Source organism: Populus alba, chromosome 7 (genome assembly GCF_005239225.2).
Source record: "Populus alba chromosome 7, ASM523922v2, whole genome shotgun sequence".
Classification (NCBI taxonomy): Eukaryota; Viridiplantae; Streptophyta; class Magnoliopsida; order Malpighiales; family Salicaceae; genus Populus; species Populus alba.
Genome location: NC_133290.1, coordinates 749,271 through 890,226, shown reverse-complemented (window position 1 = coordinate 890,226; position 140,956 = coordinate 749,271). Strand labels below are relative to the sequence as shown.

Sequence of the window (140,956 nt, the reverse complement as noted above, 5' to 3'; positions counted from 1 at the left end):
TTTTTTTTTAAAAGAAGCTGATATTATTAAGTAAGGCATAATTGTATAATGCAATCATTACACATAGAAAAAGTTTACTGAATTAGCTAGCGAACCTATATAACATAATCCCTAGATCAATAAAATCATTCCACCATCTGTTCGCTGCATAGGAGCCAAAACAATGCCCTAAACACCATAATCTGCATTGGTTTAAACAAAGTACCGATAAATTATCTATGAGGGTCATAGCCAAGCCACAAAATTAGATATTATGTGCACTCCTTGTTTAGCGAGATGATCTGCCATGTGATTGCTTTCCCGGTAAGAATGAGTGTAGGTGATTGAATCAAAACATGAAGCTAGCCTCTGAGCTGAAGAAAAGAGATTATGATGAATCCAAGGCCTATTATAAGAATTATTCATCCAGCTAATGACATTGGCAGAATCAGATTCGATAATAATATGTTTATGATGTAGGAAGCAGTTAGAGGCTGATAATTCGATAGCTTTGACTACTGCTCTCAGCTCAGCTACATTAGAGTCCAAGATCCCAATCGGCATAGAAAAAATACCTAAAAGTATTCCATGATGATTCCGCAAAACACCACCTATTCCGGAGGGGCCATGTTTTTCGATAGAGTATCTATTAACATTCCATTTGAATCTATTCATCATAGGGGGAGACCATATAATACCAATCCTCAACTTTTGAGAATTAGTCCACCGAACCAGACCTTCAGCAGATCGTAGCAAATCTGAGGAGGAGTAGGGAAAATCCGATTCTATAGCCTTTATCCATAAGCAAAGCCGAGTAACAATAAGGAAGAACAAAGTATCATAGTTTGGGATCTTCTGCTTAAATATCACATCATTGCGTAGAAGCCACATATACCATGTCGCGGAAAAGAACAACATCACCCATACTTTTTTCTGAAATTTGCCATAAACCAAAGAGTCCCACTGAGAGAAGAGATTTGCCAAGTTCCTTGGACAACACCAAGCTAAGCCCCACCAATGGATGATTTTGGACCAAATGAGCCAGTGCTTGTAGCAATGAATAAAAAGGTGGTCGACCATTTCTTCCTCAACAGGCAAATAGGACAGTTTGCAGCTGAGATATCCAGTATGCCTCTTTTAACTAACATGCTGCGGGTGTTGATTTTATTGATGATGGTTATCCAGCAAAAAACCTCTACTTTAGGTGGGATGAGACCTCTCCAAATCCCCCTAAAGGAAAAGACAGTGTTCAATGGAGAACTAGGAGTTAAAAGCCCACAGAGAGATTTAACCGAGTATCTTCCTGTGTTATTGGCTTTCCAGACAAGTCTATCCTCTGCTTCTTTGTCCAGTTGCATTCTTGACAGAATAACGTACATTTAAGCAAGAAGTCCAGTATTCCGGCCTCTCAAATCTCTGTTCTAGGAGAAAACCCAGCACCATGCATGACCATCCCACATTCCCATCTTTTCTAGGTTGGCGTCTTTATCGTTGGACAACTGAAATAGTGTAGGGAACTTCTCTGCCAATCTGCCATTATCTGTCCAATCATCAAGCCAAAACTTAATCCTTTTCCCATTGCCAACTAGCAACACAGTGTTATTAGTCACAATATTCCGCAATCTAGTATCTTTGCCACAGTAATTAACAAGCCGAGACCATGTGCTTCCAGCACCTGTGATATGATCCTGCGGTATAAGACTGTGGTATTTAGGATTGTAAATGCTTGTAATCACATCCTTCCACATGCTCGACTCCTCAGAGCCATACCTCCATAGCCATTTGAATAATAGAGCTTTATTTTTGTTTTGCAGAGATCCAATGCCAAGTCCACCAGCACTCTTTGGCATCGACACAGTTGGCCAGCCAACATTGCATATAGACTTGCCTTCCTCTTTTCCAAACCACAAAAAGCATCTGAACTTCTTTTTAATTGTTATTGATACCGCCACAGGCATAAGGAACAAAGAGAGAAAGTAAATGGGCAAGTTGCTAAGAACCGATTTAATTAAGCATAACCTCTCCCCTATCGATAAGAGCTTCCCTTTCCATGCAGCCAGCCTAGAGTTGATATTTTGAATGATAGGATTCCACATCAGAAGTCTGCAAGAATTTGCACCAATGGGGAGGCCAAGATATTTGAAAGGGAGGAGCCCTTGCTTACATCTTAGTGTCTGTGCAGTGTAGTTACACACGTGATCTTCTATACCCACACCAAAGATACTGCTTTTGGAGAAGTTAACTTTTAAGCCCGACATAAGCTCAAAGCACAATAGTATGCGCTTAACATTCTACATGCTTTCTAAGGAGGCTGAACTAAAAATGAGTGTGTCGTCTGCAAATTGTAGATGAGATAAAGGAAAACCAGCCTGCCCGATGCTCACTCCCTCAATCAGCCCTAGATCACACCCTCGTTGTAGCATGCAGCTCAGCCCCTGCACCGCAATGTTGAAGAGAAAAGGAGAAAGAGGGTCTCCTTGACGTAGCCCTTTTTCTAAACTGAATTCCTTTGTGGGGGAGTCGTTTACCAGCACAGACATCTTCGTTGTTGATAGACATTGCATAATCCAGCCTCGCCATCGACTTCCAAAACCCATACTGGCCATGACTTCATTCACATAGTCTCATAACACTGAATCAAATGCTTTGTGGAAGTCTAGTTTAAAGAGATATCGTTTACCCTTTTTCTTCTTCATGAAGTTAATTGTCTCATTGGCAATCAGCACACTATCCAGAATTTGCCTTCCTTTGATGAAAGTTAACGGTCTATGATTTTGTTGATTTTGTTAAGGACTCGTTGGCAGCCAGGATCTCCTTCATGAGCATATCAATGGCCTTAGAACAATCCACCAATTTTTCAGCAAGAGAATTAGTGCCTATTTTTTATTTTTTTAAAACAAATTAAGCCATGTTATAATAATCTCCTGATTAGACTTTTGCTAGCAGTTTTTAGTTTTAATGACGACCCAGTCTTAGAGTTTAATCATTCTTATTTTATCTAATTAAATTAATATAATTGATCACAAGATAGTGATGAGCTTGTAAAATTTATATTTTTTTGATTGAGATAATTATTATAAAATACTATTTTTTTTATGGAGAAATTGAAGAAAGACAAGAGTTAATAATGTTTAAAATTTTGGTTTAAATTTTAAATTAAGAATTTAGAGTTGTCTTTTATAACTAGTTTTCCTAAGATGTTAAAGATGCAATATCTTAAGGGAGGACTAAAATTTCATCTTTTTTAGATAGCATCAAAACCTTTCATATGTCTAAGAGAGAAAATAACTTTTACTTGTTAAAGAAAAAATATTTTTGACCCATTATAATTCAAAATAGAGTCTAATAGAATTACCATAGTCATATATATTTGGGTTTAATATTTTGTTAAGCCCAATAATATCGGGTTATTATATTATTTCTGATTCATTTAAATGAGAATCCAAATTAAAATAAAATATATTGATTTACGTTACTAATCAAGAGATTTGAGATTTTCATGCAGCTCCCTTGATACCAGATGGGAAGATCGAGGATTGAAACAGTGATGAAAAACATCGTGGCTACAAGGAAAACTACAAACTTATATTATTATTATTACAAAAAAGGAGGCTTTGTTGAGTAATAAATGGAGCTAGCTTTCAACAAGAGTGTGGAAGAACCTGGTAAGGCTTTCACCTCCCCTACCATTGAAGTACGTTGCTTGAGTCTCTTTTTATTTATTGAGAATGTGTTTGAAAATATATTAGTGGTTTAAAAATATTTTTTTAAAATATATTAAAATAAATTATTTATATTTTTTAAAAATTATTTTTGATATTTATACGTGCTTTAAAATAATATAAAAATAATAAAATAATAATTTTTAATAAAAATAATATTTTAAAATTTTAAAAAATATAATTTTCATCGCGTTATTAAATAGATCCTTGGTCAGCCGGGACTTCTTCCGCTTCAAGGTTGTGAGAATGAAAATATTATCCTGTCAGCTGACAAGACACTAAACTCAAAATTAATTGAATAAAAAGATTTTTTTTTTAATTTATTAAATAATTTTCGTTATAAGATTTTTTTTTTAAAAATCAGATTTTAGAAATAAAAAAACAACTCATAAACCAAAAAAAACTTGAAAGAAAACATTGTTCACCTGACACATTTGAAAATAATGTTTTCACTTTCTTGCTTTTTGAAAAAGAAAAAAACTAATAGGATAATGGTTGAAGATAAATCCATCTCTGCAGAATTTTTAGATATTTTTAAATTGATTAGGGATAGCACAGGTATTCTATCGTGTCTGAGATAATTTATTTTTGTGGTTCCACCTGCGATGCATTCACTTAACTAATTTTTTCGAAAAAAACCTGAAGGTAGCTATTAATTAAATCATTCATTGTCTAAGCACCGATTATGGATTAATTGCAATCTGGAGGGGTCATAGGCATAGGGAAAACATAACTTTTATTTTTCCTTATAAGTGATGAAAACGCAATTTGCTGTTCATATTCGGTATAAGCGATATGTCATATCTTGGTGTTTGAAATTTTATTTTTTATTTGGAAATTTATTAAAATAATATTTTTGATATTAACATATTAAGATAATAAAAAAACACAAAAAAATTAATTTAAAATAAACAAAAAATTGAAATTTTTTTAAAATTCCAGTTCAACCACGACTGTGCCAAACACTCCATAGCCATTTCAATATCACAAAATATTGAGACGGGCCTTCAAGCTTTGATGGGGTATATTTATGGGCTAAGAATGGATTTGATTGGGCAATCTGATGGAGTAGGCCTACATAGGGCTTTTATGTTGGGCCTCTGTCTCTGATTTGGATTCATTAATCTTCTTGGAAGAATTAAGTAACGCTGGCAAAACCCTATGATTGACAAATCTATGAAATGGAAGGTGCAATGGTGTTCATAAATAATTAAATATATTCATTTATAGCTTCTGCAATGTCTTTAAATTGGTGTCCAAGATTGATATGCGGTAGATAATTTTTATATATAGTTTTTTTTGTTTAATAAATAATCATACAAAATACTATTTATAAAAAAAATCTAAAAACTCATATAAATTAAAAAAATATCAATTTACCTGCTTAATAATATCCATATATTAATTCAAAAAAATTTAGAAATTAATTCAATCAAGTCCATATTTGATTTTTCTAGGTGTAGATATATAACCTATGTATTAATTATATTATAGTTCTTAATTTCTAAAATATATTTTAATCAGGTCATACTTAATTAAATTATCTCAGTTTAATTTTTGACTAATAGTTCTTAATATATGTGTGGCTCATTAAGTTTCTAACATGTTAACCCAAATACAATTTTTAATTGAATAGAATTAAATAAATTAAACAATTTAATTTATTATCTATTCAACAATTGATTAGTTTATATTTAAACATTAGATGCATTGTATAACAACACGTCATGGTCCCAAAATATTAAAAAAATCATTAATGGTTTGACTTAATCTTTTGGCGACTAGTTTCTCAGTATAATTAATAACTTTTTATTAATAATGTTCTAATTAAACATTAAAGCATGAAGCATATTTATCATGTTAAATCATATTTGTTCTCTACATAATATTCATTGATCATTTGACTAAGATTTGAATTTTTTAAAAAATCTTATTTCCACCTTTGTCAAGGATTTTGTTGTTAATACTATTTGAGAACATATGAATTTTTTTTTTAATTCACCTAGGGTGATAAATCATCTCTTAATCGCTAAGTGCCTTCATATAGTTCATGTTAGATTTAATGTCTGCCTCTTTGTTACCTCGATTAAGATAACATGTAACATAATCAAAGTATAATTTTATAATTTTCTTTGCAAAATATTTTTTATCTCTTTGATCTTTATCTTTACTCTAGATTCATATATCAAATATTAAATTTATTAATATAATATTATATAAATATTAAAGATAAATTAAATTTTTATTAATAATAAACATATATTCACATGAATATATTAATACCACATGTAACTAACCACTTGACTTCAAGTCATATTAAACTAATAGATTTTAGGTGTCTGTACATATTTTTAGTTTCCCTTGTGTTTTCCCCTCTATGTTTATAGTGTGTTTGTGAGTGTGGTAATAATTATTTTTTAAAATATTTTTAACTTAAAAATACATCAAAATAATAATTTTTATTTTATTTTTTAATTGCTATAACTTTTGCGTTTGGGCCAAACTTCTCCATTTTCTCTAACTTCGTCAAAGTATTGCCACACCTTAGATGTCCTCCTTCATTTGTTTCTAGCGCTTGCATTCAAACGAGAACTATCTCTTCCTCACCATCACTTGCTGGGTTAGAAATATTTCATAATTCCCTGAATTCATTCGAATTTAAACTGTAATAGCTCTCTGAAATAGCTGCTGGTTTGAATTTATAAAAACCTAGCTTGTTAATTAGGAGGTACGAAGCTTGGCCCGAGAAAAAAAATGATGCTTTTAATATGCTTCACTTCATAGTTCATAGTCATTCATTGTGCACCGATTATGGATTAATTGCAATGTGCACATGGGGAAAAAGAACTTGTATTTTTCCTTCCATAGCAAACATACCATGTATTTTTTGTGTTTATTTTTGTTTGACGTGGGTCCGTTTGATTGTGTGGAGAGATGTGATTAAAATTGTATTTTATTTTAATTATAATTTTTAAAGTATTTAATTATTAACACATAATAATTTTGCATGAACTTTATTAAAAACTCTTTCTTGAAATCTTTGTTATAAAAAATACTATAATTCAAAGTACGGTTCGGCGCCACAAAACCCAACAATTTCAATGTCACAAAATATTGATACGGGCCTTCAAGCTTTGGTGGGCTACGAATGGATTTGATTGGGCAATCTGATGGAGTAGGCCTACATAGGGCTTTTGATTAATTTTATGTTGGGCCTGTTTCTCTGACATGGATTGATTAATCTTCTTGGAAGAATTAAGTAACGCTGGCAAAACCCAATGATTGACAAATCTATTAATTGCTAGGTTCCAAGTTGTTCATAAATAATTAAATATATTAATTTATAGCTTCTGCAATGTCTTTAAATTCGTGCCCAGCATGTATTAAAGTTCCTTTCCCTTGCTACTAATTTTCGGAACCATATATAATATGCTGCATTTTGATTTGCATTGGTTTGCAAAAACAAATAAATAACAAAAAAAAATAAAAAAGACAGAGAGACTTGGAGAGTTTAAAGCGAAAATTAAAAAGAAATGCACTAAAAAATAATCTAACTGAACTGATTGGTGAAGAGTTGTGCTTTTATTTATATTTAAAACAACCTAGGACCGTGGAAGTTATGGCACAATTAACTGTCGAATTTTGCATTTCAGAACCACGGTACCTAGAGGCAAGTGCAAAAGACAATAGCGATCAAGGAAATGATGTAGACTGCCCATATAGCACATCTGATGCCAAGAGGGAATGGAGTTGCTATTGCGAAGAAAAAACGCTGTGGCCGCTAGGAAGAACGCAACTTTCTCCAGCACCTTGGATGCAGTCGGAATCTTTTTTCCAATAAACGGTGAGACGAATAGAGAAGCAAAGATAGCTACAACAGCTAAGGAGATCAAAATGATGGGGTAGTGGGCTTCAGAGTCAGCAGCCTGTCCGTACTGAATCGTGATTTGAATTGCTGCTGTGAAGCACAAACTCAGGAGTGTCTTCCTTAGTTCCGTTTCCAAGTCCGGCTTCGCGTCAAGAACATTGTTTCGCTGTGATTCGTTGATGGTAAGAGGCGGCCGCCCTCCTGTTGGTGATTGTGATTCTGAGGTGGTATTAGAAGAAGAAGGAAGGGGTTGCGATGATTGCGATTCCAGGTCGTCAATATTAGGAGGAGCAGCTGGCAGTATTGATGGCAGGCGTGATGTTATGAGGTGCAAGAGTTGGAGCAGAAATTCTGCAACCCAAAGAGAGAAATGATAAAATAAATAAGACTTAATTGGCACATAGATACACTTACATGAAATAAATACTTGGAAATTAAATTATCAACAAAACTTGCATGATAAACCTGAGTAAATCAGACTTAATACCATCAGGTGGTTGTATTGGTAAGGTTGGGTCATGAGATAAGAAATTCAGATAGAAAGTAGTATAAAATTTCTTACCCACGATCTTCATCTTGATTGCACCAATCTTGATCTTTCCTGAGCATCAACAAGAAGAAAACAAAGAAAAAGAATGTCCGAAATTAATGACGGAGGAGTACGTAGAGGAAAGTGGGAAATATAAAAAAGAAACGACCACTTACCCATGATTTTGAGAGTTAACAAACAAGAAGCAGATACTGAGAGATTTGAGGGAGTCTTGTGAATTGTGATGGACTATAATTCAGTCTGTGACGATATATATAGAGAGTTATATGGTGAACAAACAAATGCTACCAATAAGGACAAGGGGAACTACAAGTGTTTTCCTGAGTTATGTATAGTCTTTGAAGATAACTAAAAGAAGGGTAAGGCTGTTAAATGAGAGGCTGTTAAGGTGGGGTAAGGCTGTCAAATTGTGAGATTTGCTTTCAAGCTTATAGCTAGCTCAAGGTCTTAGTAGCCAAAGTAGATTTTGTAGGATCAAAGAGAGTTGAAGGTAGAAGAGAGTTGTCTTTGTTGTTGTTTTGAAGTGAATTGTGTTTTGGTGTGGAGGGAGAGAAGGGGTGCTTTAAATAGGGGAGCGAGCTAGCTTTGGAGGGGTTCATATGATCATGTGAGGGGTATCTTGCTCATCCAATTCGGGAAGTATCGCGGAAAATGACACTTGTTGACACTTATTTTCTATTTTTACAATATTATAGAAATAGAAAATAGGTGACTCTACGCGTTTCTAAGCAAGTAAAGAGACATGAGGTTTTGAGGCAGGAAAGACACTTAAATAGAAAGTTTGTAGGAACACGTGTTCACTTGCACGGTGGTGACGTTCTCCGTTCCATCATGGAAATGAACGTCACCTTTTCTTTCCTGCATGTATTTAAGTCTCTTTCCTGCCTCAAACCCTCCTGTCTCTTTACTTGCTTAGAAACGCGTAGAGTCACCCAAACACGGAGAAAAAGAACCGTGATGATCTTCATTGCCATCCCCAGGAAGATAAGGATGAGAATTGGAGATTTGGCTCTATAAAAGCCAGAAGAACAGAGAACACAGGGGACGAAAAACCACAGAGGAGACCCGGAGAAAACAGAGGACAAAGAACAAAAAAAACACAGGAAACCAGAGAAAACAAAAACCTGAGAAAAGTAAAAGACCAGAGGAAGAAAAAACGAATAGTAAATCACATTCTAAATATGATTTACTACATTGATAATAGTTACAAATTTAATAATTTGTAATTATTCTACTGATGAACCCCATAACACCAATATTCTACACAAATTCAATTTCAAAGAATAATCTAAATTACTCCACAAAAGAAAATGGCTCATCACGCCAGACAATGCTAACTTCACAGCGCATACAAATAGTTTAAGATTTTCCAATATTATTCTGTGTCATTGAACCTTCTCGTGGACCTCAACAATTTGTAATTCACAGACATTTCAGATGCCAGTCATGGTTTTGCTAGAAGAGTAGCATCACCCTATTTTGGTCCAAAATAATAGCCGTTTGCATTGATTTGATGAAGGAATAAAAGAGTAGCATTTAACCAAATATTTCTACAAAGGCTACTAATTCAATTCTGTATATTCCAGAGAGACTTGTTTTACCAAGCCAAAAATGATGTGTGTACGCTTTTTTCTCACTAAACAAGGGAGTTTTTGAAGGAGTTGAATTTTCAAGATTCGTATTAGAGTATTAGACCACTTACTCATTAAGTTATTGGTTGGTTAAGATGTAAACAATAATATATATTTGTGTCTTAGAGGTTTACATCCAGTATGATTTCTTGTTCTTTGTTGAATCTGCAGATATGTAGTTTTATTAATATTTCTCCCACTAATTAAGCCATCTATAATTTAGATCTCTTCTGCATATTAAGTCCAATCAATGTCTTGAAAAGCCAAGAATATAGAGTTCAGTAAGTTAACTTTTCATATTACGAGAATCAGTTAAAAAATCAGTAGAGATATAAATCTTGGGATCTGTTGGAATAATAAAGGCATTGATTTTTTTTATTAATTTTCGTTCGATCTTCAAGTATTATTCATTATAAATATTATTTTTTATAGCAATACCATATACATTCATTCATTTTAGCTTCTTCGTCCGTAGAGTGGACTAGATGAACCGCGATAATTCCTTGTCTTTCCACTATTTGTTCATCAGTCCTGATGTCAAGTTTCAGAACCTGTTCTTGAGTGAACTTGGAATCAAAGATTATTTACCTTCGACCACAGCTATAGTCCTGCGCACTTCAATAGGAGTTTTAATAAGGTGAGCCAGTTCTTCTTCTCTTGTTTTTCCTTGCTCTCTCTACTGATCATAATTTTCTATGGAGTTTCTTCATTACAAAAGTGCAGATATAGAAAGGGAGCCAGCCACATATAATAATGGGTGCTGTAGAATCTTCATATCATTTGTTTTTTGTACACTCTGTGCTTATCAATTCTGTATAAAATTATGCAACTCAAGTTTATGGTTTGCCCATCATGAAGAAGAAGAAAAGAAGTTAAAATCTATTGATCCCATTATTTATTTTTTCGTGGTCAGAACAAAGTTATTAATAGATAGCAAAGGGAAAAAACAGTCTAGTTCATGACTTGGTGTTTGTTTGGATTGGTGAGTTCAAGATGAACTTCATCTTTCTTGTGGCACTGCAATGAACTTTACCTTTATGAAACAAGAAAAACCAGATGAGAAAGAAGAAAGTGGGAGGAAATAAAGAAGAAGATAAAACGTTGATGTTTCTTGAGTTCATCACTTGTTTTGCAGGTACAGTCTAGTACTGCGCTGCAGCCTTGAGAATACCATAATAATCCAGAGCTTTTCAGCATTCTCATCAACCTCAATATTGAAGAACTCCTACACCTCAGATTTGTTTCCATTATTTATAGATAAGATCCCCTTGGAACAGTCTAAGTTGACCATCTCCTTGTCAGCACTTGAAGCTGGTTCCAGTATGGCTTTCGATTCTCCAGTTTCCTGTAAAGAGACAACCAAGAAAGACATATAATTTACTACATCCAGGTTTAATCTGGGCTCAATTATAGGATAAATTTGCTGCTAAGAAAGGCACCTTTTCATCAGTCTCATATATTTCCACGAAGTCACCCACTGGACTAAGCATATTCCATCCCATGATATTATTTGGATTTGAACCATCAACATTTGAAGCTGATGGAGAGCTGCCAGGATTAGGCATCAGTGTGATATCAGACATCTCAGCCGCGGTAACATCAGAGACAACATCAGCCACATTTAAATCCATTCCACAAACTATCCATGAATTCCTACAGCTCTTCTGCAAGGTTGATAGTATTTTATTCACCAAAAGTTGTTTTTCTGAAATTTCTCTCATTTTTGAAGGGAGAAAAAATTCTAATATGTAATCCACACTTCTCCTGTAAGTGCTTCTTAGCTTGATCGCAACGGCACCATGAAGGCCAAACTCCCATGCTTCATAAACAAATGGATAATCAGCTGGATCGAGTTCAGAGACATCGGGGACAAAATAAATATCTGATAGAAGGGCTTTTCCAGCAACACCTTGCCCTTGCTCAAGATCAAATTCTGCACATATCTCAACAAATTCTGCTGCTCCTAAATCATTGACGTAGCAAGCAGTATCCTCAACGCGTAGAACATTTTCCCCCTCAGAATTTCTGGTAGGCTCTCTGCCATCCAATATCCATGTTAGTGCCAGGGGCAGCTTATATACATGACACACATATTCTAATATGTCAAATATCTCAGCTGAGCAGCAATCTCATTGATTGAGGGGCACTGCAAAAACCGCAGAAGCTATCTCATTCATCGAGGAGAATTGCAAAAACTATAGCAGGATATAACAAAGAATTTAGAAAAATTAATAGATAATCAAACTCTTTATGTATGAAAGAAATATTAAAGATTTGAGTATCCTATTAATCGATCTCCCTAGGAATCTATATAAATTATAAACAAATAGCAATCTGATAAAAAGCATGCAGGCAAATACAGGATGGGGTACCACTGGAGACCACACATTTCCTTCTCTCATGATAGTAGGATCACCTTCTTCCTCGCATTCATTTTGTATTATGCTAAGATCATTGAACTCTAGACCTAACACCATGGATTCTGGACTGCCCACGTTCTCCTTGTTGTCCGATCCTGCATGATTAGCATTTCACCGTGTTATAGACCAATATATAATCATTCTTGAACTCTTATTTAATAACTTCAGCTTTTTGAATTGAGATGTTTCAGAGTTATAATGATCAAATAATCACAAGTAAACCTCACATTCCCTCTAATTAAATAAATAAAATATGCAAAATTCAAGAACAAAGAGCTTTTCAGATATTGACCTTACTCAATACACATGAATGAATAGTTGCTAACTTCAGATATATTTTTCCAACTGACATTTATAAACTTGCGTTCATTTGTAGTGAAAAAATGGTATGTCTCCTACTCATCTATCTGCTCCTCGTACCTCTTTTGTCAACAATATCTCTCAGTTTGTTGAACCTAGCACATATGAGGAGGCCCGCCATCACCCCCACTGGGTTGCGGCCATGAACTCTGAAATTCATGCTTTGGAGGAGAACCACACTTGATCCTTGGTACCCTTACCTACCGGTCATCGCCCCATTGGCTGCAAATGGGTTTTCAAAACCAAATATCGATCTGATGGGTCCATTGAGAGGCACAAAGCCCGGCTGGTCGCTAAGGGTTTCCACCAACGGGAGGGCATCGACTACACTGAAACATTTGCCCCTGTTGCCAAACTTATCACTGTCTGTTGTCTTCTCACCATTGCCTTTGTCTCTAACTGGCCGCTCCACCAAATGGATGTGCACAATGCCTTCCTTCATGGTGACCTACATGAAGAAGTCTACATGCTTCCACCACCAAGATATCACCGACAGGGGGAGCCCACAGTGTGTCGTCTCCACAAATCCTTATACGGCCATAAACAGGCGTCTCGCAGCTGGTTTCGTAAGTTTTCCTCTACTATACAGAATGTTGGCTTCCTTCAATCCAAAGCAGACTATTCTATGTTTACACATAAGCATGGACAATCCTTCACAGTTATCTTGTTGTACGTTGATGACATGATACTCACTGGAAATGATGATACTGCCATACGCGATCTTAAACATTTTCTCGGCAACTGCTTCAAAATCAAAGACCTTGGACCTTTAAAATACTTCCTTGGGGGGTTGAAATAGCACGGTCCAAGTCTGGGATTTCCTTCTGTCAACGAAAGTACACACTAGAAATCTTAGAAGATGCAGGCTTGCTTGGTGCCAAACCTGAAAAAATTCCCATGAAAGCCAACCTTGCCCTCATGCCTACAGGGAGTGACCCCCTCAAAGATCCCACCAGTTACCGAAGACTTATTGGAAGATTAATCTATCTCACTATAACAAGACCAGAAATCACATATGCCGTAAATACACTCAGCCAGTTCATGCATGAGCCTCAGAAGCACCATTTGGCCACAGCACGCAGACTCCTCCACTATCTGAAAGGAGCCCCTGGTCAAGGGTTATTATTCCCCTCGGACGGACCACTGCATCTAACTGCATATTGTGATGCAGGCTGGGCACGATGCCCTTTCACCAGGCGCTCAGTCACTGGTTATTGTATTTTTCTTGGCAGGTCACTCATATCATGGAAGAGCAAGAAGCAGGTTACTGTTTCAAGGTCCTCCGCAGAAGCCGAGTACCGCTCCATGACAGCCACCACTTGTGAACTCACTTGGTTGCGATACCTCTTGCATGATCTCCAAGTGAAACACAATCAACCTGCCACCCTGTTTTGTGACAACCAGACAGCACTCTACATTGCAGCCAACTCAGTTTATCATGAACGGACCAAACACATTGGATTAGATTGCCATACTCTTCGTGAGAAAATTCACAATGGAGAAATTCGAACAGCTCACGTGCAAACAAAACACCAAATTACTGATATCTTCACCAAACCACTGCCTGCACCATTGTTCCAGTCTCATCTTCACAAATTGGGTGTAATTGACATTCACACTCCAACTTAAGGGGGAGTGTTAAAGGAAAGATATAGTTAATCATAGTTTTCCTATTGTATCACAATCATTGTCATAATTTTTCTATTGTATCACAATCACTGAGATTTCCTTATCAGAATAGGTTTCCTCCTTATACTAGAATTATCACCCTGTATAAATATTGTAACTACGCCTCTTATTTAATCAATTCAGTAATATAATACTGCAATATTTTCATATTCTTTCAGCTAACCTCAAATATATTTTTCCAACTGACATTTATCAACTTGCGTTCATTTGTAGTGAAAAATAAACATCAATAATAATAATCATAGTAAAGAAATGTGAGGTGTTTGATATCATTTTTTCGAAACAAAAAAATTGTTCACCTCCATCAGACGGAGCAAGTTCGGGTTTCCATGCCGATGTGATTGCTAGAGGGACAGTGTATCGACGTAGGAAGGGACATCCATTCTTTCCTTCTATAGTGTACTGAGTCAAGTCACTGAAAAGAAAACCCCTTATATGATTGAACCACTAGCGAACAGGATGAAATCCTGAACGACGCAGCTGATCTCGCCACCACATTAAAAGTGAGGATAATATCGGAATTGCAATGAATTATCCTTGAACTTCACTTTCCAATATTTTTCAATATTGGAAAGTGAAGTTCAAGGACAATACTCTCTGATCTCGCCACCACATTAAAAGTGAGGATAATATCGGAATTGCAATGAATTATCCTTGAACTTCACTTTCCAATATTTTTCAATATTGGAAAGTGAAGTTCAAGGACAATACTCTTTTCTTGACAATACTCTTTCTTGGAAAGTGAAGTTCAAGTATAATTCATGACAATTCCAATATTATCCTCACTTTTATCTTCACTTTTATTCTTTTCACCTTTGCTGTTGCACAAAATTCCAATATTATCCTTGAACCCTTGTAGTTTGTCATATAAAATGACGATCATGTCTTGTCTCCAAGACATCATTCCCTGAAGAGCTATAAATTCTCGCTCGATGCTCATATCATTAATTACTTGTTATCTTCTCTACCTAGAACAACTCTCTTACAGTCTTACTGTCTCTCAGCGTGTCTCTGTTCCTCTGAAATCGTGGGTAAGTGATCTTTTGTTTCTGCCGTTCCATCGCTGCTTTTTTATGTTTCCCACTTTCCTCTACGTACTCCTCCGTCATTAATTTCTCATATTCTTTTTTCTTTGTTTTCTTCTTGTTGATGCTCAGGAAAGATCAAGATTGGTGGCATCAAGATGAAGATCATGGGTAAGAAATTTTATGTACTACTTTGTGTCTGAATTTCTTATCTCATCCAACCTCCTTACCAATACAACCACCTGATGGTATTAAGTCTGATTTATTCAGGTTTATCATGCAAGTTTTGTTGATAATTAAATTTCCAAGTATTTATTTCATGTAAGTGTATCTATGTGCCAATTAAGTCTTATTTATTTTATCATTTCTCTCTTTGGGTTGCAGAATGGCTGCTCCAACTCTTGCACCTCATAACATCACGCCTGCCATCAATACTGCCAGCTTCTCCTCCTAATATTGACGACCTGGAATCGCAATCATCGCAACCCCTTCCTTCTTCTTCTAATACCACCTCAGAATCACAATCACCAACAGGAGGGCGGCCGCCTCTTACCATCAACGAATCACAGCGAAACAATGTTCTTGACGCGAAGCCGGACTTGGAAATGGAATTAAGGAAGACACTCCTGAGTTTGTGCTTCACAGCATCAATTCAAATCACAATTCAGTACGGACAGGGTGCTGAATCTGAAGCCCACTACCCCATCATTTCGATCTCCTTAGCTATTGTAGCTATCTTTGCTTCTCTATTCGTTTCACAGTTCATTGGAAAAAAGATTCCGACTGCATCCAAGGTGTTGGAGAAAGTTGCGTTCTTCCTGGCGGCCACAACGTTTTTCTTCGCCATAGCAACTCCATTCCCTCTTGGCATCAAATGTGCTATATGGGCGGTCTACATCATTTCCTTGATCGCTATTGCGGTCTGCCGATTGCCTCTAGGTGGTTCTTAATTGCAAAATTTGAGTTAACTTCTGCGGTCCTGGGTTGTATAAGGTTGTTTGAATGAAAGTTAGTTTGTGTTTTTTCAAGTAAAAAGTATGTTTTATAGTTTTTAAAGGTGTGATTTATGCTTAAAAGGTATTGTATCTTTAATAAAAAGCCACCACACCTCCAAGCTAAACACATTAGAGTGTTTGTTTTCAATGTTGCTTTTATAATTATGGTTTGAAAAAATAACTTTATAAAAAATATAGTTAATTGAAATTAGTTGTATTTAGATACATATTTGATAAAAATTATAGTTGAAGTTTATGTGCAGCAAAAAACATGTATAACATGTTTTGTTTTTTACTTGAAAATATATTAAAATAATATATTATTATTTTTAAAAATTATTTTTTATATCAGCGTATTAAAATGATCTAAAAACACACAAAAAATTTTTTGAAGCAAATAAAAAATTTTATATTTTTTCAAAAGTGCTTTTAAAAAACAAAAACAAATAATATTTTATAAAACATAATTAAAAAAATATATAAAAATAAAAATTATTAAACCTAGCATAGAGTTGACCGCTACATCATTTCCTTTATCGCGGTCTGTTGATTGCCTTAGGTGGTTCTGAATTGTAAAATTTGACAGTTTACTCCTCCTTCTATGTTATTATAGGGCAACCGCGATTGTAATTCAACTTTTATAGAAACGGTGAGGATTAGTTAATGCATGTAAGCTTATAACGCAGGATTAATAATAGAAATATGACACTTTCTTGTCTAAGCTTAATTTGAAAAGAAAATGTTAAAGATAAAAATATACATTCTTAAATATAAAGGACAAACGAAGGAGCTCCAATAAGCTGATAAATACAACATTTTCTTGATCAAAACGCAGCATATTATATATGGTTCCGAAAATTAGTAGCAAGGGAAAGGAACTTTAATACATGCTGGGCACGAATTTAAAGACATTGCAGAAGCTATAAATTAATATATTTAATTATTTATGAACAACATGGAACCTAGCAATTAATAGATTTGTCAATCATTGGGTTTTGCCAGCCTTATTTAATTCTTCCAAGAAGATTAATCGATCCAAGTCAGAGAAACAGGCCCAACATAAAATTAATCAAAAGCCCTGTGCAGGCCTACTCCATCAGATTGCCCAATCAAATCCATTCGTAGCCCATAAATATACCCCATAAGAGCTTGAAGGCCCGTATCAATATTTTGTGATATTGAAATGGCTACGGGTTTCGAACTGGAATTTTGAAAAAAATTTAATTTTTGTTTTTGTTTTAAGTTGATTTCTTTTTTATTTATAAATAATTTTTATATGATATTATCAAAGATAAATTAAAAAAATATTATTTTAATATATTTATAATAAAAAACATTTTTAAAAGTAACCTTTCCCAACACCCTTTTATATAACATATTACATATAAACAGCAAATTGTAGTTATTTTTGCTTCTCTATACATTTCATAGTTTATTGGAAAAAAAGATTTCTTCTACATCCAAAGCATTGGAGAAAGTTGTCTTCTTCCTAGCTGCCACAACGTTTTCCTTCACCGTAGCAATTCCATTCCTTCTCAGTAACAAATGTGCTATATGGGCAGTCTATATCAGGTCGCTGATCACTATTGCCTTCTACAATTGCCTCTCGGTGGTTGTATTTGGTACTCTGAAATACAATATTCTTCATGTTGAAATTTAGTGTGATCAGAGCGATACTCTCATAACTTTCACGGTCTTAATTATAATTAAGTTGTATTAAATATTAATAAAAGCAGAACATATGCATATTAGAAAAGTACTTCTGAATAGGAATCTTGATTTATTAGCGAGAAAGTGTTAGTATGGTATACCAAAGGACCACTTACTCATTAAGTTATTGGCTGGTTAAGATGTAAACAATGATATTTGTGTCTGCGGACCTCCTCGTTATCAGGGCATGGAGCTGCAAGTACGAATGAAAAATCTTGTTCCTCAACTTCCTGTCAGTTGATAGCCAAGTAGTAAGAAGCATGAAAACCAATCAGCGCTGCAACAACAACAAAATGTAAGGTATTGTGCACCTACCTGGTCACGAGCTTACTGTACTTTTTCTCTAAAAATTCTAAAATTTACACCTAAAATATAATACCAGAAGGCTCATGTAAAATTTTAGAATATTCTAATAACCCAATCAAAGAGTTAGAAAGTTTTTATATAAAACTAGTTAATTTATAATTTTTCACCTATAAAGCCAATATTCTACACAAATTAAATATGAAAGAATAAATCTAAATTACTTCACAAAAAAAAATGGCTCATCACGCCAGACAATGCTTGCTTCATGGCACTTACATTTAATGTCATAACCTAATTTTTAAATTTTCAAAAAAAAAATATTAACAAAAAAATGGATGGAAAATAACTTAAAAATTGAATCAAGACCATACAAATTGAAGAATTTAGGACTATTAAGAAGGAAATTATAAATTTGAAAGTCAATTTGATAAAAAAAAATTAGAAGAATTGATAAGTCTAGGGACTTAAATAAACTTTAAATTAATATAATTAAGGAAACCAGGGGTTTAATTGAAAATTATCAAATTCAGGAACAATTTGGATCAAAATTACAAGAAATTAAATTGTATGGACTGAAGTGAACATGCATTGATACTATAGGGAAGTTAATTGATTTGTTTAGAGATAATTTTAAAATAATTTAAAGTTAAAAAGTAAGGAGATTTTAAAACTAATTTGATTAAATTTAAAACTAAGGAGATTTTAAAAAATAAGGGCTTGATTGCAAAATATCAGAATTTTAGGGGGCAAATTAAAGATAACCATGCCAGCCTAAAACGACGCCGTTTGAAGCCATGTTCAATCTCTTCTCCAAGAAACGCAGGGGAAATCCAGCCGACCAGCCACAGAAATGGCCTCTGCCAAATTCCATCAACGCAACCAAAACCAAGCCACATTGTGGAGCAGATTGCCTATCACGAACCACATTTTGTTTAAGCCCCCTCTGGCGTTAAAGATAAAACCCACCACCAACAATCCAACTGATAAGGGAGAATCTCATGATTCTCCATAACATACGTTGTTATCCCTTCTGTTACTATAATATTGCTAATATATAGCTGTAGGATAATTACGCAATTCATTGTATCCTCATCTTTCCTATTATATAGCAATGTATAGCTGTCGTTATGTTAATATATAATGAATACACGCCTCCTGATTAGGTCAAGGAGACATTCAGTCATTCTATTGTCTTGTAAAACATCTTTATGGTATCAGAGCCTGCTTTATAAATTTCCATGGCCGACATATCTTCTCCTTCATTCCCTGTTCTTCCGCTCAATACAATGGTGCACATGCTCACCATTAAACTGACTTCCTCCAATTACCTGCTGTGGAGAAATCAATTTGTTCCCCTGTTAACCAATCAAGAATTGTTTGGATTTTTAGATGGCACAATCATCGCTCCAAGTCTCATGGTTACAGACTCTAATGGAGTCACAAATCCAAATCCTTCTTACAGTTCCTGGTTGCATACAGATCATATGCTGCTTAGTTTACTTTATTCTTCTCTTACAGACGAGTCTATGAGTGAGGTGCTAGGACTACAGCATTCTTATGAGGCCTGGCAAGTTCTTGAAGCCTCATTTTCTAACAGGTCAAAGACTCGAGAATTACAACTCAAGAATGAACTTCAGCTGATGCAACGCGGCTCTCGATCCATTGCTGAGTTTTCTCGATTATTTAAAGGTCTTTGCGACCAGCTGGCTGCTATTGGTCGTCCCATTGGTGACACAGACAAAGTGCACTTGTATCTGCGAGCATTGGGACCGGACTACAAAATTTTTTCTACCACCATGATGTCACAACTTCCATTACCATCATTCTCAGATATTGTTCCCAAAGCCTTAAGTCATGAGATATTTGCACGTTCTGTCAATCATGTGCCTTCAAATTCGGTTTATTATGCACATCAGACTTCCAAAATGACAGGAGTCAAGAAATGGAAATCTCGGCCTTTCATGTCTTCTACACCCTGTGTCAACATGAAATCATCACCCACCTCCTCTGTTTACTGTCAGTTGTGTGACAAAGAGGGACACCTAGCCAAACGTTGTTGGAGCTTCTTGAAACTCAAGAAGAAGCAATCGGCTCACCTTGCTGAAGCCTTTTCTGCCTGCTCTATTCAAGAACTGAATAACCCTGAGTGGTTCCCCGACTCTGGTGCAACCTCTCATATGACAAATAATCCTGAAAACTTGGATGATCCTGCTACTTACTCTGGTAATGAAAGGGTGATGGTTGGTAATGGTCAGTCTCTGCCTATTTCTCACATTGGTTATGTTTCCACAGTTGTTCCTCACAGTTCCATTCCTTTGTCTAATCTCATGATTCTCCATAACATACGCTGCTATCCCTTTTGTTACTATAATATTGCTAATATATAGTTGTAGGATAATTACGCAATTCATTGTATCCTCATCTTTTCTATTATATAGCAATGTATAGCTGTCGTTATGTTAATATATAATGAATACACGCCTCCTGATTAGGTCAAGGAGACATTCAGCCATTCTATTGTCTTGTAAAACATCTTTACCAACAATGGCAGGACTGTTGGTGTTTTCATTCCACCCAAACACGGAGAAAAAGAACCGTGATGATCTTCATTTCCATCCCCAGGAAGATAAGGATGAGAATTGGAGATTTGGCTCTATAAAAGCCAGAAGAACATAGAACACAAGGGACGAAAATCCACAGAGGAGAGACCGCGAGAAAACAGAGGACGAGGAACAAAAAAAACACAGGAAACCAGAGAAAACAAAAACCTGAGAAAAGTAAAAGACCAGAGGAAGAAAAATCGAATAGTAAATCACATTCTAAATATGATTTACTACATTGATAATAGATACAGATTTAATAATTTGTAATTATTCTACTGATGAACCCCATAACACCAATATTCTACACAAATTCAATTTCAAAGAATAATTTAAGTTACTCCACAAAAGAAAATGGCTCATCACGCCAGACAATGCTAACTTCACAGCGCATACAAATAGTTTAAGATTTTCCAATATTATTCTGTGTCATTGAACCTTCTCGTTGACATTTCAGATGCCAGTTTGCATTGATTTGATGAAGGAATAAAAGAGTAGCATTTAACCAAATATTTCTACAAAGGCTACTAATTGAGTTCTGTATATTCCAGAGAGACTTGTTTTACCAAGCCAAAAATGATGTGTGTACACTTTTTTCTCCCTAAACAAGGGAGTTTTTGAAGGAGTTGAATTTTCAAGATTCGTATTAGAGTATGAGACCACTTACTCATTAATCATTGGTTGGTTAAGATGTAAACAATAATATTTATGTCTCCGAGGTTTACATCCAGTATGATTTCTTGTTCTTTGTTGAATCTGCAGATATGTAGTTCAATTAATATTTCTCCCACTAATTAAGCCATCTATAATTTAGATCTCTTCTGCAAATTAAGTCCAATAAATGTCTTGAAAAGCCAAGAATATAGAGTTCAGTAAGTTAACTTTTCATATTACGAGAATCAGTAAAAAAATCAGTAGAGATATAAATCTTGGGATATGTTGGAATAATAAAGGGATTGATTTTTTTATTAATTTTCGTTCGATCTTCATGTATCATTCATTATAAATATTATTTTTTATAGCAATACCATATACATTCATTCATTTTAGCTTCTTCCTCCGTAGAGTGGCCTAGATGAACCGCGATAATTCCTTGTCTTTCCACTATTTGTTCATCAGTCCTGATGTCAAGTTTCAGAACCTGTTCTTGAGTGAACTTGGAATCAAAGATTATTTACCTTCGACCACAGCTATTGTCCTGCGCACTTCAATAGGAGTTTTAATAAGGTGAGCCAGTTCTTCTTCTCTTGTTTTTCCTTGCTCTCTCAACTGATCATAATTTTCTATGTTCTTCATTACAAAAGTGCAGATATAGAAAGAGAGCCAGCCATATATAATAATGGGTGCTGTAGAATCTTCATATCATTTGTTTTTTGTACACTCTGTGCATATCAATTCTGTATAAAAGTATGCAACTCAAGTTTATGGTTTACCCATCATGAAGAAGAAGAAAAGAAGTTAAAACTATTGATCCCATTATTTATTTTTTCATGGTCAGAACAAAGTTATTAATAGATAGCAAAGGGAAAAAACAGTGTAGTTCATGACTTGGTGTTTGTTTGGATTGGTGAGTTCAAGATGAACTTCATCTTTCTTGTGGCACTGCAATGAACTTTACCTTTATGAAACAAGAAAAACCAGATGAGAAAGAAGAGAGTGGGAGGAAATAAAGAAGAAGATAAAACGTTGATGTTTCTTGAGTTCATGACTTGTTTTGTAGGTACAGTCTAGTACTGCGCTGCAGCCTTGAGAACACCATAATAATCCAGAGCTTTTCAGCATTCTCATCAACCTCAATATTGAAGAACTCCTACACCTCAGATTTGTTTCCATTATTTATAGATAAGATCCCCTTGGAACAGTCTAAGTTGACCATCTCCTTGTCAGCACTTGAAGCTGGTTCCAGTATGGCTTTCGATTCTCCATTTTCCTGTAAAGAGACAACCAAGAAAGACATATAATTTACTACATCCAGGTTTAATCTGGGCTCAATTATAGGATAAATTTGCTGCTAAGAAAGGCACCTTTTCATCAGTCTCATATATTTCCACCAAGTCACCCACTGGGCTAAGCATGTTCCATCCCATGATATTATTTGTATTTGAACCATCAACATTTGAAGCTGATGGAGAGCTTCCAGAATTGGGCATCAGTGTGATATCAGACATCTCAGCCGCGGTAACTCCAGAGACAACATCAGCCACATTTAAATCCATTCCACAAACTATCCATGAATTCCTGCAGCTCTTCTGCAAGGTTGATAGTATTTTATTCACCAAAAGTTGTTTTTCTGAAATTTCTCTCATTTTTGAAGGGAGAAAAAATTCTAATATGTAATCCACACTGCTCCTATAAGTGCTTCTTAGCTTGATTGCAACGGCACCATGAAGGCCAAATTCCCATGCTTCATAAACAAATGGATAATCAGCTGGATCGAGTTCAGACACATCGGGGACAAAATAAATATCTGATAGAAGGGCTTTTCCAGCAACACCTTGCCCTTCCTCAAGATCAAATTCTGCACATATCTCAACAAATTCTGCTGCTCCTAAATCATTGACGTAGCAAGCAGTATCCTCAACGCGTAGAACATTTTTCCCCTCAGAATTTCTGGTAGGCTCCAATATCCATGTTAGTGCCAGGGGCAGCTTATATACATGACACACATATTCTAATATGTCAAATATCTCAGCTGAAGCAGCAATCTCATTGATTGAGGGGCACTGCAAAAACCGCAGAAGCAATCTCATTCATCGAGGAGAATTGCAAAAACTATAGCAGGATATAACAAAGAATTTAGAAAAATTAATAGATAATCAAACTCTTTATGTATGAAAGAAATATTAAAGATTTGAGTATCCTATTAATCGATCTCCCTAGGAATCTATATAAATTATAAACAAATAGCAATCTGATAAAAAGCATGCAGGCAAATACAGGATGGGGTACCTCTGGAGACCACACATTTCCTTCTCTCATGATAGTAGGATCACCTTCTTCCTCGCATTCATTTTTTATTATGCTAAGATTATTGAACTCTAGACCTAACACCATGGATTCTGGACTGCCCACGTTCTCCTTGTTGTCCGATCCTGCTTGATTAGCATTTCACCATGTTATAGACCAATATATAATCATTCTTGAACTCTTATTTAATAGCTTCAGCTTTTTGAATTGGATGTTTCAGAGTTTTAATGATCAAATAATCACACGTAAACCTCACATTCCCTCTAATTAAATAAATAAAATATGCAAAATTCAAGAACAAAGAGCTTTTCAGAGACTGTGAGAGAAGACCTTACTCAATACACATGAATGAATAGTTGCTAACCTCAAATATATTTTTCCAACTGACATTTATAAACTTGCGTTCATTTGTAGTGAAAAATAAACAACAATAATAATAATCATAGTAAAGAAATGTAAGGTGTTTGATATCATTTTTTTGAAACAAAAAAATTGTTCACCTCCATCAGACTGAGCAAGTTCGGGTTTCCATGCCGATGTGATTGCTAGAGGGACAGTGTATCGACGTAGTAAGGGACATCCATTCTTTCCTTCTATAGTGTATTGAGTCGAGTCACTGAAAAGAAAACCCCTTACATGGTTGAACCACTGGCGAACAGGATGAAATCCTAAACCACGCAGCTGATCTCGCCACCAAGCCTGTGTTTCATGTCTCTCAGCATGCTGGATGTCCTCTCGCGCCACCACATTAGTGATCTGCCGCCTAAAATCCATCTCCCACGATATCTTGTTTTCGAGATCATGTTCGGGCGTATCTTTCTCTACGGAGTCAAATACGCTGGAGTAGTATGGGAATGATTGGGCAAGTCGGTCCAAGATATCAGGACTGTTATGGTTGGCTTCCTGTTCCACAATTACCATGATTTCTGGTCTGAGTTCCTTCAGTTTTGACAGAACTTTCTCGAGTGCACCGGGCACTAAGATCAATTTGTGAAGTTCAAACTCCCATTTCACAACTATAGCCTCGTCCTCGCTTGTTCTTTTGAGATTGAGAGTGGCTTCGACAATACCTGCTGCAGTATTGGCAAATACATGGTCTAGTTTGAAATCTGTCAGGCGTAGTGTTTTAGCCTCTGCAGCTAGTACGCGATCCATTTCTTGGAGGTACTCTTCATTGTTTGACAGTTTAGGTCTGATATTTGTTACTTGGAAGGACAGTCCACTGCCCACCTGCTTCACTAGATCACGCATCAAATCTCGAATCAGCATATTGAATTCCATATTAGAGAAGTTGATAACATGGACTTTCTTTTTTCCAACAACGGCATCAAGGATGGAATGGTGGCTGCTTTTTTCTGCAAACCATACGAAGGGAAGAAATCGCCAGCACCTGATGTAATATGAATCCGTGGAAGGTGCTAATGGAGTAGGATTTCGAGGATACAGTTTGTAGAGTCTCCGAATGAGCGCTTCAACATAGAATCTGACAAGTTTTCTTGCTGCTGTGCTGGTATTCGCATCATTTAGGCATTTAATCTCCTTGAAAACTGACTCTGCAAGATTCAGATCACCATCTTCAATCGCCTTAGCAGAGTCTAACAGTTTGTTGAGAAGAAGAGTGGCCATTTTGAGCAACAAGCAATAACAAATGGCTGTCAATGAACTGAATGACTTTACTTTAGTGAATGGGCGATGATCATAAGAAACAAGTGACCATTTTAAGCTGAAAAGATCAGCCCAGAAATGTCATTCTAGACATCAATTTCCATTTTCTATTCAGCTATTGCTTCCTTGAAATTTCCATATCAATTTAATATTTGGATTCGATAGCTTACTTTAAGAAGCTAACAGAGGAAGACCAAGACCTAAAACGCATTAGGTAGTTAATCATTTTCTTAAAGTCTTAAATAAGAAAGAAAGAAAAAAAAGAGCAAATCATTAGGTGAAGGTTACGTTATCTTAGCATGCGTAGCAAATAATAAAAAAGAAGGATTCTGACTGGTTCTACAAAATTATATGGGGAAATCGCACTGATTCTTCTTCATGGATAAAAAAATAAATTCAGTACGTTGCTTGAGTCTCTTTTCATTGACTTAGTCAGCCGGGGCTTCTTCCACTTCAAAGGCTGTAAGAATAAAAATATGATCCCGTCACTTGACGAGACACTAAACTCAAAATTAATCAAATTGAAAGATTTTTTTTTAATTTATTAAATAATTTTTGTTATAATATTTTTTTTAAAAAAATCAGATTTAAAAAAAAAACTCACAAACAAAATAAAATAAAAAATAAAAAAAATGGAAGAGAAGGTGAAAACATTGTTTACCTAGAAAACATTCACTTAAATGAAACAGTGTTTTCACCTTTACTAATAGGCCAATGCTTGGTTGATGATAGAATCGTCTTTGGAATATTTTGGTATTTTTTAATTGATTAGAGATAAAATAAGTATTTTATTTTTTTATGGTATCATAAATTTATATTATTACCCTTAAAAGAAATAAATTGTTCTGTCTAGAAATAAAATAAAAGACAACAACAAATATAAAAATAAAATAAAAGGTGAAAAAACAACGACCGTTGATTTCCTACTCTAGAATTTGAACGCAAGTGATAGTGTTTATTGATTCTGGTAGATGATGAAAATTGAATAGAGGCTATGAAGATAATTGATGGTGCTTGTCAAATTATATATAGTGATTTGTGTTGCTTGTTCTTTCATAGCGTCTTACAGAACTTAATTTCGTTTTTTTTTTTCAATATTATTAATTACATTAAGAAGTTGTAATTGAAATGATGTTTGTGAGCGATTTGTGGAGTTGAAATTCCCATCTCACCACAGCCGTCTCATCCTCACTTGCTCTTGTGAGTTTGAGAACATAATCAACAGTATCAGCAGCACCATTAGCAGCCAAACGTCTCACTTCAAAATCAATATCAAACTTTTTGGCTGCTTCGTGAAGATTGTCAAGTGTTTGTTGGGTATGGTCAGCATCTACGGACAAGAGCGGTCCGGCAGAGGTCAACCGGAATGATGCCGGGCCAGGTGACTGCTCGATGATATCATTAAAACAAGTGTGGTCTTGCACGAAATTTATCGCAACACTGAACTCAATAAGGTGGATCCTTCACGGGTTTTTTGGTTGTAAAATAAGTAAACCACATGAAAGGAGAATTAATTGGTATTCTGTGTTGTCACGCAAAACTGAGCAGGAAGGTATTAACGGTCTATGATTTTGATAAGGACTCGTTGGCAGCCAGGATCTCCTTCAAGAGCATATCAATGGCCTTAGCACAATCCACCAATTTTTCAGCAAGAGAATTAGTGCCCATCTTTTATTTTTTTAAAACAAATTAAGCCATGTTATAATAATCTCCTGATTAGACTTTTGCTAGCAGTTTTTAGTTTTAATGACGACCCAGTCTTAGAGTTTAATCATTCTTATTTTATCTAATTAAATTAATATAATTGATCACAAGATAGTGATGATCAGCTTGTAAAATTTATATTTTTTATTGAGATAATTATTATAAAATACTATTTTTTTTTATGGAGAAATTGAAGAAAGACAAGAGTTAATAACGTTTAAAATTTTGGTTTAAATTTTAAATTAAGAACTTAGAGTTGTCTTTTATAACTAGTTTTCCTAAGATGTTAAAGATGCAATATCTTCAAGGGAGGACTAAAATTTCATCTTTTTTAGATAGCATCAAAACCTTTCATATGTCTAAGAGAGAAAATAACTTTTACTTGTTAAAGAAAAAATATTTTTGACCCATTATAATTCAAAATAGAGTCTAATAGAATTTGGGTTTAATATTTTGTTAAGCCCAATAATATTGGGTTATTATATTATTTCTGATTCGTTTAAATGAGAATCCAAATTAAAATAAAATATATTGATTTACGTTACTAATCAAGAGATTTGAGATTTTCATGCAGCTGCCTTGATACCAGATGGGAAGATCGAGGATTGAAACAGTGATGAAAAACATCGTGGCTACAAGGAAAACTACAAACTTATATTATTATTATTACAAAAAAGGAGGCTTTGTTGAGTAATAAATGGAGCTAGCTTTCAACAAGAGTGTGGAAGAACCTGGTAAGGCTTTCACCTCCCCTACCATTTAAGTACGTCGCTTGAGTCTCTTTTTATTTATTGAGAATGTGTTTGAAATTATATTAGTGGTTTAAAAATATTTTTTAAAAATATATTAAAATAAATTATTTATATTTTTTAAAAATTATTTTTGATATTTATACGTGCTTTAAAATAATATAAAAATAATAAAATAATAATTTTTAATAAAAATAATATTTTTAAATTTTAAAAAATATGATTTTCATCGCGTTATTAAATAGATCCTTAGTCAGCCGGGACTTCTTCCGCTTCAAGGTTGTGAGAATGAAAATATTATCCTGTCAGCTGACGAGACACTAAACTCAAAATTAATTGAATAAAAAGATTTTTTTTTTAATTTATTAAATAATTTTCGTTATAAGATTTTTTTTTTTTAAATCAGATTTTAGAAATAAAAAACAACTCATAAACCAAAAAAAAACTTGAAAGAAAACATTGTTCACCTGACACATTTGAAAATAATGTTTTCACTTTCTTGCTTTTTGAAAAAGAAAAAACTAATAGGATAATGGTTGAAGATAAATCCATCTCTGCAGAATTTTTAGATATTTTTAAATTGATTAGGGATAGCACAGGTATTCTATCGTGTCTGAGATAATTTATTTTTGTGGTTCCACCTGCGATGCATTCACTTAACTAATTTTTTCGAAAAAAACCTGAAGGTAGCTATTAATTAAATCATTCATTGTCTAAGCACCGATTATGGATTAATTGCAATCTGGAGGGTCATAGGCATAGGGAAAACATAACTTTTATTTTTCCTTATAAGTGATGAAAACGCAATTTGCTGTTCATATTCGGTATAAGCGATATGTCATATCTTGGTGTTTGAAATTGTATTTTTTATTTGAAAATTTATTAAAATAATATTTTTGATATTAACATATTAAAATAATAAAAAAACACAAAAAAATTAATTTAAAATAAACAAAAATTTGAAAATTTTTTAAAATTCCAGTTCAACCACGACTGTGCCAAACACTCCATAGCCATTTCAATATCACAAAATATTGAGACGGGCCTTCAAGCTTTGATGGGGTATATTTATGGGCTAAGAATGGATTTGATTGGGCAATCTGATGGAGTAGGCCTACATAGGGCTTTTATGTTGGGCCTCTGTCTCTGATTTGGATTCATTAATCTTCTTGGAAGAATTAAGTAACGCTGGCAAAACCCTATGATTGACAAATCTATGAAATGGAAGGTGCAATGGTGTTCATAAATAATTAAATATATTCATTTATAGCTTCTGCAATGTCTTTAAATTGGTGTCCAAGATTGATATGCGGTAGATAATTTATATATATAGTTTTTTTTGTTTAATAAATAATCATACAAAATACTATTTATAAAAAAAATCTAAAAACTCATATAAATTAAAAAAAGATCAATTTACCTGCTTAATAATATCCATATATTAATTCAAAAAAATTTTAGAAATTAATTTAATCAAGTCCATATTTGATTTTTCTAGGTGTAGATATATAATCTATGTATTAATTATATTATAGTTCTTAATTTCTAAAATATATTTTAATCAGGTCATACTTAATTAAATTATCTCAGTTTAATTTTTGACTAATAGTTCTTAATATATGTGTGGCTCATTAAGTTTCTAACATGTTAACCTAAATACAAATTTTAATTGAATAGAATTAAATAAATTAAACAATTTAATTTATTATCTATTCAACAATTGATTAATTTATATTTAAACATTAGATGCATTGTATAGCAATATGTCATGATCCCAAAATATTAAAAAAATCATTAATGGTTTGACTTAATCTTTTGGCGACCAGTTTCTCAGTATAATTAATATCTTTTTATTAATAATGTTATAATTAAACATTAAAGCATGAAGCATATTTATCATGTTAAATCATATTTGTTCTCTACATAATATTCATTGATCATTTGACTAAGATTTGAATTTTTAAAAAAATCTCATTTCCACCTTTGTCAAGGATTTTATTGTTAATACTATTTGAGAACATATGAATTTTTTTTTTAATTCATCTAGGGTGATAAATCATCTCTGAATCGCTAAGTACCTTCATATAGTTCATGTTAGATTTAATGTCTGTCTTTTTGTTACCTCGATTAAGATAACATGTAACATAATCAAAGTATAATTTTATAATTTTTCTTGCAAAATATTTTTATCTCTTGAACTTTATCTTTACTCTAGATTCATATATTAAATATTAAATTTATTAATATAATATTATATAAATATTAAAGATAAATTAAGTTTTTATTAATAATAAACATATATTCACATGAATATATTAATACCACATGTAACTAACTACTTGACTTCAAGCCATATTAAACTAATAGATTTTAGGTGTCTATACATATTTTTAGTTCCCCTCTATGTTTATAGTGTGTTTGTGAGTGTGGTAATAATTATTTTTTAAAATATTTTTAACTTAAAAATACATCAAAATAATAATTTTTATTTTATTTTTAATTGCTATAACTTTTGCGTTTGGGCCAAACTTCTCCATTTTCTCTAACTTCGTCAAAGTATTGCCACACCTTAGATGTCCTCCTTCATTTGTTTCTAGCGCTTGCATTCAAACGAGAACTATCTCTTCCTCACCATCACTTGCTGGGTTAGAAATATTTCATAATTCCCTGAATTCATTCGAATTTAAACTGTAATAGCTCTCTGAAATAGCTGCTGGTTTGAATTTATAAAAACCTAGCTTGTTAATTTGGAGGTACGAAGCTTGGCCCGAGAAAAAAATGATGCTTTTAATATGCTTCACTTCATAGTTCATAGTCATTCATTGTGCACCGATTATGGATTAATTGCAATGTGCACATGGGGAAAAAGAACTTGTATTTTTCCTTCCATAGCAAACATACCATGTATTTTTTGTGTTTATTTTTGTTTGACGTGGGTCCGTTTGATTGTGTGGAGAGATGTGATTAAAATTGTATTTTATTTTAATTATAATTTTTAAAGTATTTAATTATTAACACATAATAATTTTGCATGAACTTTATTAAAAACTCTTTCTTGAAATCTTTGTTATAAAAAATACTATAATTCAAAGTACGGTTCGGCGCCACAAACCCAACAATTTCAATGTCACAAAATATTGATACGGGCCTTCAAGCTTTGGTGGGCTACGAATGGATTTGATTGGGCAATCTGATGGAGTAGGCCTACATAGGGCTTTTGATTAATTTTATGTTGGGCCTGTTTCTCTGACATGGATTGATTAATCTTCTTGGAAGAATTAAGTAACGCTGGCAAAACCCAATGATTGACAAATCTATTAATTGCTAGGTTCCAAGTTGTTCATAAATAATTAAATATATTAATTTATAGCTTCTGCAATGTCTTTAAATTCGTGTCCAGCATGTATTAAAGTTCCTTTCCCTTGCTACTAATTTTCGGAACCATATATAATATGCTGCATTTTGATTTGCATTGGTTTGCAAATACAAATAAATAACATAAAAAAATAAAAAAGACAGAGAGACTTGGAGAGTTTAAAGCGAAAATTAAAAAGAAATGCACTAAAAAATAATCTAACTGAACTGATTGGTGAAGAGTTGTGCTTTTATTTATATCTAAAACAACCTAGGACCGTGGAAGTTATGGCACAATTAACTGTCGAATTTTGCATTTCAGAACCACGGTACCTAGAGGCAAGTGCAAAAGACAATAGCGATCAAGGAAATGATGTAGACTGCCCATATAGCACATCTGATGCCAAGAGGGAATGGAGTTGCTATTGCGAAGAAAAACGCTGTGGCCGCTAGGAAGAACGCAACTTTCTCCAGCACCTTGGATGCAGTCGGAATCTTTTTTCCAATAAACGGTGAGACGAATAGAGAAGCAAAGATAGCTACAACAGCTAAGGAGATCAAAATGATGGGGTAGTGGGCTTCAGAGTCAGCAGCCTGTCCGTACTGAATCGTGATTTGAATTGCTGCTGTGAAGCACAAACTCAGGAGTGTCTTCCTTAGTTCCGTTTCCAAGTCCGGCTTCGCGTCAAGAACATTGTTTCGCTGTGATTCGTTGATGGTAAGAGGCGGCCGCCCTCCTGTTGGTGATTGTGATTCTGAGGTGGTATTAGAAGAAGAAGGAAGGGGTTGCGATGATTGCGATTCCAGGTCGTCAATATTAGGAGGAGCAGCTGGCAGTATTGATGGCAGGCGTGATGTTATGAGGTGCAAGAGTTGGAGCAGAAATTCTGCAACCCAAAGAGAGAAATGATAAAATAAATAAGACTTAATTGGCACATAGATACACTTACATGAAATAAATACTTGGAAATTAAATTATCAACAAAACTTGCATGATAAACCTGAGTAAATCAGACTTAATACCATCAGGTGGTTGTATTGGTAAGGTTGGGTCATGAGATAAGAAATTCAGATAGAAAGTAGTATAAAACTTCTTACCCACGATCTTCATCTTGATTGCACCAATCTTGATCTTTCCTGAGCATCAACAAGAAGAAAACAAAGAAAAAGAATGTCCGAAATTAATGACGGAGGAGTACGTAGAGGAAAGTGGGAAATATAAAAAAGAAACGATCACTTACCCATGATTTTGAGAGTTATATGTTGAACAGACAAGAAGCAGATACTGAGAGATTTGAGGGAGTCTTGTGAATTGTGATGGACTATAATTCAGTCTGGGACGATATATATAGAGAGTTATATGGTGAACAAACAAATGCTAGCAATAAGGACAAGGGGAACCACAATGTGGTGTGAATTTTGATTGGGCAATCTTGAGAATTCCTTGGAGAAATAGACAACATTTTGTCAATTGGGAGGGCCTGTACTTGTATGTGTGAGTGTGTGAGAGGGGAGGGAGGGGGGAGGGAAAGGAAGTATTATTATATAAAGAAAGTAAGGTATGAGGAGAACGTGGGAGCTGTTTCTGTGTCTCCCATTCTCTACCATCCCTTTAAACTATTTTTTCTCTCATCTTCTTGGCTCAAGAGCTCTAATGCTAAACTAACAAAACTCTTCTTGGAGCAGCTGCCCTAGCATATATTTTTTTTGCCCTACTAAAAAGATTCCGACTGCATCCAAGGTGCTGGAGAAAGTTGCGTTCTTCGTAGCGGCCACAACGTTTTTCTTCGCCATAGCAACTCCATTCCCTCTTGGCATCAAATGTGCTATATGGGCAGTCTACATCATTTCCTTGATCACTATTGTCTTCTGCACTTGCCTCTAGGTGGTTCTGAATTGCAAAATTCTACGGTCCTAGGTTGTATTTAGAGTGGTTGTTTTTAAGGTTGTAGCTATCTTTGCTTCTCTATTCGTCTTACCGTTTATTGGAAAAAAGATTCCGACTGCATCCAAAGTGCTGGAGAAAGTTGCGTTCTTCCTAGCGGCCACAACGTTTTTCTTCGCCATAGCAACTCCATTCCCTCTTGGCATCAAATGTGCTATATGGGCAGTCTACATCATTTCCTTGATTGCTATTGCGGTCTGCCGATTGCCTCTAGGTGGTTCTGAATTGCAAAATTTGACAGTTTACTCCTCCTCCTGTGTTATTGTAGGGCAACCGCGATTGTAATTCAACTTTTATAGAAACGGTGAGGATTAGTTAATGCATGTATGCTTATTACGCAGGATTGGTTAATTCAACCGCGATTGTCATAATAGAAATATGACACTTTCTTTTCTGAGCTTAATTTAAAAAGAAAATGTTAAAGATAAACATGTTCTACAAAATTATATGGGGAAATCGCACTGATTCTTCTTCATGGAAAAAAATAAATTCAGTACGTTGCTTGAGTCTCTTTTCATTGACTTAGTCAGCCGGGGCTTCTTCCACTTCAAGGCTGTAAGAATAAAAATATGATCCAGTCACTTGACGAGACACTAAACTCAAAATTAATCAAATTGAAAGATTTTTTTAATTTATTAAATAATTTTTGTTATAATTTTTTTTTTAAATCAGATTTTAAAAATGAAAAAAAAAACTCACAAACAAAATAAAAATAAAAATAAAAAAATGGAGGAGAAGGTGAAAACATTGTTTACCTAGGGCCCGTTTGTTTGCTGGAAAATAGTTTTTTTTTGAAAAGTGAATTCCGGAAAAAGTGAATTCCGAGAAAGTATTTTCTGATATTTGGTAGTGTAATGGAAAATAAGTTGGAAAACATTTTCTAGTGTTTGGTTATGTCATGAAAAATGAGCTGGAAAATAACTTATTAATATTTTATTTTTCTCAAGTTTATTAAAATAATGAGGAACAAATCTTACAAATTAAAAAGTTGAATGAGAATGAAATTGAAAACAAAATATAATTTCATAAATTATCTCAAATAAAATAAATAATAATAAAAATAATACAGATCAAATCTAAAAAATTAAAAAAAAAATAAAAGATGAAGAAATTAAAATAATAATAATCAAAATTTCATAAATTATCTCAAATAAATTAAGTAACAATAAAAAGAATGAGGATCAAATTTGATAGATAAAAAATTTCAATAAAAAAATGATAAGGAAAAAGCAAATAACAATTATAAAAATAAGGACCAAAGTTAATATAAAACTAAAATTTTAAGAGATGAAATTGAAAAATAAATATTCAAAACAAAATATATATAGCAATCAAAAGTTTGAGGATTAAATTTGATATAATCAGCAAATAATGATATTTCTAAATTTTTCACAACTTCCAGAAAGTGTTTTCCCTCCAAATTTTTCAGGAAAACACTTTCTTGAAAATCAAGCCAAATTTTTCTTTTACTGAAAAGTGTTTTCCATTGACCAACTTTCCTAATGGCAAACAAACACAAGAAAGTTTAGAAAGTGATTTCCCGGAAACCACTTTCCGGAAAACAAACACAGCTAAAGGGAAAACACTTTCCTGAAAACCAAACCAAATTTTTCTTTGACTGAAATTGGCCGGGAGTATTTTTCCGTGTTTTCGTTGACTAGAAAGTATTTTCCGTTGACCAACTTTCCTAATGACAAACAAATACAGGAAAGTTTGGAAAATGGTTTCCCGGAAACTACTTTCCAGGAAACAAACATGGCCTAGAAACATTCACTTAAATGGAATAGTGTTTTCACCTTCACTAATAGGCCAATGCTTGGTTGATGATAGAATCGTCTTGGGAATATTTTGGTATTTTTTAATTGATTAGAGACAAAATGAGTATTTTATTTTTTTATGGTATCATAAATTTACATTATTACCCTTAAAAGAAATAAATTGTTCTGTCTAGAATTAAAATAAAAAACAAAAACAAATATAAAAATAAAATAAAAGGTGAAAAAACAATGACCGTTGATTTCCTACCCTAGAATTTGAAGGCAAGTGATAGTGTTTATTGATTCTGGTAGACGATGAAAAATAAAAAGAGGCTATGAAGATAATTGATGGTGCTTGTCAAATTATATATAGTGATTTGTGTTGCTTGTTCTTTCATAGCGTCTTACAGAACTAATTGAAATGATGTTTGTGTGTGTTTTACCATCCTATTTAATTTATTTTTCTTTGTTTTTTGAACTTAAGAGAAAGATACAATGGATATACCTTTCTAGACCACATAATTTCTTCTATAATTATGTGAGGATCATGAGGCTGGTTTTCATGGAGTTTATCATAATTGTCTATATCTACCCCCACAATTACAGGTGTTCATATTTGACTCTGCATGATAGAGATATCACCCTCAACATGTTAGAATAACTACTTGATGAATAGAAATTATTGAAAAAAACAATGCTAATGAGATTATTCACCGCTATTGAGCTGAGTAGGATCAGGTTTCCTAGCTGAGCTGAAAATCAAGGGGATTCCCTTCCTGCGTAGGACTGGATTCCGATCCTTTTCTTCCAACCTGTACTCAGGCATGTGAACCCTGAAAAATCCGTCGTGAACGTCGGTCTTGCCAATGAGCGAATGTCTCATGCATGCCGCTCAATCTGGTCTGTGCCTCCCTGAGCTAATATATTACAAATTTGACTCCTAAAGAAGAACATATCCCACAACACCTTGCAGCGGTTTGCATTGATGATAGCTTCGAGATTGTCCTTGTATAGGGAGTCAAAAACAATGGAGTAATAGAGGAACGACATGCAAAAACATTCCAAGAAATCTTGAATCTCCAGTTTCAGTTCTTTCAATTTTGATAAAACCTTCTCTATTGCACCTGCTAGTGTGAGCGATTTGTGGAGTTGAAATTCCCTTCTCACCACAGCCGTCTCATCCTCACTTGCTCTTGTGAGTTTGAGAACATAATCAACAGTATCAGCAGCACCATTAGCAGCCAAACGTCTCACTTCAAAATCAATATCAAACTTTTTGGCTGCTTCGTGAAGATTGTCAAGTGTTTGTTGGGTATGGTCAGCATCTACGGACAAGAGCGGTCCGGCAGAGGTCAACCGGAATGATGCCGGGCCAGGTGACTGCTCGATGATATCATTAAAACAAGTGTGGTCTTGCACGAAATTTATCGCAACACTGAACTCAGTAAGGTGGATCCTTCACGGGTTTTTTGGTTGTAAATAAGTAAACCACATGAAAGGAGAAAATTAATTGGTATTCTGTGTTGTCACGCAAAACTGAGCAGGAAGGTATTAACGGTCTATGATTTTGTTGATTTTGATAAGGACTCGTTGGCAGCCAAGATCTCCTTCATGAGCATAATATCAATGGCCTTAGCACAATCCACCAATTTTTCGGCAAGAGAAGTGCCCATCTTTTATTTTTTAAAAACAAATTAAGCCATGTTATAATAATCTCCTGATTAGACTTTTGCTTGAGATTGAGATAATTATTATAAATACTATGTTTTTTTTATTTTTTGATAGAGAAATATTTGAAGAAAGACAAGAGTTATGTTTAAAATTTTGGTTTAAAATTTAAATTAAGAACTTAGAGTTGTCTTTTATAACTAGTTTTCCTAAGATGTTAAAGATGCAATATCTTCAAAGGAAGAGCTAAAATATCATCTTTTTTAGATAGCATCAAAACCTATTATGCGTCAAAGAGAGAAAATAACTTTGACTCGTTAGAATAAAAATATTTTTAACTCATCATAATCTCGTAGTTCAAAATGAAGCTTAACAAGATTACCAGAGTCTTATGTACTTGAACTCGGTGCTTAGCTAAACCCAATGATAACATGTTTAATAGCTTATCAAATCCATATATATATAGACTCAACACTTGGATGAGCCTAAAGGTGTCTGGCAGCTTGCCAACCCGTATATGTTTGGCTGAGCTCAAAGTTGTTAGGTCTAGCGCAGCTCACCTGAAAATCACATACGTCTAATATGATTGTGATTATTTTTTAAAATATTTTTTATTTATAAATATATTAAAATATATATTTTTTATTTTTTAAAATTTATTTTTGATATTAATATATCAAAATAATAAAAAAAACACTAAAAAATATTATTTAAAATAAAAAAATAATTATTTTAAAAAACACTTTTTAAAAAAAATATAAACAAACTATATTACGATAATTCCAACACAAAAACTACTGTGGTGATGGTGTAAAAAGCATCTAAGTTACGACAAAAAACAAAATAATAATTAGCTTAGTGTAAAAAAATAATTGTACATATAAGACAGAAGAAGTGGCTAGGAATTTCAAATCCCTTTGGATTTTTCTGCTTAAATCTATATGTTCAATCAATATCTTGTTACGTAAAATCATTGAAAATATGAAAATTGGAGAAAAGTATAATCTTGACTTCGAGTTATGAAAAATAATTAACTATCCTCCATCATTTTCTTCTCTCCATATATATTTATATGGATTTTATATTTGCCGGCTAATTGAGCAATACAAAAATCATTTATGAAAACAGTCATTTTCAAATTGACAAAAAGCTAATATATATTTATATATAAAATGTTAGTTAGTTGCAACAAAAAGGTTTCTTTTTGGAGATTGCCAAATGTTTGGTAAGATATATGTCATGATTTCAAATAAATGACAAGAAAAGGAAACAAAAAAAAAAAGGTAGATGAATAAGGAATTCAAATTAATTATTACTATTTTATATGTTAGGTTGATTCTATTTTAATATATCAATTCCATTGATATTCTTATTTCATCCCTTTTTAGGTTAAAAATTAAGGGATAATATTTAGACATATTTATTAAATACAATAAATACATTAGATTGATTCAAATCGAGATAAAAATTCTTTAATTTAATTCTTTCTTAAAATTATTCAAATAAAAAATTTAATTTTAATTGACATATAAATTATGAATATTAAAATATCTGTGATTTGATTTATAAAAGATATATTATATGAAAATAAAAAATCATAAATATTTTTATTTTTATATCTTAAAAAAATAAAAAAATATAGTTAATCTTGATATTATTATCTATTTTTTTTTATTAATGTTACAATTGATTTTTCAAAAATTCTCAATTAAATATAAATAAAAAAATCAAGGATGAATGTTATGGGAAAAGAATGGATATTGTATTAAATAATGAAAGGCAAGAAAAAATTAATTTACATGGTTGAACTATTACGATTTTTTTCTGTTTTCTTATATATTCTAAATATAAATTGGATTAATCTATAATTGGACCCTCTTAAAAATCTAGCAAAATGAATGAATCATATATTCCTCTTACCACTAAAAATCAATACTACTTGCATGCCAGATACTGTATTTAAATTATCTTTCAAATTAAGCAAGCATGCATGATTCAATTAAATTGGCAATTATTAACTACAAGCATCTGTTTCTAATTAATTCTCGTAAATTTTATTCCTAATTAGTGGTTAATTTTCCAAAAACAAATTAATCCATATCATCTTAATCGAATTTTTTTTAAAAAAACCGAAACCGGTTTAAACCGACCAAATTCGATTTGGTTTTTTCGGTTTCAAACTTATAAAACCGAACCCAACCAGTAAGATTTTTTTTTAAAAATTTTAATTGATTTAATCAATTTTTTCATGGTTTGATTTTTTTTTTTTTGGTTTTATCAGTTTTTTAATTTTTTTCTTACCCTTAGTTTCTTATTATCAATTATTTTAGTTGATTTTCATTAATAAATAATAACATGATAATTCAGAGTGTCTTTGTTTTTTTAAATAAATTAAAATGATATTTTTTTATATTTTTAATATAATACAACAAAAATATTTAAAAATATCTAAAAAAATATTAATTTTATATATTTTTAAGTAAAAAAATTCAAATTTGTTTTTGAAAAGCAAACAAATAAACACGAAAATAGATATAGAAAAACGTCTAAAAATATGAAAAGTCTTCCCTCTCATCCTCGCATCCTTCTCTTCTAATATTATAAATATTAATAACTACAGTTTAATTTTTACAGTTAATTCACTAAAATTGACATTAAACAATTTTTTTAACAGACAAAACAAATTAAATTTTTTTTTTAACAAATTAAGAAAGAGAGAGGAGAAACGGTCTTTTTTTTTTTTTTTTTTCCTTTTATTATTTTCTTCTCTTAAAAAAATTCTTCAAGTAAATGGCGACGGAGGACAACAAGCTCCTCCTCCTCATCTTCCTCCTCCTTTTCTCTTCTTCATCGTCTTCGTCTTCGTCTTCGTCATTCTTCGCGATCTCATTTTTATTTGTCAGGTACTCTCTCTCTCTCTACATTTGTACGTATGCATACACACACACACCTTCATACGCCTATATTATACGTATTTCCATGCGTACATACATTTTGATCTGATCATCCGATCACTGCTGCTTATCGATTCCATTTCAATCGAAGCTTCCAATTTCTCGTTATTTTATTGATTAATTTCATATAATTTGTTTTTCGTTTACATTCGTTTATTTTTTTGCATTTATTAATCGAATAGTCAGTTAATTAGGGTTGATTAACTTTGATTTTCGCAATTGCAGTTGTTGATTTTCTCAGTTACGCGGTGATGATAATTACGAAGGATTAAGAAACTACTTAAAGAGAGAAAAGAGAGTGAGAGGGAGAGAGAGGGGATTTTTTTTTTTTTGTAAATGTCCGGTGGAGAGAGAGAGGAGAAGCAATGGAAATGTGGAAAAGCGATTGCAGTGGCGAATTTGCAGAGAGTAGGAACAATGGTGAGGGATATAGGAGAGCCTTGTCTTTCTCAATCACCTATAAAGGTTGTTATAACTGTAAGACTACTACTGTCTCTCATTTATTCAGTTACTTTTTATATTTTGTTATGTTTCATATTGTTCATTTATAGTTACTATTGTGATCGGGATTCTGTTGTTGATGCGCTAGGTAGGAAGAATGCTTAAGCCGGAGAAGTGGCAATCGACTTTTGATAGTAATGGAAAGGTTTCACGTTTTCGGAAAGCGCTGAAGTTGATTGTTTTAGGGGTATGCTGTTTCACGGTTGCTATATTCAATATCATTAATTAATTCCATTTTCAGTCCTTCTTTGAATAATGAGATGGTGCTGATTTGGTTCTTGCGTATAATTTTGGTTCGCTTATCATTATGAAGTGGGTTGGACTTTCCATGTAACAATTTAACGTTGTTTGCTGCATGGCAGGGTGTGGATCCATCTATTAGGCCACAAGTTTGGGAGTTTCTACTTGGCTGTTATACACTGGGAACCACTGCTGAGTACCGGAGGCAGCTGAGGACAGCACGAAGGTATTTAAATTTTTTCAATTTTTGACCATATTCAGATGCTAAATTTATGTGTTATTGGTGTGCCCAATATTAGCTGATTCTTTGTTGTTTTGGCTTTCATGCCAAACTAAGAATGCCTGAGAGCTGTCTATAGTTTTTCATCGTCAGCTTTCCATTCCAGTCTTTGCTTATATATATGGATAAAAATGTGGGAAGATTTTATGTTGTTGGCTGTTATGATCTTAGCCAAAGACATGCATGCCCATACAAAATATTCTCTTTTGGGCTTCATCATTATTAAGTTGAGCCCTATTGCAGTTGTATCGTGCTCACCTTTCAGTCTTGATAGACAGGGTTCAGTTCTTCCATTTAAAAAGAATTGCTGTGATCCTTTTGCTATCATCAATGCCAGACTGGACATAACCCAACAAGCTGTAGCAGACTGTCATTAGAGAGTTTGCAGATAACAAAACATGATGCATGCACATCATGTATATTAGCATAGTGAAAATATCATTAACTACCTTTGATCTTTTTTTTTCTCTCGTTTTCTTTTCACTAAACCTATGATGTATATATACCATATTGATTTCTTTTTCAGTTTGCCATACTTGCATGATGCAGTGGTTAGCTTTTAACATGGTTTATTATTGATTTTTTCTTCTTCTTTTTTTTGTGTGCGTGTGTGTGGTGTGTATTTATCTGGCTTAACCAAGTTATTATTGAAGTACCGGGGCAAAAGAAGCTGTTTTAGTTTTTTTTAAGTATCTTTGAACCGTCTAGAATCCCCAGCTTTATGAAGTATTTTATGCAGGGAACGCTACAGAGACCTCATCGAGCAATGCCAAAAAATGCATTCAAGTATAGGAACCGGTGCCCTTGCGTTTGCTGTGGGGTCCAAAGTTATGGATATGAGGACACCATCCAAGGATGATGGGAGAGGGGAAGAAGCTACTGTCAAAAGTAGACAAACCTCTGTAGATGTTACTAACAGCTTAGAGAATTATAGCGATTGGAATAATAATTGTACAGATGCAGCGTGCACGTGTGCAGGGCAAAGTTCTAGTGATTCTGCTGGACTTGTCAGTGTGAGGGGAAGCTCAGATAGTGCAGCACATGATTCTTCTTGTTTTATACCTACTTCTGGCCCACTCAATAGTGGTTCTCCAAAAAGAGGTGGAGAGGCTCATGGATCAGAGTATGTAGTGGAGAGTTATTTTGATTTTCCTCCTTTACCTGTCACAAATTTGTTTGACAAGAGAGAAGATAAGAAAGAAAGTGGTGTGCTTGATGACAAACCACGTACACAAAGAAAATTGAGATTTCAGGATGACAGGATGCACAGTTTTCAAATTAATAATAATGTAGATTTAATTATTGAATCCAGTGGGGAACCATCTAACCATGCTTCACCTCAGAAGAAATCTGAAATTGAATTAGTTCACCAAGAGGACCATGAACCAGTATTACAGTCCAATAATCCTGGTAATGAGAAAGAAATAGTGGACAAATTGAGAATAGCTGATGTTCCTGAGACACCATTGTTAAATGGAACAACATCTAATGGAGGGGTGGCTGGTGAGAACAGAGTGTCTGAATGGCTCTGGACATTGCATCGAATAGGTACCTCAGTTACAGATTTGTAGTTTCATGTTGAAAGAAAAGCACTGAATTTATCTCATGAATTTTAATGTTATTGCTATTCCTTTGAGCTGACAACCTTTCTTCTTTCAGTTGTTGATGTTGTAAGAACAGATAGTCATCTTGAATTCTATGAGGATAAAAGAAATTTAGCTAGGATGTCTGACATCCTTGCTGTCTATGCATGGGCTGATCCAGCCACTGGTTATTGTCAAGGTTGCTCTATTAAATTTTAGTCTTCTTCAGTAAAACCCTTACCTATGTTCAAATCTATGAAAATTGTATTCTATTTGAAACTTTAAGCACAAAGTTTGCATGATCATGTGGTTATCTGGTTTTAGGTATGAGCGATCTGCTGTCTCCTTTTGTTGTTCTCTTTGAGGACAATGCTGATGCATTTTGGTGCTTTGAGATGCTTCTACGGAGAATGGTATTACTAACCCTGGCAAACATTTTTAGCTGGATAGCTCGATGTTCTTCTCTAACATGTGTTTTCCTCCTATCCAGCGTGAAAATTTTCAGATGGAAGGACCAACTGGGGTCATGAAACAGTTGCAAGCATTGTGGCACATCTTGGAACTCACAGACAAAGAAATGTTTGCACACCTATCACGTATTGGTGCTGAAAGCCTCCATTTTGCATTCCGAATGCTGATGGTTCTCTTCCGCCGAGAGTTATCTTTTAGTGAGGCTCTGCGGATGTGGGAGGTTTGTTCAGTTGTTCTCCTGCACTGAATGCAATAAACTGTAAACTTTATAATGTTCTTGATCTAACATGCATACCATGACAACAACTAGCTTGAATAGTTTTGCTAAGCTGATTATGGTATAACATGGAATACCATGTAACTAGAGGACTTCTGTAATTACTTAGTCTTCCTAGGTTTCTTTGTATCCTTAGGTAATCTGTCAAGATTGCCGGATAATTTTCTGAAATCTATTTGTTCTCTTCTAAGAGAATGCAGTAATGGAAGGTGTTGCTCTGTGGCACTAGAATGAAAAGTTTCGTCTGCAGAACCATGTGGTTGTTCAACTGAACTAGGAAACATCAGAAAAAGGCTGGCATTGCTATTATTGTGTGGATCAGGCATTTCTGAACGTAGAAATAAAGCATGAATAAGTTTTATGAAAGTTGGATGACAGTGCACTTAACTGATAAGTGCTTCTGAGTTCATTTAAGCTCAAGGGATATTCCCTGGCCTATAATGCAGTTTGATGATGTATTTTTTTTTAATTAGCATGAACATGGCTTTTTAAAAGCATCATGTCTTTGGAAGAATCATGAATCCCAATGAGAGGTTGTAACTTTTTTGCATTATCTCAGGAAGTTGAAATTATTCTGACTTTAATGAAATCATCGATAATGCAGATGATGTGGGCTGCTGATTTTGATGAATCTGTTGTGTGTAATCTAGAGGAGAATTGTCTGGATGCACTGTTGCTAAATGTTCCAAGGGATTGTGAAGGAGATACAAGGGAAGAAAGCATTGAAAATAGTGATGGTAGTTCAAGGGATGGTTCACAATCAAAGCATGGAAATGTTGAGCACCCAACGTCTGACAACACTGGAATGAAATCCGCATCAGCTTATAACTTTTGTGGTTTCACAAAGAATTTTTGGTCAAGAAATGACTGCATGCAGATTACCAACGCAATCTCATCAACTAAGAATGGGGATGACGAATTACCTGTTTTCTGTGTCGCTGCTATTCTCATCATGAACCGGCAAAAGATAATCAAAGAAACTCGCTCGATTGATGATATGATAAAGGCAGGTGTATGTTTTTGTAGTTCTATTACACTTTCTTCTTATAATTAATGTGTTTGTCATAGCTTTATGACAGTTAATCTTTATCTTTCTTATTTTTTTCTGCCAATTACCAGACCATCTACTTTACCTTGTCTAGTTCTAAGGAGGATCTTAACTTGATAACCCCCCCCCCTCCTTATCTCTCCTGAAGTGATCTGTGAGACCTAAATAAACAAGCTAGAGCAGCACATATCTAGTTTATCTGAGTGTGCTCTAGGGTATTTCTTCTTGCACTAGATCTTGAGAAAAGAACGCTCAAGGAACTTACATATGAGGTAGTTTTGCTCTATTTGTGCTCTTGTAAAATTGCTGGCTATTGTCACTGTTAAATTGAAGATCGATGTCAAATGGATCCTCATCAATATATGCAGACTAAAAAAAAAAACTTGTGTTATTTAATGACAGGACTTTGTTTTGTTTCATTATTTTACTCATTTCACTGACATTTGTATTTAAATGATTGCAGATTTTCAATGATAGGCTGCTGAAGATTCATGTTAAAAGATGCATACGCACAGCGACCAAACTTCGGAAGAAATATTTTTACAAGGTTAGGTGCTCATTAATTTATTTCACTTGAATTAAACAGTAATCTGGTTTTTCCTTTTCCTCTACATAGAAATTGCACCTGTCAGATGATTGTTCAGTTCTGTGGTATATCTTTCTTTCATGACGCCTTTCTTAAAACTAAATTCTTTGAATCAGCTGATCAAAAGCAAGAACCCTGTAGTCCAGAATGGTGAATAAGACTGCCAATTTTAGTATTCATTTCACGGACAGAGGCACCATGTTGGCACTTAGAGCTGGTAGTGGTAGTCTGGGATGCTGATTTTGAGTACGGCCTTACAATGTTTTGTTATTTGGATCTTTTATGATGGAGTTAATTAAAGAAAAGTGCTGTTGCCATTCAAAGATATTGTACAGTTGATTGTACTTCCATTGTCTCCTTCACATCTTTGTGAGGTAACTACTGTCAGGTTCTTTTCCCTTTCCTTATTGCAATGAATTACCTGGTGCCAATAAAATTGTAAAGTCATATACACTTGAGTGTTATTTGGCATCTAAGTTCTTCATCATGATCACTTGCATCATTCTTGAAATGAAATACATATTAGTTCTAGTGAGTTGTGGGTTTGATGAAATGGTTATGGGCCATGTATTTGTGTTTTGGATCATGGTTCTTTGTGGTTTTGAATTTGGTCAGTTTATATGAACAAAAGAAATGCGATTGATGAGATCAAAGATTAAACCAGTAATTAAATGGAAGAATGATTAGGGACAAATACCTCATATCAGATAATTTTCAAAAGGTTTATTTATTTTTTATTTTTTGTTTGGTTTTCCCCTAAGCCAAATAAAATAAGCTTCAATGAAGGTGCTATATGTGACAAGCCATTTAATTACTTTGTTCATTGTTGGTATAAAGTTTTTGTTCAAACTACCATTGTTCAATGGCATGTTAGTTTCTTTAAGGAGCCTAACAGAGTTTATGCTCAAACTTGAGTCTTGCCCTTTGTTGTTGACCTGTATCTTTCTTCCACTCATAAACATGTGGGAACTTCTTTGCTCTTGAGTTTGAGATCTCTGATTCTGTAACAACATATGTCAGCCCTCCTGGGTCATCTTACATTGAAACACCATATTTAGTTGCAGCAGATGAGGATTACTGGGAATAAAGAAGGATGCAGTGTGCAAATTGTCATTTTCTAAAATATCTCTAAACTGTAAAAAAATGGGTTGGGACATTGGTGCGACTGAAATTTATAACTTTACATGCTTGGACTGATCTAATTTTTTAGAAGGTTTTTTTGGTCATGGTGCAGATAATCATTGCTTGACTAACATTTTTTAATTATAAATTTGAACCTGCTGGTGTGTTTATTTACTTCATTTCTTGTAGTTTTATGTTCAGTAACATTTTTTTGAAGCTAGACCATGCATATAATTGTAGTTATGTTCAATTTAAGGATTTTCAAACTGTATTTGAATTGTGGTTCTCTGTTTTTTTTTTTTTTTTCCCCAATGTTACAGCATTCTCCTTTCATTTTCCTATCCTCCTTTTGAGGCCAACGGAAAGATCTAAAGGTGCCAACAAATTCATCTTTGGTGCATCCAGGTTCTTATCATTTAACTGCTATGATAATTCTCACAGGTTAGGCAAAGACAATGTTTTCTTTTCCATTGATTTCATTTTTCCAAGTATTTAGAGGGCAAATTATCATAAAGAGAAAAGAGAGGTAGAGAGGGAGCAAATTGTTTTGACAATTTTGATTGCCTTGTACTTTTGTTGAAAGGAGTTCAAAACTAAAACTAAAAGTTATTGAGAGTCATCAACAATTGCAATGGTTGAAATGCTGAAGATGATTTCTTAACTTGAGCAGGAGTTGTGTAATTTTATTTGTAGAAAGGAAACATTTTTTTCAGGCACATATTTGTATCCTCTATCCTCGACACAAATCAATAACATTGAATTGACAGTATTTTTTTGATGAAAAATATACCCTTGTCAAGATCACATCTCTTAGGTTTTATTGGGTTTTGCCATCATTTATGTATCGGCAATTTCGGCGTATCTCTCCTGCATTTCCCGTTAGCACATTGATGTTTCCCATCCTACTCATTGATAGAGCAAGTGACCTTCTTAAGTACTCAAAACCACCAGCAAATTCTTGTGTGATCTGTAGTGTGTCATTGCTGAAAAGTAGTTGCTGATCAACTCCTAGGACAGACTGGTAGGAGAGAACCCTCTTGTAGAAGGATTCTGTCAAGGTGTATTTAGAGCTAGATTCTGGGTTTAGAAACACCAGTGGGTCAGATTGGCCCTTTTTGGTTCTTTGGGGACATTGCTTTCTCATTTGATCTGCAAATGCTTTGTTCATGCTTGGGTCCGGCCTTCCTGTATTGTTGAAATTGTACAGTCGGTCCAAAATGTAGCGACAATGTGTTCTCCCCATTGAGTGTGCCCCTGATAAGAGTCATATGAGAATTGCCAGAATATGAACTTAAATTTGGGGCAATATGTTGAAGTACCTCTTGACCTGGCACATTTGCATTTGACTAACTTTTTTTTATTTTCAACTTGAACTTCTTTAGAATCATGGCAGTTACCAAGTTATGTGGGACAAGATTTAAAAATTAAGATTATAGAAAAACCTTTGAATTAAGGAACACATTTATAGATTTGTCAAATATTACTGATTTCTCGAGTTGTAATACTTTCAGTGCTTACCTAATAGTGTTCCCAGGTCCAACACATCCAAGCCTCTAGACTTGAAATATGCCAATGCTTCTCCCCCTGAGATGGATGGTGATGGGAGATCCACCGTTGCTGCTTTTGATGACACTCCATCCCTTCTTCCTGTAAACACGGGATAAGCTGGTCCGCCTGCCTGTTGGGTAGATGGGTTATAGATTAGTAACAAAATTGAAGTGTCCATGAAGTTTTTGTTTGAATTAGGCAAAATTTAAGTTTTTATTTGAATTTAGGCAAAATAGGCTATTGCGCCACTGTGTAGGATGTTACCAAATGAACAGCATCCCTGGTAGCCAGGTTGAGAATATCAGCACAAGAGACAACACCAGGACACCGTATCTCAAGAACTTCTTTTATTTTGTCAATGGCCACAAATCCTCCGAGACCCCAGTTTTGTGGAGCTGTCTTCTCCGAGTCTGGTCCGTCAAGAAGAATCGATGCATCACAGCCCTAAGTTTAGATAAGAAGAAACAAGTACTAATTATTTTTCAGCAAGTGAAATGGCTTGCCTTGCTTGGTAAAGACACCGAATTAGAAGAAAGAATGGTCGAGAGAGACGTACAGTCACAAAGCAATCCGAGTAGAGCAACCGAAGAAGCTTGGCAGTAATGCTTCTATCTGCCTTCCAAAATAACTCTACCTGGTGCCTCACAAACTCCTCTGCATAGGTGCATGTAGTATGCTGCCGGTAGTAATGCCATTTCAACTTCACCGGTGGTTGCAGTGTTATCCCGGCATCCACATTCGCTATACACAAGCATAATGCAATAGCCAGTAGCGGGAAAAACACGCACTTCTGACCTCTCCTCATTTTATCACCAAGCTATTTGACTATGAATGCAGCAAGCTCTATTAACTGATCATGGAATGTGGCTTGACATGAACAACGATTTAGTTCTTTTATAGACCAGCTTTTCGGGGTAGTCCACGTGGCATTACCGACAATGCCAGGTTGGATTAAATTCGATAAATAATCTATTTATATAGTTTTTGATTATAATGTTTAGTCTATGATGTTAGTATTAAGGCACCGTGTGAGGGCATACGGCTACTCACATGCTCCAAGGTGTGTTCAACATTCTTCTACGCCATTTCGCTATCAAGCAACGAAGGAAAAGTTATCAGTAAGGAACGTGTAAGCATGTGATTTCTACCTTGGATTTAGGGTTTTCATTCTACTAGGCACAATTTTCTGTGATCCAAAATTTTTTTAGGTATCTAGTGTCATTAACATTTATGTGGTGTGTTGTCCTAGGATGAAGATGAAAAAAAGTGAAAAATATATTAAAATAATATATTTTTTATTTTTTAAAATTTAATTTTAATACAAGTACATCATGATTCAAAAATACAAAAAAAAGAAGTTTAAATTAAAGAAAAATCATTTTTTTAAAAAAAAATGACCACGCAGCAATTACAAACACTCCTGAACAAGCCTGTAAGTTATGAATCATTTACTAGAGTTCGATCTTGTGGACATGATTATCTCATAATAATACAATTATATATAAGCACGAGTCTCGATTGTTTCCATTTAACGTGCAGTTATAAAAAATGAATCTTATGGTGATTAATGAAATGAAAGTTCAATGATATAACAAATATTTTTTCTTTTTCATAAAATGGGAAGCAAGTAGGTTACAGACTTTGATAGGATTGGCTTTAAAGTGTATCAGAGAGTAATTTCATACTTACTTTTTGCTTTTCATAATTTTTTTCTATATAATAAAAAAGTTAATTATATTCATGTGGGGATCAAAATATAAGTATTTTATTTATAAATAGATTCATAAGTATTTTGAAAAAAAAAATCATCAGGTTTGCTAATCACTTCTCTTTGTAAATTTAATCCATTATTTTTTTTCATGTAATTAAAATAAAACCAGATTATTCAACCTAGTTGGGTCTATGATCTCAATTGCATATTTCTTTTTTTTAAAAAAAAAAACACAATTGCAACATCTAAAAATCATTTCTTACTAGAAAAAAATAGTTTGGTTACCCGACAACTCGCAGACATGGAAGCCAGTCTATAACTTTGGAAGTATGGTAATATACCAAATAAGATAAATTTATTATATTTTGGAAAGAGGGAACTATTGTTTCACGGGATCCCATTTTTGAGTTTCTATTTTCGAGTAAAAAGGGAAACTATTCAAATCTCTAATTGCGAGACTGAAATTTTTCGATTGAAGGCACTGCCATGGAGATTTACAATTAGATGTACTTGGACAATCCACTTCAGAAGCCTTGTAGTGTATGGATTTGGGATTTTGGAGGGAGTTTTTTTATGATCACAAGAAATTTACTCCCAACTACCTTGCTTGGGATATGTAGGTTTTGTTTTTTTAGGCTACATATACCATGATAGCTGGAGGTTCTTCAGCTCAAAGACTATGAAGCTGACTTGTTCATATTATTGATTTACGACCAGTTTAGGAGAGTAATTATGATTATTTTTTTATTCAAAAATATATTAAAATAATATATTTTTTTATTGTTTTTAAAAAATTATTTTTGATATCAGCGTATCAAAATGATTTAAAAATATCAAAAAAATATTAATTTAAAACAAAAAAAAAAATTCAAATTTTTTTTTAAAACACTTTTAAAACACAAAAATAAACATAACTTAACGGTGATTCAACTCGAAATTTGATCCAAGTTTAGTTTTACTATTGAATCTTTTTAGATATTAATTTAATTAAATTTGAGTAACTTATAACCTATAAGAGTTTTTGTAGGTCAACTTTAAGGAATATTTTTATATAAAAAAAACAGAAACTATATTGTTTTAGATAAAAATAATTGATCCAAGTTGTTCGATAATTTAATGACCTAGGTTCTAAACCAAATCATACCCTTTAGAAGGCATAAATAAAAATAAGGTATTTGGATAAAAGAAGACGATATTATCTCAGGCAAGGTGGTGTCGCTGCTTTGATTTGTAGCTAATTTCAAACCAAATCTAATCCCTCTTGAAAAAATCATTTGAAATGCATTTGCTAAACACATTGTCATATAATCGTTTGATTAATTTTGAAGTTAACTGAACTCACATGGCACAGAAAGGTTCCATTATTAAAGATTTTCTCTAAACAATCGTAAAAATACACTCTTTAATTAATCAGTAGGGTGCATTAGAGGGAAAAAAATATCTCTCTAAGTGCTGGATTCAAGAGTTGAATCCAGAAAATTTTAAAAAAACACAACATCTTTAAAGCCAATGGCTTCAGATTTCTCTTTGATGATTTCTACGTAAAGATGGGCAATTTGCAGCAGCTAATACAACTGTAAAGTTACTTGAATTGTATTTGGCTGCTTAATTGAAGGTCAAGTCTAAGAGACCGTTTGGTCCCAAAAAATTAAAAAAAAAAAACAAAAAATTATTAAAATTTAATACAATTTGTATTTTTTGGATTGTTTTGATATGCTAATGTTAAAAATAATTTTTAAAAAATAAAAAAAACATCATTGACATACATTTTGGTACGAAAAGTTATTTGAAAAGTAATTACACTGCCAAACATACTCTAAAACATACAACACGAAAATTAGTTAGAGAAGCAACATCTGACTTTTGCCTTATAAGGTGTTTGGAGTGCTTTTCAAAAAGCGTTTTCCGAAAAAATTTAATTTTTTTTTTTGTTTGAATTAATATAATTTTTATGTTTTCAAATTATTTTTGAATGTGCTGATCTAAAAAATAATTTTTAAAAAATAAAATAATATTATTGACATTCTTTATTCTTTTTTGAGTAAAAAATATTTTAAAAAGCAATCACAATGGAGCCTAGAAATCATGGTCCCAAAGAGAAATCTGAAGTCTTTTTAAGGTCTTTCTTCTCATGGGGTCCCGAAGAGATGTTTGCAGACCTGAGGTAAGAGCAGGGCTCAGCTTAAAAAACCATGGATTTGCTATCTCCATGCCTGGTTTGAAATGAAAGGTCTAGGTCGTGTTCAAGCTTTATTTTGTCAAAAAGCTAAATACTTTATCACTTACTTGGCCTTTTGCCAATACCTTTTTGGCTTTGGTTGAAATGAAAGGTTTTGGTCTTAGAGATTTTTTATAACAATTTCTATGATCTTGAGTGATTGTATAGAAACATAATAGATCATGTGGACCTGCCTTGCGCAAGGCTCAAATTGTTTTTCTTTTCATGAAAAATATGCTCACGTGTTGCATGTATATTTCTAAGGAGGAGGAAGATAAATATGTGACTTGGGATATAGATTTAACTGTGTCAAATAAATTGATTTTATTTTTATTAGTTATTAAAAAAATAAAAAAATGATAAAAAATAAATTAAATAAAAAATCATAATAACCTGAAAAAAAAAAATCAAAAAGAGAACAACGATGTAACTCAATTCTCAATCCATAAATACAAAAATATTAAATTAGGTAAAAACTTACCTAAAAAATTAGTCTGTGTCAATTGGAGTTAGCATGACATACTTGTAACCCAAGAATTAAGGTCGAGTCGACCTAAGTTATCCACCAAACTCGTAACCTAGGTCATGTGAGATCGTGATAACCCAATAGACAAAAAATAAAAAAAAAAAAAAACCCATTAAAAAAAATAAATGGAAAACCCATATTAACTTTTCAAACTCGTAACTTGAATTAATAACTAAAAGCACTTTATCTAGAAAAATCATGAAACTCAATTCTTAATTAATTAAATGTTGAAGGATGAAATTTAAAAAATAATTTTAATTATATAGAAGAATTTAGAAAAATAGCAATTAAAAGAATGGGGATCAAAATTAAAACACAAAAAATATATATTTTTAATTGAAGGGTGAAATTGGAAAAGAAAAATCAATTTAATAGAAAGACAAAAGAATCAAAAGAATGAGGATCAAAATTGAAATAAGAAATACAAATTAATTTTTTATTAAACGATGAAACTGGAAAAAAAAATCAATTTAACAAAATGCACCAAAAAGAATAATAAAAAAATAAGGATCAAATTGAAAAAAAATGGTATATTCCAAATTAAGATTGAATAATGAAATTGAAAACAAATCAAAGTTTTACAAAAAGATCAAAAACAAAATCTAGAAAATAAAAGAATAAAAATCAAATTGAAAATCTTCATAAATAAAATGACAACTTTAAAATTTTGCAAGGAGAATGTGAATTTTAAAAAGAAGAGAGAGAAAAGCATCATTAGTGATAAAACTTGCCCCCAAAAACCACAGGCGTAACCTTATATGGAAAAGAACACAACTACACTTTTAATAACACGGCATAAAGTAGGTTTTGGCTTATAGGAGACACATGACAACAACTTTTTATTTTTTATTTTTTTTTTATTTTTATATTTATTTAAAGACCAAAATTTTCCTACAATGACATGAGATAAAAAAAAAAAAAAACATTGTGAAAAGATGAAAAAACCCATTAACACTAATTTTATTATTATTATTGCTTTAAAAGGCATTTTGGTTGTTTCATTGTGGTATTTATTTTTTATTATTTTTTTTATATTTAGTTAAATATCAAATTTTTCCCACTGACTGATAATAACAAAAAAATCATTGTGAAAAATATAAAAATGTCATTTGACACCAGTGTTTTTTGTTGCTTTCAAGGATATTTTGGTTCTCTCTCTCTCTCTCTCTCTCTCTATATATATATATATATATATATATATATATATATATTTTGTGATATATCAAATTGTCCCCTACATGATAATAAAAAAGAAAGCATTGTAAAAATACAAAAAATAAAATGCTTCTTAACACTAAACAATAATTTTAATTTTTTTTGCATTCGGTAGTATTTTGGTCTATTCACTATAATTTTGAAATAGAAGTAAATTTATTTTTTTCTAATCATTTTAGTTATAATTAATAAGTCTTGTGAAAAGATTTTAATGCCTACAATAACCATTTTAAGTCTTTTTTATTCCTCGTGGAAAGGGCAAAGCCATGAAAACACTATATTCAATGAACAGTGTTTTCTTTCATTTTAGCTTTTGTTAACTTTTTTTTTTTAAAAAAAAAAGTTAAAAAAAAAAAATTTAGGGTTAATCTTCCAAGCCAAATTAATTCTCTAATGAAGTTTAATAAATACGCTAAAGATTGCTATTTCAAACCTAAACAAGGTTCATAAATGTCAAAGAAAATGAATCGTCGACGCAATTAATAATAAAAACAAAACATAAATGCTCACATGAGCTTTCATTCATTCATTCATTCATATTAGCTATTTCCCTATCAGACAATGATTGCATATATTTTCTAAGATTTTTTTTTGGCATTGCCCAATCTATTGAAAGTGAATTGACCGAAAGGCAAATATCTAAGAGTGAATTATTATTTATTCCTTTTATTTCTTTCTTAATCCTTTTTTGTTCTAATAAATAAGATTAAACGGCAATCAATGGAAATAACATATTTTTATTCTTAAAGGAGAAGAAAAAAACCATCACAATAACATGCTAATCATTCAATATATATACTCTTGTGTGTTTGGTATTGAGGTTGTTATTGTGGTTGTAGTTTTTAAAAAAATTATTTTATAAAATATATTTTTAGTTGAAGTTGGTTTGGAAAAATATATATTTAGTTAAAACTATGGTTGAAATTGAGGTTGAATAAAAAATAGTTTAATGTTTTTGGTTAAAACAATGCTTTTTCAAATTGAGGTTATAAAATAATTAAATATATATATATATATTAATAATTTTTAATTTAAATATTGTAGATTTAACTATTGTTATTATATCATGAAATAATAATATTGATATCAAATATTTTTTATTATTTCATTAAACTTTGTGCAATGTTATTGCGTCCGAAATCTATCTAACAAGGACTATATTTTCCATGGTTTCTTAAGCGCGCAAAAGCAAAAACTGAATTTTTTTTATGTCATCAAGTGATCTCCTTCTAATTTTTCAAATAAAACACAATTAAAATAAAAATAAAAACTAATTTTTTTTTAACTGAGTCAGACCCGGCAATAACATAATTAGAATTGTGATCAAATTCCGCAAATGCTACGTCATCATGTGATATTTTTTTAATTTATGTAGTGTTATTAAATACTAATTTTTCGAGTAAAACACAATAAAAAAAATTACCGGGTCAGATGCAGTCCAATAAATAGTTGAAACACTGTTCACGTGAATAGTGCCAAGTGAATCAGCACTGTTCACTTCAAGAGTGAATAGTGCCCAGGTGAATTAATTTCACCTAGGCACTAGACACGGCCGCGTGAGAAGCAGCTGAGAGATGCTTCTAACGAATCAACAGTTGTAACGGGCCCCATATATACAATAATGTGAGTTTTATTGTTACCAAACATATTGTTTACACAATTTACTTTAAAAACAGCCGCATAACCTCTAAGTGTGATTGTGCTTTAAAAACAGCCGCAGTGTTGTTGCGTTTCAAAGTGTTTTTTACTTGAAAATATATCAAAATAATATTTTTTATTTTTTAAAAAATTATTTATGATATCAATACATTAAAATAATATAAAAAATCAAGAAAAATATTAATTTGAAATAGAAAAAAATATTATTTTTTTTAAAATATTTTTAAAACAGGATAAAATAAAAAAGTTTGTTTTTTTCTATTTGGTTAAGGGAAATAGCAGGAGACCTCCCCCCTCTAGCCTACCCCAAACAAGTACAAGAGAAATCACTTTCCTCTGTGAGCATCTATCTAGTGCAAGGACCACTCTAAGGAATCCATAGTTACTTCTTTCTGGACACGAACAGACACCATGTCCATGTGTTCATGATTGTTAAAGCCCCATTTGTCTCCTGTCAAATCTTCCAATCTCGTACATCTTGTCTGGACAATTCTCTTCCTGAAGTGACCCTAATGGACACAAGCCTTGATTTCCAGTCTCTACGAATTGAAATCTTTCTTGTTAAATGATGTGAGGTTTCTTGTATGCAAAAAGTCTTTGAAATCATTCCCAAATCCCATGTCAGGAAAGACTCTCTACTCATTTGATTTGTAAAAAAACTAGGAGAAATTCCACTAGGGTTAGCCCGAGAATACTTTTTATTTTCATATAAAAAAAAAAAAAATTGTTCTAAAATGTTACATGTATATTGTTGTTGATCCTCTTTACTTGTAAGAACATGGTTTTTAAAGTTTCGGGTTTAAAAATAAAAATATATTATTTTGATATATTTTCAAGTAAAAATATTTTAAAAAATAACTATAAACAAACTCTCAAACACGCTATTAATTAATTGATGATGAGTGGAATGCTATTCATAATATTATTTTTTTATTTAAATTAAAGAAAAATAATTATGGGAAAAATGGTTGTCTCTTACCCATTCTAAACTTTGACCTCATTAATGAATTTATGGTATATTATTATTATTATCCTTAACACCATCCATATGACTTCAAGTTGACTCTTCTATTGTTGTTTTTTACTTTCAAATTATTGTGTTCTATCATTTTCAAGTTAAAATGTTGAGACTCGAAAATGTCTGAATTAACAACTTAATTATGCTGAGACTTGCTAACAATTGAGTAATCAATTTGGAAGGAGAGCCATTATTATTTTAATATATATATATATATATATATATATATATATTTGATTGAAAGGATAGAGATAGAGATATAAACAGGCAAATTGTATTATACTATTGTTTTTGCTTAAAAAATTACTTTGTTTGGTCTATTTAACAGCAAAATTATATTATTTACAAAAAAATATAGTATTAAAAAGTTATATTTGTTGATTGACATAAAAAAAAAAGTACAAATGCCTAAAATCTGCCTTCAAGATTGATAGAAAAAAATTATTTATTAATTTAAAACAATTAAGAATGATGCACTATTTTGTTATTATTATATTTTTTATGAAGAAGAATTACGTGTGATTAGACTAACAAAGATGTCTAAATATTATCTCTCATAACATAATTTTCCATTTAAACACATTTTCACATAAAACATTTCCATTGTTTATTTATTTATTAAATTTGATTTCATAACTCAAAATAATAAAATCATGAAACCCCTTAAAAATAGAAATCCAACTCCTTTCCTTAAATCCCAAAAAAATTCCTAAAATCATAAAACCCAAAACTGGAATTAACCATAAAATCAAATTACCATAATTAAATACAAACAATTCATAATGACACAAAGGGCAGATTAGTCCTTCACCTAATCCACATCCACCTTCTCTTCCTACACTATAAAAAATTAAAAATACACTCCAATTTCCCCCTTTTTTAGTAAAAAATCCTTTATTTTCCTCTTCAGTCCTCCCAACCTTCAAAAATAAAAAATAAAAATAAAAAAAACCCTTCCCCTCTGAATTCCGTACACCTCCCCTCTACCCTCTCTTAATTTCTCTAGAATTTCATTTTGAATAGAGTTCCCTTCAGTCAAGAACACACTCTGTATATAGATATACATAAAAAGATTGAATCTTTTTTTTTTCTTTTTAATAAAGATTCAATCCTTTTTTTTCTTTTTTCTTTTTGTATAGACAGTTAGAAAATAAACTTTGGAAAAATATTGTCTTTCAATGGCAAACCCATCTGGGACAAATAATCAAGATGGAAATCAAGCTCCTTCTTCATTCAATGGAAACAATCCAAGTAATGGTAATTCGGACCCTCCTTCTGGTTCTTCTTTGAAGCACAATCCTGGTATATCAACCGACTGGACTTTTGAAGAACAGACAATTCTTGAAGAGGGATTGGTAGAGTAAGTTTTTTTGCCTTTTGGGTTTTTCTTGTTTTGAATTTTGATGATTTTTTTGGAAGGTTTCTAGAATTTAATGTTTTTTTTTTTTGTTATTTGAGAATCTTTCTTGGTTTGTATATTGGTTTCTTTGGAATCGAGGGCTGATGAGTTTTTGATTATTCGATAAATTATTGTTTGGTGAATTGCAGCTGGAGTTGAAATTTGAATTCTTTTTGGTGTTTGTAGGATTTGTTCTTGTTGGATTATTTGGTATTGCCGACAATTCTGCAGTAGTTATAGTTAATGTAACTAACTAGACTAAAATGAGTTTCTAATGAAAGTCTTAGCATGGATTGTTGCTGAATAATTTGTTGAAATATGATTTCTTACAAAATTAAAGCATTCCAACTCAATTTTTCAATGAATTTTCGGTAGGTAATCTCTTACATTCGCTGTGAACCAAAGTTTCGCTATCAAGTTAAGTTTCAGATAAGGAATCTTTTCTCTGTGAGGTAATCAAGTTGCAGTCTTAAACAGCATAATGTTGTTTATATCATATTCTGAAGCAGAACATTATTAACCAAGTCACTTGTTTTTCCCTCACTCCACTCTCTGCGGTCTAGATTTTTCACAAAATTAAAGCACTCCAATTCAACTTTTCAATTAAGTTTTGGTAGGTAGTCGCTTACATTCGTTCCGAACTGAGTTTTAGCTATTGAGTTAAGTTTCACATAAGAAATCTTTTCTCTGTGAGGTAATCAACTTGCAGTCTTACACAGCATAATGATGTTTATATCAGTAATTTACTGGAAAAAAAAATAAAGATAATGAAATTCAATTTCTTTAACCTAGTACTGGTTCACAATTGATTAATCTAAAACCTGATTTTCCTTATGTCCCACAGTTTTGCAGAGGAAACAAACGTAGTACGTTATGCAAAGATAGCTATGAATCTACCAAACAAGACAGTCCGAGATGTAGCTTTGCGTTGCAGATGGATGAATGTAAGTTCTCTTAGTCTAATATCTTTCTACATGAAGCCTTTGCTAAATTGTTAGCATCAAGACTTTTGTTAGTAAGATTGCCAAAACTTGCTAATTCTGTAGTTAAATGATCAATCAACCAATGAACGATTTATATTTGGAACAGTGCATATCTGGTTTACCAGAGACAGCTTGGAAAATAAATCACTTGGTGGTTCATTTTGTAGCTTTACTTTATTGCTAATTATATTTTTTATATGATGTATCTGTTGGCTGTGAGTCAAAACTACAAACTGATTTATTTCTTTGTCCAGAAAAAGGAACAGAGCAAGCGAAGGAAGGAAGATAATCTAGCACGTAGAAGTAGAGATAAAAAGGTTTGATGTCTTTTATTTTGTGGCGAATCTCTTCTGTTGGAGTTGCTCTAATTTTTTTTTAAATTATGGTACATCCTGTTGAATTAGCACACGCATTTAACTGGGGGTTTAAACACATTAATTTCTTCTGTATTGTTTGTTTATTGTGTAAATTTAGTGTCGTTTACTTAATTGGGTGGTCCTGTGTATTGAACTGAAGGTTTACTGCTCAGGCCATAGTTGTGTCACATGCAGGGTGTTAAAAACCCAGCTGTGGGCCATAGTTTGTTCACCATAACACTGAGATAGTTTCTCATTCAGACCTGTACTGTTGTCAACCTGCAGGATTTACCAGACAAGTGAGAAATACAGGCTTGTAAATGATAAATCTGATAAGGATGGGCATGAAATTGGCACAATTCATACAGAAGCTTTTAGATTGTGTTCTCAACCTTTTCAAAGGAAAATATGCTTTAGAGTGCCTATAGTTTCATTTAATTGGCATAACTAAATTTCTAATGTATGAAACTGGTGATTGCCAAACAATTTGGCATTTATGGTTTCAAAGACAATACCTTTTCTGACACATAATAACTTGTGGCGTCACACAGTACATAACAATACACAACGTGTAGCGAGAATCTTTAAAAGTGATTTGGTTTCTTGGAATGTACAATGCTTATGTTATATATTCTGCTTTCTTCTTCACAGGAAAGACATGGTGATCCTTCTGCAAAGACTTCTAACTTCATGGCTGCCCGCCCCAGTGTTTCTCCATTTGCAACTCCAATGATGCCACTGGAAAGTGAAGAAGGCATCTCATATGATGGTGAGGGTTTATTCCAAACAGTTTTGGAAACGCATCCTTTTCCTTTTCTTTTTTTTAAACTTTATCTGCTTATCCTTGTTACTTCAATTTGCCAGCTTTAACACCCATTTTTTCCTTTCCCTTCCACCCCACATCTGGTGCCCGCAAAATATATATTATTTTGTATTTTGTATTTATGCTTAACTTAAAATTTGATTTGACTTGCACTGGGATCCCCTAATACCTTTAAATTTCTGAACTCCTACCAAACATCCTTAACACATTCTGCAGCCCCTTAAATTTTACACCCTTAATATTTTACTTTCAAAATATAAAATTTTGAACTCCTATCAACAAAGCCTTAGTTTTTCCAGACATCTTATGTTAGTTGTGTTAATACTGTAGTATTTTTAACCCTTTGGTTACCGTCCTGTTACATTAAAGAGCTATGATTTGCCCCTTGCAGCAATTGGTGGAATTACAGGAGAGCTTCTTAAGCAAAATGCACAGATTCTAAATCAAATTTCTGCAAACCTTGCAAGTTTTCAGGTTAATACTTGTGTCATGATCTCATTATTTCACATTATTCGTTTACTGAATTTAGAGTTAGGAAAGTGTTTATGCAGTATGATATGGGTCTCCTTCCAACACATCCTTTTCACTTAGATGAGTATATATGGTGCGATTATCTGATGAATGCAATTTTATATTTTGTATAATCTGTCAATAACTTGATGCATGAAACAAATGATTTGAATGGGTTTGACTAGATGCATTGTTTGCCTTTACTCTCGCTCTCTTCCTCTCTCCCTCTCTTCCTCGTGTATGTGTTACTCAAACAACATCTCTTACTGTTTGCATGTGATATTTTTTACGAGTGCTCTTTTATTGCAAGTCTCCCTTTGTGCATTTTGGTGGCCATCAACTGAAATTGCGTTCGTTTATTGTCATCTTTTCAGATACAGGAGAACTTCAATCTTCTCCGCCAAACGCGTGACAACATCCGCAAAATTATGAACCAGTATGTTTTTAGTTCTTCATTTTTTTATCACGTAGATTTTATGATGGCTTAATACTGTATATTTCTTCGCTCTTTTTTCCCTGCTTGGGTGCATAAAAGCATTCATTTGCTTATGCTCCATATAGTCTTCTATCAAATCAATTGAAATCTCAATTACGTACAGATATGATTAAAGGTGTTAGGTTAGAGTCTAAGACTGATATAGTTAGGATGAAAGGAGTTTTTTTTTCCCCAGATAGAATCCCTGTTGATTTCGTTTTATTTGCAGGATGAATGATGTGCCAGAACTAATGAAGCAGATGCCACCACTTCCAGTCAAGTTGAACGATGATCTAGCTGACACCATCCTTCTGCCTCCAAACCTTCCTAGGCCATAGTCATCTTCAGTCTGTTCACAAGGCATGATCAAACCTTCTAATGCAAGCATCAATCTGCCTGTAGAAAATAACTGCCACCAAGCTGACCATCATTTTCCAATGTGAAATGCCCTCCTAGTTCAGCATGCCATTAACTGCAATGGCTTCTAGTGTTTTTTTTTTTTTTTAAAAGAAAAAAACTCCCCCCCTAGTATATTTCTACTTCGATGTAGTTTATGTCTAGAAAGCAGGGAATGAAGAATAATAATAACTAGTGTTGGATGTCATTAGCTGTCTTGATGAAAAATTTGTGCCTTTACCTTCTGATTAGTGTTGTGCTAAGTAGATATTAAGGCGCTTTCTTTGTGACATGAAAACTCCAGGGAAGTTTGTGGAGTTTGGGGGCGTAATTTAGATAATCTTCTGTCGCAAGGAACTGTTTTTTCTTCTTCTTCTTCTTTTCTTTTGTTAAAACTTCTTTTGGGCTTCATGGATCAAGCTATCACTGTAGTTGTTATAGCCCTAGAGGAGCAACAAGAGGCAATTATGGCTCATCCTTGAAATAGTTCTCAGTCATGTCTCAGATTTTCATTCGAATTCAATTCCATTTTATCCCTTTCTTCACCAACAAAGCAAGTCAATTGCCTTGTTTCAATTGTAACTGCAAACTTGTCTGAGAGGGTTGAATTTTGTGTAATTAGTGTTGTGGTGGTGATGCGATAAAAGTTCAAAATAGTATAAAAAGGTTGTATAATGCTTCTATGATTAATACAAAAGATGGAGATGAAAGAAACATCTCTCTCTATATTTGTTTCAAAGGACAACAATTCATTTTAAAATTATTTTAAATTTAGATTTATTTTATGTTCTAATCTCTTCAACTAAACATATTTTTATTTTTATTTTTATACTCCATGCCCTAGCAGGGGGGTTGTCGCTACTCCAACACAAAAGCTAAAATGATCTCTACTATATTACATGTATTTTCTACCGTGTAATACATTCATTTGACTTTCACTAAAAAATTGCTACTCTCTAGAAAATGACCAGAAACTACTCGGAAAGTAGCCGAGATGCTAGCTAATGAAATATTCCTATCCTTCATCATTCACTGAGATTGATTTTTTGGACTCATAGTGGGATGAATTGGCAACCATTTTGCTTTGATTAAGCTAAATTCCATCTTCTCTTAGTGCATAAAAAAAAATCATTACACTTTCAGCTTTGGAGAGTATCCGACATGCATCGATTTTCAGCTATTAAATTGATGTAGGTTTTCTACGTAGTTGTAACATATTTAGTTTTCTTTTTCCCCTCAAGAAGGACACTTGAAGTTACTTAAGAAATAAGAGCCAACTTTCCTTGATAAAAAAACGGACACAATAATACTCTGAACGTCAGCACCAAGATAAAGAGAGAGACTATGTCTGCCTCTATAACGTAACGTAACTTAGCATAGATGCAATTAATACAAAATGAGGAGGTATTTTTCCCTTAAGAAACTGTGCATGTCATAACTAGCGTAAAGGGATAGATTTGGACCATCTTATACTCCAATCTTGTATCCACTATGCTATTTATTACTCGTGAAGTTGAGTATCTGCTTATGAAGTTGAGTATCTTAGGTAAAGTTATTAATCACGACTTGACTTGTGATCTGAATTATAAATCTTTCAACCGGTTAATCCGAGTAAATCTAAAACTATGATGTTCAATTATTGTGCATTTGGGAGGTCCAAAACACACCAACAAAATGACTCTAAAATTCCCCCCTTACTTCTTGAATTCTTTGCGGTCAATTTAAGCCGAAAAAACAATAAAATCCTATCTCTTTTTACCTCTGTACTGTTGAAATGTTTTTTTTTTTTTTTCTGTTGTATCTTGTTGACTTCTCCTTGGTCGGCAAAGCAAGTGGTGAGAAGAGGGTTCCTTTCTCCTTCAAGTTTTAACAAGGCAAGGCAGCATGTGTGCTCCTTGTCTTTTAATACAGTCTTAGTTAGATTCATTCACACCTTAAATAAAAGAAACAAGTTACAAATCAAAAGACGACGACCCAAAGCCCAAAAGGGGTCCTTACCTTGACCAGAATGCAAGATTTTGGTCTATTTTTTACTCTATAAGAGAGGAGACAACGAGATGGACTTTTGGGGAGGAAATAAATTCGTATTTCATGGGCTGAAAATCACACACGATCCCTTTACTTTTTACATCTTCTCAAGCTAATTCCTCTACTTTATACTTAATCAACTCAACCCTTTTGTTTCCAAGCACTGACTATTTGAGAACTCCTATCCAATTATTTCGTAATATGATGTATTTATAATAGAATAAAGATGGTTTTATGATTGATGTTTATTCACAAAAGTAGCATCCAAGCTTATCATGCACTGATTATGGCAATGCAATATTGCAGTGGGGCCATGTTAGCAGGAAATCCAGTGCTGATTAATATGGAGCTAATCAAGGAGATCTGATTATGTGCATGATTGATGGTTCGTGAGGTCTCCTTGATCTGATTGTATCCATGATTGTTGGTTGGTGAGATATCCAAAACATACCCCCACAAGATGATACTGCTTCTATCGAAGACACCAATCTTGGACCTTAGAAAGCCTAGACTTTGCTAAGAGAGAGGCTGTGTTAATGCATAAACAAGTTGATACTAGGTTGAAATATGATTGACTTGAAGCTGACCTTGATCAACCTTCTCACGAACAAGAACAAAATGGTAATCAAGCGCTAAGTGTTTTGTTAATGAGTGAAACACATGATGGGCACAGAAATTCGTGGCACCAAGATTATCACTATAAATGATGGGTAACATAAGCACTTTAAGTGTCGAAACAAATATAATCACTTTGAGAGTTAGAATATCCGACAAAAACACAGAGACGAAATTCAGCTTGAAGTTTATTTCGAGTGTAGGGTCGAAGTTATGGATAGCACAAACAACCAAAAGTGCATAGCTTTTTTGCAGCTAGACAATTATTTTAGAGCTTTTTAAAATGATGTTTTTCATATCTAGAAGTGGTGTAGACAATCAATTAATCAGATATATTGCTGTTCGAAAAGTAAAAGACTAGAATATTGAAGGCACCAATTTCAGCAATGTGATGATGTCGATGTTCGACAGACTATTGTGTTAAGATACAAGAAGATGAGTGATACGCAAATAAAGTTTTTAGTTTTTGATACTCACCACCACCACCATCTGTAGAGTCTTACAAACTGTGAGAAGAAAATTTAGGAAGTATGGTATAGACATCGGACTTGTTTTTCATTGGATAAAGCCATGTATATTTAGTAAAATGATCGATGAGATTGATGGGGCCGGTCCCCAAACTTCACTATAAACTAGATCAAGTGGATAACGACTTGTAAGTGTTGAAGTACCGAAAGGGAGTTGATGACTGTTGTTATTGCACAAGCAAGATTCACACGGGAAAGACTTAAGATTAGCTGAAGAAAGAGGAATAAAGAGATTTTTAAGTAATTGCTGCAAGATATGAAGAGAAGGGTGTCCCAAACGATTGTGCCAAGTTGATAAAGGAACACTTGTGCTATTCAATACCATTAGAGAATCTGATGAAGTACTTTGAAACTCTGGCCACTCATAGTATCATCTTTATTAGGAGTAATCAACTCCTTGAATTAACTTCCAATGCTATTAATGATGTGAATTAAAGCTCCGATTTCAGTTACTGGGGTGTCATTAATAGCAAGTTCATCCATGATGGACTTTGTAGATTGAAGATAGTCTGAAACAGAGCAGGAACCACAAAAGAGAGTCAATTTATCATTCAAGTGCATAACACGAGATCATGATTGGTTAGCAAAAATATTATTTAGCTTCTGCTAACCTTTTGAGATGTTTTGGATAAGTCTATGAGAGTGACAACACATTCAGAAACTGAAGAAGAAATTGATCTTGTCTAAACCACAAGAGATAGGTAGGGGTGTCCATTGGTGGAGTTGGATCTGAATCATCAACATAGCCAAGCAAGTCATATCCAATAAAAAGTGACTTAAATTGTGCACGTCAGGCAGAAAAATCTGTGTCATTGAGTCTAATGTGAAGTTATGAAGCAACTAGATTGTTTGGTGTGTTGGAAGTGGTAAGAACAAGAGCAGGGCTTTGGGTTGAGCTTTGGCTGGATTCAGACAAGGCCATGTATTTTGATTGTTCGTTAGAGCTTCTGATACCATCTAATAGAATAAAGATGGTTTTATGATTGATGTTTATTCACAATAATAGCGCGCGCGCGCGCATATATACAAGGTTATCATGCGCTAGTTGCAATATTGCAGCATGGTCAATGATAGCAGGAAATCTAGTGCTGATTAATATGGTGCTAATTAAGGAAATTTGATTTTCTTGATGTGATTGTGTTCATTATTACTGGTCGGCGATATACCATTGATCTACTTGTATCCATGATTGTTGGCTGGTGAGATATCCTTAACATGTTTGAGAACTTCCATCTAATTATTTCATAACATGTTGCATTCATCTATAATTTTAATAAGCAAATGAATTTGATAAAAGGAGTTTCACATCACCATCTTATTTACAAGAAAAGGGGTTGATTTGTTTTAATTTAGAAGTGAAGGATTTGATTTTACTATGGCACGAAGTACAAGGACCACAAGTGATTTTTAGCCGCTTGACCATCGTCATGCAACTCCATTAACTTTTGGTTCTGTTTACTGTTTAGAACCGAGTGAGTAAACGTACAAGAAAAAGGTTGTATGGAGTTGGTGTAATCTGATTAGAAGTGGATTAAGTTGAAATAACCAAAGTTTCTCTACTCATTTATGGGAGTGTTTGACACGGGCGAGCTTATTTGAGTATTTGAAATAGTGGGTTGAAAATTTGATGTTGTTCAAAGATTTTTGTAATTTCCTTCGAAGTTGTGAAGAAAAATTGGTTAAGGGATTTGAAATTCTAGAGAAGTTTTTTCAGTTGACATTCTTGACTTGGGGATTTGAAAATACTATATATTTTCTTCCCTTCATCTGGGGTTTGAGCTGGATTTGCATAGATACTTAACCTTCTGATCATCTATGAGGAGTTTCTGTTAGAGGATTTTGGAGAAAACTTGAAGATCTTGGAAGGTTTTTTGTTGAGTTATTGAAGTACAGATTGAAGATATTTAGCTGCTGAAGGAGGGTTTTGAAGGACTGGTTAACTCCTAGTACTTCTGGTAAGTTATCTGAATAGATATTTTGTTGTTTGTTGTGTGACTTCTCAAATTTTGGTGGCTTCTATATGCCCTTAGTGCTCTCTCTTTCTCTTCTGTCATTTTTACTCCGAAGAGATTTGAGCTCGAAACCTCTTGTACAATAGAGCAAAATGGATAACAGAATTTGGAGAACATGCATGCATACATAATCTTTCTTGAAACCTTTTGTGATTCTTGAGAAGAAATTGTTGATCTTGTTGCTCCCTACGTGCGGTTCCTGTGTTCAGATTCAGTAGGTTAAAAAATGTTCTTGAAGTTGCTTCTGTAAAATTTGTGCACACGTTTTAATGGAGAAGAAGATATCTTTCTCCTCCATTCACACTCGAAGATAAAGTATTGCCCTTTTTTTATTTAATCTTTTCTTTTCCTTTAGAGAGGTTTATTAGTTTAACCATGAAAATTAAAGTTAAACCACCTTCTTCTCTTAATCATCTCTTGTTGATCAGGTTCTGGTTTAAGTATTGAGAATTTGGATAATGGGTTTTAGTTTTTCTGTTTAAAACGTGTTTGATGGGTGAGGTCAGTCCATTCTTGGTGTGGTTCAAAAGCACCGTTAGAATTAGCAGAAGGTTAGGTGGAAAATCATGGCTGCTTCAATTTTGGTCAAAGCAATTTTACATGAGCATTTGTTTACTAATTCCTACTTGTTTGACAGGTTGAAAATGGGCTCCACAGATGCGACGCCGTTGGTTGTTTCCTTAATTTTCTTGGTCATTTTAGGCTCAAATCTCATTGGAGGACAAACATTCTCTTCAAATTCCTCTAAGCCTGGTAAGACCTGATAATTTCATTGAATAAGGTTTTGAAACTTGAAGGGGGCTTTAATCCAAGAATTCAAACTAGCCCTTTTCGTTAGTTGGAAAAAACTAATTAGCCCTTAAGCTCTTGATTGATTTCTTGGCATGTTTCTTGTTTTATCAGGTACATATGTTCGTGATGTAAACAATGTGTCACAACCTCTGATACGGTCAGATGATACTGCGAGGGTGGATCCACTTGAAAATTTCAAGAAATATAAAGGAGGATATGATATCAAAAACAAACATTATTGGAGTGTAATTCCCTTTCACTCTCTCTTTAAATAGATATTAATTATAGAAAATCATGAACCCATGTAGAAAAACAGTTTTGCCACCATAATTTTAGCATTTACTGATGTAATCCCAGAAGATTTTCTCTAGTCTTGTAGCATGGTAGTATGGTCCTAATGATTTAGTTGTTTCTGAAATTTTCGTAAAAGCTAAAATCACAGAGAAATAACATGTTGTATTTTCTGCAGTCAACCATATTTACAGGAGTTTATGGATATGTCATCGGGGTAATCTGGCTTCTGAGTGGCATAGCATATGGAGGCTTTCTGCTAGCAACTGCTTTCTGCTGTAAAACTAGAAGGTATGGACACCTGAAGAAAAGATTACCTTTCCACAAGCAATGTTGGCCTATTCTGTTGGCTATATTTTTCACTACCCTAGCAATGTAAGTCCCACCACATTCGCATTCCAAAATCCAAATAACACAAATGCTGCAACAGTTTGTGACAAGTGAAACACTATCTGCAGAACTGCATCTGGGCTAGTTCTTGGAGGGAATGCGAATTTCCGTTCACGAGCTAAAAATGCGGCGTACATCATCATTGACACGGCGAATGACGCGTGGAAAACCATGTACAACACAACAGGAGTAATGAAAGACATGAAAGAGAATTTAGGAGTATCTAAACAAAGGGCTGCCGCTAAGGCATCTACCTTCCTTACCACCACATCAGCGAAACTCGATGCTGAAGCTGCTGATATACAGAGGCGAGCTCGGAAGAATAGGCACTTGATCGATAAGGGTCTCAAGATAGTGTAAGTTTGTCTCTCCCGTGCAAATTATGTATATTCATGTCCATTTGAGCTTGTCTAAAAGATAGCTATGATACTTGCTGCAGTTATATTGTAACCACAGTGACAATTTCCTTGAACCTGGCTGCACTAATTGCTCTTTCAGGTATTTCTCCCTATGTGTCCAACTCCTTAGTCCTACCACACTTGGAATTTATAGTTTGGTCGATACAACTTTTGAACCTTGTAAAACCAGAATTGGACAGGAAAAGTTCCAAGTGCTGGCAATTTATTATTATGTAGCACTTTCTTCGTCATTATGATCAAGTTGAATATATTTCTCATTTTGTGTTTGAATTCATTCTATTGCAGTCTGTGGAACTCTGAGGTTACGGCGACCACTGTACGTGTAAGTAAAACAAACAACGCTTACATAGCCGAACTAGAACATTTCCTAAAAGAGAGAATTGACTGTCATATACATTTTCTTATGATTTTTCTCTAGCAGATTAATTGTTGTGTGTTGGATCCTGACTGTTCTATGCTGGTTGTTCTTTGGGCTGTATTTCTTCTTAGAAAAGTAAGTCCAAGTTCTTTCCATTGCTTCAATTTCTCAATACCAGCTAATTGAGGGAACATGAACATTTTTCTGCAGCTTTTCAACAGATTCATGTGCAGCTCTCGAAAACTTCCAACAGAATCCTTACAACAACAGCTTGAGTTCAATCCTTCCCTGCGATCAATTGCTCTCAGCAAAAGCAGTGTTATCTGATGTCAGTCGAGGGATCTACAGACTTGTTAATGAGGTTGATTCGCAGGACATTATCTCGGAGTTGCAATTTGTTTTTCTCCCCGTTTGAACCTTATCGTTTTATCATGTGATTTACATCATACCTTTCTTCTGCTGAAACATTTCAGGTGAATGCAAACTTATCAACCATGCAAGGAGTACCTTATACAGTTTGCAATCCCTTCTCAGCACCACCTGAATACCAATACCAGCCTGATAAGTGCCCTGCTAACACAATCGGAATCGGTGAGATCCCACAGGTATGTCAAAGGGAAGATCAAAAAGTTTTTGTAGCCCCAAATATCTTCTCTGTTCATGTTCACTAAATGAAGTTCTATTCCACTCTCCACAGGTATTGAAGGTTCTTACTTGCTCCAGTTTCGACAATGGAACATGTGCCAACGGACAATTCATATCGCCTAACTATTATAGAACAGTTGAGGCATACAGCACATCCATTCAGAGCCTACTAAATGTGTACCCTGAGATGGAAAATCTAGTACAGTGTAAAGCGGTGAAGGATGCGTTTTCTGAGATCCTTTTGTACCATTGCAAACCATTGAAAAGATACGTTCGAATGGTGTGGGCATCAATGGTGTTTCTCTCACTAGTCATGGTATTTCTGGTTCTGATATGGACAATGCTGGCTCAACATGAGCAAGAACACCATTCTTTAGACGGTTCTGTGAGCCACGTTTGCCATCTGTCGCAAAGGAATTGGAAACTGGAACCAAAGATAGCTCAGAACATACTGTTTCAGTCTAGGAAGTAGCAACATTTTACCTAGGATACTACATTAAATTCTGGAAGATCAATGGTGCAAGCCAACTTCCAAGAACACAGGATCAAGAAATCATGATACGATATTGCTAGGTAGATTAGATACATACCAACAAAGAAAATTAGTGCAGAATTCACTTCTTTGATTGACTATCAGACCCCAAATCTGGGGCACAGATTTGAAAACTTGATGTGCATCCAATTTAATGTATCAAAAACACTACCTTAATATAATCAAACATAAGCAACAGATTTATCAATAACAAAATATAACAAAAATTCGATTCTTGTATTGCATCTCTTTCAATCCACCATTGTTTAGAAGTTAATGGATGCATTTTTTTTTTCCTAGTAGTAGTTACTTCAAAGTTGATGTGTACACACACACACACTTATGTAGTTGTTCGACTTATCCGAAGTATCACTTCATAAAAAAAATTACTTAGATAGTGTTCGAATATTGCTCTTAAATAACCACTAGTACAAATGTAATAAATATGTATTTAGTTAAGGAGAAAGATGTAAAAAAAATATAAAATAAATATATTTTTAAAATTGTCTTGGTCAAGAAATATGCCCCTTGTATTTCATTGTTTCTAACTAAATACTATATTGTAATTATCTTGATCAAGTTTTGACTTGATTTAAAAGAGTAAATTAGATTATATCAAGTTATCTTTCTGTTTTGATTGTATAAATGTCAAAATTGGTTCAAATAAAACAAATTTAAGGCTGAGTTTATTAACTAAGTCCAAAAAACATAAATGATTAGGTTCCTACAGTTTTTATTTTCCCATTCCTTTTCAATGCGGGATAGCCAAATGTGCACCCAACAATATCTTTGGGCTTCATGTTCATACCTTTTGGATCAAATTTAAATTCATCGCAATAATGCTCTCTTTTCAGGGGTTAGAGTTTACAGAAAGTTTTACAGAGAAGAGAAGGAAAGATCCAACGGAGTCATCGCTATTTGTGTTGCAAAATCAGCTGCCCAGCCCTGCATTTCTTTGGCTAGAATCCTCTCTGTGAGTCTTCTCGCTTATTGTCCCGTGATGATCTTTATGCATAGCTGTTGAGTGGAAAGATTTTCTCTTTTCAACGAGCTATAACAAAGGAGGGAAAGATGTAAATATTTCGAAATGGTGAAAGACAATCAAAACCTAAGCAGAGCAAAGGAGAGATGCAAGATTAGTTCTTGATTACTTTTTCTCAAGTTTTTCTCAGTGAAACATAACCAAAATGCAGTACCATTAAAGGAGATCTTGCATGCCTTTTGGGTCTGCCACAGCTACCACAAACATTCTGAGATATGCTTTCCCAGGCAAAATCAACTACCATTGTTCTTTCTCTGAATTGAAACGGCCATACTAGATTGGTACAGTGTTTTTAATGTTGATGTCAGTTCATGAAAACAAAAAACAAAGTTCTAAATTGTTGCAAAACTTTGAGTGATCTGAAGCTCATACTGTGAGCTACTGCAATTCCAGTTTCCAGTATTATCGTCAAATACAAGAAAAATCCTATCGTTTGTACTTTCCATAAGGAATCTGGGATGATCTTTTAACTCTTCATCAACCCTTCCATTCTCAACGAGTAAATTCTATCATTTATGTTACATGTTTCTTGAGATGAAACAAACATTCCACAAACATTATCTAAATGATTGTTAACTCTATATTATTTAAAGAAATAAAGTTCGTTTTCATGCATTCCTCTAGTTTCTTGACAAGAGGATATTGAATAGTTGATTTGTGGTAAAAAGAAGAAGATTGGTGTGAAATGTTGGCTTAATTTATTGAATTGGTAGTAGAAACTTCAAGATCAGTAATCTAATTATCATCGATATATAATAATTTTGAACGAGGAAATTCAAATATAGGGTAGCGAGCCTGGCATTTCATATCAAATCACGGCAATCAACTAGCGAACAACTTGATTTGGTAAAACCCAAGCCCCAATTGAGATCTTATTACGTCATCTCGTTAGATTCTTTTAAATTTATTTATACATCATATTAATTAGTTTTTTTGGTTTTAATTCTCATCCAAGACAATATGATTTGAAATTGAAATGGAATTAATGACTCAATTTGACAATCCAACAACCTAAATAAAAAAATAAAACTAAAATAGAAAGGGTTGAGAACAATTAATTTATTATAGCAAAAGATACAGACACATTTTATTATGAATTTGAAAATAAAATTATTATTTTGCACCTCAATCAAGTAACATTTAGTCTAGCTTAGAAAGGTAACATGGTATTTTTTTATATGAATAATGAAAATATTAAAATGCTTTTAGAGACCAAATAAAAAAAATACATGCCTTCAACCCAGGGCTATTTTCAGTTTTTTAGATATATATATATATTTGAATGTATTAGTAATTTTAGATGAATAAGATAAAAATCATTGATTAAGGGGTATTTATATCTTTTTTCAAGTTGATTTTTCATTTTTTCAAAAGCATTATTTTATTTTAACTAGAATTAAATAATATTAATTTTCAAAAAGTTGTTTAAAAATGTGGGTCTTTTTCAATAGTAGAACTTGTCTTTTCATTTGTCATCAGATACATCATCATGTTTTTTTTTTTTCCTAATACGACATGTATTATTGATTGTTAGGTAGTTTGTTGGTGAACTTTTATTCCTCTCTTTTTTCTCTCTCTCTCCTCTTATATAAATTGCAGATTGGTCTTTTTTGTTTTTAATACTTGTACTTCGATCTCTCTTTTTTTTCTTCTAATTTTTCTCTTTCGCTCTTTAACAATAATTTTATTTTGTTTCAATTAAGTCCTTCAATTTCAATTTGCAATATATTATTTTTTTTTATTTTTGAATTTTTTTACTTGGCCCTTTTATAATTATTCTTTTCAATTTCACCCTTCAATCTAAGTATATATTTTTTTTCAATTTTAACCCTTCCAAATTCTCAATTTTTTTTTCAATTGGATCCTCATTTTTTAATTGTTTTTTCTTTTTTTGTTGTAGTTATTTTTCTCTTCATTTTAACCATCCAATGGAGAATTGTGTTCCTTTTCTTTTAACTTCTTTTATTTGTCCTTTGCCTTTTTGTATAAGTGTTATTTCTTTTCGTTATAGTCCTTCAATTTTAATTTTTCATGTATTATTTTTTTTATTTGATTCTTATTTTTTAAAATTTTGATTTTTTTTCTTTATCCTTTTTATAAAAGTTTTATTAGTTTTTAGTTTTACCCTTTAATCCAAGTTTATGGTGTGTTATTATTATTATTTTTTTTACCTTTATCCTCATTCCTTTTTCTTTTTATTTGAGTTATTTTTCTATTCAATTTAACCCTACAATCAAAAAGTTTTGGTTACCCTTTAATTTATTTTCTGTTTCAATTCTCACTCTCATTTTTCTATTACTATTTTTTATTTTAGATTTTTTTGTGTAGTCAATTTTTTTTTCTCATTTTGTTCTTTAGTATTTGTTGACTTGGTCCAATTGTTCTGTCCATTTTTTATCCAATTCCATGCTTTCATATATTTATTTTCTATAGTATTGTAATCTTTTTTTTAAAAAAATGTCTGAATAATATCATTATCTATTCTTTTATTTTCTAATTAAAATAAAATTAACTTATCAAAGATGATATGACATGACATGAGTTGTTGATTCCTTTTTTTTTCTTTTTTTTTCCTGAAATGTGCAGAAAAACATTAAATTTTACACACAAAAAAACAAACCCACAACGTAGCATGTACCAGAGCCTAGTTCTAGGCTAAATGAGAACCCGAACCAAATACAATAACTACAAGTTTTCTGCACATGCTACCAGAGTACATATGACTAGTCATGATGGAGTAGCTTTGATGGAGAAAGGAGCAAAAGGATCTGAAACAATGGAAGTAACAGGAGGACTGTTCTCAGACACAGTGTTTCGGAGCCTCACAAGAAGATCTTTAAAGGGTGCTAGGAAATTCTTGTTCAAGGCGACACAAAGAGAAGGTATGTCTTGGGTGGCATCGATATCTGAAGGAGGAAGACCATCAGGAATGGTTTCAAAATGAAAGCCAGGCAGGTTATCAATGGCAACAGGTCCTCCTGACCTAAGGATACGTTTGTGATTGAATTCTGTGTTGACAAATGTTATGTGCAAGCCTTTACAGTGAAGAAGCTTTGCAAATTTAAGCATGGCCTTTATATGACCTTGAAACGGACTTGGGATCACGACTGCATGAGGCTTGGAATTGGATCCCATATCTCTCACTCAATTCCCTTCTTCCTGGGTTGATCACCATGTTCAATTCATCAACGTACTTTATAGCTGGAAAACACCCCCACCCCTCAATTATTCTTATATTTGTGTCATTTTCCATGAGATTACAAGGATATCCCTGATTTTAGCTTGTGTTAAAAGTATGATTGTAATTATTTTTTAAATTAGTTTTTATATTAAAATAATATTTTTTTTATAAAAATATTTTTTAAAAATTGATGTATCAAAACAATTCAAAACACAAAAAAAATATTAATTTTTAATAAAAAAATTATTATTTTTAAAAATATAGGATAACTCGCGTTACCACGCAAGCTCCTCGTCGCATAAATGAATGAAATTACTTAGCCTAATTGCCTGTTTGGCATTGCGACCAAAACCTGCTTTTCAAAAAAATTTCAAATTTTTTTTTTTGTTAAAATTGAGTGTGGTTTGTATTTTTAGATCGTTTTGATGTGCTGATATCAAAAATAATTTTTAAAAAAATAAAAAAATATTATTGGTATGCTTTTCGGCACGAAAAGCTATTTGAAAAGCAACATGCTACTACAAATCCAAACACCCTGTTGATATCTTCATTTAAGAAGATCAATGAAATTAGAAACTTGGAAATTGTTTGGCTATCTAATCACAAAGTCAGTCGTGCTGAAGATTAATCGACGTTTTAACTACTTCCTTGAAAAAATCACTTCATCCTTGTCCCTGTCCCGCTTATTTCACTTGAGAGCTGTGGAAAAAGCTAGAGAGGCAGAAAATATCTAAGACATATTCATAGAATATTCATTTCTGGCCACTTCTCATAGAATCATTGAAGCCAAGAGGGTATACTTACAGCTATGGGAATTGAATGTAGGGCAGAAATGTTTTTCACGTTTTTGTTTTTGGAAAAGAATAGATAAAAATACAAAATAAATATATTTTAAATAATTTTATTATGAATTTATTTATTCTTACAACAAAAATATTTTTTTTATTTCGAAACAGTTTCCAATGACTAGTTGTTGGCTATACTGGCATAACAAGGGCTTATGCAATAAGGCACGACAACCTTCATGCTTAGGATTCCAATGATTAGTGGTTTTCGAATATAATTTAAAAAGACCATGAAAATATACTATATCACTGATACATAAGGTATCTGTAATTAATATCTTAGAGAAAAAAAAAAACTATGAGTAACTTTATAAGTTTGACTTGATAGAAAAAACGCTTGCTTAATTTATTTAAATCTTCTTAGATTTTAATTTTAAAGTTAAAAATAAAAAATATTTTTTTTTTCTAAATAGAATAAATCGATGTAAAGGGTCTATTTTAAAATCATTAAAAAAAAAACTTAAATTAACTAAAAATACTATTGGTGTCTTAATCTTATCAAAAAGTCAGGTATACCAAAGATTTAGGCAATAAGGCACAACTTTCGTGATTAGGATTGATCCCAATGATAAATGGTTTTCGAATATATTATCTCACTTATGCATAAGGAATCTGTAATTAATATCTTAGGAAAACAAATAACTATGAGTAGTTTCTAAGATTGACTTGATAGTAAAAAAATACTTGTTTTATTTTTAAATTTTTGGATTTTAATTTTAAAGTTAATAATAAAAGAATTATTAAGTTTTGTTTTTAATGCACTGTGAAGAGTTTATTTCTAAAATCATTCAAAGAAAAAAGTTTAATTTAAATTGATGTTCAAATGAACTTAAAAATGCTTTTTACTGTGGAATAAAAAACAAAAAAAATAGGGGAATAAAAATTAATATAGATATATATTAGTCACAAGATAGCGGTCTAGTACTTTCTCTCATTGACCTAGAATAGGTATTTACTAGATTTTTTTCTTGTTTATACTGCTGATTGAGTTAAAAAAAAATAACATAAAAAAATAAAAAAAAATTAACATAAAACAAATAACTAGAGAATGATAACCAGAGTTAATATGCAAAATATATATGATATTGCCGGTCATACTCATTGTTTATAACTTGCCACTGGGAATATGTATGGGGCTAGAATTCATGTTTTTATATATTGTCATACCTGGTCCAAGTAGCCCGGGTCAGAATATAGATATTTGTCTTTAACCGTTGATTGATGAGTTAGCGCATTTGTGGTCTTCCGGAACTTTGACTTATGATATATCGAGGAAACAAAATTTTCTTATGAGGGCGGCTTTGATATGGACTATCAATGATTTTCCAGCTTATGGAATGCTTTCTGGTTTGAGCACACATGAGAAACTAGCATGTCCATACTGCATGGAAAACAACAAGGCATTCACGCTAACAAACGAAGGTAAAACTTCTTTTTTTTATTATCACCATCATTTCTTGCCACATAATCACAGGTGCAAAAAAAAAAAGATTTCTTTGTTGGCAGAGTTGAAAAGAATGTTGTATCCCCGCGTTTTTCTAGTGAAGAATTTCATGATGTTGTATCAGAGTACGGTAACATTGTGTTTGGTCTTCAATCAAGTAAGCAAAAGTTTCCTAGTTTTGGTTTGACCCCTAATTGAGTAAAGCGAAGTATCTTTTGGGAGCTTTCTTATTAGAAGACCAATCTGCTCCGCCATAACCTTGACGTCATGCACATTGAAAAGAACATATTTGAGAACATTTTCAACACCGTCATGGATGTGAAGGGGAAGATAAAGGATAAAATAAAGGCTAGATTGGATATAGCTTTGTTCTGTAACCGTAAAAAATATGGAGTTGGTTTGTGATGAGTCATGGGTTGCAAAACCAAGAGCAACCTTTGTGTTAGAGAAAAACGCACAACTACTAGTCTACAAATGGCTTAAGAGTCTGCATTTTTCGGATGGACATGTCTCAAACATCATCAAGGCCGGTTAATATAGAGGAATGCAGATTGTATGGAATGAAAAGTCATATGTTAGGGTTGGGCCTAGATGCGTCCCCGCCCAACTCACGTTGGGTTTGGACGGGACCACATCTAACCCCACATTGGGCCTGACCACGTCCGCGCCAAACCATATGCTAAACCTCGACGTGTCCACACCCACCCCCCACGTTGGGTCTGGACGCGACCACTCTCAACTCTACGTTGGGTCTAGACACGTTCATGTTGGGAGTGGACGTGACCGCGTCTAACTCCATGTTGGACCTGAATGCATCCACGCCCAACCTCACATCGGTTTTCTTAATATAATAATGTATGTTATAAATATTATTATTTCTCTTATAATTCAAAGAGTTCGTATAAAAATATTATTATTTGTGTTATAAATATTATTATTTTTATTATAACTCAAAGTATTAATATAAAAAATATTATTATTTGTGTTATAATCATCATTTGAATTCATAATGTAATTATTTATGTGATAAATATTAGTATTTTTATTTATAATTCTAAATATACATATCAAAAATAGTATTATTTGTCAAAAATATTATTATTTTATTATAATTAATAGTAGGAACCAATTCAGTGTTGGATCCTGGATCCTACTAGATGCGTGCAAAACCCAAAATACCTCTAGGTACTCACATTCCAAGATCTATAATTGCTTTGAATCCTCATACCAATTCCCAGAAACACTCTTTCTACTATTCATTTATTCTTTACATTTCACAAAAACTTTTTTATTCACCTGCTGCGAAATGCGAGCTAGTATGCTAGTTCTTATCTAAATGAAATAATAATTTTTAAAAAATATTAACAGTCTAAAAAGAGAGACTGGCTGACAAAAAAAGCAAGCCAGAGACATGATTAAAAGGTGAAAATTAGGTTAGGATGCAATCAAGTTTAGGGAATTTTTTAGGTTTGCCGACCGATTTTCTTATAAAGTTTTTGATGAGTTTAGACATGTGAAGGAAACAATTGGTTTTATTGGATTGGAGGGATTGCAATGTATTTATCATATGAAAAAATAAACAAAAAAGGGAAAGAAATGGGGGACAAACTTGCTCATCTACAGCAATCCACAAGGCCTACATGATTATTGCCATGCATATAAGCCTGGCCCTCTAGCTTTGAGATAAGGTGTCCATGTGGCATCCATTTATTAGGTTATATCCAACTAGTTTAAATTTTTGTCTTCAAAATTAATTTAGTAATATCTGTATATTATTTTACGTTAAAAAAATAATTCAATCGAGAATGCCGCCCGAGTGAATATTATAGTGCTCACAATAAGTGCATGCGCAGAAAGTAACAATAATCGATGGAGCTAATATTAATGTTAATATTAATGTTAATTAGTTAATAATACATGCTGTTATGTTGTGATTGTTTTTTTTTTAAATAAAAAATAAAATAAAAGGTGACCTGGATACACCTTTCATGGTCTTTAACGCTTTAACTAACGCTATTCAGGTTGATCCCTTTTTCTTAAAAGAAAAAAAACCCTTTAGTTAATTAGATTACAATTGATATAAGTTAAGTAAATCTTTAAAAAATTAAAAAAATCAAATCAAATTAAAAATAACCATATAATTTAACAATAAAATAAAACAGGAGAAATGGAAAACCTATCGCAATAATTAAAAAGAAGAAGAAGTAAAAAATAGTATTTTCTTAAAAAATAAAATCTCCATTGACTAGTAAATATATTTGCCTTTGTATTATTGCCATGATTAGTAATTACCAGTCCTTGCTTATATATTTGGCCCAAGCAGGGGGCTGATAAGAGCAGGATATCATCCAGGGAGAGAGAGAGAGAGAGAGGCTGCAATAGGAAAGAGGCCGGCTGCTGCCTGTGATCATATTTACAGATATATAGTCGTCCGATCATCGATCTCTCCAAGGTCAGCCCTGGCTTGCTAGTTTTTTTTTTTTTTAATATATATATATATATATATAAAGTTTTTGATCATGCGAAATGCTGATGCTGGTAACCTGGTTCCTTACTTGAACAACAGGTTCTTAATGCTTTCTACCCGGACCTTTCTCCCTGAAAATTAAGGCCCGGGTACTGTAGCTAAGCTTTTTAATGAAGAACACCGGACCTTTTTCCCTGAAAATTAAGGTCCGGGTACTGTAGCTAAGCTTTTTAATGAAGAAAGAACAGAACTAGATTCGACCTTTTTCCTTTTGAATATGGTTTTTCTCCTATATTCTTTATATATATATATATATTAGTTTTGTTATTAGCACTTTTTAAAGTTTAATATATAAATATTAGAAAAATATTTTATTTTTTATGAGATTTAAAAAACCTTTTATTAAATATTTATTTATATTTTCCAGAAAAAAAAATTATTTTATCAGTGTATGATAAAAAAAATTTTGGTTTAAATATTTTAACTGAAAATGATAGCATAATATTTTTTTAATATGAGATTTGAAACTCTTTAGTATATATATTCTATATTAAAAAAAAATTATGCTTTTTTCAATGTGGAATAAAAAAACTTTTTTGGTTTAAATACTTCAACTTAAAAGGATAATATAGTATCTTTTCAATGTGGAATAAAAAAACTTTTTAAAATATTCATTTAAACTTCATTATTTACAACATGTATAATTTATATTTACATGGATTTTTTTTTAATTTTTTCATATGAAATATTCAAACTTTTAATATATTTTTTTAATTTTTTCAGGTTGACCCATAAAACCCGAGATCTGGCCTCTTAGTTAATATCGATTGATGAAAGTTTGATTGAAACTTCTTTTTTATTATTAATGTGAGGTGTTCAGGTGAGCTTGTGTGTACATCGAATAATCCTCACGGATCTTAAAGTTAACGACCCGATAAGTCTTCAATAACAATTAATATTAGTAACCACAAGGCTTAAATTTAAAATCACATATTTAACAAATTTTTTGATCCTAAGCTCTACATACATGGGTTGAGACTTGTTGTGACGACCAAAAATTATGTTGAACTGGACAAATATCCAACGATCATTCTAAAATAGTGTGTTGTCTTTTATTCTAGTTTTGGCAAGTTTTAATTCAGACTTTCATGCTTTACCTTTCTTTTTGGTTTTTCAGACTATGTTTTTTTCTTTCAACTTGCTGGCACTAGCTCTTGATACACCCTCTCGATTACTATAAAAAAGAAGATGAGAAGTCATAGATTGAACTGCATTCTCAATCCAAAGAAATTGAATAGCATAACTTATTACTTAGGAGTATTTCTTGCACAATTTTAACTTATGCTCCTTCTTGATCATGATCTCTTAATGAAGGAGAAAGGACGGGATTTAAAAGTTTAGAAATTATGCTATGCATACAAATAAATTATATTAGATTTGTAGTTGCTTTATTGTGTTTAGTGATGAGCAGTGAAGTACAAGTCTCGAGAATATTAAACAATTGGACAAGAATGAAGAGAGTAATTATCACATTTTATACAAGAAATTTATATGATTTTCTTATAGCATTGCTCTTAAGATTTACATGTTGGTAAAAAGTGCCATAATATTGTGAAATAATAAAGAAATTGCTATATTATTTTTGTTAAAATATATCTCAAAAGTGCCTTATTCTGGAAAAAATAACACTCAAAATTGAACTATATACCTGCCATTCATTCTTGGTTTTGTTTTGTTACCGATCCAGAATGGGAAAGGATAAATTTACCGCAAGTGATTCAAACATGAAAAATGATGTTGAAAGGGCAAGTGCATCGAATACTGAAGAGGACAAGGCAAGTGCTTCAGACATTGACGAGGATACAAACAATGGGACAGGAATGATGTTTAGCCCAGATTGGAGTCACACTTGGGAACATCTGAAAGGATTTAAGGAGCAGGCATCGAATACTGAAGAGGACGGGGCTGGTGAATGCTGTATCTACATGGTTCCCAACTCACTTCGAGACAGAAAACCGGAAGCCTTCTCTCCACAACTGATTTCAATAGGTTCTTTTCACCACGGTCAAGAAAGACTGGAAGAGTCCATGAATATGAAATTTAGTTATCAAGGAGAGTTCCTTAAAAGGAATGACATGGAGGAGAAGAGATTTATAGATTTTCTAAGAAGAATTCAGAAAGAAGAAGTAAGTATCCAACTCTGTTATTCAGAGACTATCCGACTCTGTTTTTCAAAGAGCTGCTTGTGCTTCGCTAAAACAGAACATTTTGTAACGATGATCGTGCTGGATGCTGTCTTCATCATTGAGTTTTTGAAGCATTCATATGATGATGACTTTCCTCAAACTCTTGATACCAGGATGATATCTTGCATAGGAGAAGACTTGATGCTACTTGAAAACCAACTACCTTTCTTCATTATCGACTCTATATATAACGAGTTTTATCACCCTCGCCAAGATGAACCAAACATTACTTTTCTTGATCTTGCCACCCGTCATTTTGGAAAGTTCCCATTTGCACAAGGGCCAGAATCCACACCACCGACAGATGTAAGGCATTTCACTGATTTACTAATGAAATTAATGTTGAACGGAGCCCTCAAGCGAGAAAATCACTATAAGCCTATCAAGCTGAAATATAGCGCCGTCACGCTTCGCAAAGGAGGAGTGAAGTTTCAGGTCACCGAAGACAAGTGTTTGTTCAACGTGCATTTTGAGAACGGAGTGTTGAAGATACCACTCTTGGAAGTTGATGATTCCTTCGAACGTTTAATACGAAATGTCATGGCCTGGGAGCAGCGCTACAAACCGGGTGAAGCTTACATCAGCAACTACTTTAAGTTTATGGACCATCTTATTGACAGGGCAGAAGACGTGGCTTTGCTAGCTGAAGAGGGAATTATTAAGAACTGGCTAGGTGATGACGCCGCAGTTTCAAAGTTGATGAACAACCTTAGCCAATGTAGTGAAAAAACTTCTTATTATAGTGATATCTGTCAAACGCTGAATGACTACTATGAGAACCCCTGGAACCGTAGAAGGGCAACCTTGAAACTCGTATATTTCAGCAATCTTTGGAGAGGTACGGGAACTCTTGCTGCAGCTTTCCTTCTAATCCTCACTTTGATACAGACTATAACTTCCCTGAAATCGTCATTCTAGGATTAAATCTTGTTTAGTTTCATTAATCCTACGCAATAATTGATGGGTTTGTTATTGTTGTATTCCTTAGAAATTGTTGTCTTCATCTAGTTCAAAGCTTGCGTAGTTCTAATGTAGCTATTTCTTGTTGTATTGTCCTGAAACTGATCCTGTACTTGTTCCCTGTGTGATGTCCTTTCCTCTCAAAGCTCTCTTCTCTTAAGCTCTTCTTCTGATTAAATAAAGCTGAAGAATGCATGATCTCAATTTTCACTTGATCATGGCGACTGTGAAGCCTTAAATCCTAAAACTAGTCGAATTATGCCAAGTAAATACCACAAGTCAACATCGGCATTTCCAGATTCATAAGCTATCGACCGCACAACCAGGATTTCCTGAAGAACTTCCATCAATGTCAATTTCATTGCATCCTGCGGAGGACCTAACCATGAAACCGAACAAGTTTTCTAATGAACAACTAGGTTAGAACCCCTCTTTTGCAACAAAAGAAAAAAAAAACGTACTGTGGTTTCTTTGGGTCAATCTTGTTGCTCTCCATGACAAGCATTTTGATCCTTCATTCCTTGACGCCATGCTCATTCATCAACCACAGCTCAAAACTGTCGTCGTCGTCAAGACCACAAGAATAGATGGAGTTTTCATATACTCCAATTTTAATATCCCAGCAATAGTTATCCAGAGAGTGAGAATGATCTAAATTTCTGGTTTCCAAGATCAAATGCACATATTACAGAATCAATGTTAATGGTTTCATAACGATCAACTAACATCCATAAATGAACATGGCAAAAGAAGGCCAACAATCTGGGTAGCCATGACAGCCGAGGACTTTTCCAGTACTTCTCTAGGTGCCAGTCTCTCGATTATGAATACCTTGGCATGGAATTCAGAAGAATCTATTGACTCATAAACTCTAATAACCTTACCAATTTATGTGGTTAATTTATACACGATCCATGGCCTCTATAAATTTATTTGTACCTCTATAATATAAAGTTTCCAAAAATTTCAATGTCACCCTAAACTAATAATAAAACCCCAATCCCTTTTGAGAGCCGAATGCCTCTCATCTCTGTCGTAGGCGTCGAAGAAGAATAATAATAAAAAAAGCTCCAAAAAAAGAAGAAAAAAACATGAATGGAGTTTTAAACAACCCTTATTTTGAATTTTCTTATTTAAAAAAAAAAGTTTTCAATTTTTTTTAGATATTATTACATATTGAAGATTCGAGATAAATTTTTTTAAAAATATATTTTAAAAAGATCAGATTTTTCTTTTTGTTAGTTACCATTTGTTTAATATTAACGTGTAAAATGCTTTTTAAAAAGTGTTTTTTCATTTAAAATTGTATTGAAATTATTTTTTCAAATTTTTTATATTAAAACAATTAAAAATCACTAAAAACAATATCAATTTGATATTTTTACAAGATAAACACACTTTTAAAATGCACCAGAATAAAAACAAAAACAAACAGCTTTTTAATCTTTTTAAATTTATAAGATAATGTTTAGTTATTGTCCTAAGAAAAAAAAATAAAACATAAACAGAGACAAGATAAAAAAAAAATGGAAATAAAATTGTGTTTGATAGTAATGTAAATGATAAATTGACCATCTCTGTATTTTGTTTAGTTTTTTTGTTTTTTTACCTTTATCCTCATTCTTTGTTTTTTTTATTTGAGTTATTTTTCTATTCAATTTAATCCTCCGATCAAAAAGTTTTGATTATTCTTTAATTTATTTTTTGTTTCAATTCTCACTCTTATTTTTTTTATTACTATTTTTTATTACTATTTTTTTTTCTTATTTTGTTCTTTAGTATTTGTTGACTTGGTCCAATTGTTTTGTCCATTTTTTTATCCAATTCCATGCTTTCATATATTTATTTTCTATAGCATTGTAATCTTTTTTAAAAAAAAAATTATCTGAATAATATCATTATCTATTCTTTTATTTTCTAATTAAAATAAAATTAACTTATCAAAGATGATATGACATGAGTTGTTGATTCCTCTTTTTTTCTTGAAACGTGTAGCAAAACATTAAATTTTCCACACAAAAAAACAAACCCACAACGTAGCGTGTACCAGAGCCTAATTCTAGGCTAAATGAGAACCCGAACCAAATACAATAACTACAAGTTTTTCTGCACACGGTACCGGACTACATATGACTAGTCATGATGGAGTAGTTTGGCAAGTTCAAGAAAAACAATTTGTCTTATTTTATAGGGTTTTCTTTTAGTCCTTGCTCATTAAAGAATTTATATCTAATTATTTGATGACTTGATTTCATTTATGAACTTGTCCAGATTAATGGATGATGACCCTTCTGGTCCAACAGCCTCTTCAGCCAACCTTTTCCATTCCATGGCGTTTTCCCTCATTTTCTCACCCTTCTCTCCTTCCATTAGCTCCTTCACAAGCATCCCCACTTCTTCTCTTTTGACATTTTTACCAATCTCCATGCCAACCCCCCATTCATTGCAGCTATATTTACAGTTCATTGGTTGATCTCCAAAGAAGGGCCAGCACAACATCGGTACACCAGCACTCAAGCTCTCAATGGTGGAACCCCAGCCACAATGAGTTAGGAACCCTCCTACAGATGGATGGTTAAGTACTTCCTCTTGTGGACACCAGCTAGCAATGAAGCCATGCTTCTGAGTTTTCTCTGCGAATTCTGCTGGCAAAACAGATGATTCACCACTGACCAAATCTGGCCTTATAATCAACAAGAATGGGATCTTGCTATTAGCTAGTCCCATCGCGAATTCCACTAGTTGATCAGTTGCCATCACTGCTGTGCTTCCATAATTCACATACACCACTGAGTTGGGCTCCTTTGTGTCCAGCCATTGGAGACACTTGCTTTCTTCTTTCCATAGACTGTATCCAATAGACTTCAAACTATTTTCCTCAATCTGATTGAGGAATAACTGGAGTGGACCGATGGAATAAACATGAGAGAATTCAGTGGAAAGGGCACCCAGAGCTTCTGGCTCCAGGGCGTCAAAAGTATGGAAAGCAATTGCACGAGCTTTAACAGAGGTCTCAGCAGCTCCCATGAGAAAATTAAATATAATATCATCTGGATCTGTTGTTTCAATAAACGGAAAATGTTTAAGACGGAGACCTTTTATACCAGGAACCCAGTCTACATTCGTGTCGAGGTAGCCATTGCTTAGATAGCTCACATCTGCAAAACACAATCTTATCAGACCGGACTCAAGAATGAAAATCTATTGAATGCATTGGATAATCGATCTAGCTGATTTATGATCTTATAACGCACGTATGAAGTCACTCCAAGTGATAGATCAGGTGGTTAAGGATGGTTGCTCCCTTTCTACACTTCCTAAGTTTAGACGTTAAGGCCAACATATAAGAGAGTTTTTTTCTCTGAATTCAACAAGTTAATGCGGGGAATGAACCCTTTTATAGAACAAGTGTGTGCGTGCAAATTTATTACCTTTGATTGGGGAGAAGCCTCTCTCTCTGAGAGCATAGAGTTGCTTGAATCCTATGTAACCAATTGCACTCACAGTAGCATACATTACAACTGGAAGACCGACATCATCCCCAGCTTTGATGGAGAAAGGAGCAAAAGGATCTGAAACAATGGAAGTAACAGGAGGATTGTTCTCGGACACAGTGTTTCGGAGCCTCACAAGAAGATCTTTAAAGGGTGCTAAGAAATTCTTGTTCAAGGCGACACAAAGAGAAGGTATGTCTTGGGTGGCATCGATATCTGAAGGAGGAAGACCATCAGGAATGGTTTCAAAATGAAAGCCAGGCAGGTTATCAAGGGCAACAGGTCCTCCTGACCTAAGGATACGTTTGTGATTGAATTCTGTGTTGACAAATGTTATGTACAAGCCCTTACGGTGAAGAAGCTTTGCAAATTTAAGCATGGCCTTTATATGACCTTGAAACGGACTCGGGATCACGACTGCATGAGGCTTGGAATTGGATCCCATATCTCTCACTCAATTCCCTTCTTCCTGGGTTGATCACCATGTTCGATCATCAACGTACTTTATAGCTCGAAATACCCCCGGTTTTTAGAATATATTTGGAAATGTGATTGTGGTAGCTCGTGTTTTCACGCAAGCTCCTGGTCGCATTAATGAATGAAATTACTTAGCCTAATTGATATCTTCATTTAAGAAGGATCAAGGAAATTAGAAACTTGGAAATTGTTTGGCTATCTAATCACAAAGTCAGTCGTGCTGAAGATTAATCAACTTTTAAAAAATATAGGATAACTCGCGTTACCACGCAAGCTCCTCGTCGCATAAATGAATGAAATTACTTAGCCTAATTGATCTCTAAATTTAAGAAGATCAATGAAATTAGAAACTTGGAAATTGTTTGGCTATCTAATCACAAAGTCAGTCGTGCTGAAGATTAATCAACTTTTAACCACTTCCTTGAAAAAATCACTTCATCCTTGTCCCTGTCCCGCTTATTTCACTTGAGAGCTGTGGAAAAAGCTAGAGAGGCAGAAAATATCTAAGACATGTTCATAGAATATTCATTTCTGGCCACTTCTCATAGAATCATTGAAGCCAAGAGGGTACACTTACATCAATGGAAATTGAATGTAGGGCCGAAATGTTTTTCACGTTTTTTTTTTTGTTGGAAAAGAATAGAGAAAAATATAAAATCAATATATTTAAAATATAATTTTATTATGAATTTATATATTCTTACAACAAAAATATATTTTTTTAATTTTGAAACAGTATCCAATGACTAGTAGTTGGCTATACAGGCATAACAAGGGCTTATGCAATAAGGCACGACAACCTTCATGCTTAGGTCCCAATGATTAGTGGTTTTCGAATATCATTAAAAAGACCATGAAAATATACTATGTCACTGATACATAAGGTATCTGTAATTAATATCTTAGAGAAAAAAAAAAAAAACTATGAGTAACTTTATAAGTTTGATTTCATAGAAAAAACGCTTGCTTAATTTATTTTAATCTTCTTAGATTTTAATTTTAAAGTTAAAAATAAAAAAAAAATTATTTTTTTTTCTAAATAGAATAAATTGATGTGAAGGGTCTATTTTTAAAATCATTAAAAAAAACTTAAATTAACTAAAAATATTATTGTTGTTTTAATCTCATCAAAAAGTCAGGCAATAAGGCACGACAACTTTCGTGATTAGGATTGATCCCAATGACAAGTTGTTTTCGAATATATTATCTCACTCATGCATAAGGAATCTGTAATTAATATCTTAGGAAAAAAATATAACTATGAGTACTTTCTAAGATTGACTTGAAAGTAAAAAATACTTGCTTTATTTTTAAATTTTTAGATTTTAATTTTAAAGTTAACAATAAAAGAATTATTAAGTTTTTTTTAATGCACTGTGAAGAGTTTTTTTTTTTTTTTTCTAAAATCATTCAAAGAAAAAACTTAATTTAAATTGATGTTCAAATTAACTTTAAAATGCTTTTTACAGTGGAAAAAAAAAAACAAAAAAAAAAAATTAGTATAGACACATACCAGTCACATGCCAGCGCTCTAGTACTTTCTCTCATTGACTTTGAACAGGTATTTACTATATTTTTTTCACGCACTGTACCACTTATTGAGTTAAATTTTTTTTTAATATAAAAAGATGATTAGATGATGATAATTTGAGTTAATCATGTGTGTGACATAAAAGTGGGATATCTAATAAAATAAAAGATGAAAAAACACTTATAAATCTCAAGGCCCAATCTCTTAATTTCAAATGATAAAATTTTAAAAAAAAATCTCAAAGAAAAAAAAATTTGAGTCGGCATGAGTTCACTTAACCAACCCGTCACCCGCTACATAAGATCAGGATAAACAAATATTTGTTTTAGAAATGACCTAGAAAAAAAGATCGAAGATAAATAAAAAAATATTAAAAAAAAATGAATTACCCCAAATTAACTTAACTAATTTGTAACTCAGGATAACACCATGGAAAAAAATGCATAAAAAATAAAAAAAGCTCAATACCTAATAACCTAATATTGAAGGATAAAATTAAAAAAAAATAAAAAAACATTGAAAAACAATTCGAGCCAACCTATGTTAACTTACTAATCTGTGACTCAAGATAACTCCCATAAAAAAAAGAAAGTGAAAAAAAATAAAAAAGCTCAAGACTTAATAATTTAATGTCAAATGATGAAATTAATTTTTTATATATATAAAAAACTAAAATTAAACCGGGCTACTCTTCAAAATTAATGACATGGTTGGATAAAAATAATGATGGATTAAATTGAGAAATAAAATAAATAAATAAATGATCAATAAAAAAAAATAAAAGAATTAGGACTGAAAGTAGATTAAAAAAAAGAAATAAAATGTTTAGAAATAAAATTCAAAAAAAAATTAAGAAAAAAGTTAAATTAAAAAATGAGGGCAAAAATTGGATTGGAAAAATTAATGAAATAAAATGTTATGTAAAAATATCAAGAAAATAATTTTAAAAAAAAATTAAAAAAATAAGTATTATATTTTATATAAAAATAAAAAAAAAATTCAAAAAAAAATTCAAAACAAATAAAGAACATTTTAAAAAAAAAAAGTTAATGGGAAGATAACTTCTGAATTTTTGCTAACCCAGTACGGATTTCAAGAGGAGAGGAGGAGAAAAAACCTTGTCGTTGTTGAACCTCCGTGCATTTCACGTAGATGCACTGCCTTCATCAGCTGCGTTGTTACTGGACGATTCGAACGACATGATGATTAGACATTTTTTGTCACAACAAGTCATTGCAAGCACCGCCCAAAAAGGCGAGGGTGACGTACACACCTTGACGCATGCATTGCACACACTAATATTTTTTCTTTTTTCTTTTTTATTATGATTTTTATAACTAAATAACAATGACAAAGACTTAAATACTCCGACACCTTCTTTAATTTTTTTTTTCTTGAAGGACAATTAAGTGATTTTATTATTTTAAAAAATGGAATTAATGCAAAAGGCCCTCTCAACCTTTCTCTTTTTTTGGGGTTTTCTAAGGACATTCATGTAATTTTATTGTATTAAAAAAAGTTGACTGCCCGCTGTAACCCCAGTTAATTTTATAATAACAAATGAATTCCCTGAAAAAAATAAATTTACCCCTAAAAACAACCATTTGTTTTTTCATTAAGAACAAATATATTATTACACTGTAACAATACATAATGCAATAATGCCAGCCCTTGAATAAAAATTGATGGAGTTTAGTATTTATTTTTTTAACTAGTCGCATGTTTGCGTCGGGATTTAATTTTTTTTTCAACCAAAAAAATAAAAAATTGATGACACACTTTACACCATCAAGATTTTTAATTGTAAAATGAAAAGTTAATCCTTATATTTAATTAAAAAAAATAACGAGAAATTTATGCATCAATAAATATAAAAACATGTTTATGATTGTAAAAAATACTTATTTTATTTTTAAATTCTTAGATTTTAATTTTAAAGTTAACAATAAAAGAATTATTAAGTTTTTTTTAATGCACTGTGAAGAGTTTATTTCTAAAATCATCCAAAGAAAAAGCTTAATTTATACTGATGTTCAAATTAACTTAAAAATGCTTTTCACATAGGAATAAAAAATTAAAACAAAAAAGAAGAAGAAGAAAATTTAGGATAGATACATCCGAGTCACATGTCAGCGCTCTAGTGCTCTCTCTCATTGACTTGTTTAGGTATTTACTAGAAAGATTACTCGTGTCATGTTAGTGGTCGAGTCTAATTTTGTTTAATAAAAAATAATAATTAAGTGATTATAATTTGAGTTAATATAACTAACACTTGTAATATAAGATTGGGATATCTAATAAAAAAAAATAATAAATAACTTTAAAGTTTAAAGTCTAATAATCTAATCTCAAATGATAAAATTAAAAGAAAAAACAAATTCAAATAAGAAATCTCGAAAAAAAAATTCTGAGTCAACAAGGGTTCGCTCAACTAACTTGTCATCCGTGACATAAAATTAGATAAAAAAAAATTTTAAATGACTTAAAAAAATGATCAAAGTTAAATAAATAAAAAACCTTTGAAAAAAAAATCTGAGTCACTCCAGGTTAACTTAACTAACCCGCAACCTAAGATAACTCCATAGAAAAAAAAAACATAAAAAATTAAAAAGCTTAAGAAATCAAAAGGATTAAGATCTAGGCCTTGTTTGTTTCTCGGAAAGTAGTTTCCGGGAAACCATTTTCCAAACTTTCCTGTGTTTGTTTGTCATTAGGAAAGTTGGTCAACGGAAAACAATTTCCGGTCAGCGGAAAACACTTTCCAGTCAATTTTAGTCAAAAAAAAAAAAATGACTTGGTTTTCAGGAAAGTGTTTTCCTTTTAGCTGTGTTTTTTTTCCGGAAAAGCACTTTCCAAACTTTCTTGTGTTTGTTTGCCAGTAGGAAAGTTGGTCAATGGAAAACACTTTCCAGTAAAAGGAAAATTTGGCTTGGTTTTCAGGAAAGTGTTTTCCTGAAAAATTTGAGGGGAAAACACTTTCCGGAAGTTGTGAAAAATTTAGAAATGTCATTATTTGCTGATTATATCAAATTTGATCCTCAAACTTTTGATTGTTATATATATTTGTTTTGAATATTTATTTTTCAATTTCATCTCTTAAAATTTTATTTTATATTAACTTTGGTCCTTATTTTTATAATTGCTATTTGCTTTTTTCTTATCATTTTTTATTGAAATTTTTTATTTATCAAATTTGATCCTCATTCTTTTGATTGTTACTTATTTTATTTGAAATAATTTATGAAATGTTGATTATTATTATTTTAATTTCTTCATTTTTTATTTTTTTTTTAATTTTTTAGATTTGATCCCTATTATTTTGATTATTATTTGTTTTATTTGAGATAATTTATGAAATTATATTTTTTTTTCAATTTCATTCTCATTCAACTTTTTAATTTGTAAGATTTGTTCCTCATTATTTTAATAAAACTTGAGAAAAATAAAATATTAATAAGTTATTTTCCAGCTCATTTTCCATGACATAACCAAACACTGGAAAGTGTTTTCCAGTTCATTTTCCATAACACTACCAAACATCGGAAAATACTTTCTCTGGAATTCACTTTCCAGGAATTCACTTTCCCCGGAATTCACTTTCCAAAAGGAATTCACTTTCCTGCAAACAAACGGAGCCCTAGTAAAACTAATATCAAAAAAAATTGAAAAAAAAATTAATATCATGTTATAATATCATGGTTTAAATTCGGTATAAAAAATACTGTATTTGCATGGTTTTTAAAACAAAATTTCTAATATCATGTTCCCTCTTGACCATGACCTATTCCGGAGAAAGGGAAAGGGAGGGATTTAAAAGTTTAGAAATTATGCTATGCATACAAATAAATTATATTAAATTTTTAAAATATACTATAATGTTAGGTGATAAGCAGTAGAGTATAGGTCTCAAAAATATTAAACAATTGGACAAGCATGAAAGAGTAATTAGCACATTTTATACAAAAATTTTATATGATTTTCTTATAGCATCGCTCTTAAAATTTACATGGTGGCAAAAGGAGGCTTAATTTGTTAAATAATATAGGAATTACTATATTATTTTGGTGAAATATATCTTAAAAAATGCCTAGATATAGAATACATTGATGAAAATGGCTATACTTTTCTTGATCTTGCCGCCTTCCATTTTAGAAAGTTGACGTTTACACAAGGGGTAGAATACGAACAACAGATATTTGTAATGCATTTCACTGATATATGGAATAAACATGAGAGAATTCAGTGGAAAGGGCACCCAGAGCTTCTGGCTCCAGGGCATCAAAAGTATGGAAAGCAATTGCACGAGCTTTAACATTTATTATAGTGTCATGATCTGACATGTTTATTAGTAGGTTAATCTCAACTGATCCAAATCAAGCTAATATTTTATTATTTTAATATTTATAAAAATATTTATCTTAAATATTTATTTTAAGTAAAAATATATTTTTATTGGTCATCAAAATTATTTTTAGATCAAACAAATTAAGCAGGTCACATCAAACTAATCTTTATATAATTTAATTCAAATAAATATTAGCAATATCTATATATATTTACGAAGTGCATTTTCTAGTGCTCACTTTAAGTGCATGCGCAGAAAGTAACAATAAATGATGTAGTGAATGTTAATGTTAATGTTAATTAATTAATAATACATGCTGTTATGTTATGATCGCTTTTTTTAAAAATAAAAAAAAAACCCGGGTTTTAACCCTCCATCATTTTTACAAAACCCAACAATAGTCAAGTTGACCCGAAAAAAAGAAGAAACAAGTCAACTACCAATTAAGGTGTAGTCATTCACACTGAAAGAACATTAATTACATTCACGTGTATTTTTGGGCTGTGAGGGAAAACTGAAACTCTATGCTGGAATTGAGTCATATAATAAATCAATAATCTCATTAAATTTTTTATAAACTAAATAAATTTTAAGAAAAAAAATATGCATATAAAAAAATAATCATATTAAATTTATTAAAAAAAGGATAAAAATAATATATCTACCTAACCAAAAGGTTGAAAAGCATAACCAGTTAAATTATACAGGTAAAATAGAAAATAAATTGTTAAATTTTTGGAATTATTTTTTGAGAATGTATAATAATGTTTGTTGTTTAAAATATTTTTATTTAAAATATAAAAAATAACTTTAAAAAAAATTTCAATTTTTTAAAAAAGAAACACGTTTCTAAAATGTCTCATAACACGTTTTTAAAAAATCTCGAAACATTATCTGACGTTATAAAACAATTAAAATATATATATATTAACCTAGTTCAATGTACGCAAGCTATTTAGTTTTGTTAATTATTTCTCGCAAGATGACGATGACAGTCGCATTGGAGGGTGGATTAAATTATTGGGGGGCTCAAATTATAAATATCATAAAGCTTTAGAAACATCATAAATATTTTGAAAACTTCTTGCAGGCCAGTAATAAATTTTAAGGGTCTACCATGAAAGCATGGTGAGACTAACGTAGTTTTTTTTATTTATTTATTGTGTGGCAACCCACAGCTTTATGGAGCTCTACGTACGTCTACCTGCTCAGATAGAGCCACTCATGAAGATATTTTAATGTTAATGAAGATTAAAGATGTACGGAAATATGATTAAAAAGTTAATTTTCTCATGGTATAACTTAATCTCTTGCATGGTCTATAAGTAAGAACAATGTTTTGTATTTAGGGGTAATTGCATTATTAATACACCAATGCTATACTTTGTTTTCAATTAAGGACTTAAACTTTAATTTTTTTTCATTTGAGTACATCAATTTTATCAAAATTCTCATTCAGGTATTTGCATCCACCCTCCTCAATTTCTTATTTATTTGATAAAGTGCCGTGACCGACCGCAAAAGCTGGAAAATGGCCTTGTTATTAATTGTAGTTATACCTTCTTTCTTCTTTTTTATACTAATGGGTTTTTAAATTTAACGATTAGCATTGGTTAACCAGATTTTTTTTTTATTTTGTGTAAATGTTTGTCCGTTGGATTTGGTTCAATAAATTTAATGCCTAAATGTCAAAATAACAAAGGAAAGATGTGCTACATGAAGTGGTGACCTGGATACAGCTTTCATGGTCTTTAATGCTTTACCTAACGCTATTCAGGTTGATCCCTTTTTCTTAAGAGAAAAAAAAAAAACCCTTTAGTTAATTAGATTATAATTAATATAAGTTAAATAAATTTTTTAATTTTTTTTTTAAAATAAAAATAACCATATAATTTAACAATAAAATAAAACACGAGAAAGGGAAAACTTATCGCAATAATTAAAAAAAAAAAGAAGTAAAAATAGTATTTTCTTAAAAAATAAATTCTCGATCCATTGACTAGTAAATATATTTGCCTTTGTGTAATTGCCATGATTTGTAATTACCAGTCCTTGCTTATATGTATTTGGCCCAAGCAGGGGGTTGATAAGAGCAGGATATCATACAGGGAGAGAGAGAGAGGCTGCAATAGGAAAGAGGCCGGCAGCTGCCTGGGATCATAGTTGTCCGATCATCGATCTCTCCAAGGTCAGCCCTGGCTTACTAGTTATATATATATAGGTTTGCAATGACAATGGTGTTTATCTAGCTGTACATAGTATATCTCATGTTAGAATGGAGCTTCAACGTAAAACTATCTTCATTTTGGCTCATGGTATATTTTGGTTGGCAAGAAATTAAGTAATTAATAATATAAATTAGTTTAAGTTTATATAAGTTTCGAGTTCAAATTTTTTTTTATTTAAAATGATATATTAAAAAATAATATAAATAATATTTTAAAATTTTATATAATAATTTAAATTATTAAATTAAAATTATTCTTTTCTTCTTCGTATCTTTACACTAGCTTTATTTTGTGATAAATCACAAAATAAAAAGTTTAGCAACCGAAGTGGGTTGCGTGTAATGAATTAGAAAACAACAGTATCCCTGATGGACAAAGACAATATGGACTGAAAATAATAAACTAAGACATCGTCGTCGTCATGATTATGAGCATCTTAGTATCGATTGAAGACAGTTGATTGAAACTTTTATGTACATGGGTTAGGACTTGTTGAGAGGACCGAAAAGTATATTGAACTGGACAAATATCTAACGATCCTTCTAACATAGTGTGTTGTCTTTTATTCTAATTTTGGCAAGTTTTGATTCAGACTTTCTTGCCTCACCTTTCTTTTTTGTGTTTCAGACTATGTTTTTTTCTTTCAACTTTCTGGCACTAGCTATTATAACACACCCTCTCGATTACTTTATATATATATAGATTGAACTGCATTCTCAATCCAAAGAAATTGAATAGCATAACTTATTACTTAGGAGTATTTCTTGCACAATTTTAACTTATGTTCCTTCTTGATCATGATCTCTTAATGAAGGAGAAAGGACGGGATTTAAAAGTTTAGAAAATATGCTATGCATACAAATAAATTATATTATATTTTTAGTTGCATTATTGTGTTTTAGTGATGAGCAGTGAAGTACAAGTCTCGAGAATATTAAACAATTGGACAAGAATGAAGAGAGTAATTATCACATTTTATACAAGAAATTTATACGATTTTCTTATAGCATCGCTCTTAAGATTTACATGTTGGCAAAAAGTGCCTTAATATTGTGAAATAATAAAGAAATTGCTATATTATTTTTGTTAAAATATATCTCAAAAGTGCCTTATTCTGGAACTATACACCTGCCATTCATTCTTGGTTTTGTTTTGTTACCGATCCAGAATGGGAAAGGATAAATTTACTGCAAGTGATTCAAACATGAAAAATGATGTTGAAAGGGCAAGTGCATCGAATATTGAAGAGGAGAAGGCAAGTGCTTCAGACATTAATGAGGATACATCGAATGATGTTTAGACCAGAATGGATTTTCGATGGGGAATATATGAAAGGATTAAAGGAGTTCCCATCTCAAAAGGACCGGGCTGGTGAATGCTGTATCTACATGGTTCCCAACTCACTTCGAAGCAGAAATCCGGAAGCCTTCTCTCCACAACTGATTTCAATAGGTCCTTTTCACGATCATGAAAAACTGCGAGTCCAGCGGAATGAAATATATATATCTAGGAGAGTTCCTTAAAAGGAATGACATGCAGGAGACGAGATTTCTAGATTTTCTAAGAAGAATTCAGGAAAAAGAAGAGAGTATCAGACTCTGTTATTCAGAGACCTTCCGGTACGAAGAAGCAGAGTATTTTGTAAGGATGATCGTGCTGGATGCTGTCTTCATCATTGAGTTTTTGAAGGATTCATATGATGATGCCTTTCCTCAAACTGTTGATACCAGGATGATATCTTGCATAGGAGAAGACTTGATGCTACCTGAAAACCAACTACCTTTCTCCGTTATCGACTCTATATATAGCGAGTTTTATCACCCTCGCCAAAACATTACTTTTCTTGATCTTGCCACCCGTCATTTTGGAAAGTACCCATTTGCACAAGGGCCAGAATCCACACCACCGACAGATGTAAGGCATTTCACTGATTTACTAATGAAATTAATGTTGAACGGAGCCCTCAAGCGAGAAAATCGCTCTAAGCCTATCAAGCTGAAATATAGCGCCGTCACGCTTCGCAAAGGAGGAGTGAAGTTTCAGGTCTCCGAAGACAAGTGTTTGCTCAACGTGCATTTTGAGAACGGAGTGTTGAAGATACCACTCTTGGAAGTTGATGATTCCTTCGAACGTTTTGTACGAAATGTCACGGCCTGGGAGCAGCTCTACAAACCGGGTGAAGCTTACATCAGCAACTACTTTAAGTTTATGGACCATCTTATTGACAGGGCAGAAGACGTGGCTTTGCTAGCTGAAGAGGGAATTATTAAGAACTGGCTAGGTGATGACGCCGCAGTTTCAAAGTTGATGAACAACCTTAGCCAACGTAGTGAAAAAACTTATTATAGTGATATCTGTCAAACGCTGAATGCCTACTATGAGAACCCCTGGAACCGTAGAAAGGCAACCTTGAAACTCGTATATTTCAGCAATCTTTGGAGAGGTACGGGAACTGTTGCTGCAGCTTTCCTTCTAATCCTCACTTTGATACAGACTATAACTTCCCTGAAATCGTCATTCTAGGATTAAATCTTGTTTAGTTTTATTAATCCTACGCAATAATTGATGGGTTTGTTATTGTTGTATTCCTTAGAAATTGTTGTCTTCATCTAGTTCAAAGCTTGCGTAGTTCTAATGTAGCTATTTCTTGTTGTATTGTCCTGAAACTGATCCTGTACTTGTTCCCTGTGTGCTGTCCTTTCCTCTCAAAGCTCTCTTCTTTTAAGCTCTTCTTCTGATTAAATAAAGCTGAAGAATGCATGATCTCAATTTTCACTTGATCATGGCGACTGTGAAGCCTTAAATCCTAAAACTAGTCGAATTATGCCAAGTAAATACCACAAGTCAAAATCGGCATTTCCAGATTCATAAGCTATCGACCGCACAACCAGGATTTCCTGAAGAACTTCCATCAATGTCAATTTCATTGCATCCTGCGGAGGACCTAACCACGAAACCGAACAGGTTTTCTAATGAACAACTAGGTTCGGATCTCTCTTTTGCAACCAAAGAAAAAAAAAACATACTGTGGTTTCTCTGGGTCAATCTTGTTGCTCTCCATGACAAGCATTTTGATCCGTGATTCCTTGACGCCATGCTCATTCAGAAGAATCTATTGACTCATAAACTCTAATAACCTTACCAATTTATGTGGTTAATTTATACACGATCCATGGCCTCTCTAAATTTATTTGTACCTCTATAATATAAAGTTTCCAAAAATTTCAATGTCACCCTAAACTAATAATAAAACCCCAATCCCTTTTGAGAGCCGAATGCCTCTCATCTCTACCGTAGGCGTCGAAGAAGAATAATAATAAAAAAAGCCCCCAAAAAAGAAGAAAAAAACATGAATGAAGTTTTAAAACAACCCATATTTTGAATTTTCTTTTTTATAAAAGGTTTTTCAATTTTCTTTTATATATTATTACACATTGAAGATTCTTGATAATTTTTTTAAAAATATATATATTAAAAAGATCAGATTTTTTCTTTTTGTTAGTTACCATGTGTTTAATATTAATGTGTAAAAATGCCTTTTAAAAGTGTTTTTCATTTAAAATTGCATTGAAATAATTTTTCAAATTTTTTACATCAAAACCATTAAAAATCATTAAAAAACAATATTAATTTGATGTTTTTACAAGTTAAACACACTTTTAAAACACACCTGAACAAAAACAAAAAACAAACAATCTTTTAATCTTTTTAAATCTATAAGATAACATTTAGTTATTGTCTTGAGATAAAAGAGACATAAACAAAGGAGAGAAGATAAAAAGAAGACAGGAATAAAATTGTGTTTGATAGTAATATACAAGATAAATTGATCATCTCTCTGTATTCTGTTTGGTTATGGTAGATAAGATAAAATAAAATAAAAAATATATAATTTACATTATCAAATGTATTATTATTATTTTTTTACTTTAGTTTATATTGAGTGTTGAAATTAATAATATTATAATAATAATAGTTATAAAATCAGAACTGACTTGATGAAATGACTCAAGGCTTGGATTGATCCGAGTTTAAAAAAAAATAGAGGAATGATGAACTTGGTTGATCAAAAACCCAAGTAAAAAATCTATTGACTTTTTTGAAGAAAAAAAAAAATCAAAACAAGGTTGTTTTTGATATATATATATATATATATATATATATATATATATATATTAAGTTAATCAATTTGACCCTTCAGACTTGTGACCTCAACCTTGTTTCGGAATGACTCCCGAGCTTGGTTTTTAAAATTATAATAATTATTATTTTTATTTATACGTTGACTTAAGTCAACCTATATTAACTCTTTTAAATTGTGACCTAAACCTTGTCTTTGTTGATCCCAAATCAAGTTTTAAAACTATATTAATAATAATAATGTTTATCCTTATATTGATCTAGGTCAATGTAGTGCTGACCCTCCCGACTTGTAATCTAGCCTTTGCCTCACTTAATCCTCGAATAAGTTTTTTAAAATTATATAATAATTATTTCTATTCTTACATGTCTTAGTTAAACAATTTTAAAAATAGAGAGTTTTTTGCAGTAATATTTTAAAAATAAAAAAAAAATATATTATTTTTAAAGACTTGTCTTCTCTGAACCTTCTAATTTAAAAATATATAAATTCCCTGGAAAATTATCTTAAAATTTATTTTTTTATACCCTTATATCTTTAACCAGGCATATTTATATGTTTACTTTTTGTCCCTGCAAAGTAATCAAACGTTACCAAAGATTATCATTGGAAAAGCATGAACATTGTTAAATATGGAAGAGCAAAACATCACATGCATCATACGTGACAAAATAAACAATAGAAAACAAGCCATGGCCAGAACAGGGTATTGGCAAGTAGGAACACCGAAAATGGAGAAACACAGAGAGAGGATAGAGGAGCTGCTAAAATTCACTCTTGAATCCCACATTAACCAAACCCTAGAATTCAATCTAAGACTCTCCAAAGAATTCTGCATTAACCTCCTCAAAGAAGACCCAAATGACATGTTATGTCACTCCACACCAACACCAACACCAACACCAACAGGTAATAAAAACCATATAAGAAATTATTTTTCAAGTTAAAGATTTGATTTTTATGCTAAAATGCTCAAATGGTCTGCAGATTCTTTTGATGGGGTTGCTCTATATCCGTTGTATAAACGTTTAGCTTCAGCTTTGTATCGGTCTGTAAAGTCTGGTGCTGTATGTAGAACTTATGAGAAGATGGTGTTTGGTGATAAAGATAGCAACTTGAAGCAGAAAGAAGAGAATTGGGATCAGTTAATTAAAGAGAAGGGACTTGAATTGATAAATGTAAGCTTTTGTTGTAGGTTCTTGAGTATCTTTAATTAATATTGATTGGTGATTAAAGGGTTTCTTTTTTTTCTCTTGATCAGGTTTTGGAGGGTATATCTTGTGAAATTCATGTTCAAGAACCTTACTTTTCACTCTTTGAAAGGTATTATTTTTGTTTCTTTGATATGGGGTTTTCCCATGTTTTTTGGCTTTTAATTTTTTTTTGGATTGTCTGTTGTTTATGTGGTTTCAAGACATGTTCTTTTAGTAATCTGGGTTGTGTGTATAGATGGGAGGAAAACAATCGAAGGAAGATGTGCTACTGGTGATTACATAAGGTAGATGATTTGCCATATGGTTTAAGTACACCATCATGAATATTTGCAAGTTAATGATTGTGCAATCTTTAAAGAACTCTGTGCTAGAAAGTGGGTGAATGTCTGTTGTAGTAGCTTATATTTGGCTTGTTTTGCTGCTGTTAGAATTGAGCCGGGTGATTTGATTCTCGTTAACAAAATTGTGGTACTTAAAGTGGAGGTGAGACCACATTTATAAGTTAAATTCATTTATTTATATTTCCAGTCTGGCCTATAAAACAATTTTATCTATTTCCAGGATGTTTGCAGATATGCTTCATTTTCGAAGATGTTGCAAGCTGAGAATCTCGAGAAGGTCCTTCCTGGTGTTAAAACTGTTGAAGAAGGTAAACCTTGTTTTGTGTTGATGTTTAGTCTTTGCGGTCAAAATGATGTTCTTAGTTGAGGCATTGCAATGATGAGTTGCTAGAATTAAGTTGTCATGCCTCTTAAGCACAAGTAATGCTGGGAGTTAATTAAACTCCAAGACTTTATTTAACTTGTTAAGTATAGGGGGTAGGGTTCTTTTATTTGTGCATAACAGTTAATTGGGTTGTAAACTTCTAAAATGTTCTGGTTTGCATTTCTGGAAGAATCTTTACAATACACTCTTTGCTCCAAGTAATCTTTTTAAATTCTTTGCATTGTTTTGGAATGAGAGATGTATTTGAAAAAACTGTTACTTGCGATTGTTTTCTTTGAATTTATAAGGTCTGAATTGTATAACAGTTATGATTTGATGGCAAGCCAGGTGTCAAGATTTATAGGAAGTTTTATACAGAAGAAAAGGAAATGTCTAATGGTGTCCTTGTGTTTCAAAACTGGCTGCCCAGCCATACCTTTCTTTGGCTAGCATACTGTTTGTGAGTTTTTCCTGAACTCTTGTGATTCCTATGTTTTATTGCGTGAGACTTAAGCCTGATATGTATGTGACATAATATATATCATGCGCATCATGTTTAGAAATAGTCATAGATGAACAAAGACAATATGGACTGAAAATAATAAACTAAGACATCGTCGTCGTCATGATTATGAGCATCTTTAGTATCGATTGAAGACAGTTTGATTGAAACTTTTTATGTACATGGGTTAGGACTTTGTTGAGAGGACTGAAAAGTTATATTGAACTGGACAAATATCCAACGATCCTTCTAAAATAGTGTGTTGTCTTTTATTCTAGTTTTGGCAAGTTTTGATTCAGACTTTTATGCTTTACCTTTCTTTTTTGTGTTTCAGACTATGTTTTTTTTTTCTTTCAACTTGCTGGCACTAGCTATTATAACACACCCTCTCGGTTACTATATATATATAAGGATGAGAAGTCGTAGATTGAACTGCATTCTCAATCCAAAGAAATTGAATAGCATAACTTATTACTTAGGAGTATTTCTTGCACAATTTTAACTTATGTTCCTTCTTGATCATGATCTCTTAATGAAGGAGAAAGGACGGGATTTAAAAGTTTAGAAATTATGCTATGCATACAAATAAATTATATTATATTTTTAGTTGCATTATTGTGTTTAGTGATGAGCAGTGAAGTACAAGTCTCGAGAATATTAAACAATTGGACAAGAATGAAGAGATATTATGATATTGACATTTTTTTTTAATGATTTTGACAGGATGCTAACAAGGCAAGCGCTTCAAATTATAATGGTTTTGGGACTCGAACGGAAGATATTATGATATTGACAAACGTAGAATGGGAACTTCGAAATATTTGGCTACATCTGGAAGGATTAAAGGAGTTGCCCCCTCAAAAGGACCGGGCTGATGAATGCTGTATCTACACGGTTCCCAACTCACTTCGAGTCAGAAATCCGGAAGCCTACACTCCACAGCTGATTTCAATAGGTCCTTTTCACCACAATGATGAAAGACTAGAGGCCATGGAAACGCTGAAAAGAAAATATCAAGGAGAGTTCCTAAAAAGGAATGACATGGATGAGAAGAAATTTATGGATTTTCTAAGAAGAATTCAGAAAAAAGAAGAGAGTATCCGACTCTGTTATTCAGGGAGCTTCGGAATCCAAACAGAACGTTTTGTAAAGATGATCGTGCTGGATGCTGTCTTCATCATTGAGTTTTTGAAGCATTCATATGATGATGACTTTCCTCAAAATCTTGATACCAGGATGATATCTTGCATAGGAGAAGACTTGATGCTACTTGAAAACCAACTACCTTTCTCCGTTATCGACTCTATATATAGCGAGTTTTATCACCCTCGCCAAGATGAACCAAACATTCCTTTTCTTGATCTTACCACCCGTCATTTTGAAAATTACCCATTTGCACAAGAGCCAGAATCCACACCACCGACAGATGCAAGGCATTTAGAATCCACACCACCGAGGCATTTCACTGATTTACTAATGAAATTAATGTTGAAAGGAGCTGCCCTCGGGCGAGAAAATCGCTCTAAGCCTATCAAGCTGAAATATAGCGCCGTCACGCTTCGCAAAGGAGGAGTGAAGTTTCAGGTCTCCGAAGACAAGTGTTTGCTCAACGTGCATTTTGAGAACGGAGTGTTGAAGATACCACTCTTGGAAGTTGATGATTCCTTCGAACGTTTTGTACGAAATGTCACGGCCTGGGAGCAGCTCTACAAACCGGGTGAAGCTTACATCAGCAACTACTTTAAGTTTATGGACCATCTTATTGACAGGGCAGAAGACGTGGCTTTGCTAGCTGAAGAGGGAATTATTAAGAACTGGCTAGGTGATGACGCCGCAGTTTCAAAGTTGATGAACAACCTTAGCCAACGTAGTGAAAAAACTTCTTATTATAGTGATATCTGTCAAACGCTGAATGCCTACTATGAGAACCCCTGGAACCGTAGAAAGGCAACCTTGAAACTCGTATATTTCAGCAATCTTTGGAGAGGTACGGGAACTGTTGCTGCAGCTTTCCTTCTAATCCTCACTTTGATACAGACTATAACTTCCCTGAAATCGTCATTCTAGGATTAAATCTTGTTTAGTTTTATTAATCCTACGCAATAATTGATGGGTTTGTTATTGTTGTATTCCTTAGAAATTGTTGTCTTCATCTAGTTCAAAGCTTGCGTAGTTCTAATGTAGCTATTTCTTGTTGTATTGTCCTGAAACTGATCCTGTACTTGTTCCCTGTGTGCTGTCCTTTCCTCTCAAAGCTCTCTTCTTTTAAGCTCTTCTTCTGATTAAATAAAGCTGAAGAATGCATGATCTCAATTTTCACTTGATCATGGCGACTGTGAAGCCTTAAATCCTAAAACTAGTCGAATTATGCCAAGTAAATACCACAAGTCAAAATCGGCATTTCCAGATTCATAAGCTATCGACCGCACAACCAGGATTTCCTGAAGAACTTCCATCAATGTCAATTTCATTGCATCCTGCGGAGGACCTAACCATGAAACCGAACAGTTTTCTAATGAACAACTAGGTTCGAACCCCTCTTTTGCAACCAAAGAAAAAAAAAACATACTGTGGTTTCTCTGGGTCAATCTTGTTGCTCTCCGTGACAAGCATTTTGATCCGTGATTCCTTGACGCCATGCTCATTCATCAACCACAGCTCAAAACTGTCGTCGTCGTCAAGACCACAAGAATAGATGGAGTTTTCATAAACTCCAATTTCTATATCCCAGCAATAGTTATCCAGAGAGTGAGAATGATCTAAATTTCTCGTTTCCAAGATCAAATGCACATATTACAGAATCAATGTTAATGGTTTCATAACGATCAACTAACATCCATAAATGAACATGGCAAAAGAAGGCCAACAATCTGGGTAGCCATGACAGCCGAGGACTTTTCCATTACTTCTCTAGGTGCCAGTCTCTCGATTATGAATACCTTAGCATGGAATTCAGAAGAATCTATTGACTCATAAACTCTAATAACCTTACCAATTTATGTGGTTAATTTGTACACGATCCATGGCCTCTATAAATTTATTTGTACCTCTGTAATATAATGTTTCCAAAAATTTCAATGTCACCCTAAACTAATAATAAAACCCCAATCCCTTTTGAGAGCCGAATGCCTCTCATCTCTACCGTAGGCGTCGAAGAAGAATAATAATAAAAAAAGCCCACAAAAAAGAAGAAAAAAACATGAATGAAGTTTTAAACAACCCGTATTTTGAATTTTCTTTTTTTAAAAAAGGTTTTCAAATTTGTTTTAGATATTACTGCACATTGAAGATTGGAGATAAATTTTTTAAAAAATATATATTAAAAAAGATCAGATTTTTCTTTTTGTTAGTTACCATGTGTTTAATATTAATGTGTAAAAATACTTTTTAAAAAGTGTTTTTTATTTAAAATTACATTAAAACAATTTTTTTCAGATTTTTTATATCAAAACCATTAAAAATCACTAAAAACAATATCAATTTGATATTTTTACAAGTTAAACACATTTTTTAAAAACGTACTAGAACAAAAATAAAAATAAACAATTTTTTAATCTTTTTAAATTTATAAGATAATGTTTAGTTGTTGTCCTGAGACAAAAAAAACATAAACAAAGGAGATAAAAAAAAAAAATACAGAGATAAAATTTTGTTTGATAGTAATGTACACGATAAATTGATCATTTCTGTATTCTATTTGGTTATGGTAGATAAGATAAAATAAAATATTAAAAAATCTATTTTACCTTGTCAAATGTATTTTTTTTTTTTTTACTTTAGTTTTTTTTTAGTGTTGAAATTAATAATATTATAATAACAATAATTATAAAATTAGAACTGATTTTGATAAAATGACCCGAGGCTTGGATTGATCCGAGTTTAAGATAAAATAGAGGAAGGATACACTTGGTTGTTCAAAAACCCAAGTAAAAAATCTATGGACTTTTTGAAGAAAAATTAATCAAAACAAGGTTGCTTTGATATTAAAAAAATAAATTAGGTCAGTTAATTTGACCCTCCTAACTTGTGACCTCAACCTTGTCTCGGATTGACTATCGAGCTAGATTTTAAAATTATAATAATAATCATTTTTATCTATATATTGACTTGAGTCAAGTCGTATTGACTGTTCTAGCAAAAGATACAAGACACATTTTATTATGAATTTGAAAATAAAATTATTATTTTGCACCTCAATCAAGTAACATTTAGTCTAGCTTAGAAAGGTAACATGGTATTTTTTTTATATGAATAATGAAAATATTAAAATGCTTTTAGAGACCAAATAAAAAAAAATACATGCCTTCAACCCAGGGCTATTTTCAGTTTTTTTTATATATATATATTTGAATGTATAGTAATATTACTTAAATTCCTTTTTAAATCAATCAGATAAAAATCATTGATCAAGGGGTATTTATGCCTTTTTTCAAGTTTTTTTTTTCGAAAGCATTATTTTATTTTAACTAAAAGCATGCGTAGTTCTAATGTAGCTATTTCTTGGTGTATTGTCCTGAAACTGATCCTGTACTTGTTCCCTTTGTGCTGTCCTTTCCTCTCAAAGCTCTCTTCTTTTAAGCTCTTCTTCTGATTAAATAAAGCTGAAGAATGCATCATCTCAATTTTCACTTGATCATGCCTACTGTGAAGCCTTAAATCCTAAAACTAGTCGAATTATGCCATGTAAATACCACAAGTCAACATCGGCATTTCCAGATTCATAAGCTATCGACCTCACAACCAGGATTTCCTGAAGAACTTCCATCAATGTCAATTTCATTGCATCCTGCGGAGGACCTAACCATGAAACCGAACAGTTTTCTAATGAACAACTAGGTTCGAACCCCTCTTTTGCAACCAAAGAAAAAAAAAAAACATACTGTGGTTACTCTGGGTCAATCTTGTTGCTCTCCATGACAAGCATTTTGATCCGTGATTCCTTGACGCCATGCTCATTCCTTGGCGGCTATGTATTAGGTTTCACTAATAATCTGATTCATTTTCCAAACTACAAGCAAAATATTTGACATTCAGAATGCGAATCCAAACTACAAGCAAAATATTTGACATTCAGAATGCGAATCCCAAGATTATCATCAGCAGAAGGTAAATAAAGTGCATTGCCCTGCTTAAAAAACCTGAAGCAGCACAAACAAGAGCCTGGTAAGACCTGATAATTTCATTGAATAAGGTTTTGACACTTGAAGTGGGCTTTAAACAAGAGAGTTTTTTTCTCTGAATTCAACAAGTTAATGCGGGGAATATGCAGCCTATGAATAGAACAAGTGTGTACGTACAAATTTATTACCTTTGATTGGGGAGAAGCCTTTCTCTCTGAGAGCATAGAGTTGCTTGAATCCTATGTAACCAATTGCACTCACAGTAGCATACATTACAACTGGAAGACCAACATCTTCCCCAGCTTGGATGGAGAAAGGAGCAAAAGGATCTGAAACAATGGAAGTAACAGGAGGATTGTTCTCGGACACAGTGTTTCGGAGCCTCACAAGAAGATCTTTAAAGGGTGCTAAAAAATTCTTGTTCAAGGCGACACAAAGAGAAGGTATGGTCTTGGGTGGCATCGATATCTGAAGGAGGAAGACCATCAGGAATGGTTTCAAAATGAACGCCAGGCAGGTTATCAATGGCAACAGGTCCTCATGACCGAAGGATACGTTTGTGATTGAATTCTGTGTTGACAAATGTTATGTGCAAGCCTTTACAGTGAAGAAGCTTTGCGAATTTAAGCATGGCCTTTATATCTCTCACTCAATTCCCTTCTTCCTGGGTTGATCACCAATGTTCACTCATCAACGTACTTTATAGCTGGAAAACACCCCCCACCCCTCAATTATTCTTATATTTGTGTCATTTTCCATGAGATTACAAGAATATCCCTAATTTTAGCTTGTCTTTTAAAAGTATGTTTGTAATTATTTTTTAAATTAGTTTTTTATATTAAAATAATATTTTTTTATAAAAAATAATTATTTTAAAATTAACGTATCAAAATAATTCAAAACATAAAAAAAATAAATTTTTCATAAAAAAATTATTATTATTAAAAATACAGGATATATAACTATCGTTTCCATGCAAGCTCTCCTAGTCGCATAAATGAATGAAATTACTTAGCCTAATTGATCTCTTCATTTAAGAAGATCAATGAAATTAGAAACTTGGAAATTGTTTGGCTATCTAATCACGAAGTCAATCGTGCTGAAGATTAATCAACATTTTAACTACTTCCTTGAAAAAATCACTTCATCCCTGTCCCAGTCCCCCTTATTTCACTTGAGAACTGTGGAAAAAAGCTAGAGAGGCAGAAAATATCTAAGACATATTCATTTCTGGCCACTTCTCATATAATCATTGAAGCCAAGAGGGTCTACTTACAGCTATGGGAATTGAATGTAGGGCCGAAATGTCTTTCACGTTTTTTTTTTGGAAAATAAAATATAAAAATACAAAATAAATATATTTAAAATAATTTTATTATGAATTTATATATTCTTACAACAAAAAAATATATTTTTTATTTTTTAAATTTCGAAACAGTATCCAATGACTAATTGCTGGCTATACTGGCATAACAAGGGTTTATACAATAAGGCACGACAACATTTATGCTTAGGATCCCAATGATTAGTGGTTTTCGAATATAATTTAAAAAGACCATGAAAATATACTATGTCACTGATGCATAAGGTATCTGTAATTAATATCTTAGAAAAAAAAAAAAAAAACTATGAGTAACTTTTCTAAGATTGACTTGATTGTAAAAAATACTTGCTTTATTTTAAAAATTTTAGATTTTCAATTTTAAAGTTAACAATAAAGAATTATTAAGTTTTTTTTAATGCACTGTGAAGACTTTTTTTTTTTCTAAAATCATTCAAATAAAAAGCTTAATTTAAAGTGATGTTAAAATTAACTTTAAAATGCTTTTTACAGTGGAATAAAAATTAAAAAAAATAATGAAAAAAAAAAATTAGTATAGATACATACTAGTCACATGCCAGCACTCTGGTACTCTCTCTCACTGACTTTTAGAAATAGGTATTTACTAGATTTTTTTTCTCGTGGCATGCCATTGATGAAGTCAAATTTATTTTAACATAAAAAGATAATTAGATAATGATTACTTGAGTTAATATGAGATATAAAATTATAATATTTAATAAAATAAAAGGTGAAAAAAACTTATAAATCTCAAAGATCAATATCCTAATTTCAAATGATAAAATTAAAAAAAAAACTTTAAAGAAAAAAATTTAAGTCAGCACGAGTTCACTAAACCTACCCAACACTCACAACATTAGATCAGGATAAAAAAAATATATTTTTTTAGAAATGATTTAGAAAAAAGATAGCAGATAAATTAAAAAAAATATTAAAAAAAAAAATTTGAGTCACCCAAAGTTAACTTATAACTAATCTGAAACTCAAGATAACCCCATAGAAATAAAAGATATAAAAAATAAAAAAAGTTTAAGGCCCAATAATCTAATGTTAAATGATAAAATAAAATAAAAACATTGAAAAAAAAATTTCGAGCCAACCTAAGTTAATTTACTAATCTGCAACTCAAGATATCTCATAAAAAAATAAAAAAAATAAAATTAAAATTAAAAGCTCAAGGCTTAATAATTTAATATCAAATTATAAAATTAAAATTTTTTTTATAAAAAACTACTCTTCGAAACTAGTGACATGGTTGGATAAAAATAATCATATAATTTAACAATAAAATAAAACAGGAGAAAGGGAAAACCTATCTCAATAATTAAAAAAAAAGTAAAAATAGTATTTTCTTAAAAAAATAAATTATCCATTGACTTGACTAGTAAATATATTTGCCTTTGTATTATTGTCGTGATTTGTAATCACCAGTCCTTGCTTATATATTTGGCCCAAGCCCTGTTGATAAGAGCAGGATGCCATACAAGGAGAGAGAGAGGCTGCAACAGGAAAGAGGCCGGCTGCTGCTTGGGATCATAGCTGTCCGATCATCGATCTCTCCAAGGTCAGCCCTGGTTTACTAGTTTTTTTCTTTTTCTTTTCTTTTTTAATACAGAGAGAGAGAGAGAGAGAGAGAGAGCGAGAGCGCTTAGACCGGAGAGAAGTCCTCTAGATTTTGATCAGGCGAAATGCTGATGCTGGTAACTCGGTACCGGTTCACTACTTAAACAACAGGTTCTTTCTACTCTGTTACTTACACGTTCCGAATCTAGTTCTGTTCTTCATTAAAAAGCTTAGCTACATGTAGAATTATGTCTGTACGTGGGAGACGATATTTCACAAATCGTTGAAGTTTGTTTCTTGCTCAGGCTTTCTTGCCTGTATATATGAGGCATTTTAATTTTTTGCAAAAGATTTTTTTTACAGCTCATTCACTTAGTTATCATTTAGTTTTACATCATTTATTTATTTTTATATATGTTAATTTTTTTTTTAATTTAGTATTAAATTTAACAGTTTTATCAACAAAAATTTCTGTCGGTATTTAAACTCATAATCTGTTGGTAAGTATTTTACCAATAGGCTCATGAATGAAAATAGTTTGTCAAAAAAACTCTCTTTTGTAATTTCTAGTCTATTAGTGAGTCTGTCAGTGATAAATTGACCAACGGATTTACAGACAAACAAAGCATACCAAAAAAAGTTCACATGTTTTATTTCGTTGGTATTTTTCATACAGTATGAACATGTGAATTTTTTACGGGTGCTCTAACTAGAAACCATTCAATAAGCAGGAAAATCATTGATAATTCACATAAAAACTGCTTTCATAAGAAAATTATGTTTTCTCGATACATTATAAGTCAAAGCCCTGGATTATTATAATTGCATTAACTCATCAATCAACGATCGAAAATAAATATCTATATTCTAACACAGACTATTAGGATTAAGTATGACCGTAGATAAAAATATAAATTCCAACCTCATACACATTTTCGATAACAAGTTATAAATAGTAAGTATCACTGGGTAACAAAAATAAAGAGCATCAAATGACCAGAGATTGAATTTGTTTGTACATAACCCAAAAAACACGTTCCTTAATTCAATTAAAAACTGAGGATATACATTATTAAAATGTTTACAAGCTTCATCATTAGAAGGGTGTCACATCACTTCATTCACTGCATCGTATGATTAATACCATGTCATGTGCTCAATAGTCTTTAGTGGCATGAATCCTTCTTTTGTTAGTTTGTTAGTTTTTGGTTTATACCAAAAATACTCACATGAACCCCACCCCACTTTTTTTAAATATATTGCAATGACAATGGTATTTATCTAGCTGTATAGCATATTAAATTAAAATGGTTCTTTACAAATTCATAGTTTTTGTATTATCTTAACACCGGCTTTACCGAAAAGTATATTGAACTGGACAAATATCCAACGATCCTTCTAAAATAGTGTGTTGTCTTTTATTCTAGTTTTGGCAAGTTTTGATTCAGACTTTCATGCTTTACCTTTCTTTTTTGTGTTTCAGACTATCTTTTTTTCTTTCAACTTGCTGGCACTAGCTATTATAACACACCCTCTCGGTTACTATATATATATATATATATAAGGATGAGAAGTCGTAGATTGAACTGCATTCTCAATCCAAAGAAATTGAATAGCATAACTTATTACTTAGGAGTGTTTCATGCACAATTTTAACTTATGTTCCTTCTTGATCATGACCTCTTAATGAAGCAGAAAGGACGGGATTTAAAAGTTTAGAAATTATGCTATGCATCCAAATAAATTATATTATATTTTTAGTTGCATTATTGTGTTTAGTGATGAGCAGTGAAGTACAAGTCTCGAGAATATTAAACAATTGGACAAGAATGAAGAGAGTAATTATCACATTTTATACAAGAAATTTATACGATTTTCTTATAGCATCGCTCTTAAGATTTACATGTTGGCAAAAAGTGCTTTAATATTGTGAAATAATAAAGAAATTGCTATATTATTTTTGTTAAAATATATCTCAAAAGTGCCTTATTCTGGAAAAAATAACACTCAAAATTGAACAATATACCTGCCATTCATTCTTGGTTTTGTTTTGTTACCGATCCAGAATGGGAAAGGATAAATTTACTGCAAGTGATTCAAACATGAAAAATGATGTAGAAAGCGCAAGTGCATCGACTATTGAAGAGGACAGGGCAAGTGCTTCAGACATTGATGACGATACAAACTATGGGATAGAAATGATTTGGAGCCCAGATTGGAGGGTCACTTGGGGATATCTGAAAGGATTAATAAAGGAGGTGCCCACTCAAAAGGACCGGGCTGGTGAATGCTGTATCTACAGGGTTCCCAACTCACTTCGAGACAGAAATCCGGAAGCCTTCTCTCCACAACTGATTTCAATAGGTCCTTTTCACTGCGATCATGAAAGAGGACAGTCCATGAAGCATATATATCTACGAGAGTTCCTTAAAAGGAATGCCATGGATGATAAGCTATTTACAAATTTTCTAAGAAGAATTCAGAAAAAAGAAAAGAGTATCCGACTCTGTTATTCAGCGAGCTTCTTCACCTATACACAAGAATTTGTAGAGATGATCGTGCTGGATGCTGTCTTCATCATTGAGTTTTTGAAGGATTCATATGATGATGCCTTTCCTCAAACTGTTGATACCAGGATGATATCTTGCATAGGAGAAGACTTGATGCTACCTGAAAACCAACTACCTTTCTCCGTTATCGACTCTATATATAGCGAGTTTTATCAAGATGAACAAAACATTACTTTTCTTAATCTTGCCACCCGTCATTTTGGAAAGTACCCATTTGCACAAGGGCCAGAATCCACACCACCGACAGATGCAAGGCATTTCACTGATTTACTAATGAAATTAATGTTGAAAGGAGCCCTCAAGCGAGACAATTGCTCTAAGCCTCCTATCAAGCTGAAATATAGCGCCGTCACGCTTCGCAAAGGAGGAGTGAAGTTTCAGGTCTCCAAAGACAAGTGTTTGTTCAACGTACATTTTAAGAACGGAGTGTTGAAAATACCACTCTTGGAAGTTGATGATTCCTTGGAACGTTTTGTACGAAATGTCATGGCCTGGGAGTACTGCTCCAAACCGAGTGAAGCTCACATGATCAGCAACTACTTTAAGTTTATGGACCATCTTATTGACAGGGCAGAAGACGTGGCTTTGCTAGCTGAAGAGGGAATTATTAAGAACTGGCTAGGTGATGACGCCGCAGTTTCAAAGTTGATCAACAACCTTAGCCAACGTAGTGAAAAAACTTGTTATTATAGTGATATCTGCCAAACGCTGAATGACTACTATGAGGACCCCTGGAACCGTAGAAGGGCAACCTTGGAACTTGTTTATTTCAGCAATCTTTGGAGAGGTACGGCAACTGTTGCTGCAGCTTTCCTTCTAATCCTCACTTTGATACAGACTATAACTTCCCTGAAATCGTCATTCTAGGATTAAATCTTGTTTAGTTTTATTAATCCCACACAATAATTGATGGGATTGTTATTGTTGTATTCCTTGGAAATTGTTGTTTTAATTTTAGTTCAAAGCTTGCGCAGTTCTAAATGTAGCTATTTCATGTTGTATTGTCCTGAAACTGATCCTGTACTTGTTCCCTGTGTGATGTCCTTTCCTCTCAAAGCTCTCTTCTTTTAAGCTCTTCTTCTGATTAAATAAAGCTGAAGAATGCATGATCTCAATTTTCACTTGATCATGGCGACTGTGAAGCCTTAAATCCTAAAACTAGTCGAATTATGGATTTCCAGATTCATAAGCTATCGACCTCACAACCAGGATTTCCTGAAGAACTTCCATCAATGTCAATTTCATTGCATCCTGCGGAGGACCTAACCACGAAACCGAACAAGTTTTTCTAATGAACAACTAGGTTAGAACCCCTCTTTTGCAACCAAATAAAAAAAAACATCCTGTGGTTTCTCTGGGTCAATCTTGTTGCTCTCCATGACAAGCATTTTGATCCGTGATTCCTTGACGCCATGCTCATTCATCAACCATAGCTCAAAACTGTCGCCGTCGTCAAGACCACAAGAATAGATGGAGTTTTCATAAACTCTAATTTCTATATCCCAGCAATAGTTATCCAGAGAGTGAGAATGATCTAAATTTCTCGTTTCCAAGATCAAATGCACATATTACAGAATCAATGTTAATGGTTTCATAACGATCAACTAACATCCATAAATGAAGATGGCAAAAGAAGGCTAATAATCTGGGTAGCCATGACAGCCAAGGACTTTTCCAGTACTTCTCTAGGTGCCAGTCTCTCGATTATGAATACCTTAGCATGGAATTCAGAAGAATCTATTGACTCATAAACTCTAATAACCTTAACAATTTATGTGGTTAATTTATACACGATCCATGGCCTTTATAAATTTATTTGTACCTCTATAATATAAAGTTTCCAAAAATTTCAATGTCACCCTAAACTAATAATAAAACCCCAAACCCTTTTGAGAGCCGAATGCCTCTCATCTCTACCGTAGGCGTCGAAGAAGAATAATAAAAAAAAAAGCACCCAAAAAAAGAAGAAAAAACCATGAATGGAGTTTTAAACAACCCATATTTTGAATTTTCTTTTTTTAAAAAGGTTTTCAATTTTGTTTTAGATATTATTACACATTGAAGATTCGTGATAATTTTTTTAAAAAATATATATTAAAAAGATCAGATTTTTCTTTTTGTTAGTTACCATGTGTTTAATATTAATGTGTAAAATGCCTTTTAAAAGTGTTTTTCATTTAAAATTACATTGAAATAAATTTTCAGATTTTTTATATCAAAATCATTAAAAAAAAAATATCAATTTGATGTTTTTACAAGCTAAACACACTTTTAAAACGCACCCGAACAAAAACAAAAACAAACAACCTTTTAATCTTTTTAAATCTATAAGATAAAGTTTAATTATTGTCCCGAGACAAAAGAGACATAAACTGAGGAGACAAGATAAAAAGTAAAGAAAAGAAAAAAAGATGGAGATAAAATTATCTTTGATAGTAATGTACAAGATAAATTGATCATCTTTGTATTCTGTTTGGTTATGGTAGATATGATAAAATAAAATAAATTATAAAAAAAAATCTAATTTACATTACCAAATGTATTATTATTATTTTACTTTAGTTTATATTGAGTGTTGAAATTAATAATATTATAATAACAATAGTTATAAAATCAGAAATGACTTAATGAAATGACTGGAGGCTTGAATTGATCCGAGTTAAAAAAAAAAAAATAGAAGAATTATGAACTTGGTTGATAAATAACCCAAGTAAAAAATCTATCGATTTTTTTGGAAAAAAAAATAATCAAAACAAGGTTGCTTTGATATATATATATATATATATATATATATATATATATATATATATAATTAGGTTAATCAATTTGACCCTTCAAACCTGTGACCTCAACCTTGTCTCGGAATGACTCCCGAGCTGGGTTTTAAAATTATGATAATAATTATTTATATCTATACGTTGACTTGAGTCAACCTATATTAACTCTTCTAGCTTGTGACCTAAACTTTGTCTTTGTTGATCTTAAATCAGATTTTAAAATTATAATAATAATAATGTTTATCTTTACATTGATTTAAGTCAATGTAGTGCTAACCCTCCCGATTTGTGATCTAGCTTTTGCCTCAGTTAACCCCAAATCAGTTTTTAAAACTATATAATAATAATTTTTATTTTTATATGTCTTAGTTAAACAATTTTAAAATAGAGAGTGTTTTACAATAATATTTTAAAAATAAAAAAATAATATTATTTTTAAAAACTTATCTTCTCTAAACCTTCTAATTTAAAAAGATATAAATTCCCTTAAAAATTATCTTAAAATATTTTTTTTATACCCCTATATCTTTAACCAAGCATATTTTTATGTTTACCTTTTGTCCCTGCGAAGTAATCAAACGTTACCAAAGATTATCATTGGAAAAGCATGAACATTATTAAATATGGAAGAGCAAAACATCACATGCATCACACGTGACAAAATAAACAAAAGAAAACAAGCCATGGCCAGAACAGGGTATTGGCAAGTAGGAACACCGAAAATGGAGAAACACAGAGAGAGGATAGAGGAGCTGCTAAAATTCACTCTTGAATCCCACATTAACCAAACCCTAGAATTCAATGTAAGACTCTCCAAAGACTTCTGCATTAACCTCCTCGAAGAATACCCAAATGACATGTTATGTCACTCCACACCAACACCAACACCAACACCAACAGGTAATAAAAACCATATAAGAAATTATTTTTCAAGTTAAAGATTTGATTTTTATGCTCAAATGGTCTGCAGATTCTTTTGATGGGGTTGCTCTATATCCGTTGTATAAACGTTTAGCTTCAGCTTTGTATCGGTCTGTAAAGTCCGGTGCTGTATGTAGAACTTATGAGAAGATGGTGTTTGGTGATAAAGATAGCAACTTGAAGCAGAAAGAAGAGAATTGGGATCAGTTAATTAAAGAGAAGGGACTTGAATTGATAAATGTAAGCTTTTGTTGTAGGTTCTTGAGTATCTTTAATTAATATTGATTGGTGATTAAAGGGTTTTTTTTCTCTTGATCAGGTTTTGGAGGGTATATCTTGTGAAATTCATGTTCAAGAACCTTACTTTTCACTCTTGAAAGGTATTATTTTTGTTTCTTTGATATGGGGTTTTCCCATGTTTTTGGCTTTTAATTTTTTTTTGGATTGTCTGTTGTTTATGTGGTTCAAGACATGTTCTTTAGTAATCTGGGGTTGTGTATATAGATGGGAGGAAAACAATCGAAGGAAGGTGTGCTACTGGTGATTACATAAGGTAGATGATTTGCCATATGGTTTAAGTACACCATCATGAATATTTGCAAGTTAATGATTGTGCAATCTTTAAAGAACTCTGTGCTAGAAAGTGGGTGAATGTCTGTTGTAGTAGCTTATATTTGGCTTGTTTTGCTGCTGTTAGAATTGAGCCGGGTGATTTGATTCTCGTTAACAAAATTGTGGTACTTAAAGTGGAGGTGAGACCACATTTATAAGTTAAATTCATTTATTTATATTTCCAGTCTGGCCTATAAAACAATTTTATCTATTTCCAGGATGTTCGCAGATATGCTTCATTTTCGAAGATGTTGCAAGCTGAGAATCTCGAGAAGGTCCTTCCTGGTGTTAAAACTGTTGAAGAAGGTAAACCTAGTTTTGTGTTGATGTTTAGTCTCTGCGGTCAAAATGATGTTCTTAGTTGAGGCATTGCAATGATGAGTTGCTAGAATTAAGTTGTCATGCCTCTTAAGTACAAGTAATGCTGGGAGTTAATTAAACTCCAAGACTTTATTTAACTTGTTAAGTATAGGGTGTAGGGTTCTTTTATTTGTGCATAACAGTTAATTGGGTTGTAAACTTCTAAAATGTTCTGGTTTGCATTTCTGGAAGAATCTTTACAATACACTCTTTGCTCCAAGTAATCTTTTAAATTCTTTGCATTGTTTGGAATGAGAGATGTATTGAAAAAACTGTTGCGATTGCTTTCTTGAATTTATAAGGTCTGAATTGTATAATTGTTATGATTTGATGGCAAGCCAGGTGTCAAGATTTATAGGAAGTTTTATACAGAAGAAAAGGAAATGTCTAATGGTGTCCTCGCAATCTGTGTTTCAAAACTGACTGCCCAGCCATACCTTTCTTTGTCTAGCATACTGTTTGTGAGTTTTTCCTGAACTCTTGTGATTCCTATGTTTTATTGCGTGAGACTTAAGCCTGATTTTTATATTGCAGATCATCAGGATATGTATGTGACATCGTATATATCATGTGCATCATGTTTAGAAATAGTCATAGATGTCCTGTAAAATGACACCGAGAGCTAAAAGTTCTGATTATTTTGGTGTCTCTAATTCAGGGATTAAGTTATGGAGGTGTACGGAGGCTACTGGGTCTTGCAGATACTGGTGGAACAGTTTCTAATGCCCTACCTCCACCAAGATCAACGCTTCTCTCATCCTTCATTTCCCCCTATAATCCAAATGTAAAATTATGGTTTGTTATGAATTGTTTCATGCTTTATGCTATCTCCAAAGGTGTTCTTTTAGCTCTTTCTGGACCCTTTTATATAAGAAACTGGATTGCATTGAATTGGTCTGTTCAAAATTTGGATTCAATAAAAATCTTAGTAGAGAAACCTCATAACTCAAGCCACATATCCATTAAAATGCAAACAACAACTATTCTAGTAGAAAGGTAATCATCTACCCTGGTTTTCTTCTTAATATTTTGAGATGTTAATCTCTTTATCATCTTCCACGTGAATCTATTTATCTTCCAATTTAGCATCCGTGAGAGAATTATACAGTATAAAGGGTACAATCTCTTGGTTGATGGACTTAGTATTCATGCTGCCTTGAGACATCTCAAGCAGTGGCAGCCCAGAACTTATTCAATTTTTTTTTCATTCTCTATGGACACATTTCCTACTTTTTTCTCCTTTTTGTCAAAGTGTCAAGGAAGCACGCTGTCTTCCAATTTCATTATGCTTAAACAAGTTCATGTGTGCCAATTTTAGAATTTTCTCGAGCTTGATTTTGTAAATATTTTGTGCTTCATGATTCTGAATTTTTTCTTGATTGGCTTGAGATCAAAGGCAGTGCCTTGACTCATGGAGCAAGGGCCTTGGCAAAGCATGCTGAAAGGAGCAGAGACAGATATTGGGGTATTCTTGGTGGAAGTGGTGAGTACCTTTTAGGATTTCAGCCCTTGAACCAGAATTCTCATGTTATTGTTGTGTACAGAAGTCATTTATGCGTTAATCTTTTGCATGTTGTTCTTTTCCGTTGCATTTTAGGATTAACATGTATTTTCTTGCATCAGTGAGGTGTTCTCCTCCCTTCTTCTTTTTAGCCACTCAACAGTTACCACTAGCCACTTACTCTCACAAGATTGCTATTCACTTCTAGAACTGTCAGCACCACAAACATCACCTGCTAGCACTTTACAATCAGGACAACATTTTTTAAATCTAAAACTTGACCTACAGAACTCACAATAATCTATGGAAAATTCCATGGAGAGTCTCCTGACTATTTAAACTCTGACCAAACCCCTCTCTCCTATGATCCTACCTCTGGTTAGCATCAATCAATGAAAACCTTAGCTAGCAGAATAATTCCCTTACCCAAATTCTGCCACAGATGCTTCTTAACAGGAGCAACAGTCATCAATAATATCATTATTAATTGTCATCACTTATTATAAGAAAATGGATATGTTTTATGAGTTGCATGGTTGTGCAGGGATATGGTCCTTTCTTTGTTAAGGAATTTAGTGTCACATGAGCAGAAAGAGTTTTTCTTTTATTGGCCTTACTATCATATGCCTGGTTACTAACTGATATATTGTAGATTCTACAAAAAATAGGCTTGCAATGAATGTCATCAGTCGCTTAATAGTTTCTTGTTGCTGGTCAAACATTCATGTTGTTCCACAACATGGGGCTGTTTTTGAGATAAGGGTGGCTGATGGTTATGGAGCACGTTGGTCTAAGGATGGAACTAAGGTATATATATGCTATTGTAGTGTTCCTTGTAACTTTGTGTCTGCATGCATGAATGGATAACATGCTAGAAAACAAAACAAAAATGTGTTCATGTGAATCAGGATTGGCTCAGGCTTAAAATATGCAAAATTTTCAAGCAGAACACGAAAGTTATGCTAATTGAGGCCTTCTTTTCTTGTGGATAAAAGAACATGTTGATATGTAGAGAAGAAATTGCAAGAAAAACCTGTATGCAAAATTTTCAAGCAGAACACGAAAGTTATGCTAATTGAGGCCTTCTTTTCTTGTGGATAAAAGAACATGTTGATATATAGAGAAGAAATTGCAAGAAAAACCTGGAGAAGACATCCAAAAAAGTAGAAAATGAGAGCACCAAAGGCAATGTATAAGAGCACTCAAATCACATTTAGACCCTACTCTATGCTATGTTGTTCTCTGGATAACAGCTTGGTACCCTGTTGTGTGCCCCTAAACTGAGTGCATCTAATGATGGATTCCTAATGAAATTGACAGCGGTGAATCCATTCAAATTATCAGAGTAGCTTATTGTGAGATTTGTGTGGTTTATACAAGGTTGTATCTCAGTTCTTGTCTTGGAAGTACCTTCAACTATAACATCCTAGCCAAAGAGCTGGTAGCTCAAGTGGCACCATGACCCCCCTCCTGCCCCCTAGAGATCTTAGGTGTGAACCTCTTCTTTGTAACCAAAAAGAAAAAAGAAATAAACACTAGAATTGTTTCTCAGTTAGATTTATCAGTTAGGACAATGCTTACCACTCATCTGCAACTCTTCGTAGAATTGTTTCTCCAAGGAACTATCTGGCAAATAATCTGGTTTTGTTTGCATCAAGGGATTCAAGAGTGTGGATTTTATCAAGTTATTTTTATTGTTCTTAAACTGACTACTCAACAGTGCCTACATATCATTTCAAAAGCATTTTCCATCTGATTATGGTAATCCTTTGAGCTAAAAATTAAAGAAAGACATTCAAAGAAATCAGTTGCTTTGACTCTATCCATTCACTGACAAACAGTAAGGCTGGCAGTTCCAATCTCTAGTTATGATGGCACAGCCATCCATTCCCATCTCTCTCAACCTTTTTACTAGCTGTGCTAGTGGTTGCTTTAGGAAAGCATGCATATAACTGTTTCTTTTAGTGCTAAAACCCATAATTGGATTGTAATTATTGTCCTCAGAAATATTTCCTTTTAACAATGTGAATTCAATTGGCTTTTTGCTTACCTGCTGACTCTGACCCTGTTATCACTGCCCAAGATTTAACTCACTCATTGTTTTTGTGTCATTTCAGTTCATAGGATTTCTTGAACCATACATCGAAGATGGTCACTCAAGAAGATGGAAGCATTAGTTTGCATGAGGAGGCATATCTACTGGCATCCTTGGACTAACTTTCTCAAAGTATTGGTGCACACCCTACCACTGCCCTCTCTTTCCTTTTGTGTCATTTCAGTTAATAGAATTTCTTGAACCACAAATGGATGGTGATAACTTAAAAGGAATGAAACCATAATTTGTGTGGGGACATTCCTATTGGTGTCCTTGATCTATAAAAATGCCATCATGATGGTCCATCTTATGATACTGACTGGGACTTTAATAATTGAGGTCATTTATTTTTATTGATGTTCAATCTCTGCTTCTTAATTGAAAATGTGAATACAAAGTATTCTTGAGCTTGGCTGGTAAGGGGCAATAATCGTGGTGGAACTAGCATTGGTTGGGTTTTGTCCATGCAGATATGTTGATCATGTCTTATGGGAAGTATATTGGAGGTTTACAATCATTCCTTAAATAAGTGGTTATCTCTTGCTAGCATGTCCTGCCTCATACACACCCATTCTTTGCTTACGTGACAAAAGTACTAACATTATGGTTGAGAAGCAGCCTACAGAAAATATACAGTATGTGTGGCATGTATCAGTACAGGTTGTTCAGGCAACTTGAAATAATATTGAAAATGTTGATTGGTGATGACGATAAGAGTAAATATTGCATTTCTTGGCTGCCATCATGATAGATTTCATGTGGTTTTCCTTGTGACAAGATTTGCATCAATATAAATAACAAGGCAGTAACAGATCAAGGGCTGGGCACTGTCGGCAAGTGCTTGTGTGTATTACAACTGTTAAATGAACCATCATCCTCAGCCCCGCCATTCATTAACATTTAGTGTGTGTAATTATCTCGTGGACAATTGATGTTAACATTTTTAAGGATCCTCAAAAGCATGCAACATACACTGGCTAAAGACAATCTTTGTTTCCCCTCATTTTGTTACTTCTCTATTATTATCTGAATGGACATGCAGTTTGGCTTTATTGCTTTATGTACCTCTTGATTTATAAAGTTCTATTGTCAATCTATTTGCCCCATGTGTCTCCTCTTCTAGCACATGTCACTCAATTTCTCTTAAACACGGTTGGTGTTGTAGTTTCACCGATTTCCGTTTGCAAGAGGTTGATGTGGTTAAATCTCATCGTGTTTATGATCGGTGTTGGCCCCCTTGTCAAAAACTAAAGGCTCATAGATTTCTAACACAAATACAAGGGCTTTCATTGATCTGACACTGATTTTATTTGTTTTGCCAGGCATCTTTTAGGTGTTTCCGGTAGTATATTGTGAGGAAGCATCAAATTACAACTCTGGAAATAATTTGATGCTTGCTAACATGGGATCAACTGCTTTGAGATGGCCATTTCCCATGCAGTGAGATAACCTAGGCAAAGCCCTTATCTTCCTATTTTTCTTATTCTGCACTATCATAACCTGAATCAGTTGTTTTCTTTCGGTTCAACATGAGGTCTGATGAGTCCTAGGCAATAAAATGAGGTAGCTTCCTCTTAAAATCCCAAGCCTCTCTCCGTGTTTTCTAGGATCTAACATGAAACGTTCTGGTGAAAAACCAGTCTCAACTATCTAGGCATTTTCCCGAGGAATGTAACCTTCGTAATGGCAAAACTCACGAAATGATGAAGAAAACAATTAAAATCTATATACAAAATCATGGGTTTTATATAAAATTGATGAGTTAATGGAGCCAAGTAACATCTACCTACCAAAATTCTACTTATCCTACTATACAAGCTAGAAGAACATGTCATGTTGGCTCATCAATTTTCCCATCTAACATAGTAATCAATATTATTAAAATCATCATTTACTCTCCAATAAAACCTTCATATTTTAAGAGAGGAAAGAAAATAAAACAAAAACTTGAAGCAAAGACATACAATTTCTCCAATGATTGGATAGAGAAACAGGAACCTTACCCTTGTCTTCTTGTCTAATCATTAGCATGGAATAATCTTCTTTTAGATATCGTTTAATTTTGGTTCTATCCACCTTTCAACCCTTAATTTGTATCTTCATTAATGGATTTTTAATAGAAAAATCAGCAATACATGTGCTCGTTTTGTTTTGTTATGTTTTTTAACGAACCTTTTATTATTATCTCAATGCAGAAAAGATGGATATAATAAGAATAGAGAAGATATATTATCTTCTTTTTTTATCGTATAAATTCTCTCCAAAACTATTATAAATATTAATTTAATTTATATTTTTATCTTTATATTTTTAACCACATGTTTCTTTTATATGTATGTGTGTGTTATGTTAACTAAATGCAACCTAAATAACTCTTTAAATACATGATTTGTTCATGTATTAGATGTTAGAGAATAATATAAATTATATCTTGAGAACTCATCTAACAGCTTAAGCTATTAAGTTAAAATAGTTCTTTGACAAGGTATTAGAGTCTCGATGATCATGTCGTCATGAGTTCAAATCTCATTATCTCTATTTATTTAATAAAAATCAAGCATAAGATAATATGGACTTGTGCACATTTTAAGTTCAAAGAGCTTTCACTTGAGAAAATATATTAAAGAATAATATAAATTATATTTTAAAATTTCACCTAATAACTTAATTTATTAGGTTGAAATGATTTTTTTGATATTAAAATCATATTGTACTCCGAATATTCATATCAGTCCTTTTTTTTATCTCTCTTTTTTCTGATTCTTTCCTTTGCCTTTGTTTTTGTGTGTTGAGTGATGCCAAAGTACTGTACTTGACAGCTTTAGCAACGCGTCAACAACTTTAATGGGGTTAGCAAGCTTTAACCTAAAGTCAGGCCTTCCTCGCTAATTCCTTTTTAAAGTGAAATCCTGTGCAGTGACAGAAACTTGCCTCTTTAATTAATTACTACTATGATTAATTTTAAATATCCACAGGCTAATTGGGTCATGGTCACATGAATTTAAACAAATCTGAGAAGGATTGAATTGACAAAAAAATTAAGAATTAAGAATATTATAAAAGAAACATTTGATGTACTTGAATGTCTGTTTTTGACTAGGAAAATCAATGTTTAGTGTCTTAAAAAAAGTTGATGATGGTTGTTTAATGAATATTACAAGACATGTCACGTCATACTAGCATTAGACCCTATGAAAACTCTTTCTAGCTCATGTGTAAAATCTGTTTGAGAACGAAATGTAAATTTGTGTTTATAAATATTTAAAAAAATTTTGATTTAAAATAAAATATATTTTTATGTTTTTACATTGTTTTGATATATTTATGTTAAAAATAATTTTTTTAAAAAAAAATTAATACATTTCTAAATAAAAAAAACACTTTGAACTGCTTCCCCAAATTCAAACAGGCTCATAATTTTTAAATTTTGAATTTTAGTTGGATTTTTGAAATAAAAAAATAAATATAAAAAATATAAATATATTTCGTTGAAGAGATAAGGATAAAGATATAAAATAAATCTATTTCTAAGATAATTTATTTAGTTTTTTAGGTTGTTAAACTATGTTAGATATTAGTTTTTTTGGTTTTTTTGGTTTTTTTTAACCAAACTCCTGATTTTTTGTCATTATCTAAATAGCTATTTTTTAATGCAATTCTTGATTAATATAAAAAAAATCTCTAGAATAATTTTAGAATAAATATTTATAATTTCAAAATAAGAAATTCATGCATTATTCTCATTATCTTCATCTCTTTTGTCTCATGACTAATAATTAAATAATATCTAAGTTTTATCTACCACTTGATTAAAATTAATGTATTAACAAATTATAAATAGTAATTTTTTAATGTTATAATATTTTTAAAACATGACTTTTAAATTAACAAATAATTGGTGAAAATAAAAGTTTTGTGTGGTGGTAATTCAACTCCCTTACAATCGTGGCATTAAATAAGCTTGGGCTTCAGAAATTTGAGAAGAAAAATTGAGAAACCAAAGTGGTTTAGTTTATTTTGGCAATAAATTGATGGAGTGTTTAGAATTGTGGCAACAATTGTTTTTTAATGTGTTTTTTATTTAAAAATATATTAAAATAATATATATTTTTAAAAAATAGTTTTGACATTAGCATATTAAAATGATTAAAAACATAAAAAAAATACTAATTCAAAGAAAAAAAATTAATTTTTTAATTTTTTTTAAAATACTTTTAAAATATAAAAACAAAATGCTAGAATTGTTTAGAAAGACCTTATTCTATATGGTCCAATAATGAAATATTTTAAGATTGTGGATATAAGAATTGGAGTGCTCATGATCCCATCCTTCAAATCCTAAGCTATTAAAAATAGAAGGTGAGCATTCAAAGTAGATTTTGTTTAGCTTATAATTAACTCCATACTTATATATTTATATATATTACATCAGGCTGATTATGCAGAATCATCATCATTATATATAGTAAATAGTGATCAAAATAATTATGATGAGTAGAGAAAGGTGCGAAAAGTTATAAGCAAGGACTCTTGAGTGCCAGTAAAAAGTTGACAAGAGCTCATTTAGGTAAAATCATATCACATTAAAGTCTCAATTATTTAGTCTATTTTCCAAGTACTTTTTTCTTTTATCGTTATCTTTTTGTTTGTGTTAGCTGGAAAAAAATTTGTTCCTTGTTGTTTTCCCTTTAGCCACTAAGTACTCGGTTGCTATTGAACATTTATAATTAAGGATTCCGTAGGTTTATTTTATTTCTGAGAATATATGTTTTATTCCTTCCAAAACCATGCATATGATCACTAACGACTGATATGATGCTCACCTAATTAATATTTTTTGGCTTTTAAATATGGTCTTTGCTGCCCTAATTAGCTTTTGGTGCGTTGGAATTGCATGCTATACAATTACAATTAGATTATATATACATGGGGTCAAATTAAGAACAATTTTCTAGGGGACAGAACCTAAATATTTTTTTTTCTAGTTGGACCTACCAGCCATATACATGTAGCACATATAACAAGAAACATGAATAAAGAATCTTAAGGGTTGTAACTCAACTAGTGAGGTTTTAGTTTTATTTTTCAGAGATTACTAGTTTAAGTTTCACAAATCTTGGAGTCACCAGAAATTTATATAATCGTTAATTTTAGAGCCCAAAAAATTAGTCAAGATATGCGCAAATTGATCAAGACATCCACATTAATAAAAAAAAAATATACATAATGTAATAGAACAAATATATACTAGCTAGGGCTTTGAGGTTAAGAAACCAATAATACAATATTTATGCTAAGCTTATTGCAATTATGGTTGCCAAATCGAACCACTACACTAGCAATTAGGTATTTTTCATCTTGAGATCACATCATTTGAAGCTAATAATTAAAAAAGATGAAGTAATTAGTCCTCAACCTCTAGTTTGGTCTCAACTCCAAATGTATCTAGTGCACTAAATCTATTTTAGTGGAAATATTTAATATAATAATGTAATGTTTCTATAGGGCATAAACTTACCAAATACTTCTCAGGGAACAAAAAATGTAGTCTTTCTTATGATATTGCAGAAGAGTCATAGGAAACCACATGCCCCTAGTAATCACCATAGGTTTTAGCTTAAAACATATTATAAAATACACATAAAAATAGAAATTCATATATATTGAGAATATATAGCTAGCATGACTATGACCCCCAAACCCCAAAATATATATATAATACTACGGATTTCTATATCATAGCTTTGTACTTGGCCAATTTTGAATTAGCAGAGGTACTGCCTCTAGAGTCAAAGGGGGCCTCCCCTCCCCTATCACCCACGGACATAACCATCTTCGGTCCAAAAGACAGACTCAAAACACTTATTTCCTTCCCACCAACAAAGCAATGATCAAATAGCAGCTAGCTATAGACATGCAAAGCAATAGCAGCAACAACAACAACAATCAGCCTCAGACTAGTCATACATCAACAAGCCGTTCTTCGGACTCCGGTGAGGCTTGTGGGGCAGGAAACAAATGGGCATCAAAGCTTCTTAGTGAGTGTGCAAGAGCAATCTCAGAGAAGGACTCTAGCAAGATCCATAACCTTCTATGGATGTTAAATGAGCTTGCCTCTCCTTATGGAGATTGTGATCAGAAATTGGCATCTCATTTCTTGCAAGCTCTCTTTTGTAAGGCTACCGACTCCGGCCAACGGTGCTTCAAAACCCTAACAACAGTAGCTGAGAAGAGCCACTCCTTTGATTCAGCTAGGAAATTGATACTAAAATTCCAAGAGGTAAGCCCATGGACTACTTTTGGTCATGTGGCTTCAAACGGTGCAATTTTGGAGGCCTTGGATGGGGCGAGCAAACTTCACATAATTGATATAAGCCATACCCTTTGCACACAGTGGCCTACTTTGCTAGAAGCTTTAGCTACAAGAAATGATGAGACGCCGCATTTAAAGCTCACCGTCGTGGTAACTGCTAGCATTGTAAGATCAGTCATGAAAGAAATTGGCCAAAGAATGGAGAAGTTTGCTAGGTTAATGGGAGTGCCCTTTGAGCTTAATGTTATCAGTGGGCTAAACCATTTAGGAGAGCTCACAAAGGAAGAGCTAGGAGTTCAAGAAGATGAAGCTGTCGCGATTAATTGCAACGGGGCATTGAGAAGAGTTGGAGCAGAGGAAAGAAATTCTGTGATCCGGATGTTTCAATCACTCAACCCTCGAGTTGTGACAATTGTTGAAGAAGAAGCTGATTTTACCAGCTCAAGATATGACTTTGTCAAGTGCTTTGAAGAGTGCCTTAGGTATTATACACTATATTTTGAGATGCTAGAGGAGAGCTTTGTCCCAACTAGTAATGAGAGATTGATGTTGGAGAGGGAATGTTCAAGGAACATAGTTAGGGTTTTGGCTTGTGATGAAGAAAATGATGGAGGAGAGTGTGAAAGAAGGGAGAGGGGAAGCCAATGGTTTGAAAGGCTAAGGGAGGCATTTTCCCCTGTCGGGTTCAGTGATGATGTTGTCGATGATGTCAAGGCATTGCTTAAGAGATACCGAGGTGGGTGGGCACTAGCGCTACCTCAAGGAGATCATGAATCTGGAATTTACTTAACATGGAAAGAAGAACCTGTGGTATGGGCTTCTGCATGGAAACCCTAGAGGAGAACCATGGCTAGAACACCATGATCTCCACACTCAAAGTCAAGGCCCGGCATGGCAATTTATTCACAATTTGGGAAGCACTGCCATGAACACAACATATTGATTCTTGTCAATCATGAAGTACTACTGCTTTCACTTTTCATTTCTTCTTCTCATTCATGCATATTTGTGTCTTCTGTACTCCAACTTTTCTTTTCTTGTGCTTTATGCTTGGGAGTTTGTGTTGCTTTTTAGCAACTTTAATTAGATCATTGTATTTGTTTGAAGGTGTTTGCACTTGTTCCTCTTTTTCAGTTCCACAGCATCCCTTTCCCTTTTGTCTTTCCTGCTCAATATCTTTCTCTTCATCCCATAGTGGGCAATTTGTAAGCAGTACATGTTTTCATAGAAAGCGATGATATATATCAATGATACGACATAGTTTCTATTCATCCACTATCGAAGAATAGCTAGCATGCTCCACCTTTAATTTTTCTTTTCTTTTCTAATCTTTTTAGTCCCCTTTAATATTCCTTCCTAATTTCCTAATGTACTATATTGACAAATCTTCAGTGGACTGCTGGTGTAAATTAGCTACAAACAGGTAAGCATAAGTACATGCATGGGAGGATTCGGTGTATAGTTTGGGCATTGTTCTTGTCCTTGCTTTCCATCTTCCTGCAATTCCCATGGCAATTCAAGAAACAAATTGAATGAGGCCTCTCCTTCAATTCTTTTTAGAATATTAATGTCTACCAGAACCTAGCTAGCTGTGTTGACATATATATGCCTCCAGTCCTTCCAAAAGGAGAGGAAAACAAAATGGAAAATTAAGGAAAGGAAAAAAGAAAACGGGATTAAATAAATGACTATTTCGGAATATATTCGTTGATGGTGGTGGGTGGCCTGCAAGAGCACCCATTTATTAATGTTTAAGCCTCCGATACATTTAATTATCATTTAATTATGTTATATTTATTTATTGATATAAAATTAATACCTAAATTAAATAATTAACCACTTTCTATTGTGGCCAATCTATTATATTGATTTTTGTATATTAAAATCAAATTTCTGTATGAAAGAATATTTAGACAAATCAATTAGCACATTTAAACTAGCATATAAAACTAATTATTCGTCCCATCGATCCTTCGAACCATGATGGATAACACTGTTGCATATATACCCAAGAGCCAAGCAGATTAAACTAATTTAATTTATTCGCATGATGCGAAGGAGCCCATCTCTACATCATCAATTTGGAGAGTAGCTTGGAGATGACGTTTTCAATGATGCATGATTGAAGTTAATTTATTAAATTATTATTTGTCCAAGATCAACACAAGAATCCTCTCCTCTCTGCGATGATGCTGTAGGGGAGCTAACCTAAAATTGCCAGATGACTAGAAAGTTTTCTTGACCAAGAGCAAGTTGTTTTATGGGCAAGTGGATGGTAATAGGTTTTGTCGAGCTACTGGTCAGAAACCACAAATTAGTGGGTTCTCAGAGACTTCACCAACTATGCGAAAAATGGTAGTGATTACTTTATGACAACATTCACTTGCGAGGATCTAAACTGGATATATAGATATTAGGGTTCTTGGATTAGGTGAAAAGGAGAGAGTTTATGACAACATTCTCTTGAAGATCTAAACTAGATATATAGGGTTCGTGGATTAGGTGAATCTACTAGGACATTAATACCTTGTATCCATCACCCTTCGGTCAATATTTTTCATGTCACTCTTAACCTAACACATTACACATCTTATCCACGAACTTTTTCTCTATTTTCATATGCCAAACTCCCTGATGAATCGGCTGAGATTTCCATGTACGTATCAAAAAGTGTTTTACATGGAGAAGGTAAGATCAATGGGGATTCTTATTCTCCTTGGCCAATCGATCCCATGTGTGATCATGCATCACAGAATTGATCATCAAGAGGGGCTGTGCTATTGGAAGAGGGACAAGAGAGGACAGATTTGTGAGGAAATATATACATAAAATTGACATAAAGAAAAGAGAGAGAGGGACCGGGAAGAGACCTTGGTGGCAAACAGACGAGTACGAACTAGATCCCATGCTTGCTTTTATGTCTAGTGATTTGAATAGCATATTTGCCTTTAATTGCCATACTTGTGTAGCAACTTTAAGCCAACATTATATAGTGGAAAACATCTTTTGTGGATTTAGATAAGACTTTTGCTATTTTCTCACTTACAGCTCTGATGGATCATGCATAGCTTTCTTCAGAGCCTGTATTCTCATTAACGTTTTCATCACATGCTCCCATACACACAAATACACTTGCCGTCAAACACGCAAGGGCACATAATTGTAAAGAACCTTCCTTTCTCTTCTTCAAATAATTTATTTTACTCATCTTTTCGTGTTTGTTCTCTTGTTATTAAAATTGACATGGAAGATTCATACATGAATACCTGTACATATATAACTTTAAAAATATCAATCGACCCCACAAATTAATTTAAAACTCGGTCAAAACATGGTCGATATATATTAAACTCTCTTTTAGATTTAACAAAAACAATTTTGATTAATTTGAAAAAGAGAGTACCTCGAGGGTGGCTTTGCTTAAACTCTTTTTTTAAAAAAAATATGTTTATCAGTGATCTCACCCCTTAACTTGTGCCATATAATAGTACCTCGAGAGTGGCTTTGCTACCGAATGTGATAGTCTCTATCCAATCAATGTAAGATATTGTTTGTTTTGTGTTGACCACACACATGCATGGCTTCATGATTTTATCCCACAAAAAAGCATCTCAGGGTTTAAAACTTTGATCATCCATTAAAGTCCTAGACCTCTCTAAGTGCCATCTCCAGTAACACCACTATTTTTTTTTATTTTCCAAGAAAAAAAGGTGCTAATTGAATCATGTCTTCTTCTCAGCAAGTTCTTTTGCCAGCCGAGATTGCTTTATAAATGATAACAAAAGAGAAAGTATGTCCATTAACATAAGCCAAATGCTAGAATATAATACCAATCTTATAACTATAGTAATGAAACTCTACCTTGCTCATGACCTGGTTTAAAGTTTAGGTTATGAATTGGATGAGTTGACTTAGATTAATTAAAACAATTTTATTTTAAATATTTAAGTTAAAATAATTTTTAAAAAATAAATTATATTTTAATTGAATTGATCGAGATAAGGGTTCGTCCCGAGTAGAACATTTTAATTTCATGTTAACTTTCTTTACACACCCAACAGAGGGCAACCAGCTAGACGATCGAGTAGAACTTCTTGGCAGCACACGAAAGCAAGCACACTAGCAATAAATCATAGCCTGAAAAATCTAACATGAACGAGGACTCCACCAAAGTAGAACTCATGATGTCTGCTCTTTCATTTTAATTCGAAACCATTGATTTATACTTCCCAAAGAAAGTTCCTTCTGGTGGATACAAAATCCTCCGAATTAACGCCTTGAATGTACAACTAACTACACCTATTTTCCCTCATCCACTAAAGGGAAAATCGTATTATCTCATCCCTCTACTTTTGACATTTTAATGATTCGATCCCTCTATTTTTTATTAAGTTCATCCATGCACTCCATGATCAGTAAAAATCTGTCCCCTCGGTTCGCTTGCGTTGATTTCAATGTTGTTGTTTTTTTAATTGTTTAGTACAGGAGTCAGAATTAATTAAATAAAGAAACACATTGACGAAAAGATATTACTAGTAAATGCAAAAAATACATTGAAAATAAAGGATATATATATATATATATATATACACTTGTTTTTGTACGGACATCAATAACCTTTTATATCTTTAATCAACTCTTCTTTAACTATGAAAAGGGATTCGTATCAACTTTTGTAGTTTTACGACTTTATCAAATTGACGAAAAGATATTACTAATAAATGTAGAAATATACACACACAGACACAGGCATAAAGCTTCATAAAGTCATAGAACTCCAGAACATGATACGATCCCTTTTCACATTTAAAGAAGAGTTGATTAAAGATGTATTTAAAGGTGATTGATATTCTTACAAAAACTACAAGTTTTCTCTGGTTGGGTGAGATATATAATCCTGTCTAAATCTGATGGTATCTCACCCAACCAGAGAAAACTTGTTTTTGTAAGAACATCTATATCACCTGTTACATTTTTAATCAACTCTTCTTTAACTGTTAAAAGGGATCGATCGTATCAACTTCTAGATTCTTATGACTTTATCAAGTATGGTGTGTCTGTGTAGTATGAATGTTATTTTGACGCATGGTATTTTTAAAAATATTTTTTAATTTAAAATGCATCAAAATAATTTGTTTTAGATTTTGTTTTTAATTTTTATATTAGCACATTAAAATTATTCAAAAACACCTAAAAATATCAATTTAGTAATTTGTTTAGAAGAAAAACACTTGAAAAATAGATTATAACACAAAAACAAACATTCACATGTGTTAGATAGAGTTATAAACAAATTTATTTTATACATGTATGCATTGTTTTAGAACTCAACTTGATCCAGCAATTTGGCCCATGATCTAGGTAATCCAAAGCTTAGGCTAAACCGGATTTCAACAAAAATTAAGAAAAAGTTGATTTAAAATGACCTAGTTATAAACTTAAATTGACTCACCAAACTTGAAAAAAACTTATTCAAGACTCATTAATTTATTTCTTTTTTTATGTTTTCTCAAAATGATGCAATTTTTGTTTTTTTTATAAAATTAAAAAAAAAAATTAAGCTGACTTGGATTAATTCACCTCACTTCTAATTTAAAATTACCTCGAATTAATCTCTAAATCGAATTTATAAGCTATGCTTGTATATTAATGATTTGTCTAATTTTTTTTTTTATTTCCAATTTAGCCCGTGCTCGGACCCTACCTATCTCCTTGAAAAGAGATGTTTTAAAGGTTTTTCTTTCACAATCATTCAGCAAATTGAATAGGAGGCAAATTGAAAGTGAAGGTTAGAATGATATATATGCTTCTACCTATATATACTTTTTCCGGGTAAAAGGGAAAATGTATTGCAATTATTTGCCCCTATATTTTATCACTTCACAATTATTGATCATTCAATATTGTAATTTACTCCTCCTCCCTTCCAAGATTATTAAAAAATTAAATTAAATTTTTTTGGAAATTATTATTTTATTATTATTATTATTTTGTAAATTTGTAAATCTTTGATAAAAAAAATACTTGCACATAAAAATAAATATGCATAAAATTTTAAAGAATTAGGCATAAGATTAATATGATCAATAAATAAAAAAAATTCATGCAACATAATAATTATTCAATCAAATAAATATTGAATTAAAACGCATGCTATTAATACAAGTTTAAAAAACTTACTTGTTGAAGACAATAGAAAAGAAATAAAAAATTTAATGTTGTTGCTAATGATTGAAACTTTTTATCTCTAAGATGCAATTACTCGTCACTTGATGCAAATAGTCTCAATGCAAATGCCTCTTAGAAATTCAACAATATTTTATAATGATGTACTTTTTTTAAGGTCTATGAAAACTTACTTGAATTGACTCAATTTTTTCCTTACAAAGATTGATCCCTAAAGTCTAGATTAGAAAGAATAAATGGAAAAACAAGTCTTAAAAAAACATAAAAAAAAAAAGAAAAGAACTTAAGAAAATTCTAAACACTCTTTCTAATCTAGTTAGAACTTAAAAACCAAAACATTAATTATTCATAATTCATGAATGCTTATTAATTATGATGAATGTAATGTTCCTTAATAAATATGTATCCATAGTTCATAAAAATCCATAAATATATTGATTCTTATTGTATCATAATTAATGTATTGGTTCATGTTTTAAGATATTTTAGGACTAAAAATTAATGATCAAACATGAATTTAATATCAAAAAATATTTTTCATTAATTCAAATTCAAGCTCAAACTGATCATACATCACTTTCTAATTCACAAAACTATTTGGAATTTGAATTTTGTTATTCAAATTAATATTTTTAAAAAATAATTTCATATTTATTTTTAATTAATTTTAAAAATATGTTAATATTCAATGTTAAAATAATCATATCAAATTACAAAATCCAAGATGATTTACGATCATTATAAAACCAATTCTAACAATTTACTTTAAAAGATGATATTATATTACTTCTTTACCTTCACAACAATAAAAAGAATCAAATAATTTCAACAAATTAATACACACACACGGAGAAGAGAAGTATTGAAATCAATGACAAATAAAGAAAAAACTACATTAGCTAGTAGCTACTACTCTTGAGGTTCGGACTTAAGAAAAAATCTAATAAAATCCATCCTTATTAATTAAAAACTTGGGTGGATTCAGGGACGTTTTAGTTGAGAACTAAAAAACTAAAGAATTTCTATCAAATCTAAGAACTTTTTTGAACAATGCTTCACCCATGATATCATTATACCTTGACTGCACCAAAACCTTCATGTCTATTCTAAGCAAGTCTCCAATATCCATCATCAAAGCCATATTGCATACAATTATATGGTTTTCTAACAATCCTAAAACCTCATTAATTGATCAGCTTTCATGAATTTCTAATATATGCCTAGTTCATTCTTAGTAGAAATAGAAATGAATTGGGTATTCTACAACATCGTGTCTAGAATGAGTTTTAAAATTTAAAATGAGATAATTTTAAACACAAAAACAAACCGTTTTTCATTCCCTACTCATTAGAATGGGTTTTTTTTTTTATCATATTCCTAGTAATATTATTATAACTATAATTATAAAACTTGATTCAACTCAGAATCTTATTTGATATTGAGTTACAAGTAAACACGTGTAAATTTAGATTGACTCAGATCAATTTAAAACGATATTATTTTAATAATTTAAAAAAAAATATTATTTTTTTTAAAAAAATAAAGATTATATTCAATTTTAACAGATTCAACGAGTTTGACACTAGTCAACTGAATCAATATAAAACTAAATATGAATCAAATTTTGGATCTGATGTGCCACCAAAGTGACTCACTTATGGTTTTTATAACAATGATTATTTGATAGCTCGAAAAAAGAACAAAACACATAGATCAAACTATTTAAAGCCTTTGGGTCAGTACCCAGTAGCCCAATAGGTTGGAAGCCCACAAACACAGACTCTGGCGTAATAAAATCAATTTTACAGGGCCAAACCAGTCAGAAACCCAATAAATTTTCTAGGGTTTAAAATCAGTGATAATTGTCTCATTGTATATATATATATATATATATATATCTCCACTTTAACAGAGCTAGGGTTTGGGGCGTGCTTATACATCACTGAAAACGAAGATCTCTCAAAATGGTACTGTTCTTTTACCTCCCTTTATATTGCTTACATTTATTTGTTTGGTTGTTGCAGAGATCATGTTTCTTCGTGGTTTGTGTTATTTTCTTTGTTTTTTGCAAGACAAAACGATGAGTTTCTGTGCGTGTTTTTTTAGCATGTTGTGTTTTTTTAATGTCTATCTGTCTTTTGGTATCTGGGATTTGTTGGGTGTTTTTGTATTCATTGTAACATTTTGAAAGATTGAAACTTGGGGTTAAGAATATAATGAAGTTTTTGACTTTTTGATCGTGGATATCTTTTTTTTGTTGAGCTTGTTCATTGAGTTCTTGATTTTTTGATAGTGAAGGAAGGAAACCCAGAAAAATAAAGCTTGTTGTGGGATCGGAAGAGAATGGAATGTGATAATGTTAATGGTAGCTTTATGTGTGAGAAAGAAAGTGATATTAGGTGTGGAGTTGAAATTGCCTTTAATTGTAGCTTTCTTATGTCGAAGTAGGTTTAAAGCAGATTTACTGCAATGTAATTCTGGAGGTTATTTTTTTGGGATCATTTTTATGTCTGTGTGTTTGATTTACTGAATCAGTGGTGCTCAAACGTTTAGTCTTAGCTCGGTGGGAACTGGGCGTGGTCTAAGGTACAATTTATTGAAATATAGGGTTCTTTCTAGTAAGACTGTGAGTGAAAGATGTCTAAATTTTAGAATAATAGAAAGGAGCCTGCAAATGGAGATAGATTAAAAAGGATATGGTCTAATAGAATTTGAGTACATTTGTTGCTTTGCCATTTTGTTCCCTGTCCTCTATTTGTTATCAGATGTATAAATTGCTATTGACCCATGGGAAGACCTTTTTTCCCCATTTAAGCACCCTTTGCATCAATGTGAATTAAGTTTTTCAAGCTGTTTAATGTTGAATAATCACTGGGTAGAGTTTTGGACTTTTGCATCTCAAATCTCAATTGTTTTGAGGTGTATGAATCTCTTGATATTTTTAAATTATTTTGTCCATTCTTCTGCATTGAAAGAATTTTGAATGAGGTTTGAGAATTGTTGCGAAAAGGAGTGGATGTACTTAATCATGTTTTGTCTATTCATATCATTTGATAATTTGATTTTATAATATTTTTTATTTAGTGATATTTTCAATCATTTCATTTTGGTGCTTAGTGTATTTGTTTTTGTTTTTGTTTTTTTTTTTTGATACACAGCCTAAGCAAATCCATGAGATCAAGGATTTCCTTCTTACTGCCAGAAGGAAAGATGCACGCTCTGTGAAGATCAAGAGGAGCAGAGATGCTGTCAAGTTCAAGGTTCGCTGCTCGAAGTACCTCTACACCCTTTGTGTCTTTGACACTGAGAAGGCAGACAAGCTGAAGCAATCTCTTCCTCCAGGTCAATTATCAAAAACCCTCCTTGTCAAGTTATTATTCACAGCTTTTATTTGTTCCATGCTTCTCTAGTATTCTTAACTTGTGAAATTCAAAAACTCAAATTTGTACATAGAACCAATAAGAACATGGAGATAAACCAAAAAAATAAAAACCACTACCAAAAAGGCATATATGCATCAGCGTTAATTATTGACTTGAGATAGTTAGATGATTTTAGTGTCGTTATTTCTGCTATTGCAAGTTATTGATGATTGGTAGTCTTTTTCCTTAATCGCATCTTCATTATTTGCCTGCAGGTTTGAGTGTTCAAGACCTGTGAAAGAAGGTAGTCTGGTCCAAGATTGTCAGTTGATTTCTAGGAGAGATATGAACAAGAATTTTCCTTTCTCATGTTCCTTTATTGATGTTTAAAATACTTCCTAAAGGATTTTGGCTTGGTATTTCACTGTGATGATGGTTATGGATCTTTTGGTAGTTAATGTCATCCTGAAATTTATCTGAAGTTTTGTGGTTTTTTCTTTTGATTCTGTCAATGATGTCTATCTCCATCTTTTTCAGTGCTTTCATAGTTTTTGTTTTCTAACAGCAAGTAAGGATATGGTCCAAACATCACTATTCAATTTGGGGTGAAAACTTTCTTTGCATTTATCACTTTCGGGTAATAACTTTGCATGCTAATTTCAGGTTATTTCCTCGTGTGCAAAAGAGCAATTTCAGGTAATAACCTGGTTTTCTGGCACCTAGTTCGGCCAAAACCTTGCTAATTTCGGGTAATAACTAGGTTTTCGGTAAAAACTTGGCGTGGAAACATCTAGTTCGGGTAAATACTTGTTGTAAAGTTCGGGCAAAAAACTAGGCATATTCGGGTAAAAACTTTGCATTCGAGGTTGTGCGTTGGCATGGAAACACATTCTTCGGGGAACAGCTAGCCAGGGTCGGGCCTCAACTTTGTGTACAAGCACTAATTCGGGCACTAATTTCTCTTATCCCATATGTTTTCAATTTCGGGTAATAACCTGCCACGGTAACACCCATTTTCGGTTAGTAAATTACCTTGAAACTCCAATTTGGGGCGATAGGTTTACGTGCAAAAACTAAGGGTATCTGGGAGCCAAAAAAGAGCTACAAAAAAAAAAAAGTAATTTTTTAGTTTTTTCTTTTTCTTGATTTTGCGCTCAATGATGAAGACGCTAAATAATTTCTGTTAAAAAAGTCATTTCTACATTTTAAGAGCCCAAGTATTAAAAATATTTATTTAAATATTTCTTCTTACATCAAATAATTTTTTCTATATAGTTTTTCTTAAAAATCTAAAAATATTAATATTAAATATATTAAAATATAAATGGGTGTTAAAATGGTTTTTTTTTTTCGGTGTACATGAAAAAAAAAAAAAAACCATATCTACACTAATTAAAGAATTATGTCAACAATCTAGTTTAGAACTTTTCTAAACGGCTTTTGCCATTGGAGATAGCATCTTCAAAGAAGCCAAATTAAAAATATGTATAGGATAGCTATGTAAAATGACATACAAAAGAACAAGAGCATAGTACTATGATATTTCTTCCTTTTATTTATCAAATATATTAAAATACAATTAATTTTTTTTTAAATAACTTTTTATCATTGAAATACACAAATAAAAAAAATATTTATATTATTTAAAAAATTATATTAACAATTTAAAAATGAGTGTTTGAAAACGCGGTGCAAACCGCGCTTCATTAAAATTTATTTTTTTTGGTTAAAATTTATTTTTTATATATGTTTTGCAACATGTTTTAATGTACTAATTTCAAAAATCATTTTTTAAAAAATAAAAAATATCATTTTAATTTATTTAAACATAAAAAAAATATTTTAAAAAATAAATATAATAACATTTCCAGTCATACCTGATATTTTTTATATTTCGAACATTGGTTTCTGAAAAAGAAAATTCAGAAGATGATGATGTCCTTCAATTGAGGTGGGGTTGAAAGTTTGTATTGAAAAGCTAAATGCGACAAGGCTTCAAGTTGTCATTGAAAATGATTGGCTGTAACTAAGGGGTAAGAAAATTTAAAAAAAAAATTTTTTTTATCATTTTAATATATTAATATTACAAATAAATTTTAAAAATTTAAAAACATATTATTTTAGTAAATAAAATACACTTTAAAAAATAACTTCAAAAAATTTAAATTCGGATGAGCTGTAACTTTAAAATGGAAAATAATTGACTCTACAAATGTTCAATTCAATTCATCATATTAGATTTAAGTTTTTTTTAAAAAAATTAAAATGATAAGTTAACTTTTTATTAAAAATAAATAAAACAGTATTATTTTAAAATAACCCGGATACATGTAAATTACCCTGTTTAACCTGACCTTTTGGGGGCCGGGTTTATGACTTTGCATAAAGCAAGCTATCGTGGATTCAAGACCTGCCATATCACTGTATAATGACAAATATACCCTTGTTCTTTCACTAAAATGACCCACTAAATCCTTGGATGACCTTCCTGCGACTCAAACATTTCTTTGCCTTCCTACATGTTTGAATTGTCTCTGTGATTCAATATCTCTCTCTACTACACTTCAGATATTCATAGTGTCAGAAAAGAAGAGAAATCCCATCTCTCCAAGGTAAGTTATTTTTCCTTCTTTATTTTTTTCTTTCTGTATATAAGCACGTATCTGTTTTGTTTTTATCAATGTGAACTACTGTTTGGTCACTGAGAAAATACAATGACTTGAAATGGAAACTTGAAAATTTGAATCATGGGTTTTTGTTTAACTGGTTTATATTTGAAACCCAGTTTTTAGTTTTTCAAATTGAGTTGTTTTTTTTAATGGAATCTTATTTTGAGTATTTGACTGGTAAAGGAATAGTTATTTAGAGAATAATCAGTGCTCAAGGTAGGTAATTGAATGTGTATCTATGTTTGACAATCGAGAAAATGTGGGAAAAGATAATGAGGGGTTTTTCATTGAGCTAAATACAATAACTTTTCTTTGTTGTTTTTTTGGTATTTTAGTTAATTCAGAAATTTGCAAAATTAAGATTGATTTGTTGTTTTCTGGGAAATTCATGAAGGGTTTTGTTTTTTCTGTTGCATTAATTGGACTGATGGAGATTTCAGCTGCTGAAGAACGTTATGAGAGTGAATTTTAGTTCAAGAATTGGTTAAACGACAAGTCTTTATTGAGGGATTCTACCCGTACCCTTGTTGTGAAGCATTGTCAAAGATTTTGTTGAGTTGTAACTGCAGAAACTAGAAAGATGTTTGGGAAGTCAGTAGTCCAAGTGTCAACATGCCCTCATATGCTATCTTCGTCATCATTGATTAATGCATCTCCTGGTTCTTCAAATTTCCTGCCTTGTCTTCCAGCAAGACCGCAAAAGAAACTCTTGGGGGTGCGGGCTATGTCAGCAGATACAGGACATAGCCAACCACCACCCTCTTCTTCAGAGAAGATGAATCCACTTGCTGTTGTTTTGGAGGTACCTGTTAATATTTGGAGGCAAACGTTAAAGCCATTAGGTGATTTTGGGTTTGGTCGGAGGAGCATTTGGGAAGGTGGTGTTGGGTTGTTTCTTGTGTCTGGTGCAGTGCTTGTTGCACTCAGCTTGGCTTGGTTGCGGGGGTTTCAGCTGCGATCTAAATTCAGGAAGTACTTGGCTGTCATTGAGTTTGCTCAGGCTAGTGGTATTTGCACAGGAACACATGTTAGGATTAGAGGGGTCACTGTTGGTGAAGTTGTCCGTGTTAATCCTTCCTTGAAGAGTATTGAAGCAGTTGTGGAGGTTAGATTATAGAAATTTATTTTTTTGTTTCACCCTGACTTTTAAATACTAAGTTTTGTGGTTTTATTAGCAAGTGAAATGCGTTCCCTTGTATTTTTCAGGTTGAGGATGATAAAATTTTCATACCTAGAAATTCACTAGTTGAGGTGAACCAATCTGGTCTTCTCATGGAAACAATGATTGATATTACTCCTCGTAATCCAATTCCAAAACCTTCTGTCGGACCTCTTGATGCTGAATGTGTTAAAGAAGGTCTAATTGTATGTGATAGGCAAAGGATAAAGGGAATTCAAGGGGTGAGTTTGGATGCCTTGGTTGGGATATTCACCCGTATTGGACGTGAAGTAGAGGAAATTGGTGTTGCCAATAGCTATGCCCTGGCTGAGCGTGTTGCTGCTGTTATTGAAGAGGCAAAGCCACTGCTAACAAAGGTGTGATGTGACCTCCTTATGCTTTGTTCAGTTTGATTGATAATAGATAACCTTGAATACACTTTTTAACTAAATAGCTGTCTCACATTTGCAATCATCAACATGGTTCTTTTTAAAATGAAGGCTTTCTTGCTACACTAGTTAAATGTCACCTGCAGCCTTATGAAATTTCTGGCCTTATTTATCTTGATAAAATATGCTGCATGAGGGCCAATCAGTTCAAAGAATTTGCTGGGGTATCCTTTGGGACCAAAAGAAGTGCAGAATTCGCGATGATCTAATATTTCTTAAAATTTTAATAAAATGAAAGAGAGAATAACTTGAGCATTGCTTTTGTAAAAATTTTAAGAAACTATATATTTAGTTTAGGTGTTCAGGAACTGTCTAGACTCTAGCTTGTTTATTTGATTGATCAAGTAGATAGAATTCTATAAATGGCAATGCTTTTTAGGGTTAAGATTATTGGCCTTTAATTTGTAATTACCATGAGTGAACTACATTACAGGATTTGAGAGCACAACATTCCATTGCACTAGAAAACTTAAAAAGTGAATAATGTATTCTCATTCCTTTTTCACTAAAACTTCAGCATTATTGTCATATATGCATTATGATCCTTTACAGGTAGGCAATTTGGACAATGGTCAGTAAATTTAGTGCGCAACTTTTTCAACACTTTGAATCCATCTGCATGTATCCTGTGCATGTACTTGTCTACTTTGTGATTGAAATTGTTCCAATTATGTTGTCAACATTTAGCTTGTACTAATGCATACTTTGATTTTGATGAAGTGATGTCTCAGATAAAAGCCATGACCGAAGATGTTCAACCTTTGCTGTCTGAGGTTCGTGATAGTGGCCTGCTAAAGGAAGTTGAGAACTTAACCAGAAGCCTAACACTAGCTTCTGAAGATTTAAGGTGAAATCTCCCGAATACTTTCTGTTATGTCAACTCCCTCCCTCTCCCCTTCGGTGGCCCCCAAAGCCTCCAAAGATATAACACACATCACCTTTTTTACCTTAGGAAACAATTTAGAATGTTCATTGATGTCTCACATTTTTCATTTTAACGTTCACATTTGATTGTGACCTAAATGAGAAATCCAAATACGACCAAAAAGAAACAACGTGGTGGTTTTTTTATGGAAAACTAGGTTTACTGCATCTCTCTCTCTCTCTTACTAGCTCACAATTGTAAACCTTCCCTTTTCTTCAGAAGGGCACATACATCCATTATGACACCAGAGAACAGTGAGTTGATTCAGAAGTCCATTTACAGTCTAATTTTCACTTTGAAAAACATTGAGGTGAGATCTTGATCTGAAACTTGTTACTTTTTTTCTGATAATGTGGAAATCATGAGTGCTTTTGTTTGTTTGTTTTTTCCCTGTTCTGTTTATTCTTCAAAAATATCAGAATATAAGCTCTGATATTCTGGGATTCACGGGTGATGAGGCTACAAGACGGAACTTGAAAGCACTTATAAAGTCCCTCAGCAGGTTATTATGAGAGCAAATGAACTGTGAAAATGGCATGGTAATCTTCAACAATTGATTATTAGATGGCATGAAATGTTTTCCTCATTATGTTAGCATTGATGTAGAAGGGCTCATGCCTGAGTGTTTGTTGAATGTTTTCTCCTGGCCTAGCTAGAAGTGACAAGTGAATGCTTCTTTGACGAAAGCATTTTTGTTATAGGAAACCGTTGATTGGCATTCTGAATATCTTTTCCCAACCAAGAAATTAAGTCAATTTCGCAGAAATAGATTACATCATCAAAAATTTATCACTGGTTAGTTATTCTTTTCTTATCACATGGTAAAGAATTTTTCAAAGAATCAGAAACTTCCACACATATCTTGTAGTAAATGTGCACAAAGATGAAGGCTGACTATTTTGAAGCACTTACTGTCTTGTGATTGCATTTTACATGCCTAGCTTTGCGCTTCTTTTTGTCTCAATGGAAGTCATTTCCCATGGATTTATGCTAGTGTGACCTTGAATCGGGGGGCTTCATCTTGCATTTGTAGTAGGA

At 32.6% G+C, this 140,956-nt stretch overlaps 18 protein-coding genes across 32 annotated transcripts; 11 read left to right on the top strand and 7 right to left on the bottom strand.

Moving 5' to 3' along the window:
* Positions 1-7,155: 7,155 nt before the first annotated feature.
* On the bottom strand, positions 7,156-8,635 carry LOC140955763 (uncharacterized). The gene is made up of 3 exons (XM_073410305.1): positions 8,275-8,635; positions 8,132-8,170; positions 7,156-7,920 (listed from the first exon to the last, which is right to left on the bottom strand). The coding sequence occupies exons 1-3, from the start codon at positions 8,276-8,278 to the stop codon at positions 7,319-7,321; spliced, it is 645 nt and encodes a 214-aa protein (XP_073266406.1). The 5' UTR covers positions 8,279-8,635; the 3' UTR covers positions 7,156-7,318.
* A 1,899-nt stretch (positions 8,636-10,534) lies between these two features.
* On the bottom strand, positions 10,535-12,972 carry LOC118032114 (protein NLP1). Its single transcript, XM_073410507.1, has 4 exons — positions 12,735-12,972; positions 12,101-12,265; positions 11,190-11,866; positions 10,535-11,095 (listed from the first exon to the last, which is right to left on the bottom strand). Exons 1-4 carry the CDS (start codon positions 12,970-12,972, stop codon positions 10,976-10,978), a joined length of 1,200 nt encoding a protein of 399 aa, XP_073266608.1. The 3' UTR covers positions 10,535-10,975.
* Positions 12,973-15,142: 2,170 nt separating this feature from the next.
* Positions 15,143-16,218, top strand: LOC118032115 (uncharacterized). The gene is made up of 3 exons (XM_035036725.2): positions 15,143-15,250; positions 15,377-15,415; positions 15,629-16,218. The coding sequence occupies exons 2-3, from the start codon at positions 15,403-15,405 to the stop codon at positions 16,192-16,194; spliced, it is 579 nt and encodes a 192-aa protein (XP_034892616.1). The 5' UTR covers positions 15,143-15,250; positions 15,377-15,402; the 3' UTR covers positions 16,195-16,218.
* A 6,115-nt stretch (positions 16,219-22,333) lies between these two features.
* On the bottom strand, positions 22,334-25,644 carry LOC118032143 (DELLA protein 2). The gene is made up of 4 exons (XM_035036749.2): positions 24,323-25,644; positions 23,805-23,947; positions 22,880-23,578; positions 22,334-22,785 (listed from the first exon to the last, which is right to left on the bottom strand). The coding sequence occupies exons 1-4, from the start codon at positions 25,446-25,448 to the stop codon at positions 22,666-22,668; spliced, it is 2,088 nt and encodes a 695-aa protein (XP_034892640.1). The 5' UTR covers positions 25,449-25,644; the 3' UTR covers positions 22,334-22,665.
* Positions 25,645-35,875: 10,231 nt separating this feature from the next.
* On the bottom strand, positions 35,876-36,669 carry LOC118032116 (DELLA protein 2-like). Its single transcript, XM_035036726.1, has 2 exons — positions 36,584-36,669; positions 35,876-36,452 (listed from the first exon to the last, which is right to left on the bottom strand). Exons 1-2 carry the CDS (start codon positions 36,667-36,669, stop codon positions 35,876-35,878), a joined length of 663 nt encoding a protein of 220 aa, XP_034892617.1.
* A 2,743-nt stretch (positions 36,670-39,412) lies between these two features.
* LOC118032101 (uncharacterized) lies at positions 39,413-46,442 on the top strand. 5 transcript variants are annotated; one of them, XM_035036702.2, is made up of 12 exons: positions 39,413-39,567; positions 39,844-40,083; positions 40,208-40,306; positions 40,482-40,585; positions 41,379-42,187; positions 42,299-42,421; positions 42,547-42,635; positions 42,713-42,913; positions 43,575-43,976; positions 44,482-44,565; positions 44,721-44,978; positions 46,047-46,442. In XM_035036702.2, the coding sequence occupies exons 2-11, from the start codon at positions 39,955-39,957 to the stop codon at positions 44,760-44,762; spliced, it is 2,082 nt and encodes a 693-aa protein (XP_034892593.1). In that variant the 5' UTR covers positions 39,413-39,567; positions 39,844-39,954; the 3' UTR covers positions 44,763-44,978; positions 46,047-46,442. The 5 variants fall into 5 exon arrangements, with proteins under 5 accessions (XP_034892593.1, XP_034892592.1, XP_034892595.1 ...); XM_035036701.2 differs by having other exon boundaries at positions 39,844-40,095; XM_035036704.2 differs by having other exon boundaries at positions 39,844-40,095; positions 43,575-43,980.
* Positions 46,389-48,124, bottom strand: LOC118032103 (probable peroxidase 26). The gene is made up of 4 exons (XM_035036709.2): positions 47,831-48,124; positions 47,539-47,718; positions 47,245-47,404; positions 46,389-46,980 (listed from the first exon to the last, which is right to left on the bottom strand). The coding sequence occupies exons 1-4, from the start codon at positions 48,077-48,079 to the stop codon at positions 46,544-46,546; spliced, it is 1,026 nt and encodes a 341-aa protein (XP_034892600.1). The 5' UTR covers positions 48,080-48,124; the 3' UTR covers positions 46,389-46,543.
* Positions 48,125-56,553: 8,429 nt separating this feature from the next.
* On the top strand, positions 56,554-60,938 carry LOC118032140 (uncharacterized). Its single transcript, XM_035036747.2, has 7 exons — positions 56,554-56,981; positions 57,865-57,964; positions 58,258-58,320; positions 59,011-59,128; positions 59,574-59,656; positions 60,067-60,128; positions 60,397-60,938. Exons 1-7 carry the CDS (start codon positions 56,800-56,802, stop codon positions 60,503-60,505), a joined length of 717 nt encoding a protein of 238 aa, XP_034892638.1. The 5' UTR covers positions 56,554-56,799; the 3' UTR covers positions 60,506-60,938.
* Positions 60,939-65,215: 4,277 nt separating this feature from the next.
* LOC118032118 (uncharacterized) lies at positions 65,216-69,410 on the top strand. The gene is made up of 11 exons (XM_035036728.2): positions 65,216-65,688; positions 66,383-66,498; positions 66,649-66,782; positions 67,007-67,203; positions 67,287-67,574; positions 67,658-67,716; positions 67,923-67,959; positions 68,059-68,130; positions 68,206-68,356; positions 68,469-68,600; positions 68,693-69,410. Exons 2-11 carry the CDS (start codon positions 66,390-66,392, stop codon positions 69,110-69,112), a joined length of 1,599 nt encoding a protein of 532 aa, XP_034892619.2. The 5' UTR covers positions 65,216-65,688; positions 66,383-66,389; the 3' UTR covers positions 69,113-69,410.
* A 3,531-nt stretch (positions 69,411-72,941) lies between these two features.
* Positions 72,942-73,349, bottom strand: LOC118032112 (7-deoxyloganetin glucosyltransferase-like). The gene has a single exon (XM_035036722.2). It carries the CDS (start codon positions 73,347-73,349, stop codon positions 72,942-72,944), a length of 408 nt encoding a protein of 135 aa, XP_034892613.1.
* A 4,587-nt stretch (positions 73,350-77,936) lies between these two features.
* Positions 77,937-81,561, top strand: LOC118032028 (UPF0481 protein At3g47200-like). 2 transcript variants are annotated; one of them, XM_073410370.1, is made up of 3 exons: positions 77,937-78,136; positions 78,935-79,031; positions 79,899-81,561. In XM_073410370.1, exon 3 carries the CDS (start codon positions 79,900-79,902, stop codon positions 81,313-81,315), a length of 1,416 nt encoding a protein of 471 aa, XP_073266471.1. In that variant the 5' UTR covers positions 77,937-78,136; positions 78,935-79,031; position 79,899; the 3' UTR covers positions 81,316-81,561. The 2 variants fall into 2 exon arrangements, with proteins under 2 accessions (XP_073266471.1, XP_034892475.1); XM_035036584.2 differs by lacking the exon at positions 78,935-79,031 and having other exon boundaries at positions 77,944-78,136.
* Positions 81,562-82,775: 1,214 nt separating this feature from the next.
* Positions 82,776-85,486, bottom strand: LOC118032029 (7-deoxyloganetin glucosyltransferase-like). The gene is made up of 2 exons (XM_035036585.2): positions 84,789-85,486; positions 82,776-84,515 (listed from the first exon to the last, which is right to left on the bottom strand). Exons 1-2 carry the CDS (start codon positions 85,294-85,296, stop codon positions 83,587-83,589), a joined length of 1,437 nt encoding a protein of 478 aa, XP_034892476.1. The 5' UTR covers positions 85,297-85,486; the 3' UTR covers positions 82,776-83,586.
* Positions 85,487-95,079: 9,593 nt separating this feature from the next.
* Positions 95,080-95,955, top strand: LOC118032120 (UPF0481 protein At3g47200-like). Its single transcript, XM_035036730.1, has one exon. The coding sequence runs from the start codon at positions 95,080-95,082 to the stop codon at positions 95,953-95,955; it is 876 nt and encodes a 291-aa protein (XP_034892621.1).
* Positions 95,956-107,906: 11,951 nt separating this feature from the next.
* Positions 107,907-111,601, top strand: LOC118032030 (UPF0481 protein At3g47200-like). 2 transcript variants are annotated; one of them, XM_035036586.2, is made up of 2 exons: positions 107,907-108,020; positions 110,085-111,601. In XM_035036586.2, exons 1-2 carry the CDS (start codon positions 107,932-107,934, stop codon positions 111,454-111,456), a joined length of 1,461 nt encoding a protein of 486 aa, XP_034892477.2. In that variant the 5' UTR covers positions 107,907-107,931; the 3' UTR covers positions 111,457-111,601. The 2 variants fall into 2 exon arrangements, with proteins under 2 accessions (XP_034892477.2, XP_073266571.1); XM_073410470.1 differs by having other exon boundaries at positions 107,927-108,190.
* Positions 111,602-114,034: 2,433 nt separating this feature from the next.
* On the top strand, positions 114,035-119,915 carry LOC118032031 (uncharacterized). Of its 6 annotated transcripts, none has more exons than XM_073410471.1 (11): positions 114,035-114,266; positions 114,337-114,527; positions 114,607-114,667; positions 114,792-114,840; positions 114,985-115,039; positions 115,118-115,205; positions 115,602-115,720; positions 115,918-116,043; positions 116,649-116,742; positions 117,413-117,567; positions 118,885-119,915. In XM_073410471.1, the coding sequence occupies exons 1-11, from the start codon at positions 114,050-114,052 to the stop codon at positions 118,975-118,977; spliced, it is 1,248 nt and encodes a 415-aa protein (XP_073266572.1). In that variant the 5' UTR covers positions 114,035-114,049; the 3' UTR covers positions 118,978-119,915. The 6 variants fall into 6 exon arrangements, with proteins under 6 accessions (XP_073266572.1, XP_034892478.1, XP_073266573.1 ...); XM_035036587.2 differs by having other exon boundaries at positions 118,878-119,915; XM_073410472.1 differs by lacking the exon at positions 115,918-116,043.
* A 4,534-nt stretch (positions 119,916-124,449) lies between these two features.
* Positions 124,450-126,444, top strand: LOC118032033 (protein SHORT-ROOT). Its single transcript, XM_035036591.2, has one exon. It carries the CDS (start codon positions 124,770-124,772, stop codon positions 126,003-126,005), a length of 1,236 nt encoding a protein of 411 aa, XP_034892482.1. The 5' UTR covers positions 124,450-124,769; the 3' UTR covers positions 126,006-126,444.
* A 6,744-nt stretch (positions 126,445-133,188) lies between these two features.
* LOC118032034 (large ribosomal subunit protein eL38z/eL38y) lies at positions 133,189-135,197 on the top strand. Its single transcript, XM_035036593.2, has 3 exons — positions 133,189-133,321; positions 134,513-134,696; positions 134,992-135,197. The coding sequence occupies exons 1-3, from the start codon at positions 133,319-133,321 to the stop codon at positions 135,012-135,014; spliced, it is 210 nt and encodes a 69-aa protein (XP_034892484.1). The 5' UTR covers positions 133,189-133,318; the 3' UTR covers positions 135,015-135,197.
* A 1,973-nt stretch (positions 135,198-137,170) lies between these two features.
* Positions 137,171-140,684, top strand: LOC118032044 (protein TRIGALACTOSYLDIACYLGLYCEROL 2, chloroplastic). Of its 4 annotated transcripts, none has more exons than XM_035036614.2 (6): positions 137,172-137,328; positions 137,826-138,490; positions 138,592-138,921; positions 139,725-139,840; positions 140,138-140,228; positions 140,338-140,684. In XM_035036614.2, the coding sequence occupies exons 2-6, from the start codon at positions 137,966-137,968 to the stop codon at positions 140,428-140,430; spliced, it is 1,155 nt and encodes a 384-aa protein (XP_034892505.1). In that variant the 5' UTR covers positions 137,172-137,328; positions 137,826-137,965; the 3' UTR covers positions 140,431-140,684. The 4 variants fall into 4 exon arrangements, 3 of the variants coding, with proteins under 3 accessions (XP_034892505.1, XP_034892504.1, XP_034892507.1); XM_035036613.2 differs by having other exon boundaries at positions 137,194-137,328; positions 137,780-138,490; XM_035036616.2 differs by having other exon boundaries at positions 137,197-137,328; positions 137,819-138,490.
* The last annotated feature ends 272 nt before the right edge of the window (positions 140,685-140,956 follow it).

Excerpts from the sequence above, each read along its gene's own strand:
- LOC118032031 (XM_073410471.1), top strand. The coding sequence starts at position 114,050 with ATGGCCAGAACAGGGTATTGGCAAGTAGGAACACCGAAAATGGAGAAA. Across the intron at positions 114,267-114,336 it reads ACCAACACCAACACCAACAG|ATTCTTTTGATGGGGTTGCT; the intron begins GTAATAAAAACC and ends AATGGTCTGCAG. Across the intron at positions 114,528-114,606 it reads AGGGACTTGAATTGATAAAT|GTTTTGGAGGGTATATCTTG; the intron begins GTAAGCTTTTGT and ends TCTCTTGATCAG.
- LOC118032044 (XM_035036614.2), top strand. The coding sequence starts at position 137,966 with ATGTTTGGGAAGTCAGTAGTCCAAGTGTCAACATGCCCTCATATGCTA. Across the intron at positions 138,491-138,591 it reads GTATTGAAGCAGTTGTGGAG|GTTGAGGATGATAAAATTTT; the intron begins GTTAGATTATAG and ends TGTATTTTTCAG. Across the intron at positions 140,229-140,337 it reads TCACTTTGAAAAACATTGAG|AATATAAGCTCTGATATTCT; the intron begins GTGAGATCTTGA and ends CAAAAATATCAG.
- LOC118032112 (XM_035036722.2), bottom strand. The coding sequence starts at position 73,349 with ATGGGATCCAATTCCAAGCCTCATGCAGTCGTGATCCCAAGTCCGTTT.
- LOC118032143 (XM_035036749.2), bottom strand. The coding sequence starts at position 25,448 with ATGGCCACTCTTCTTCTCAACAAACTGTTAGACTCTGCTAAGGCGATT. Across the intron at positions 23,579-23,804 it reads GAAATGTGTGGTCTCCAGAG|TGCCCCTCAATCAATGAGAT; the intron begins GTACCCCATCCT and ends CGGTTTTTGCAG. Across the intron at positions 22,786-22,879 it reads TATATGAGACTGATGAAAAG|GAAAATGGAGAATCGAAAGC; the intron begins GTGCCTTTCTTA and ends GTCTCTTTACAG.
- LOC118032140 (XM_035036747.2), top strand. The coding sequence starts at position 56,800 with ATGGCAAACCCATCTGGGACAAATAATCAAGATGGAAATCAAGCTCCT. Across the intron at positions 58,321-59,010 it reads GTAGAAGTAGAGATAAAAAG|GAAAGACATGGTGATCCTTC; the intron begins GTTTGATGTCTT and ends TCTTCTTCACAG. Across the intron at positions 60,129-60,396 it reads ATCCGCAAAATTATGAACCA|GATGAATGATGTGCCAGAAC; the intron begins GTATGTTTTTAG and ends TTTTATTTGCAG.
- LOC118032101 (XM_035036701.2), top strand. The coding sequence starts at position 39,955 with ATGTCCGGTGGAGAGAGAGAGGAGAAGCAATGGAAATGTGGAAAAGCG. Across the intron at positions 40,307-40,481 it reads TGAAGTTGATTGTTTTAGGG|GGTGTGGATCCATCTATTAG; the intron begins GTATGCTGTTTC and ends GCTGCATGGCAG. Across the intron at positions 42,422-42,546 it reads AGCCACTGGTTATTGTCAAG|GTATGAGCGATCTGCTGTCT; the intron begins GTTGCTCTATTA and ends ATCTGGTTTTAG.
- LOC118032029 (XM_035036585.2), bottom strand. The coding sequence starts at position 85,296 with ATGGGATCCAATTCCAAGCCTCATGCAGTCGTGATCCCGAGTCCGTTT. Across the intron at positions 84,516-84,788 it reads AGGCTTCTCCCCAATCAAAG|ATGTGAGCTATCTAAGCAAT; the intron begins GTAATAAATTTG and ends TGTGTTTTGCAG.
- LOC118032028 (XM_073410370.1), top strand. The coding sequence starts at position 79,900 with ATGGGAAAGGATAAATTTACCGCAAGTGATTCAAACATGAAAAATGAT.
- LOC118032103 (XM_035036709.2), bottom strand. The coding sequence starts at position 48,079 with ATGAGGAGAGGTCAGAAGTGCGTGTTTTTCCCGCTACTGGCTATTGCA. Across the intron at positions 47,719-47,830 it reads ACTCGGATTGCTTTGTGACT|GGCTGTGATGCATCGATTCT; the intron begins GTACGTCTCTCT and ends ATCTAAACTTAG. Across the intron at positions 47,405-47,538 it reads CCAGGGATGCTGTTCATTTG|GCAGGCGGACCAGCTTATCC; the intron begins GTAACATCCTAC and ends TCTACCCAACAG.
- LOC118032033 (XM_035036591.2), top strand. The coding sequence starts at position 124,770 with ATGCAAAGCAATAGCAGCAACAACAACAACAATCAGCCTCAGACTAGT.
- LOC118032114 (XM_073410507.1), bottom strand. The coding sequence starts at position 12,972 with ATGAAGGAAGGCATTGTGCACATCCATTTGGTGGAGCGGCCAGTTAGA. Across the intron at positions 12,266-12,734 it reads AGCCAATGGGGCGATGACCG|GATCGGACAACAAGGAGAAC; the intron begins GTAGGTAAGGGT and ends CTAATCATGCAG. Across the intron at positions 11,867-12,100 it reads ACCCCATCCTGTATTTGCCT|CTGAGATATTTGACATATTA; the intron begins GCATGCTTTTTA and ends ATTGCTGCTCAG.
- LOC118032120 (XM_035036730.1), top strand. The coding sequence starts at position 95,080 with ATGATCGTGCTGGATGCTGTCTTCATCATTGAGTTTTTGAAGGATTCA.
- LOC118032116 (XM_035036726.1), bottom strand. The coding sequence starts at position 36,669 with ATGGGCACTTCTCTTGCCGAAAAATTGGTGGATTGTGCTAAGGCCATT. Across the intron at positions 36,453-36,583 it reads GAGATCTTGGCTGCCAACGA|GATCCACCTTACTGAGTTCA; the intron begins GTCCTTATCAAA and ends AAACCCGTGAAG.
- LOC140955763 (XM_073410305.1), bottom strand. Across the intron at positions 7,921-8,131 it reads AATCAAGATGAAGATCGTGG|AATTTCTGCTCCAACTCTTG; the intron begins GTAAGAAATTTT and ends TTTGGGTTGCAG.
- LOC118032034 (XM_035036593.2), top strand. Across the intron at positions 134,697-134,991 it reads GAAGCAATCTCTTCCTCCAG|GTTTGAGTGTTCAAGACCTG; the intron begins GTCAATTATCAA and ends ATTTGCCTGCAG.
- LOC118032030 (XM_035036586.2), top strand. The coding sequence starts at position 107,932 with ATGCCATACAAGGAGAGAGAGAGGCTGCAACAGGAAAGAGGCCGGCTG. Across the intron at positions 108,021-110,084 it reads CGATCATCGATCTCTCCAAG|AATGGGAAAGGATAAATTTA; the intron begins GTCAGCCCTGGT and ends TTACCGATCCAG.
- LOC118032118 (XM_035036728.2), top strand. The coding sequence starts at position 66,390 with ATGGGCTCCACAGATGCGACGCCGTTGGTTGTTTCCTTAATTTTCTTG. Across the intron at positions 66,499-66,648 it reads TTCAAATTCCTCTAAGCCTG|GTACATATGTTCGTGATGTA; the intron begins GTAAGACCTGAT and ends TTGTTTTATCAG. Across the intron at positions 68,601-68,692 it reads GAATCGGTGAGATCCCACAG|GTATTGAAGGTTCTTACTTG; the intron begins GTATGTCAAAGG and ends CACTCTCCACAG.